Source organism: Pelmatolapia mariae, linkage group LG14 (genome assembly GCF_036321145.2).
Source record: "Pelmatolapia mariae isolate MD_Pm_ZW linkage group LG14, Pm_UMD_F_2, whole genome shotgun sequence".
Taxonomy (NCBI): Eukaryota; Metazoa; Chordata; class Actinopteri; order Cichliformes; family Cichlidae; genus Pelmatolapia; species Pelmatolapia mariae.
Window position 1 is genome coordinate 1,011,451 of NC_086239.1, and position 144,179 is coordinate 1,155,629.

The 144,179-nt window shown below is 42.3% G+C and overlaps 4 protein-coding genes and 1 long non-coding RNA gene across 9 annotated transcripts in view; 3 read left to right on the top strand and 2 right to left on the bottom strand.

Moving 5' to 3' along the window:
• Positions 1-45,627: 45,627 nt before the first annotated feature.
• Positions 45,628-95,721, bottom strand: LOC134640792 (sorting nexin-19-like). Its single transcript, XM_063492719.1, has 14 exons — positions 95,554-95,721; positions 94,635-94,912; positions 94,310-94,504; positions 87,300-88,520; positions 84,346-84,544; positions 84,125-84,225; positions 83,914-84,033; positions 83,582-83,706; positions 82,751-82,844; positions 81,431-81,578; positions 77,163-77,304; positions 55,435-55,619; positions 55,229-55,316; positions 45,628-49,909 (listed from the first exon to the last, which is right to left on the bottom strand). Exons 2-14 carry the CDS (start codon positions 94,836-94,838, stop codon positions 49,786-49,788), a joined length of 2,946 nt encoding a protein of 981 aa, XP_063348789.1. The 5' UTR covers positions 94,839-94,912; positions 95,554-95,721; the 3' UTR covers positions 45,628-49,785.
• Positions 95,722-100,218: 4,497 nt separating this feature from the next.
• Positions 100,219-106,051, top strand: il4i1 (interleukin 4 induced 1). The gene is made up of 7 exons (XM_063493717.1): positions 100,219-100,305; positions 100,519-100,733; positions 100,872-100,984; positions 101,268-101,469; positions 101,543-101,611; positions 101,688-101,824; positions 105,142-106,051. The coding sequence occupies exons 1-7, from the start codon at positions 100,275-100,277 to the stop codon at positions 105,908-105,910; spliced, it is 1,536 nt and encodes a 511-aa protein (XP_063349787.1). The 5' UTR covers positions 100,219-100,274; the 3' UTR covers positions 105,911-106,051.
• A 1,122-nt stretch (positions 106,052-107,173) lies between these two features.
• timm8b (translocase of inner mitochondrial membrane 8 homolog B (yeast)) lies at positions 107,174-108,770 on the bottom strand. Its single transcript, XM_063492781.1, has 2 exons — positions 108,465-108,770; positions 107,174-107,542 (listed from the first exon to the last, which is right to left on the bottom strand). Exons 1-2 carry the CDS (start codon positions 108,753-108,755, stop codon positions 107,375-107,377), a joined length of 459 nt encoding a protein of 152 aa, XP_063348851.1. The 5' UTR covers positions 108,756-108,770; the 3' UTR covers positions 107,174-107,374.
• Positions 108,771-109,656: 886 nt separating this feature from the next.
• On the top strand, positions 109,657-116,183 carry sdhdb (succinate dehydrogenase complex, subunit D, integral membrane protein b). Its single transcript, XM_063492780.1, has 4 exons — positions 109,657-109,779; positions 112,512-112,622; positions 114,256-114,406; positions 114,988-116,183. The coding sequence occupies exons 1-4, from the start codon at positions 109,731-109,733 to the stop codon at positions 115,151-115,153; spliced, it is 477 nt and encodes a 158-aa protein (XP_063348850.1). The 5' UTR covers positions 109,657-109,730; the 3' UTR covers positions 115,154-116,183.
• A 27,477-nt stretch (positions 116,184-143,660) lies between these two features.
• LOC134641664 (uncharacterized) overlaps positions 143,661-144,179 on the top strand; it is a 5,189-nt gene continuing 4,670 nt past the window's right edge. For 3 of the 5 annotated variants that reach the window (XR_010095549.1, XR_010095554.1, XR_010095551.1), the window contains exon 1: positions 143,663-144,038. This is a non-coding gene — a long non-coding RNA (uncharacterized LOC134641664). Of the gene's footprint in view, positions 144,039-144,179 lie in introns of all 5 variants that reach the window. The other 2 variants (XR_010095553.1, XR_010095550.1) reach the window with 2 other exon arrangements.

Genomic DNA, 144,179 nt, shown 5'->3' on the forward strand with positions numbered 1-144,179 from the left:
CTGACCAGGACACACATATGATGTTTTACTTTAGTACTGAGGTATGAACAGTGTTGGGGAGTAATGGAATACATGTGCCGGCGTTACGTATTTAAAATACAAAATATGAGTAACTGTATTCTGTTACAGTTACCATTTAAAAATGTGGTATTCAGAATACAGTTACTTTGTTGAAATAAATGGATTACACGGCGGTCTTTTGCTGTTTCATACATTAGGCTGTCCCCTCTCTATTTTTGGTAATTACATGCCGGTGGAAACCCAAACAAAACACGCGAGGCTCTAATGTCTGTGTCTCAATCTTGCGGCCCATGTCAAGTCTACTTGAATGACGTGAAGGCAGAGTGTTACAGGCATCGCCGTAAAGAATGTAGCCTCATGGGCAGTGTAGTCCGTGCTGCAGGGAGAATGGACCCGTTATGTGTCTGTGAGCGAGGGAGGGAGAAAAAGGAAAAGTTCAAGTTTTCACGGAGCAGAAACGGGAGCTGGAAGCATGTAAATATAATAATAACCACTGCAGCCAAAAAGAGTGTCTGACGAGCCCAGCTGTCAGTAAGCTATTAAGACTCGACTGTACACTAGTGATGTGTCGGTCGCGAACGAAACGGCTCTTAGAGCCGACTCTTTTAAGTGAACAACGTGAGCCGGCTCCTTATTGGGAGCCATGGGTGTTTTTTTCTTTCTCTCATCCTCTCTCTCGCACTTTTTTTCCGCTTCACTCCGCACGCGAGCCTTGTGCTTTACGCTGGGCAGTAGTTACACTCGCAGTAGCACAGGAACAGAGCGGGAGGGAGAGAGAGAGAAAGAGAGCCAGGGACAACAACATCACATTAGAAAGGTATAGTAATCATCCACAACTATTTTCAGTTGCGGATGATAAAGGATTCAGAAAGTTTATTCATGCAGGCCCATATGACAGAGAATGTGCATCTTCTTTTTGTTTTCATATTTTAATTTATATTTAATTGTGTTGTGGTTTGTAGTGTTTTGTGTTGATTCACTTTGAATTTGTTTAAAAGGAAAAAGCTGAAAATTTAAATAGTTAAAAGTTGAAATGTGAATAGTTGGTTTTTGTATTTTATGATTTATTTATTACATTTTATGTGGAGTGAATGAATAAATGTCTATTTATGGTGGCCCCTAGAGACAAAGCACGTCCAAACTCCAAAACACGTACGAACTCCGAAGCACGTACAAAACACAACAGAAGTGCTCCAGGATGCTAGGCGCAGTGTTGAGTTTTTGTTACCTAGTGGCTACACAAACCAGCAAGTACCAACGACCGGATTTGGTGTGTGGTAGTAACAGGTAAATGAACATTTTTTTTAATTATTTGAATATATATGAGTGCTTGTGCATAAATACACAAACAACACACATATGCTTTCAATTGTGTAATTTAAGTGATCTAGGTAGCTCTGTTTTGGAAGTTCAGTTAACGCTAGAAATGTGTTTTGGAGTTTGTGCGTGCTTTGTCTCTAGGGGCCACCGTATATATTTATATATAAACATATATAAATAAAACCACGGGTTTCTTTTTTACATTAGTAATTCCTTTTGTGCATAATTTTATATTGTTTTTAATAATAAATTAATTAAAACAACAAAACAACCTGAAGAGCCGGTTGGGAGCCGAAAGAGCCGGCTCTTTTTAGTGAGCCGAGCCGAAAGAGCCGGTTCTCTAAAAAGAGCCGGGAATCCCATCACTACAAACTTGACCCAGACAACAAAGTAAAGCTAGTTTTCGGCTACGAGCCCGACACGAACCCGACATATTAGCCAGAGGTCCCTTTACTACGGTTCGGAGCCGCGGACCTGTTTTATATACGCACGGAATAGTTTTCAATACGAGATCGCTGCAAAAAGTGGAGCCTTACCTAATGTCCACCTACTGTTACTCATTTATATTAAGATTTAAACATCTAGCTGGTATTGGTATGGAAAGTAACCTTCAGCAACAGTAATAAATCACACAGCAATAGTTCATTCATGTAGTTGTAAAAAGCATGATAATATATTAAGTAGGGGTGCAACAATACTCGTATCGATATTGAACCGTTCGATACAGTGCTTTCGGTTCGGTACGCATATGTATCGAACAATACAAAATTTTTAATTTATTTTATCAACTTTTCTTCTGACGATGCTGTCTGTGTTGAGAGCTCAGTGGATCTGCGTTCGACTTATCCGACTAGGCTGCACTGTCGAGCGCAGATCCACTGAGCGCAGCGCAAGCTAGTGAGACAGAAGCTAAGCTTGTTGCAACACAGCAAATTGAACCTCCCCCACCCTCATTCAGATCTGGCGTTTGGAACTATTTCGGTCTTCATGTGAAGCATGACCCTGAAGGTAAGCGCGTCATGGACAAAAGTAAAACAGTGTGTCGGATGTGCCACACAATGCTCAATTACATGGGTGGGAACTAGTGCTTAGCGCAGTTTGCTCGTTAACGTGTTGACGCCGTCCAGCCCCACGCACGGGGCGATCCGCGGTAGCTCGTTAACGGAGATTTGCCGTGTTGTGGCGTTAACGTCATTTCAACGAGATTAACGCTGACAGCACTAGTGGGAACACAACGAATATGACTGCACATTTACTCCGACATCATCCTAGTGCAAAGACAAGTGGAAGCAGACAAAAATAACAAGCACGCATGCTACAAACTTTACCCGAGTCATTTAGACAGCCGTTAGCACATGATTCTCCTTATGGGGACCTGATATGTTTAATATGCTGCTGAGAGTATACCCCAGAAGAAGCGTATAGTACAGCTTTTATTTTGGAAAGAGCCATTTCTCTGTAATAAACTCTCTTTTCCAAAGATGAGTGATTTCTCGATCAGATAGATTTATTTATTTTTATTATTTTGTTGTTTCAGCAACATTAAATTTAAAAACGGTACTTTTGAGTTAAAATATATATTTGTAATTTTAATAAATGACAAAAAGGCATGAACATTTTTTTGTATCGAAAAAATATCGAACCGTGACACCAAAGTATCGAACCGAACCGAACCGTGAATTTTGTGTATCGTTGCACCCCTAATATTAAGTAATCCAAAGTATTCAGAATACGTTACTCTCATTGAGTAACGTAACGGAATACGTTACTAAATACATTTTGGGGCATGTAATATGTAATCTGTAGTGGAATACATTTGAAAAGTAACCTTCCCAACACTGTATATGAACACAAAGCCAAAGTGATCACCTCAGTGATTTTACTTTGACTCACTGAACATGAAGAAAGAGAGGCTGCAGCCTGACTGCTCATCAGTTTGTTACCTGTTGAACTTGGAGGTGTGTCTGCTGGGCTGGCTCAACTTTGACGTCACTCTGGGTTCTTGGCTAGCTTAGCCTCAGCATGCTGTTTGTGCAGATGCTTACAAAGTTCTTGTTGGGAGCATAATATAGTTGTTTCTGTCTTTTATACAGTTTACACTTTACCATCATTTTCTGCAGAAGAAATCAAAGTAATGTCCATAACCAAGCTGTAGCCTTAGCCAGTATTTTCTTCCTTTGCCACACAAATGTAAATCAGCTGATTGCAGCACAAGTGCAACTGGAACTGGGAATTGGGACCAATAGGTAAGCAGACTACACATTTCAAGGAATTAGACTACTGGGAACCAGTTCTCTACAAGAACTGGTTCTCAATTCCTTTCCCGTCTCTGATATTACCTTCTATCTCTTTGTAGTTTTGTTGCATCTCTTTGAGGCCCACTTGTGTTTTCTTGTAGTTTTTTGCACCTTTCTACAGTTGAATTTTGTCTCCTTGTAGTTGTTTTCCTTATTTCTGCATTCATGTTGTGTGAACCTTCAAAGTTTGTCCGGCTCAGCCCGGAGAATGTCAGAGATATTTCTTTAACTGCATATATTCCAGTATATAATCTAGGCTAATACTATTTCCATTCAGTTCACTTTTATTTATGTATCACTAAATCGCAACAAAAAATAATCTCAAGGTCTGTGAGGTAGAATCTGTAGAGTTTTCTGAAGGAAACCTCTTAAATCAAACAAACCCTGGTGACCAACACTGCAATGGTAGGAAGGAAAGAACACTAACAGAGCAGGTTGGATCAAACAGAGGAAGACAGAAGAGGAGCTAGCAAGGACAAAGTTACAGAGTTATGAAGATGAGGAAGAATAAGCCAACCCAGTATCACGGTAAAATGTGCAGTAGACACACCGGTCCACCGTGTCCATTTCAAGCTTTGCCAGTCCAAAACATGAAATGGACACGCATGCAAAAATTGTATTACCAGCAGGAGGAGGTAATACATTTAAAGCCAGTTGGTAGTGAGCAAAAAACGTATTTCACTCGCTGGGCCCACGTCCTCATTTAGGTTTGACAGCTTTTTAGTAGATAAAGGTGAATGGCTCGGACATGAGCTGCAGTTTGGGAAAGGCCTAGAAGGGGACTGGAGGCGGCTCCCGGGCCTGGCAGATCCCCGTGTACTAAACAGAAGTGAAGAAGTTAAAGAATGGAAAAGGGCAGGGAGGGAGGAAGGGAGGAGCATGTAAACGAGAACGAACATCTTGAAGAACTGGGGGAACTTATATAGATGAGAACCGGAAGGAGCGTGTTTGGAGGCGTGGTCCCGCTCCTGAAATTCCGATACTTATTTCCAGAAAGTAGATTCCAGGGTCAGAATCAAGCTGGTATGTATACACATGTAAATGTGTTAATAATGTCTGTTTAAACACTTTCCCATGATTAGAATAAAATATCTCCCTCTGCTGTTAATGCAGCTCACTGCAAATCCTGCACGTGTGTCTATCTGACATTTTGGAGAAGCAAAGAGTGAAATGGACACGGTGGACCAGCGTGTCCATTTCACGCACTGTCGTGATGTCAGGTTACTTTAGCTGTGCCAATAAGATCACTGTTCATTAGCCGAGTCATGAAAACAGCAGTCAGCAGAGTTTCTGTGCAACGTTTTCTCAGAGGAGAAAGCTTTTTCAAATGATCTTCAAGAATAAAGAACAAAGCTGTACGAACTTCAGAGAAATGAGTTTTACTAGCCACTGTATGAAGTTAAGATGAGAGGTGAAAGAGTGCTACTGATGAGACTGCTGTTGACAAAGTGTAGAGAAGCTTGGAAAGAGCTGTACTGTGTCTCTGTGACTTAGAGAAAAAGTGACAGAGTGCAGACAGATGTACTCCACTGAGCCAGTCGAGTGGCTCAGACGTATGTACTGTAAGAGCAGCGTAGGATATTTAAAAGAAAAGTGAGACGGCAGTAAGGTGTACGGTGGGAGTAACACATCTTTTCATGGTGGAGATGGGATTTCACCCTGGGTCGGCTCTGGGCCCATGCCGTTTCTTGCAGTGATGACAGGTTGTGGGACTGTGGACTATTGTGGTTGCACAATCTGTATCTGTAGTAAGAATAAAGAGCAAGAGTCTGAAGAAGTTGGGTATTCTTAAGAGTTTAAACACTTAAAATGGGTATTAACATTAAATATCAAATCTTGGCTCAGAGATGCGTTTGGCAAAATCTCACAGTAATGAAATGTACACATGAACTGTTCACAGATGAGCAGCAGTTCACAAAGACCACTGCTGATTATGATTGTTATGGTAATAATTTGTTTTATTATTGCTATTACTTTATTTTAGACTTTTGTGAGGGTGAAATCACAGCAAACAGCCTAAAGTAGCTGTACGCAGGAGAGAGATTCAGTTCAACTTTATTTATACAGCACCAAATCACAACAGTACAGTAGACCCTATAATAATACATACAGAGAAACACCCAACAATCATATGACCCCCTATGAGCAAGCACTTTGGAGACAGTGGGAAGGAAAAACTCCCTTTTAACAGGAAGAAACCTCCAGCAGAACCAGGCTCAGCATTAGAAAATAAGATGACATCTAAATCACAGTCAGGCTACACTGTGGATGCTATTTGCCACTTCACAGCACTTTGCAGGAGACAGAGTACAGCAGACTTCTCTGCAGGCAGGTCATCAATATCACAGTTCCAAAATGTCAAATTAATCATTAACTCAGCTTTAATTCACTCTTGATTCACTGCAGCGCTTGGATGAGTTTACTAACACCCACTCTGACCCACGGCTGAGGCTCACAGCTCTGCACAGTGAGCACATCTGACTCGGATCAAGGGAATAAACAAAGGGCAACGGCCTTTGTGTTATTATCATTATTAATATTTTTATGGACATTAAAACTTTTATATCACTGCAATAGTTTACATGTTCAGATTGACAGCATACAGATGATGTGAGTTGTTTTGTGTTCCTACCTTAAACTTAAACTCCTCCAGTATTCAGTGAATATATGTTATATTCAATGTGAATACACAAGGCTGTGAATCTGTTTGTCATAGAAATAAAAATCACATGGTGGTAATGTTGTAGCTGTTGGTATTATTATAAAGACGACATGCTGAGGTCTACTGTTCAAAGGCTACAGACTGAAGTCTGCTGTGAGCGTGTGCACAGATCGAGCCCAGCTACGTTCAGAGCACTGTGTAAAATGGTCACATGATGTCATGCAGAAGGAGAAAAAGAGGTGTCTAAATTAAGTCAGCTGTCTAAATACGAGTTAATGGGGTGGTCCACATCTCATCCACATGGTACTGAACGAGAGTCATGAGCCTTTCACACCACCCCCTTTAAAAACACATCACAAATCACACAACAGCACACACACACATACACACACTGCTTTTAGCATGTGAGCGTGTGCTATAGCAGACCTTCAAAAGGCTCCAAAGGACAGTTCATTAGCAAAGTATTCATCCTGGGAATGAGCCACAGTGTGAAGTATTTACATTACAATCAGCTCAGCTGAACTCTGCTCACACAGCCTGATCGAATAAACAACTAATATTTCACTGCCAATCAGTGGAGAGAGAGCACTGTTTGGAGCTGAGTGTCTGTCCCAAGAAGCACTGAAAGCTTCAAAATCTGCCATCAGAGTATTTCACTGTTCACATCTGATGCTTCCAGCGTCACGGATAGTTTACTGACCGGGCAAAAAAAACAGCCTTTTGGGTGATTATTCTCAAAGGTGTTTATCTTTGGGTCATAATGAGTGCTTTCATGGGGCATAATCTTATTTTTAATGAAAGAACGTGTTGACTGGTTTCATCTTTCAATGGTTTAAAGAGCAACAGAAGTGTTTCTGAGCATAAACTCTGTCTCTCAGTCTTTTCACGTGGTTCACAGTCTGCAGGGACCATGAGACCAGAGCAGGTTGTTACTGGATACGGTCCATGCCTCAGTCACTGCGCAGCTGTGAAAACCTGAAGCAGCCTCACATCTGGCAGCATCGGCCGGCTCAAAGCAGCAGCAACGTCACCCAGGCTGAGGTTACTCTGGCTGTCACCAAGAGTCACCCAGAAATCAACCTCATCCCAGGTGCACATGGCGAATGTGTGCATGTGCAAGTGTGTATAATGTCATTGTAATTATAGAATACGCCCATTTTTAACCATGGTGTACTAAGATTCACGGTATCTTGGACTTCATATCTTACCTGCCACCTCCAGCCTGCTGTCTTATATCCAGACTGCAGTCAAAGTCATCATTTTGAAGGTGACGCAGAGGAAACCCTGGCTTCTGCTATCATTCATACTCCCAGCTCTTCAACACCTGTCCTGCCCAGGTATCCCAGCCTCACCACTCTCTAGTGCACACTAGTGCTCCCCGATGGGCCTCCTCTTCAGTTTCATGTTCTTTGGGCATCTCTACCATTCAGTGTTTTTCCTATTCCCTGGACATCATCATATGAAGGCCAGGCCTCTCCTCATCAGTGACAGACACAAGCCTGACCTCTGCAGTTTCCCTGATGCCACAGGGTCAGCTCCACCTGACCCTTCCCACTGCTGCACATGATGCCTGCTTACCATCCTTACAGCCTGTCTCCGTGACAGACTTTGCCTCTTTCTTGTCCGTCCTGCTTGGCCTTGAGAGGGGTTCCCACCCCGACCTCCCCTCTGGCCCCAGAGTTATGATTCTTGGCCTCCAGAGGGTTTCGGTCCCTGTCATCAACTTCCTGCCCTGGGAGCATATCTTATCTCAACCTCTGGGTCATCCAGCTGAGCTGTTCTTTTTACTAGACTGCACTAACTGGGATTTCAGTCTCAAATTTGTGCCAGAAAGGCTCATTAGATGAAGAGCCCCCTGTCCTCTGCTATTCATATATCAGTGCACATAACTTTTTTATCTCTGTCTTTCAGCATCCCTGTTAACGACTCTTTAACATAAACTTGTCTGTTATGCACGGGTCACTGAGGTTTTGACCTGTGAGACAGTTTGCCTGTAACATTGCCATTTCAATGAAAGATTTTAAAAATAAGGTAAAGCCATATCTGTTTACACGAATAAACCAACACATACTTTTTTGACTTTTTTCTTTAAATTCTGTATTTCTCTGAATCTTATTATTGCACACGCCTGCAACGGCAGACGTGTGGGGTCATGAGTAAGGACCCAAGATGCAGGCACTGCTGATGTGAGTGAGCTTTATTATGGAGAGGGACATACAACAAAGAGCGAGGGTGGCGAGAACAGAACTGAGAAATAACCTAAACTGGGAAAAACTAAGAATTAAACAACAAACCTGAACACAAGGAGACAGAGAGCAGAGGTACATGAAGCACAGAGGAAAACAGAGAGACTCGGGGAGAAAACACAGTGTTTATATAGTCACAGGAGCAATCAGGGAACGGGAGACAGGAGGGCAACACAGGTGTGAGAAATCATAGCTGACGAGACAGGGGAAACGTAAACTGAACACACTGCCATAAGACACGGACCTTCACAATAAAACAGGAAATACACAGAGACGCAGACCAGAGGGGGAGAGAAAAACACTGAGGAGCACGAGGGAGAGCACAGACATGACGGGCTGGGAAAACATGGACTAAAACATAAGGAGGGGAAACCCAATAAACTAAACAAGTTAGGACCGATAGAATAACTCCACATGAACTTAACATGATACAGAAACACAAGGAAACAAAGAACGTTGGGTCAAAATTACCCAGGACCATGACACATCGCATTTACTGCACAGAAAACTGACATGTTACTGGAGTAAACTGAATTACTTTTGTATGGCTCTTTTACCACCCCTCATTTGACATCACTGGTATTTTACACCCCTGATTATGTGTGTGTGTGTGTGTGTGTGTGTGTGTGTGTGTGTGTGTGTGTGTGTGTGTGTGTGTGTTAACAGGGTGGAGTGTGAGTGAGCAAATATGAGACAGAGAGAAAAGCCCCCTCCCCGAAGGCCAGACCCACCACATTAGGTAGTAACCACAGAGCCTGTTGGCCAACACTAACAGCTGAAACGCCTCGGTGAGTTTAATGCTCAGTTAGACACCATCCTGCAGCCACCACACCCAGATCCACAGCAGGCCTAAATCCCCCTTTTCCATCTCCCTTTTATCTTGCTCGAGCTGCAGGTAAAGGCTGCGCTGATGAGACAAACAAGATGCTTAGCACGTCACCCTCATTTATCCTGACGGGGCTTGGGCTCTCCAAATATGCGATGCACTACGCACTACATTTGCACACTTTTCTTTGGTGAATTCAATGACGTCATAATAACTTTGCTTCCAATAAATTTGCAGCTCAGTGCAGGACCAGATGTTCTGCATTAGCATCTTTGCTAGCAAGCACTCCCAGTGGAAGCACTGCTGACAGAGGTTCACATATTTGTACAAAGTCTGCAGAAAGAAATTTGTTGTTCCTTTACATTTAAAATATATTGTTTTACAGCATGTGAGTACATCTCATATGTAACATTCACAGTGTGATCAGTGGGGCATAAATGAGCTCCTGCCTCGTTGTAACAGTTTGTACTAATGATAAAAATGCATATACAGCTGATGTTACATAATCCTCATAATCACAAGCATGTCACCAGTATCCTGCACGGCTTCGTGGTCCTAACGCTGACATTAACAGCCTTAGACGTTTTATTGTCATTGTGGGAAATTTCTCGGCACGTTGCCCAATGTATTGAACAGAATCGATGGTGACAATCAAGTCAAACAGAAGAGGAATGTTAATCTCATGAGGGAAATACTACAATGACCAATCAGATAATCGGATTAATAGGGGGCAGGAAAATGGTGTCCCGCATTAGCCCCTCGGTCTGAGCATGAACAAATGCACAACTGTTTGGAGATGTTATCATCAAATTCATATGCCTCTTCGGTTCCTCCTTTGGCTTGTTGTCATGTGGCCCAGGCTCAGGCAAAGAATTAAACCACACTCTGGTACGGCCCAAAGCGGGAGTCTTTTGTGCGACCTTGACCATTATCTCCATCTATGTTTCTTTCCGACATCAAATGGGCGACTGGAATATGCACTTGAGCCATGTCATGCATGTGTTGAAACTAGGCTGTAGCACGATTTAAGCACTAACGTCTTCCAAATGTGCTGTGACACACTGAAGAATGACATCATGAATGCATAAACCATTTTGTGCTGGAGCTCTCTGCAGTGGAAAGTCCCTCTCTTTCTGGTGAGAAGCGAAAGCAGTGATCGCAGCACTGCATAACACTCGCCTCTGACCTCAGCTACCTCCAGATAGGCAGAGCAATCAGAAAGACCTGTTCCCATGTCTAACTGTGTGTGTCTGTGTGTATACATGTGTTGGTACATCCATATGGGGATGTGGACACGAATGTGTATGCGAATGCATATGTGTGTGTGTGTGTTCCCACCAAGCAGTCGTGCAACAGGTGCAGCTGATTAACTAATCCGCCTCTCTCTTGGAGGAATTTGCAAGAGGAAAACTGCACTCCGCTCCTCTCCCAGTGGGAACATTTGCTTCTCGTCCATTTGGCCTCGCTCCAGACAGAATAGAGAGATCTCAGCTGCTTTCAGGATAGACGCTCCCATCCATCAACCTCCACGACTCCCAACTCAAAGCTGAAGTCCCTAACTGATTTAGGTGCAGTCATCGAAAATTCATAAAAATCACACACGATTTGGACCAGTGCAGTATGTAGGGGAACCCGGGCCTGGGAATAACCAACTGTGTTTTCAGATTTGTTTAGTTTTAAACACTGGATTGCTGATTTGACTGAACTGGTGGATTGTCATGTTTGTCCATGATCAGGCACATGACCACTAGAGTTTCTAGCATTTCCCCTCTTTCACATTTGATAACCCTCTAAATCAGGGGTGGGGAACTCCAGGCCTCGAGGGCCGGTGTCCTGCAGGTTTTAGATCTCACCCTGGGTCAGCACACCTGAATCAAATGATTAGTTCATTACCAGGCCTCTGGAGAACTTCAAGACATGTTGAGGAGGTCATTTATCCATTTAAATCAGCTGTGCTGGATCAAGGACACATCTAAAACCTGCAGGACACTGGCTCTCGAGGCCTGGAGTTCAACACCCCTGCTCCAAAGTTTGAGTCATCATCAGCAATTACTCCAATCCTAATGCGTTCACACTCATACACATCAAAACGTTCATAAAGTTTGATTTGGCGGAGTGGACATTTTGGCTATTTTCATATTGATTTAATCTCTGATAAAACCTTGACCTTACATGTGGAAGATGCCTGGTTTAAGGGCAGGAGGAAACACGATCCCCAGGAAGGGGGGTAAAATGTACTGACCAGGCATAACATTGTGACCACCTGCCTGGTATTGTGTTGGACCCCCTTTTGCAGCCATAACAGCCCTGACCTATCGAGATTTGCACTCCAGTAGACCTGCAGTTGTGGCACCTGCCACCAAAATGCAACACATCCTCAAACTTGTTTGTCCAGCACATCCCACAGATGCACGATTGGATTGAGATTTGGGTATCTGGGGGGTCAAGTCTGCACCACAAACTCGTTGTTAAGCTCCTCAAACCATTCCTGAAACATTTTTGTTTTGTAGCAGGGGGGGATTATCCTACTGATAGAGGCCACAGCCAACAGGCAATACTGTTTCCATGAAAGGCTGTACACAGTCTGCAACAATGTTTAGGAAAGTGACACCCACTGGATTTTAGGACCCAAGGTTTTTCCACTTCTCCATGGTCCAGACCTGATCAGGTTCAGATCCTGATCCTATGCTCCGTGTATTCTAACGCCTTTCCATCACCACAATCTTCTAACATCAACTTTGAGGACACAATGACCACTTGCTCCCTAATATATCCCACTCATGAACAGGTGCCATGATGAAGAGATAATGAGTGTTCCTCACCTGTCAGTGCTCATAGTGTTTGAGGTCTGCATCTGTGAACATAATCCTGGTGAGATCAAAGTTAAGGCTTCAGACTGCTACTAATAGTTAGTCCAGACATGTTTCTCTGCTGTTGCCGCTGTCATCCAGAGAGGATGATGCACAGCAGTCATAAGGATTCAACTCAAAGAAGCAAAGGTTTGTTTCAGACAGTGGGTGAACTGAGGGTTTGCACCAAGGAGCAGTATAAGATAAATAAGGATTATTTTGAACTGTGAATCATGCAAAGCTACTCTAGGAGAGTCCAAGAATGAAAACATGAGGTTGGACATGAGGACAACATGTCCCCTTTAAAACTGGAAAAGCGAGGGAACTGAGAGCCTGGCTTCTCCGAGTCATCCCACTAATAAACGTATTATGTATGGCTTTTTAATTAAAACTGAAATGAGAGTCTGTGGCTTCACTGGTGTTATGAGTTGGACTATTTCTTGGCTTGTTGGAGAGACTTGCTGGAGTCATCTTGTCATTCCTGTGTTACTGCAACCACCCAAAAAATAGATTGTAGAAAACCACATAATCATCAATCTGTTCCTTTCAGCATAAAGTCTTGTTTCTTTATCGCTGAGCTAAGTGTATCCAGAGCAGTTTTGCCATGTGCAGATATAGAAGAAGGGAATATATCAAAACTAACAGAAAGAGAGCCAAATCTTTGTGCTCATCACAGTAACCTCTGCAGTTTGTCAGGACCGTTTTGTTAAAGCCTGCAGGCTGAAACAGGGAGGAATGACAGCTTTGGCAAAATAAAGTTAAGGGTCAGATGGTAATGGTGAAATGACAGGAAACAGCTTTTTGACAATAACAGGGAGTGTTTGCACATGAAAATCCTCGAAAGATATTCCACCGTGGGAGAGCACTCGAAGAATAACAAAAGGTAAGATGACATACAGATTAATGAACTCCTCCGCTGATAAGCCAGAGCCTGGAAATGACCAGACAAACAGGGTGCTTAAACATACCAATGTCTTTTAGATTAACCTCCATCCCTCTCATCCATCAAAGAAGAGATTTCAGTAGATGGTTTGGTCTTCCTTTTATTCCTCCACCAGTTTTTCCGTGTAATGCAATAATCATTCCTCTTCTTGCTCCCTCCTTCTACGTCTTCCTTACTTGTTGTAGTACAACTGGTGATGAAATTATTACCTGAAAGCAGCTGTGTCTCAGGAAAAAAGGATGGTTATATAACAGTGCCATACAATTCCTTCATGGTAATTAGCATCATGGAGGAATTGATGAGGTGGTCTTGTTGGCAAACCAGCCAGTGCTGATATGTGGTAACATATCTGTGAACTCCTCAGATACTCTAACTTTCCCACAGAAGAGTGTCCACTGAGGTTTCATCAGCTCATTTACCAAAAGAACGACACGAGAGAGAGCGCGCTGCATCTGTTTGGCCCAATCACTATCAGCTGTCACTTTGTGTAACAGCCTCTGCATAGAACACAACGCATCATCACTGCGTCATTGTCGTTGTACTGTGGTAGTGACTGTTGTTTTTTGGCACAGTGGTCACTTTGGGTACTGCATGTTTTGGGAGTAATGCCGGATGTGACAGTCATCATGATCCAAAGTGATACTTTTTCTGTCTTTCTTTCTTTTTTTTTACAGAAACCTTGAAATCAGACTTTAGTCCAGTCAGTCACAGAGTATTTGTATTTAGTATCTAGTTGTTATTTTATCCCATTCATGCATATGTGGTGCCAAAAAGAAGGTTGGGTAGTAGTTTCTGGTACTGGGCGAGTGTATCATACTATTTGGTTAAGTGTTATGTGTCAGTGTGCATGCAGTGCTTTGGGTTTGTCATCATTATCTGTGTCTTTAGTGATTATTTAAGAATCTCACTTGTTCTCACTCATGTCATCTAAACCCTCTCTTACTGACACGATCTCTCTGGACAGCTCTTCCAAGCTGAAATGCTGCCAACATCTTCTCACCATCTTGAATGACATCGTCATCTTCTGTGATGATCAGCTGTTCTCCCCTGATGACATTCAGCTCATCTGTTTGCGTTGAGGTTATCATGGTGGAAAGTGGTTCTCCTCTAATTGGCCTTCCAAATTAAACCAATACCTCAAAAGCTACTTACCATCACCTCAGTGCGTTTACGAAATCTGCTCAGTATTCATCGCTGCTGTACTCAAATAAAGTAAAACTAGCTCGCCAGGCAACACCGTTTCCATCTTCTATTTCCAGATTAACTCACCCCCTAAGCTCTTACTAGCCATTGGGCCATTACCTCCAGCTTTGAAAATCCCAGCACACTTTACCTTCAGAGCTTTGTTTATCACTGAGTCCAGCCTGGTTCCTCTCAAGCTCACATCCAGTTCTTTCATCGCCATCCCAGGAACTAACCAGGAACTAACCAGGAATTTCTGGATAAGTTAGTTAATTAGAACTTCTGTGTAGGTTTCATTGTTCAGTCTTGTCGACAGTTCTGAATCGCCTGGCTGTCAACCAGCTGTGTCATTACCCACTGTAACTCAGCGCATGCTTGTAATGATGCATACGTTTGATCTTACTACACTTCAAATGGATAAATTGTCCACTTGTACCACTCCTTCAAGTATAATTGTGACAAAGGTGAAAATTAGCTTAAGAAACATTTCTGTGTATGAGGGAAACATCTGAATATTTTTCAGTACAGTTGGCCATTTTAACATCTCTATGATGCAGTGTCTTAATTTTTTTGACCTTGGAGGTCATCTTATAAAAGATGAATGTTAATAAAAAGAAATGGATAGGCTCAATACAGCAGGAACTCAGCGTAATTGGCAGTCCACAAATATAATCAAACAGTATATGAGCGACTTTGGTCTTTGCGATGCATGGCGCTCCCTTCACCCCACCAGTAAGGAATATACTTTTTTCTCACATGTTCATCACTCCTACTCTCGTCTGGATTATTTTTTGGTCAGCAGCTCACTGCTGAGTGACATTTCAGACACTGAGATTCACCCTATAGCTGTCAGCGATCATGCTCCTGTATCTTTAACACTAATGCACAAGAATAATACTACGCCAAGTAAAAACTGGAGATTTAATACATCACTGCTTAAAGATGAAGACTTTATTAAATATTTTAAAAAAGAGTGGACTTCATATTTAGACTTTAATGACACTCCCGGAACATCAGCTTCTGTTTTATGGGAAGCAGGGAAAGCCGTGATGAGAGGTAAAATAATTTCTTTCTCATCACATAAAAAGAAAAAAGAAAACAAAAATATTCAGGAATTAGAAAAAACCATCAAATCACTAGAAGAAGCCTACGCGTCCCACCAAGATCAGGAAACATTGAACAAAATACGCAAAACAAAACTAGAATTAAATGAGATAATTGATAAAAAAACAAAATTCTTAGTACAAAGACTACGCTTACAAAATTATGAACATAGTAATAAATCCGGTCAATTTCTAGCAAACCAGCTAAAAATAAATAGAGAAAAAACAACTATATGTGCTGTTCAAGATTCATCTGGGAACACAATATATGAACCGAAACAAATAAACAACATTTTCAGGGATTTCTATAAAACGTTGTATTCACCACAAATAAACCCATCTAAAAAGGAAATTGATCAGTTTTTAGACAACATAACTCTCCCAAAATTATTAGACACTCAAGCAATGGCACTGGATTCGCCACTGACGCCAGGTGAACTCCAGGAAGCCCTGATAAATATGCCCAATAATAAGGCTCCAGGCCCAGACGGCTTTCCTGCAGAATTCTACAAAGAATTCTGGACGATTCTAGCACCAGTTTTTTACAGAACGTTGTTGGAAATCAAAGAAAATGGCAGACTTCCACCAAATATGAATTCTGCAAACATTAATCTCCTGCTAAAACCAGGCAAAGACCCTGTATATCCCTCAAGCTATCGTCCAATATCCCTTATAAATGTAGACCTTAAAATAATTTGCAAAGCTCTCTCAAAGAGACTAGAGAAAATAACCCCCCTCTTAATTCATCCTGACCAAACTGGTTTCATAAAAGGTAGGCACTCATCAACAAATACACGTAGATTACTTAATTTGATAGACTACTCATACAGTAAAAACCTTGAAACTACAATATTTTCTCTAGATGCAGAAAAAGCGTTTGACAGAGTTAACTGGAAATTTCTATTTGCAACTTTACACAAATTTGGTTTTGGATCTTCTTTCATCAACTGGTTAAAAATATTATATAATTCCCCAACAGCTTGTGTCAGAACAAATGACCAGACATCCTCCAGCTTCTGTCTCCTGAGGGGCACCAGGCAGGGATGCCCACTCTCCCCTTCACTGTTTGCAATTTTTATCGAACCACTAGCAGCAGCAATTAGACAGAATTCAGTAATTAAGGGCATAAAATGCAAGAACGTGGAACATAAAATCAGCCTTTATGCGGATGATGTGTTACTCTTTCTCCAAAATTCACAAACCAATATCTCTGGGGTGATTGAACTGATAAACTCTTTTGCAAGAATATCAGATTACTCAATTAACTGGTCAAAATCTACAGTCCTTCCGATTAATTGCTCCTTCCATAATTCCTCTTCTACTCCACTGCAATCGGGAAATATAAAATATTTAGGTATTAATGTTTCTCCCAAGCTTGCAGATCTAACTAAATTAAACCATATCCCACTTTTAAAGAAAGTAGAAGGTGATCTGGCTAGGTGGAAATGTCTACCCATATCACTCATGGGAAGGGTTGCCGCTATAAAAATGATGGTATTACCAAAAATAAATTATTTATTCTCAATGATCCCAACTAAACCGCCGCAAGATTGGTTCAGATCTCTAGATTCATATATGTCCAAATTCCTTTGGAAAAATAAGCCCCCACGTATAAGCTTAAAAACACTACAAAAGACCAAGGATAAAGGAGGATTAGAACTACCTAACTTTCAGCACTACTTCTTGGCCAACAGGCTTCAGTTTATCTCAGGATGGCAAAAACATACCCTCTTAGATGAACCTTGGCTAGATGTAGAACAAGCACTTTGCAATAATCTAGAGATTTCAGATCTACCGTTTATCAGCTCAAACATCCAACGACATGAATGCTTCAAAAGCGTCAACATCAGCTCCTCTCTGACAGCGTGGTGGGAGTTTCTGAAGTTGACAGAGTCTCCATTAATCCCATGCAAACGTACACCTATCTGGAACAACCCTGACATATTACAAAACAATAATATGATAAACTTTTCAGATTGGAGTAGTAAAGGAATCAAATATTTAGAACATATACTAGAAGGAACAGAATTTATTTCATTTGACAGACTAGTTACACAATATGGGATCAACAAGAAAAGATTTTTAGAATATCAACAAATTAAATCCATAGTAAAAAAGAGATTTAAACCGGGTCAAGTTGAACTACAAACACCACCAAGTGTGGTTCAATTTCTTACTCTTAAAACCCCCAAATTACTATCCAAAATATACAGAATGCTTTCTAAAACAGATGAATCAATATCACTTCCTATTGCAAAATGGGAAGCGGATTTATCAGTTAACTTAGACCAAAACTTCTGGTCTCAGATTTGCTTAAAAACCTTTCATTTAATTAGAAATCCCAGTCTTCAATTAATTCAATACAAAATACTACATAGAGTGCACTATACAGGTCATCGGATGTTCAAGATGGGCTTTACGTCTACCAACAACTGCTCACACTGCCAAACCAATTCACCGGACAATTATATCCACGCTCTTTGGTTCTGTCCACCAGTTCAGAAGTTTTGGCGTGAGATATGTGAAGACTTATCAAAGTGTCTGAAATGTAACATTCCAACTTCTCCTTTAGTATGTTTGTTGGGCAGCTTAGATAATGTCACTACGGAAAAGAATATAGCCCATATGGTTTTCACTGCCCTATGCATAGCCAAGAAAACAGTCCTCATGAACTGGAAAAATAAAAATAATCTTAATTCTAACCAATATAGAAATTATCTATTAGATTACATTAGTCTTGATACAGCCTCTGCCACCACATCAGATCAATTGCTCTGGGCTCCTTTGATCAGCTCCATCACCTAGTGGGGGTGGGGGGCCATAGTTTGGTCCCACCTTCACTGTTGTGATTGGTGTGGGGGTAGGGACAGGCTTAGGGCGTCGGGGGGTTCCCCAGGAGCATCTTCCTTGGGGGGCTCAACCCGGGGTAGCGGTCATGGCCAATTAGGGGCTCTGTTGGCTCTTAGGTGACGGTTTCCTCGTGGCTGCGTGCAGCGGGGCTAGGGGAGGGTCTGTGCTGACGGACGTGGGTTACTGACCTGGTAGCCTGGCTGCCCCTGGGTGGGTCCGGGATGGGCGTGAGGTTCTGGGGGCGCTCCGTCTCTGGGCTGGGGCCCTGGCCGGGCCTCAGGGGCTTGGGTCCTGGTTGGTGTGTTGCCGAGGTTGTGGGCGGGTGGGTGTATGGGGGCCCGGCCCTGGCGCGGGGTGCCGCCGGTGCATCGAGCCACCTGGGGGGCTCTTCAACTGGTGGGGGAGGTTGTCACATCTTGCAGGAGCTTTCCTCTCTTCAGGAACTCTCTCTGCAGGAGGGGGAGATACAGGAGTGGTGGAGGAAGATCTCAGCCTGGGCGTCTATTGTCTTGTGTAGTCTGGAAGATGAGTGGATGATGGGGTGGGTGCAGTTTTCTCTGTGGTGGGGTCAGGTGAATTGTCCCGGGCTCTGTGGGGCCGGGGGGCGCTGCTGCACTGGGCCCCGGTCCGGATGGGCCTGGGCCCCCTTTCCCTGGCGGGTTGCACAGCATGGGGGTGCCTACTGGGGTCAGCGGGGGAGCTGGCCCCAGGGAGGGGTCACTTGCCCCTCCCTTCCTTCCCTCCCCATCTCCAGCGGCCTCCCTCTTCCCGCTCCACCACAATCACCCACACATGCAGGGCCTTGGGGTAGGGGTGTGTCACCAGGGTGCAGAGGAGACATCCCCCCCCCTCTGTCCCCTTCTGGCTGCCTCTGCCTCAATTTTATCCCACAACTTAGACATTCACATTACTCACACTCTCATTACACATACATATAGGATCTTGGAGGTGGGCACGCTACACGGATTCCAAACTACCATCAGGGTGTACACCTCACCCCTGGCGTCGTTGCCCACCTCTCAATTTTAAATACATGTAGACATTGAGGGCTAGCAGGAGGGGCTATATGCTTACCTGCTGCTCTGGCAGGTGGCTCCATGCCCTCCTGGGTTTTAAATGCACCTTAGAACACACATACATCAACAGTACATATGAGCGGGTGGAGGGAGGTTTGGAGTCTTCCTACACCCCCGTTCTCTGCGGCCTGCTGGAGCAGGGGGGCTAGGAGGAGGAGTTGGCCGTCCGACTGGGGTCTGGTGTATGGGGCCTCCCTGCTGCTGCGGAGTCGGGGCGGTCTGCTTCTCCCCACCGCAGGGAAAAGGGTTACACCACCTGAGTCTGGGTGCAGTTTCCCCCTCCAGGGGCAAGGGTACCTAGACTCGGGGCTTAGAGTACGCTTGGGGAGTGTGATTGTGTGTACAGCGTCTCTCTATGTCTGTCTCCACGTTGGGTGAGTGTTGAGCAATTGTATATGAGAGCATGAGGGTGGGAATAGATGTTTGTATCTGTGTGTGCCTGTTTGTCTGTGTCTATATGTCAGGTTGGGTATCAGACGCCACCTCTCTGAGGACATCTCAGGCCCTCCAAGGTTTGGAGGCCCATCTCCCCCCACCACTTCCCCTGCCGGTGGCGGACGCCCTCAGACATCGGTGCGTTGGTGGTTCTCTGTCTCCGGGGGTGGGCGCCCAGGTACCCACCGGCTCACTCCTTGGCGGCTGCTTATTGGGGCCTGGAGCCTGGGGCTCGCTCGGGCCACCTTGGGGATGGGGTGCCCTCGGCCTCACGGCCCAGGGCTCGGCCACTCAGGCACAGCTGGCTGCCGGCGGAGCTCACGGGCACGTCACTGCAACCCCCCCTGGCTTCTGCTCCGCGGCTGCTGAGTGACCCCTCATCTGGGACTCTCCTCAGCTCTTTCTGGGATAGTGGCCCGGCTGCCCCTCTGTTGGTCTTCCTTGGTCTCTTGTGTTCTGGGGGCCTCTGGATGTCTGGAGTCTTGATCTCCTCCATACCTGCTTCATGCCCTGGAGGTCGGGGCAGTGGCCCCCCACACCCTCTAGCAGATCATTACATGAAGGAACCTTTTAAAAACAAGCGCGTTCATGCTCACAGGTGTACACACGGGTGATCACACACACAAATTACACCCTTTTTGGCTCCTACCTCAAAGCACACTGTGCGCTGTCGATCTCACGTGCTGCACAATAATGTTTAATATTTAGTATTTACTGTCATATTCTCATATATCATTGTGATCTTGTTTATTACTCTCGTTTTCTTCTGCTTGCTTTCTTTTTTCTTTCTCAACAGGTGATCCAGGTGATCGATATATGTATTTTTTGTCTGCTTATTCTGTTGGTTTTTGTTTTTTGCCCTTTTTCCCCGTCCCTCTTCTCAGGTTTTTTTCTTTCCCTCTTTCTTTCTCCACATTCTCTCCTCCAGTCAAGTCTGTCCCGTATTCAGCAAGTGAAAATAAAATAAACAATAAAAAGTTGAATCAAATGGACCATTACGGCAAGGCTGGGATGGTCCATTTGGTAAAGTAAATCCGTTGGGCATCTTTCTTCGCCTTTAGACAATAATTCTGATGGCAAAAGAACCAAACGGGACAGGTTTAAAAAAAAAAAAAAAATAAAAAAAAATAAAAAAAAAAATAAATAAAAAGTTTAAAGTAGTGTGCAGCTGGTGTTCAGTGTTGGTTTATTCCCGGCTGCTTTTCAGCCTCCCGCACATAACATGTGCAGTAAATCATCTGTTACACACAGCTCTCAATCCATTTCCTCCAAAGCGTACTGCTAGTCGTGAGGTGCACCTGGTGAGTTGTGTTAGGCCTGGGTGGTCATTCAGTGTTTCTAGTCTTCCCACCTTTACCTGACCGAGCTTAGCAGATGATGTATGAAATGTCTTTAAGCCTGAAACAGCAAGGGCGCGTGCTGCTGTTTTACCACAGTGAGATATCATATGACACGATTAACTGAAAACCAGAGACACCAGAGTCATTGTTACAGTCTTTGTCAGCATGAGGTTTATGTTTCCCAAAGCTTTTGCCTCTTCCTGCTGCAAAGGGACCTTTGTTTCTTGCTCTTGATAGCTTAAGGCTTCTGCTTTGGCAACGATGAACATGATGTTGGGTGGAATTTTTTAATCAACATCTGTTTTGTGCAACAAAACAAAGCAGCATTGTGTGACTGATTTTCAAGAGTCCTCATTGTGTATTCTCACTGATCAGTCTGTGTGCCGGTGACTGCGAGTAGCTCGATAATTAGCAGCAAAACAGAGTGTGTTGATGGTTCAGAGGAAGAAATTATTGAAGTTAGTTCAGAAAATGCAACATTTAAATCAAAATCAGCAATGATTAACGTTACTACACTTAATGCTGTGGGACAGATGTAATTTTTTAGTTAATCTGTGAAGAAATTCAAGTTACAGGTTCAACAGAACTCTGAGTCTGTATTGTAGAATACAAAGAAACCTGGGGTTGTTCCTCCATCAGTGATAAATATTAAGATGTCCGAGCTGTATGGAGGGCTTTTTTTTATAGAGTAACAAACAATTTTTCGCAGGGCAAATGAGGAACTTCTAGATTAGTGCAGTGCCATTTCCTCTCCAGCTTGTCGGTTATCTGCTTTAAGGAGTCAAACGTCTGATTTGTTCCTTTCTTTTTTTACAGGAGCTTACACAGTGAGGATGTGACACTATTAAAAAAAACAGTTAACCTCTGTGGGAGTGAAGTTCAGGTAACTGTGTTGGCACATGGGTTTGAAGCAAATTTCATTACAGCGTTCGTTCATAAGTCAGGACGAGATCCAGAGAGTGATTCAAACGATGAGTCGGTTCTTCCACGTGTGGACAATAGCCAGTTGAGTCGATTATTACATTGTTTTCTTGTTTGTTTGTTTTTTTGCCTGTCCCGTTTGGTTCTTTAGCCATCAGAATTATTGTCTGAAGGCCAAGAAAGATGCCCAACGGATTTACTTTACCAACTGGATCATCACAGCCTTGCCATATTGATCCATTTGATTGACCTTTGTTACTATTATTTATTTATTTTATTTTATTTTAAGTTATTACAGATGGGACAGACATGACTGGGGGATAGGAAAGGGAGAGAGAAAGAAAGAGAGGGAAAGCAAAACAGAGGGGAAGAGGAACAGCGAGAGAGGGCACTTAAAAAAAAGAAGAAAAAAAATCGCCTGGATCACCTGTTGAGAGGGAAAAAAGGGAAAACAAGCAAAAAGAGAGCAACACAATACACACAACATCATTGCAATAACCTAAGTAAATGTCAGTAACAGTAAGTACTAAATATTGAATGTTATTGTGCAGCACGCAAGATCGACAGCGCACAATGTGCTGTGAGGTAGCAGCCAAGAAAGGTGTAGTTTGTGTCTGTGAACACCTGTGTGTACACCTGTGTGGATCAGCGCGCTTGTATTCAAAAGGTTTCTCCATGTAACGGTCTGCTAGAGGGTGTAGGGAGCCATAGCCCCGCCCCCCAGGGCATGAAGCAGGCATGGAGGAGATCCAGGCCCCAGAAATCCAGAGGCCCCAGAGTGTGAGAGCCCAAGGAGGACCATCGGAGGGACGCCTGTGCCACCCTCCTGGGAAGAGCTGAGGAGAGCCCCAAATGAGGGGTCACCCAGCAGCCACGGAGCAGAGGCCAGAGGGGGTTGCAGTGATGTGCCGTGGGCTCTGCGGGCAGCCAGCTGTGCCAGAGTGAACAGAGCCCCAGGCCGAGAGGCCGGAGGGCCCCCTGGAACGGCCCGACTGAGCCACGGGCGCCAGGCCCCACCAAGCAGCCACCGGGAGTGAGCCGGTACATACTTGAGCGCCCAACCCAGGTCACCAAGAACCACCAACGCACTGACACCTGAGGGCATCAGCCACTGGCAGGGAGTGTGGAGGGGGCAGAAAGGCCTCCATACTTTGGAGGGCCTGAGATGTTCCCAGAGGGGCGGAGTCTAAGGCTACGTTCACACTGCAGGCGAAAGCTCATCAAATCCGACTTTTTTGACCCTATGCGACTCATATCCCATCATGGTATGACAGTGTGAAAGGCACAAATCCGACCTGGGTCACTTTCGTATGTGGTCCTGAATCCGATACATATCTGATGTTTTAGAAAGCGACTGCTGTTTGAACGGTCAGGTCGCATTAAATCCGTCTTTTACGTCACTGACACAAGACAGACGCCAATTATCAGCGCCGGAGAAGACATGGTGAACGCTTCCTGGCCATCCAGTGAAACTGTTGGGAAGACAACGTTGGAGAAACGTGAACATTTTATTTGTACTGTATAATCTGCAGATTCTGACAGAAATCTGCAACTATCCTTTGAAGCACCGCTCCTCTAAAACAGCAATAAGGATCATTATTAGGCCAAATGTAAATAACACAATAACTTTATAACTTAAAGCAAAATTGGGAAACGTAAAGTCCGAAACAGTCAAACAATACTGTTTGCTCTGGGTCTAAACAGAGCGCGTTGTGTGTGACGTCTTCTTTTGCGCATGTGGGCCGCTTTGAGGGTTCAGACTAGAGCGCATTTGCTGTCACATTTTATTTGTAGTGTGAAGAAGCAGACAAAACAATCGGATTTGATCAAAAAATCGGAATTGAGCATTAAGACCTGCAGAGTGAACGTAGCCTAAGACCCGACCTGACACATAGACACAGACGAGCAGGCACACAGACACAAACATGCATTCCCAACCTCATGCACACATATACAAATACTCAGCACTCACCCAACGTAAAGACAGACAAATGGACACTGTACACACAATCACACTCCCAAACATACTCTATAATTATTAGTCAATTATTAAATTAACTGCAGTGTTGAGGCTGACATTTTCAATATCTACATGAATGTTAAAATCACACACTATGAATCTGAGTTCAGGACAGATAACAACAAATAAAAGGGGTTTGCATGTCTTTTAGGGTTGGGCAGTATGGTGGTGATTATGGTGAAGCTATTCAAATATCAGGCAGCACAGTGGTTATCACTGTTGCCTCACAGCACGAAGGTCCTGAGTTCAACTCCACCACCAGGTCTTTCTGTGTGGAGTTTGCATGTTCTCCCCGTGTACTCCGGCTTCCTCCCACAGTCCAAAGACATGCAGTTAGTGGGGTTAGGTTAACTGGAAACTAAATTGTCCATAGGTGTGAATGTGAGTGCTCCAGCACCCCCGAGACCCTGAAAACAGGATGGATATTAAAATGTGTTATTAAATTTGTCAGCAGTAACCAGATCGGGAAAACAAACCTGAGAATGACCCAGAGGACATCAGATTCTGCTGGACACATCAAACCGTATCTTGAGTAAAGACTTCTGTGAAATAGTCACTACAGTCTTATGACGACCAGGTCTGCACACTCAGCAGGTGACTGAAAGAACCCACCCTCCGAGAGTAGGGATTAAGCAGAGATGAAAGTATGGCAGTTCATCCTGAAGCAAGACAGAGCGAGGACCAAGGTCACTGAATATCCTGGCTGTGTCATGGTCCATGTGAGTGTTTCTGGTGTGTGGCTCTGCTGTCCAGGTCCTGCTCTCAGGGTGGGGTTTCCATTCTCTCACCTGCTGTTTCCACCTGCAGGCCATCAAGCAGCAATGAGCTGACCAGTGTTTAGGACCAGCGCTGACTTCCGCTCTCCCCTGATGATCTGCTACCTCGTGGTGGTAACGTGGCTCTTGGTTTCTCGAGTGTTTCCCTGTGCTTTCTGCTACCTTTATTTAGGATCATTATTCAACTCACTTTCAGTTGCCTCGCAAATGCTGTTCGCTACACACACACCTGTGATTCTGCTGGGTCTCTGCTGGAAACACACGGTACTCCACTCCTGCTCGCCACTCACGTCTGGATCACTGATCCTACCACCCTCTCCTGAACACTTTCTCGGCCGCCGACCCCTGGTTCCCTCTCCCTGGAAGGTAAGCATTCACTTCACCACGATTCACCGCCTGTCAGTTACTCTCCAACTTCCACTGACCCCACTTTCCCTGAGTCTGCAGTGGTTTCAACACCTGAGACTCTCACTCCAATCACACGTCCCAGTTATTCCCCCCAAGTTAAATAAAGTTTGATAAGTAAACCAGTCTGTCTGTTGAGTCTGCTTCTGGGTCCAATCCATGTACCGGCCTCTCGGCCTTGTGATAGCCTGGGGATCAGGTACGAGGCAGTGCCAGGCCATGGGGGTTCAGCCTGTGTGACGGCTGGTAGAGATGCAGGTGTCCAGTCAAATTCTCTACAGGGATCTATGAAGACGCCTTCCTATTGGAGGAAAGTCTTCATTCAGGGTGCTAAAATTGTTGGCCACCTGGATGTCACGGGAGCATGGGAGCACTTTCTCCAGTGCTTGCTCTTTTCGACAGTCATCCAGGGCCAGGTCTGCGATGAGTGGGAAGTGGAGCTCACCAGAGACTTTAGTCTGGCACCTAATTTGGATCTGTAGCCTGGGATTAGGCTAGTGCTGGCCATGGCACAGTAGCATTGAGCTCTTCTCTGGTTGTCGAGTGATTAAGGCAAAGCTTTGTTTACAGATTATACACCCAGGCAGGGTGATTAGCCTAGCGATTAGCCTAGCCACCCGGCTAGGAAAAATCAAACCAAACAAATCTGCCCAGATCAAGATGCTCAGTGGACAAAATCTGAGTGCCCAGTTTTTACAGTTTAACGAGAAACATAAGAATTTGAAACCAAAGCTAAATGAATCATTTAAAACAGGAAAAACGACTGTAAATACAGGACATGCTGTGAGACCAACAGAACACTGATACATGCACAGAACAGGTTCAATAACATCGATTACATGTAGTAACGAGTGTTTTTAGTCGCTTACTGCTGAGGTGATGTGGCCAGTCACTGCCCACAGGCTTCTCTTTCACTGCAACTGCAATAAATCATCAGTTAAACAGAGCAGAGTCATTATTAATGCTTTAAGGGTCAACTATGCTTTTTTAACAGTTCAAACCATCCTGGCCTGTTTTCCTTTATTAAAGCTGTAATTCAGTATGTGTTAAACTAGTAACCCAGAGACTAATTCTTGGGGCTTAAAGTTAACAACAAATGTACGTTTATTAAAAATGAATTCTTATTTTGACATATCTAACAGGAAAAATAGATGGTTAGAAACTCGTGCTTGTTTTCACGGCACTTCTTTAATGACTTCTTTGGGAGCAGAGTTAGACGTTTAAACTCGCCTTAAATTAATGTTATTAAGCCATAAATGAGCCGTGTAGTTTAAATGTGGGTGATCCTCTTGTTTGCTTCATAGCCCTTTGACAGTGATGTCACAGAAGGACTTTCGCAGGGATTTATGGATGTTATAAAGTCATAAATGTCAATCTGACTTCTGTGAGTGGAGGTCCAAAGGTCCTCCTAACTCCACCTGCTGATGTTATCTTACAAAGAAATGTGAGGCAGCTTTAGAGTGGGCATTTGTGAATGAGCAACACCATAAAACTAACAGCAGACATGAGAAAGAGTCGTTTCTTTTAAAAAGCAAAGCAGCTGATACTGTAAAGCCTTTTTTCAGTTTCATGTTGTAGCAATGCAAAGCTCTAATGTTATTCTCTCATATGTGCATACATGTGTTTCTGTATACTGACATGTGCAACAAGTGGGGTGATGAGAATACCAGTATTTCATTTCAGGGATAATAATATAAGAAATGTTGATTGTAATAAAAGAAATGCTGCAGATGTACATCAACCCACGGTGCTGCTGAGCGGGCCAGGAAGGACGCACTCACTGATGAATAAATCATCTGATAGAGCTCGACTGTTCATCCACAGAGGATCTGGTAAGTATGACACATGTGTTTGTCACTGATGACATGCTTGAATTCAACAAACTGCTGTTGCTGCTGTAAAAAACATAAATGACATCATGTTTTTTAAACCATATCCCGAGTTGAGAGTCCAAAAGCTGTTAAAGCAATAGGTTAACTGGCTAACATGTTAGAAGGATGATAACTGGCATAAAGGTTTTCCTGGAAAGCCTGGAACAATATGGATCCAGCAGCGCTCTGAACAAAGTGTGTTGGATTGCCTGACTCTTGGAATTGGAGCATGCTTTATTCAATTTGTAACTTTATGAAACTGTCCCTGACAAATACACACACGTCTGCATTCTTTACACACCTGCTGTAATCACTTACAGCTGAATGGTACACAGCATCTCTGAGTGAGAGAGTGCCATTATCTCTGTGTTTATTACATGTAGTCACACACCTGCAAACGAGGCAGTTTTGTCAAACCTGTTTGCCACCTGCATGTTTGACACAGCTGGTCATGCATTGGGGCATTCTCTGATTCTCCACTGTTCACATATAGACGCGTGTAAAGGACCTAATTACATCATTTAGAAACACATTGGGAAACATGTAAGAGTATTAACCTGAACCCTGATCTTTTCCAAAAGGATTGGAAATGTCCAAACAAGGTGTTGGTGAAAGCAAAAGAGAAAACAAAAGGAAAAACTTCAGACCTCCTACATATCTACCTGTCCAAACATCTAACACTGAGCTCGCTGCACAGTCAGTACAATAAGCACTGATGCTGAAGGACACCCTGTGCAACAGCGATGTGTGACGACCTGTCAAAGCTGTTGTTTTCCTTAAAGCACAGCAATACTTATATAAACACTTGAGCTAATGTTATATCTCATAGTGACGTTAGCAGGCTAATCAGCAACCACTCTGATCTGTGTCGTGTTTCAGCACTGTGCCACCGCCGTGTCAGTGATCGAGGACAACCTTCCAATACAGGACATAATATGTCAGTACACAGGATAAACACTTTGTTTTGCTATTGACTTGCATATGAAAAATTATGTAATTCTACTGGTTTCGGTACCAGCTGATACACGTCTTGTATCTTGACATACTCGTATGACAGTGTGCAGGTCTCACTGTTTTTGCTTATGCAGCTAGCTAGTTTGAAGAGCCTGGAAAGCCTCTTGAGCTTTGGTTAGCCTGAGGGTTAAACCACGAGTTTTCGAGGAACACTTTTAGATGCAACATCTTACAGCCTACTTTGCCTGAAGCACATTAAGGCCTCATCAGACAGAAAGTTCACAGTTTAGCTCTCGAGCTCATTTTCTTCATTCCAAGAGGCTGAAATGAGGTTTGACTTCATCATGTTTTCTATTAAAAAAAGTAAATGGGCTGCTTTCTAGGAGAACACATTCTCTACAGAGATTACCCCGATGATTGGATAGAAACTTGTACTCCCTCTCTTAGATATCTTTCAATTATAATAGCCAGAGTGATAAAAACAGATGCTTCCATTCAATCTGCAGCACAGCCAGATGAACAGAAAGATGGATAGACTGATGGGAGAGTGGGTGGTCTGGGCTTTCTCCAGGGGCTGTCCTTCATTATCTAATCAGCACGTTTGAAATCAGGACCCCAAAATGTTTCTTGAATTCCAACTTGTATGATTAGATCTCAGAGACCAGCTGAGGCCTGACTCACGGCTGGTGTCGCTGGGCTGTAATGAGGCTGCTTCTGAAAGGAGAGAGGAAGGAAAAGCAGAGCCGGGCAGATCTGTTAGGATCGATTAGAATGTGAGGCAGAGGCCAGACTGTGCAACACGGTGCAAACCAGCTTCTATTCAGAGCCTGGATCACTGCAAGATTCATGAGCACAAATTCACATCACAGTTAAAATAGTCTGAGTGGCTTTTAAAGAAATCAGATCTATTAAGGACCAAGAGACACTGGTTCTATAAAACTTTTCTTTTTCTGATCAGATAAGAAATTCATTCACGTCTGAGTGGTTGCTTTTTTTATTGCCTGCAGTGTCTGTGGAAGCGCAGCGATGCATCACACTTTTCACACTGATGATTGTAGGTTTCCTTTTCTTAATGCTGTGTGGAGTCATGCAGCTAAGGACAGCTGTGCATTAGGTGTTAAATCAGGCAATAATGTAAGACGAACAGGAGAAAGACTCAGAGGTTAGCCTTTAGCTATCAGGATAAATGTGATGAGAATACTGATCATTATCATCATTCGCTGCAGTCGGGTCCATTCAAGTATCCACATGATGTCTGTAGCTAATACTGCAATCCCACTTTTCAGCAGAAGAGCAACTGAGATGTGTCACTAGATGGAAGCTGCAAACAGTATCATGGAGTCTGTATGCTGCATACAAACACTGAGATGTGTCTTTGCTTAAAAATGGAACAAATTTGCTCTTTAAAAACCAGCTGAGCCTGTTGTGCTGATAACGCCTGAGATTTTGGTCCAACCCAGTGTCCAAAGTGCAACAGTCCTTTGAATTGTGGATCAAACTGTTTGAATTCGGGTCTGTTAGCTCAGCTGGTTAGAATCTGGTGCTAATAATGTTAAAGTCATGGGATCAGTTGTTATACTGGCCAGAGATGAACAAAGCTTTAACTTTAACTGGGGTCATAGTGAAAAATGTACAAATGGATCAACAAGAATGAGATCATTTAAATGGTCCATCATGCGTCAGTTGTCAGTACCAGATCTAGTTGAATTATTGGGAAAATGGTTGCAAAGATCAAACTAATTTGTTTGGCTCAGATGGTTAGAGGTGCTAATAAACCAAAGTCATGGGATCAGCTGCCATGTTGGTCATTGTTGGGCAGAAATATCAAAGCCAGTCATGGCTGTGATGCTTCCAAGATTGTAAAATAAGTATTATAACTTATTTTAACATAAACTTTGTCACTTTAAACTCTTGTTGTTGCAGGAAGTAGGTTTTAGACTTAACACTAATGTGGAGGTTAGACACCGCTGATATCAAGGTTTTCAGTCCAACACATCACCACTGTGTCCATTTTCAAAGCTTGGTTCATTAAGGAAAAATGGGGTCTATAAGCAGTTAGACCAGTGGCTGTTTAATTTACACGTGGAGCTACGAATACCAAGGGCACTGATTCAGACTCGGTCCTAGCTAGCTTTGAACAGACGTCTAAACAAAACCTTTTTCTGAAACACTTTAAATATACAGCAAATCATTTGCCGTTCTATGTGAAAAGTAACCTTTAAAAAATCTAGTGTTGTGTTGAAAAATGAGTCAAAGATGTCAGTGAACACAGGCTGTAAAATAGATAATAGTGGGCAGTTTAAAACAGAGAACAACGGTTTAAAAGTCTTTGGGGTTCAGATTTGCTTCCCATCATTGAACACCAGTTGATTTGACCCTGAAATAGCAGCAAAATGATAAAAGTTTGTATGAACGGCTGGAGACACGCCAGTTAGCTGTAACACCACGGCCACCGCGCCCATGCTGGCTAGTCTGGGGTAAAATTTTAAATGACGGTGTGACGCCTCAAAGATACGCCGACTGAAGTCCATTTAGGGGTGTCTGCACCAGTGATGGGAATAACGGCGTTACAAGTAACGGCGTTACTAACGCCGTTACTTTTTTCAGTAACGAGTAATCTAACTAATTACTATTCCTATCGTTACAACGGCGTTACAGTTACTAACAAGGAAACGCGGTCCGTTACTATTTTTCAACAAACAGACGGTTGAAGCTGTGTTCAGCTTACCGCATCTTATGGACGCTACAGCTTTAAGCAGCTGCGTGCTCCCGCGGACGCGAAAATCATGATCACTGTCTAGCACAACACCTGGAGCTAAGGAGGCAAAACAATCGTATTAGTGCTGCTGTTTGACTGAGGAAGAATAAAGTAGTCGTGGTAAGCCAATCACACGACCACTTAAAGACAAAGCAACAAGGTGATATATACCAGTTTATAAATTGTGTTGAGAGGCCACGTAAAACCAGAGTCATGATAAACAATATATATGCGGCGTTTTTTCCTCAATAGTTTCGCCACGTTAGCGCTAGCAAGCACTCTCTGCTATTGAGCAAAAAAAAAAAGTTTTAGAGGTGACGGCGAGAGAGAGAGAGAGAGAGCAGAAAAAGAGAGAGAGCGAGTTTTGAGATGTGAGAGATTTGTGACGTTTAGCGTGTTTGGAGTGTGTAGTTAATGTGCTGTCTTGTGTAGTTAGTGTGTAGTGTTGTGGATAGTTTTGTGTTGTGTGTCAGAACAATGAGGCGACTGCTGTCTCCAGGTAGAAACAGCAGTGATACACCTGCTGCTGTCAGACCTGCAGGTATCAGGCTGTGATGTTCTCCTTTATAGTGGACAGAAATTATTATTTTGGAGCTGCACAAATAATTTGTGTGGCGTCTTATTGAAGAACAGCTGATTGTTCTGGAAATAGTTTGAAATGGTTATTTTAAAAAAGGGTAAAAGGTAAATGGATGCAAATAACTTTGTTGTTTGCAAAACTTGTGCATATGATTTTAAAATTGACAATTAATATTTGCATTTGAAGTTATGAAATATGATTCATTAAACATGTTTGTGGTTGTTACAGTAAAAATATAACTTTTTTTACTCTGATATTATGTTTTTTGTCTGATTTTAGATCAATTCTGGTTATACAGTATGACAAAATGAGAACATAACTGTAAATTCAGGCACGTGAGGTAGTGCTAAAAAGAATGATACCAAACAAGGCAAAGTAAATGTTTTTAAAGGTAAAATGTGGAGGGAAAATCAAAAGTAGTAAAAAAATGGCCAATTATACCCTGGACCCCAGAGGGTTAAACGTTCTTTGTTTTTTTTTAAGTAACGCAATAGTTAATTTTCCAAGTAATTAATTACTTTTAGAATATTGTAACTGAGTTACTAACTCAGTTACTTTTTTGAAGAAGTAACTAGTAACTATAATTGAATTACTATTTCAAAGTAACTTGCCCAACACTGGTCTGCACTACAACACAGGTTTTAGAGTTAAGCGAGATATTCCTGGGTTTCAGCATTACAAATAAAAACAAGAATAACTTTACTGATCCTGGAGGGAAATCCATATGTCTGACATCTCTCATTTGTATTTGAAAAGTGAGAAGCCTGATGGCTTCTTCATCCTATTGATGATCCTTAGTGGGACATGCTGCCAGAGTGCAGGCCTACCTGAAGAACGTTATGTTCACGAGCTCAGTAAATACAAAATCAACTCAAATATGAACTGATATTACTGGAAAACACTGAGGTTACTGAGGTTATTGTACTCGGCCCTTAAAATCCTAGAAACATGGTATCTAACCAGATGCTTACTCTGGATGGCATCACCTCCAGTAACACTGTGAGGAGCCATTTTGACCAGGATGTCCTTCAACGCACATATTAAACACATATGTAGGACTGCTTTCTTCCATTTGTGCAAACATGAGAAACACGTTAGCCCAGGTGATGATGAAAAACTAGTTCATGCATTTATGAGTTGCTCTGTATTATTGTCTTTACCTTACAATATTAAGTGACTTGATGCAGCTGTTATTGTGATTTGGCATATATAAATAAAATGTAATTGAATGAATATGAATATGATCCGATATGATCACACTGAATATGAACCTAAAGCCTCGTACTTTTAAGAAAAGTTTAAAGCTATTTCCTGTTTTTCATTCAGTTTGTTTCAGTTGTTTTTTTATTCATTCATTCGTGGATGGTAGCTCTATTTGTTTTTTTTTCTCTTCAATGTTTTCAATGGAAAATGGGCGAGTTAGCTCCGACGGCCATGGTGCAATTAGGGATGGGTATCGAAAAACGGTTCTTGTTGAGAACCGGTTCCCACTGTTTCAATTCCTTGGAATTGTTTGCCATTTTTGCAAGCGATTCCCTTATCGATTCCAGTCGCCGCGAATAACGTCACCACGTTGCGGAGCGTCATTTACCTGGCAGGAAACATGGCGGCTCAAACGCTCAAAAGTTTGGTTATACTTTACGAGAACAGATGACAACAGGGCAACTTGCAATACTTGCAAAGTAGATATTTCATTTAAGGGAGGAAACACTACGAATATGCAAAAGCATTTGCTCACAAAACACGCGATGACCTTAAATGAATGTCGTGTTTTTAATTCGCTCCAGACTCGTGAATCTCAACCCAGCAGCAGCGGTAACGTTTGCACGTCCTCTCCCGTTAATGCGGCAGGTAAATAATCAACTAACAGTGCATATTATGTTAGCGCGATCTGCCTTATTACAAAACCGGCCATTACTGTGCATTTAGGTGACCATGATGAGCGAGACAGAGTCTGGTTGGCTCAGATGCTGGCAGTTCTCGCTGCAGTCTACCGGTAGCGTCTCCTTTCAGGCCAGGATAGACGAATGTCACCGAGCAGTGACTAAGTTTGTGGTAAAAGGCTTGCACCCATTTGTCACAGCAGATGCCCCCGATTTTCGGTAAGTGAATGTGTTTAATTGTAGGCAGGGACATTACTGGATATTCTTGTGTAATTGCTACAGAATAATTTATGTTATACTTTGTTATTGCTACAGAAGAATATTTATTTTACATTTAAAAATTTTTTCCCGGGGACCCTGTGACACCCCATTGAAGAGCCGTAGGCTGTGGATCTCTTGAGATCTCACTGTTGGGTTTGTAAGGCCATGTTACTCCTAAATTTCTATCTTGTTCAAAGAGAAGATATAAAACAAAGTTCTAAGCTAATCAACCTTAGTGTTCTCCTTTTTTAAAAAGAATCGATAAAGAATCGAATCGTTAAACAGAATCGAAAATGGAATCGGAATCGTGAAAATCTTATCAATACCCATCCCTAGGTGCAATACTAACAGCAAGGCTTCAAATCCTGCACTAACCACACTGAAAAGAACTTCAAGGCTTTGCTAGAACATTTAACAGACAATAAAGAACTTTTAGTATTATACTGAAAGCTGTGCTTTAAAAACCTTTTTAAAAAATGAGTCACAGCCGTCACTGAGCGGAGACTATAAACTGTTGTTCATGTGACAGACACACACTGAGACAGACGCTCATTTGAAATCAGGATTAATGGTTTTTAAGTCTTTGAGTTTAAATTTGTATCTTCTGTTCACTTGTACTTTGATTTAACAGAAACAAGCGTTGTTTTTAGTGCCCGTGCCTGTTTGATTACAAGTTTGTCTACAGAAGCTGAAAACACAGGCTGGCCTGCGCGTGGTGCTAAGAATGCCAAGGTCAAAGGTCAGTCCACATACCGCCCAGCTGTAAATACACACATGAATGATAAACAGTTCTAGAACACGTCACACCTGTTAGTATGCACTACAATACTACATCAGAGTCATGTTTCAGAAAATGTCACACGACTCCTGTAAAAATGAGTCTTCGCTGTTACAAGAAGGTTCAATTCTAATTTATCTTAAAGCACTTTTCCTACAAACATCTGGAACTTTTCAGACTTCAAACTTTGCTGTTAAAACAGAAAGTAGGAATGAAGGAGAAAAAGGTAAGAAGGTAGGTATTTTATCTGTCTAACAATTAATCAAAATACTGCAAAGCAGTAAATAAAGTGTGTATTTGTTGTAATTAAATTAGTAAGGAAGTCTGAATCAGGCATAGGGAGACAGAAAAAGTAATATTGCAACTGTCACATTTAAATCACAGTTTATAAGACCAAACCATGTCCACTGCCGATGAGGGAAAACTGTGACACATGGTTCAACCTCCTCAAACACGTATCCAAGCTCCGTGAGGCATGGACGACCTGCAGTAGGAGACGTCTGTCTCTCTGGAGTCGGCCCAGAGGTTGTACGGCTGCGTAGCGCCCTGTGTTGACCTGCGTCGGCTCACAAACCTGAGGTAAAAAAGAAAGTTTTGCACTGTGAGCTGCTTTGTTCATCTTTTTTTTTTCGGACACAAGTGCAACTGCAGACCAGACTGTCAGGAAAATTGGCCTGACAGCATCAACACGTGGCTCCATTACTTCAGCAGCACCCATGTGTTCTCACTTTGTGGGGTGCAGGTGTCAGCCTCTTTCCACATGTGCCTGTGGCTGCCAGCTCATGAATTATTCAGTGAAAATATTACAAATGGCCAAGAGGAGTGATTGTGCGAGGAAATAGTGAGGTGAGCCTGGTTTCATTGACTTTGTTTGATGATGCCACATTACTCCTGACAGGAACACCAACATAAAGTCAAAATTAAAAAGAAACATATGTGCTAATGTCAGCTAATATTACCAAAACAATTAAGGTGTTACTTTTTCAAGAAAATGGATGGAAAAACACTTGTCTGATACTATGTTGCCCAAAGTATTCACACGCACGTGAACCTGAATGACATCCCACTCTTAGTCCACAGGGTTTCACCCTTTGCAGCTATAACAGCTTCAACTTCAGGAATGTGTCTATGGGAATTGTGACCATTCTTCCATCGCATTGTGAGGTCAGACACTGATGTTGGATGAGAAGGCCTCGCTCGCAGTCTAATTCAACCCATAGGTGCTCCATCGGGTTGAGGTCAGGACTCTGTGCAGGCCAGTCAAGTTCTTACACACCAAACTCGCTCATCCATGTCTTTGTGGACCTTGCTTTGTGCACTGGTGTGCAGTCAAGTTTTAACAGGAAGGTCTATCCCCAAACTGTTCCCACAAAGTTGGGAGGATGAAATGACCCAAAATGTCTTGGTATGCTGAACCATGAAGAGTTCTTTTCACTGGAAACTGAGGGGCCGAGGCTAACTCCTGAAAAACAAGACCATCACCCTCCACCGAGCTTTACACTTGGCACAGTGCAGTCAGACACTGATCCAAACCCAAACTTGTCCATCAAAGTACCAGGCGGAGAAGCGTGACTTGTTACTTCCAGCGATTAATGCGATTAACGATACCTGGTCAGTGTTTTAGTTCAGAGTTGTTAAGAACACCAGCATTCCTGTGACTGTGCTGCGTTTGAGGCATGACACAAAAACACATCCATTTTTTATACAAGTACCTGCTGCAATCACAGCATTGTAAGATGGCGAAATGATTGCAGCCATTCCCCAACTCTCTGTGAATGGTACTCATGGCCATTGATCAGTGGTCTTTGATCAGTGGGTTTTGGTCAGTGGTTGTTGATCAATGGTCATGAGAATTTGCATAATTATGATGAAGGAACTGACCTCCCAGCCCATTGTTCTCTCAGTGGTGCTGGTCTCAGTACTGTTTATAAGGTTGGAAACCTGCAGTCAGCTGACACTGAAGAAGTCACACTCAAAAAAAGGTAATTGGGTAGTTGTTACATGTACAAGAGTCTAACTTGTCATTATAAAAAACATAATTTCATGTTTCTATGGTGAACGCAATTAAATCATGTTGCATCTGCATGAAATTCAACAGCTTAATTTGTTCTTGTTCAGATGACATGATACAGTCTAGTAAGAGTGGTTCGTTGCCTGGATTCACGAAATTCACAAGATCACACGAGATTTCAAACCTCAGGAAAATCACTGGGGTTATAAGAGGCAGACAACCATACACACACCACGTGTATGCTGTTATAATGATAATAATAATGGATTGCATTTATATAGTGCTTTTCGAGACCCTCAAAGTGCTTTTTACAATTCCACTATTCATTCACTCTCACATTCACACACTGGTGGAGGCAAGCTACAGTTGTAGCCACAGCTGCCCTGGGGCAGACTGACAGAAGCGAGGCTGCCATATCGCGCCATCGGCCCCTCTGGCCATCACCAGTAGGCGGTAGGTGAAGTGTCTTGCCCAAGGACACAATGACCAAGACTGTCAGAGCCGGGGCTCGAACCGGCAACCTTCCAATTACAAGACGAACTGCCAACTCTTGAGCCACGATCGCCCTATTTATTGTGGTTTAACTTGTCAAGGACAAAAACATTTTAAAAAAAATCAGCATCAAGCATAGCTTTTCTACTTTTGTTAAGTCTATATTGACAGCTCAGTGCCATGGTGGTTCGCGCTGTTGCCTCAGAGCAAGAAGGTCCCAGGTCCAAATCCACAGTCTGGCTAAGTTAGCAATGGGTTCTCTCTGCGTACTCTGGTTCCCTCCACAGTTAAAAGTCATGCAGTTATTAGGGTAAGAGTAACTGGTGATTCTAAATTACCCAAAGGTTTTAAAGTGCAAATGGTTGTTTGTCTCGATAGACTGGCAACCTGTCCAGGATGTACCCTGTCCCTCTTACGCTATCACCTCCGCAGCCCAGATGGAGACAAGAGAATGGGTGGATTGGAAGTTGCTGTAAATCCATTGAATGTTTTGTTGAACATTATGTAATATGAACACAACATGTACTACAGACATAAGTTCCATTTGTTCAGTCAACAAGATTATTATTGGTGTAACAAACAAATATTTTACTAGTTCATGTAACAAGACCGACTTTTGATGTGCCAAAGTGTTTAAACAATATAACATGAATTTAAATAAATTTAATTAGACTAACTTGTACAAACATGTTGATTGAATAAAATTCAAATTAATTGAATGCTAATGTTAATATTATGTTAAACTTACAAACATATATCATGTTGGAACAACACAATCAAGATGGATTAATATAACATGATTTGTTTAGATGGAATATAATTGGCAAGATAAAATTACATTCATCCAATGAATTATTTTTTTGAGCTGCTGTTCCTCCACATCGAAAGGAGCCCTTTGAGGTGGTTCGGGCGTCTAACGAGGATGCCTCCTGGGTGAGGTGCGCTGTGCATGTCCCCCCGGGACAGACCCGGGCCATGCTGGAGGGATTATATCTCTCGGCTGGCCTGGGAACATCTCGGTGTTCCCCTGGATAGGCTGGCGAAGGTGGCTGGTGCAACAGTCGTAATTGTGTGGTGTCTCTTTGAGACAGCTTGAGGTGATAAGACATGCAGCCGTTTAGCCGGGCCTTGTAAGGTTGGTGAAGAGTGTGATTATTAAAGGCCTGGCATCCTAGAATTCCCAGTATCAGTGTGGTTGTGAGTTTGTGACTGTCCTGCTTGAGTGTCCTCTCAACCACTGAATACAACTCACGTAACCCCGGGGAGAGGGAGGCTGCTGCCCCCGAGACCCAGCAGTGTAGTTAATCCAACATAATATATAATGAAGTATATAGAAGCACACTTGCCTGCTTGTGAAGAAAAGTAGGATGAGTGGACATTAGAAACCTGCCAAGCTACAAATGAAACATGATGGCTGAAATGCTTTAGGAAACATTTGTACATGTAGAACCTTCACTTTAGTGAATGATGCACAGATTTCCTGTAACAGGTCAAATGCTTTGGGGAATTTGTAGGTGTGTAGAATATTTTGTGTGCTAAGTGACTGACAACAGATAACAGTTAATAATATTTGAACACTATCAAGAAAAAGACTTGGACTTTTAAAAGATACGACAAACTACGATTTGTAACTTTGTAACTATTTGTAACAGTATTAGGCAGCAGCCATTACCTGCTGACCATGATGACAGTCATTAACCATAAAACAGAGTAACAAAATCAATAAAACACATTCTAACACATTTTTTACTTAAAACCACAGAAACAAAATAAGTTGAAGGAAACAGTCGCAGCTACAGAGGCTGTGAAGATGGGGTTCATCTTTACTTACTTCTTTAAAAGTAGTGTTGTGTTTCTGGATGTTTCTCTGCTGCGCTCTCACACACACAGAACAGTATTTTTATCCTTGTCACAAGTTTGTGAGAAAAAAACTGCAAAACAAATGTTCTTCTGTGAATCAAGCATATTTTCAGCTAATGAGGCACACTAACAGGAGGCCACTGCTCCTCCACCTTTTTCCTCACCATGACATCACCATCTGTAACAAAGTCTTGATGAGCAAATCCAGCCGAGGCCACGCTGTTAAACTCACCATTTGAAGAAGTCTGGCTGATTTCCCCTGACTCGCCCGGCTCCACACAGCTCTGTGGTGAAACAATAACAAATATAGTGCCCGTCAATTACACAGAGGTGGTGGTGGTGGGGGGTTCTGGTTACAAATACAGCTGTGGAGCTTGTTTTGACTGCATTGCAACAGCGAGGCCCAGAGCTGGTTACCAGCTAACAACTGGCTGTACTGGGAGCTAACTCTCCCCACCCCCAGTTGTTGTTGCTCTTCTCTCAGAAATAGGGAAATGCTACAGTCCATTTCTGTCCCTATACAGATACAGTCTGCACGGCTGTACCTCACAGACCCCGCTGGATCGATTCAGGGGTAAAGGTCTGCAGTTACATTTCCTGTAGATTTTGCCATCATGAATGAAAACAAGCTGTTTGTGTCAGACTTCTGAAACAAGAGTTACTTTTACTTTTACTTTTACTTTTGTCCTTAATGTAAATATTTAAGAAAAATTGTGTATGTTTCTGTTCTGTGTCCTGTGTACTGTTTTTTTGTATATGTGTCTTTTTGCTGCTGTTACAACCAAATTTCCCCTTGTGGGACAATTAAAGGATTATTCTATTCTATTCTATTCTATACTGCAAGAAGACTTCAGCTCCAATGAAGTCTGCAAACAAAACATGTCCACCCTGCAGAGTACAAGCTGCTGCACTAACACAGTGAGATACAACTGCACTGTAAAATCGAATTAGTTCCCAGAACTTTAGACAAACCCGCTGCTTTAAAAAACTACGTAAAGCGTACATTGGATGATTAAGTTTGGGCAACTCCCTGTTGTATCTTATTAAAGTATGTATTATCCTTGTACTAATCAATATACTGTAGTTGTCAAATTGTAGCTATATAAACAGCTGTATCACAGGAGTTGGGATCTGCAACAAACGAAGCACTAGATTTGAGCCTCGTAAGTCCAAGCTGTCAAGCGTTGTGGATTTTATTTTAGCCACATGATAAATACTCCAATACTTTATTACATTTTCATAAATTACATTTCAAATGAAATTAATTTCATGGAATTCCAGTTCAAGACTTTCCATTTTGGTTTTCCAAACAGGAGAAATTTCTATAAAAAGAGCCTCATTCACCCAGTCACACGCACACATTCACACAGTGTTTATCTGTGCCTGTGCACTTCAGACATACTTAAATACCAATGGATTCGGGGAGGTGAGGTCGATCTACCCACCTTCCAGCTGGTAGACAACCTGCTCTACCACCTTTACTTCCCAGATGGGCATTAATCCAACACTAACCCTAGATGGACGTTCAATAACCTCGTGGAGGCATCTCAAGCATTCAGACACCAACTCTAACCTGGTTGTGGGCACAGATATAAGATTTTAAGAGAAGTCACATGACTAGAGAAGTTCAGTCCCAGTTTATTTACTATTCGTTGCTCAAAGCTGAAAGTTGCAATAAATAGTTGGTATCAAAAACCATCTTTTATCTGATTGTCAGACTTTTTTTAAAGTTAATTTTTTGTCATTACACACACACAAGGCTGCTCTCTGTCAGGTTAAAACCACAAATGAGTCCAAATTAGTTTCCCTTTAAAGGCTGAAACAGCAGGACTGAGGACAGCTCCCACAGTTCGTTTTCACTCTTTTTTTGTTCTTGTTGATTTTATTGTGTTACTCGTGCCATAATAACTCATGTAACTTCAGCTGTGCAAAAGAATAAATTGATCATAATATTTACAATATGATCACCAGTACAAATAAGAATTTCCCACCTTTAACCAGCTGTTACCGCTCTAACTAAAGTGTATGTGGATGTCTCAGCTGGCTGTAGGCAGGCTTCACACTCGTGACTGTAACAGGTGAATTATCCTCATTTTATCATACAGCGCCTCCCTGTGGCCACCTCCATGAATGGAGCTTACAGCATCCGTTTGCTTATGTCGCCATCTAGAGGTATTACATGTGTCTTACACATTCGTCCAATCAGCTGGTGCCATCCAGTAGGTTTGCTGTGAAGACATGATGTGACGCAGTGATAGGAGTCAGCCAGGGAAGTGTGTGCAGGTGAATATGACTCCATATATTTTTATATTAATTTCATTTTATCATAGTTTATGTTCAGTTTTAAAGCATTTTACTGGACATGTAGATGTTGGGTTCCAGTTAAATCCTGTCATAAATAAGTATGCAGCCAACTTCCTTCCTGCTTCAGGCTGTATACTTCCTTCTCTAGCCCTGATGTCCAACCATGATTTCTGGAAACTGAAGCTGTCAAATGAAGTGTGTTCCAAAGTGCTTCAAAAACTGTACGACAGCAAAACAACAAGCAGTCTTACTTTATGATCCACTGGGGGGCAATGGTGTGATCATACCACACGTGTAGTTTTATGCTGCATTAAACTAAAAATGCTTCATCTGAGCAAATTATTTCAGGATAACAACAATAACTGTCTGCACATTACAAGAGTCCTGATTTGTCATGCACAGCAGCAAAACTCGAGTGCAAAAACACACAAAAACGTGTCTGTGTGTGCGTCTGTTGGGATTCTGTGTGCACGAGCTAGCCCTTTGTCGAATGTGCATAAAATGCTTTCATTTTTAAAAAGAAAATAAAAGAAATGGACTGAAGTGGGCTTTGTAGGCTGTTCCAGACATGATTTTTGCTTCAGTTGTTTCACGATGCAAAAACAGTTTCCCAAAGGAAGAACTCCAAACACCTCACAGAGCTTTTAAACACGGCTCCCTGTTTCACATCTTAAATAACAGCTAATGAAGCCTTTGAAAATAGAATCTTTTGGGATTCTGCCTTCAGTTTTGTCCTTTAAAGGGCAATCAGCTGAACCACGCATGTATGTGTGTGTGTGTGTGTGTGTGTGTGTGTGTGTGTGTGTGTGTGTGTGTGTGTGTGTGTATTCTATTATGTAATACAGAAAGGGAAACAAGAGTTAGGCAGAAGGTGGAGTGCCTCCCCCAACAAGAGCCCACAGTGTCAGACAGTACTTAAGAATGTCTGTATCTGTGTGTGTGTGTGTGTGTGTGTGTGTGTGTGTGTGTGTGTGTGTGTGTGTGTGTGTGTGTGTGGAAGGTTTGATGAGAGCAGATTGCGTAACCTGCTGAAGATGAAGAACATGTGGTTTCCATGTAAATCAGCAGAGAAGCAAGACTTTCAACTCATTTACTGCCCAAAACAACAGCAGCTGGACGCATGCTGCCAGGTGGGTGGGGGTGTGTGTGTGGGGTGGGGGGCAATAATGACACGGCAGATTTAACTTTGGGTTTTGGACAAGATGGACACCAACAAATGTCTTTTAATGTTGCTATTTAAACATTCGTCTTTGTTTCATCCTGTACACAAGACACATCTTTATCACAGCGCAGCTGATATCTCAATATTCTTCCAGAGCGCTTTGAGTGTGACGTCACATTTCCTTCTGGCAGCTCACCTTTTTATTGGAGCAGCCAAAAATGGTCCATGATCTTCATATAATGATGCCTTCGTCTTCTTAGACACGATGGGATGTTGTTTTTTTGTCATTATGTTGTTGTGCACACGGCTGCACGTTTCCAGCTCTTTCTGAGTTTTTACAGGAAGTAAAATCTAACAAACAGTTTGAATGTTTTTATGTTTTAGTGAGGCTCCAAAGGGCAGAGCCAGGGAACCTTCAATATACAGTCGACGAGCCGGTTTAAACTAGTTTGCATCCCTCATGTATGTTAGACATGCGGGATTCACACAGTGCATTTAGGTGAACAAATGCATACATGTTTGTAAGATTATGCAAAGGGAAAGTTTGAATAGTCGCAGCCATTGATGTTAATAAGCAGACTGATCAAGGCTCCGAGTGCACCGTGTGGTCATTTTGTGACTGCAGCACCAAGAGCTGCAGTCACCTGTTCACACACGCACACACACGCACACACACACACACACACACGCACACACACAGCTCTTTATTGTGTGCTTGAAGATGCAGCAGGGATAGGAATCTTCCCACGCAGCCTGCTTCACCTCCTCAGCTACAGTACAAAATGTCAAAGTGCAAACAGGTTCATTGTTGACCTCATATTGTGTTTACATGCTGAGCTTTCATTAATAAAGTGGTTTCACCAAAACTGACACAGGCTTCAGCAGAGCTCCATCAGAGAGCTGCTGATCGAGACCGTCTCAGTGCTCTGTGCTTGATGGAAACTTGGACGGAGCCCAGCTGATATTTCTTTTCCATAGATTTATTTAGCTGTCGTCTATTTGTAGACGCTTCACTTTAATCCTTTTCTTTTTTTTACATTTATGGCCACATATCAGCAGTAGTGATAGCATACACAAGTCTTGAGTTATTTTTTGTAGAACTGGCCTGAAGGTTATTAATTTGCAGTAAAGCTGGGATGGGCTGTAGTCATGGAAACCTGCGACCTGCTCCAAACCTGCAGCCTCCTCCAGTGTCCGGGGCTGCAGTTGCTACAGAGACTCTACGAGGTGGTCTGGTCATGTGGGTGCGATGGCCTCTACCCAAACCCTGTGCAGGATCACACAGAGCGTCAGCGCTGCTGTCGGAGTGAGCGCAACTTTACTCCAAAAACGACGCTAATCTGCCCACCCATCCCCCCACCGCACCGGGCCGTGTCTCGATTTAATTAAGAGCGTTTGGAAGAAGGCGGTACGGCGGCGGCGGCTCGCAGCAACAAGGGGTCAAACCTGCTGATTCCTCTCTGGTTGGGAATTCCAGACATGGATTTGGATGTGAGTGTGTCTCTGTAAGTGGACACTCTACAAAGTTACCTCTGCCACAGAAGTTATGCAATGATTTTAGTGTTTTTGTTAACATTACATCAAATATGACGAGATTTGCATTACAATCTTCAGTTTTCCATAAACATTAGAGGCGCTTTGGAACTGGATGCAAGGATGTTTTGGAAGGATTGTGAGATGATGACATGTCAAATTGAAAAGAAAAATCATGAAATCTCCTGTTTATGTTTATTAATCCTTCTATGATCCAGGGAACGACTCTCGCACGGTGTGGAGGGAATTTTCAGTCGTGTCGGATTTGTCTTGGACTGCTTGTGTTGGATGACCAGTTAGGAAAATTCATGGAATTTGGGGGGAATTACTTCATTTAAAGGCTGTTTTGCTGTTCTGCCAAACTTACCGTAGTAGATTTCAGTTAATGTTTTAGTGTTGCACGACACTGACACAAGATTAACTGTTCTGCCATAAAATCGTCTGAAACTATTTTAAGAAATCAAACCTAATAGATGTCAGTCTTCCTCTGCGGGTCCCCCGCCCCCACAGACCTCTGAGAAGCTCCCTGAATAGACTTCCAGGAACGGAGGCTGTTACTGGCACTGCTGCGCTCTTTGGGACTCTGTTATCGAAACTATGAGCGTTTAATGTTTGATCGTGTGGTACGATCAGAGGAAGCGATAACATCTATCAGTGCAACAGAGCTATTTCTGTCTGGGACATTTTATATCTGTGGTGCATTTACATCACGCGCTTTGTTTAGCCGGTCTGGGTAAAAACTGCTCGGTTAGATGCAAACATCAGTAAATGTCAGTAATAAATAAAAAGCTCCAAATATCCAGTTGGTCAAAGTTCAGTGGGAGGATTTTCTGTCTTACAACCAAAAATATGTAAAAATAACACAGAATCACTTTGGACTCATCTTGATAATCGTTTCATTTTCATTTTTAGATTAAAAAAAGAATTTCAAATCATATTCACGAGGGATGCAAACACTCGACTAATTACAGCCTGCTGCTTTCAGAACCTGCACGTAAAAAAGTATCTGAATCGGCCTGCATGACAGAAATGATGATGGCACCTTTTCTCTGGTCGCCTTAAGAGGACAGCATGTTAAAGCTTGTGTTTCATGTGTCCGCGGTCTGTTCCCCCCTCGTGTTCACATGGTACAGTCCTATGTTATTAACGTCCTGCTCCTCTGACTGTTCAGAGAAGCTTCTTCCGCCACGGTCTGCTCATACAGCACCATACTGATACAGACCACATAATGACACGACTGCACGACACCAACTGAACCGGAACATTTGGCATCAGCCGTCACAAATTCCAGTCCAAGGCCCCCTTCACCTTTATGTGGCTGATGTCACCTGTTTTCAAAGCAGCTCATTCCAGTCTGAAACTGTATTATCATCGGTTTCCATGGAAGCATGATGATGAAACATTTTATTATTCCCAGTGTTTTATGGAATGTTTGCTTAGGCGTTCCACAGAACATCTGCCAAGGATGTGCTCTCAGGTTAAACCTTTAATCAAATGTAGATCAGAATTCCTAGAAATGCTGGGAATAATGGAAAGTTTTCACTTCTCCAAGTGGATGTTGATTAGCGACTGTGTGACAGTGACTGTGTATCTGAGGACAGAAGAGCAGTGAGATATTAGATTTAACTGAAAGTAATCCGATTTAAAAGAATCAGAATCATCCATGATCTTTATTGTGGGCTATTAGAAATGACTAGTGTGCTTACAGGACAGAGAAAGTAAAATGGCCACACAACAGGGGGAATAAAGACACTATGGAAAACATATTTAACTGCAGGCAGAATTCTGGGGAGACGGTTAACGTCTATTTTAATAGAAAATCTCATAAAAGACGACGCTCACAGGCCTCTTGTAAAAAGTGTCACCTCCACCTGCGTCCAAGAAAATAATGAGTGTGAACAACAGTCGCAGATTTAACAGCTCAGGTTTTATTGTTTTTGTTTTTTAAATGTGAAGGTTTACAAAGACAGCACAAGCACACGGTCACAAGTCATGGTGCAGATGGGCAACAAACACCGAGGAGGGGAACCGAGCAGTCAGACAGGTTAACATAATGCATTAGTGTCTGCGGTTTACAAAAATGTGGCTCTTTGCTGTATATTTTGGCATTAACACAATACAAAGATAATGTCTCACATCTACTACTGAGTAAAGCAGGCCTATTTGTTTCCAGCTTCATGTTGTATTTCTCAGACTCCATTAGAGTAGCTTTGCATGATTCACAGTTTAAAATAAGCCATATTTAGCTCATACTGGGCCTTGGTACAGCACAGATCATCTGCATGAAACAAACCTTTCAAACCAACCATCTTCTTCCCTCAGGAACTGAAGCTCTGAACAGCAGTGAATTTGGCTGCTGTGCTCACAGATGACCATATTAGGACCTTCCTGTTTCCCTAGCGTCACTCAGCATCACTGATTTGTCGTGAAAGTATTTACAGCATTGACTCTGACTGGTAATTCATTTTTTCACATGACACTCATGGCTCCATATCTTCTTATATTAAAACCTTTTTATTATTGGGAAACATGTCTCATTTACCATCATGTATGTAAAGCCCACAGCGTGTAGTTATTTATTTTAGAAAACTGGCAGTAAGCTTTGAGAAAATGCTTTCTGTGAAAGGCTGAGAGCTTACAGGGGTTAGAGGAACACTGTAGCCTGGCCGACATCAGGACTTCTCTGCACATCTACTCAGTTTAATGTGTGAGATATTCTACTATCACTCCCACGTAGAACAGCACGTCTTCATTCTTAGAGAAACACACTTTTCTTTTGCTGGACCAGCTGCTGTAAACGTTACACCGCTAATAGCTGCTAACTACCTAAAAATGGCTAACATGCTAACATCAAATGTTATTTGAGCTTGTTTTGATGAGACATATTGATTTAGTAAAATCATAATAAAACATTATGATAAAGCATATACAATGAGAAAGAAGAGCATCTGTAATTACGCTGATCAGTTTTGTCACGGTTGCAGCAACAGCAGGAAGATAATATGCTGTTCCATCCTTCACAGCACTCAGCAGAGTCTGACACAGTTAAAAAACACAAAGCTTGTAAAGTGTTTCAGTACAGAGAGCTGTGCTGAGGCATGGCTCCACTGCAGATTCACACTGTAAGGCAGGACAGAGACATAAAAGCACTTGAGAGCACAGGCCTGTCGTCTCTGTCACTGGCACATCTGTCTCGATTTTATGGGCACAGATAAATAATTTCATAAATACACCTAGTGACACATTAATATCATAGAAAGGAAAGACAGGACGTTAAGACAAGACTGATACAACTTCACAAGGACATGAGTGCAAAACACAACAACATCTCAGTTTGTAACAAGGCGAATGTGCAGATTCAGTCACATTTGATGTGCTCAACATAAGACGGGAGGGTAACAACAAATGAAGTGCTGTAACATTGTTCATAAGGACGCTTCGAGAAACTGTAATATTTCTATGTGATCGTGAGACGCTAAGGCTGCCCGTTAAAGGTGCCAGAACTTTCAACAACATGTTCAAAGTGACTGCAGACCATGTGCTACAGCTCTCATGGGAGGGTTACCAGCATCACTTCATGGTCATCAGGCAGGTCTGCAACAAGGTCATATATACTAGCTCAAGACGCGTCTTTATGAACATTTGCAGAGTGCACAATAGAAAATCCCTGAAAATTAAAAATGTGAAACTTGCTGAAGTCTATAAGCTGATGAGGTTTGTACAGTACACTGTTCTGTAGGGAAACCGTGGGTCCCAGCATCCATATGGGTATCATGTAGAGCAGCTAAAGCACTCTGTCAGCAGGACAACACTAAACACGGAGCCAAGCTTCCAACCTTTCACAGATCTGACTGAATATCTGCAGTACACCCACAGGACCAAATACCTGCACACAGGCACCACAGGAAACCTCCACAGGTCCAGTTCCCACATCCCTGATGAGTCACAGCTGTTCCGGTGGTGGGGAGGGGAGCTGCACAACATTAGTTGGGTTTCATGTTGCCGTTGATCAGTTTGGGTTTTTAGTCGCTGTAACTGATTCAGCCCCATTCCACAAAAAACTAGGGACACTAAGTAAAACACGGCAAAGTGCAAAGATGGGTCATTTTTGTTCCACGACAGACAAAACTAGCTGCATCTGTGTGGAAGATGACAGAGGTGAGAGGTGCTATCAGCTGTGTCATCAACTAGGACCTGCAGTCAGACAGCACAGGAAACCTCCACAGGTCCATTATCTGTGTGACAGATGATGACAGTAAAGAGCATTTATTCACTGATCTTCTCAAAGAACTTGTGTCGCTATGGATGGAAACCAGCTGATGTGAGAGGCACGATGAGCTGCTGCAGGTTATTTGATGAACATTCCTAAACATGGTTACACCTCCAGGAAGTATAATGAACTGTATCTACACTTTAAATATGCTCAGACTGTAGTTTTGGTGGATGTAGACTTCACGTTTTGAAACCAGACACAACTTACTACAAAAACAGGGGACACTGCACACTTATTAAGTATTAAGTTGTGATCAGGATGAACAAAGCAAAACACCATTTTCTCACAAACGTCTTTAAAGCCAACCTGAGGAGCGTACACCTGCTGGCTATTAATGTGCTTAGGTTTAAGGTGCTGCTTTCTTTTTCAAGGTTCACTTTAATCAAGACCATCTTCCACATATAGTCTGTGGTTGACAACCTAAACTGATAATCCCTAAAAAGAATCAACTCAGTGTGTGCGAGGGACGGACTGATCACAGCTGAAAAGTTTGTCGTTACAAAGAAAGAAACCTACGTGCACAGTTTGTGAAAGGTTTCCTGAAATAGCTCAGTGTGACAGTACATAAAGAAGTCACTCACAGCGAGGATGCTCATCAGACACCGAGGTGATATTAAACTTTGGACAGATCTCAACCTTGTACTCCACAAAGCAACGTTGGACACCCTACACATAAAGACTACAAGCCGGCACATTCTTATCCAGAGAATGAATGACCCTTAAATACACAGTGGTCAGTATTTACTGACGTTCTGCTGTTTTGGAAAATCAACTGTCAGAACGTACGATGGACCCCAGCAAACAGCTTGTTCTATTTATGCTGACAGGCTGGGAACAAGTGCAGAACTGTTGCCTCAATGCAGCGGTAACTCATCAGTCATCAGCGTACATAGATCAAAGGAAAAGTTGAGTAATGAAATATTGTATCAACTCTTTAGGAAAACTGGTTAATTAGTAATTCAAGCTCTGCAATTTAAGCAAAGACTAAAGCAAGACATTAAAATGGATCTAGGCCAAGACACTTCCTACATCCTTCATTTCTTCCTTCCATCCTTCCGTCTTTGTGCCGACTCTTCTTATGTTATGTAGGCATCAACTGTTAAAGGACTGTGACGTAAAACATCATCTGTCCAACCCTTCACCTCACTTAGAGGTTAGACTGTATCCAGATGTATAACGTAACAATCACATGTGTGGCTCTGTACAGATCCGGAGCGATACTGAAGGATGAGTCAGAAACGAGCTGATACAGCGACTCTGAGAGAGTGTTGTGAGGCTTAAGTGGAAAAGGACGAAGCAATCCTGCTTCTTAAGCTTTTCTACCAAAAGACCGTGGAGGGGAATAAGGGCAGGGTGTGAAGACCATCTGAAGGGAGTTTAATGAAATCTGGGGTATTTAGCAGACAGGAAGAGGCTGGAAGTGGATATCACAGGAGGCTTTACCACATGTTTAGATCTGAACAGTGCACTGTGAGATCAAACACACACCAGGTGCTCTCATGTAATCACATCTGTTTCAAATGTAGTGTGTGTGTGTGTGTGTGTGTGTGTGTGTGTGCGCGCGTGTGTCCAGGACACCATGTTCAAGAACATCGTATCATATGTCGCTACATCAACACATAATCAGACACAGATCTTAGTCGACCTGAGTCGGGGTGACAGAGACGCAGCTTGACCAAAATCACCCACTCACACTCTCAGTGCAGAACATGATATCAGCCTTGCTGTCACACTGCTGGGAGTTGTAGATGAGACGAGCTAAGATGATAGAAGGTGGGTTTACATGCGTCTCCTCATGCCAGTAGCTTCTCTGGGTTCTTGCAGAGCGTTTGCAGCAGGCTTCTTTGGAAGTTTTCTTCAGGTATTTCAGGAACCAAGAACTCCAGCAGCAGATCAAATATGCAGTACACCAGGTGTCTGAGGGAACACAGCATCAACAATCAGTGACACGAAACCGCTGGCGTCATCAACCTGTTAAAGTGTTAGTATTGTGTGATTAGACACTGCTCTTTACTAACACACTCATTTAGAAAGCTGTTTTGGTGAAAGTGTGTTAGGATACAGCATCTGAGCTTATTATAGCATTTAGCATATGTCACTCTGTGTGACAGCTTATCCATTCTCCAGTTCAAAACACAACAACATTCGCTGATACATCCTGATTCATCACATCTCTGTTAGGGAAGCATCAACAGGATATCGGTCTAAAAGCAGGAAACGTACCAGGGTCAGTGTTTGCAACAGTTTCATACCTAGCTGCACACTGTGGTTAAAATGAGGTGGCACGAGTAAGAAAGCTTAATAATGATGCTTCTGTAACTTTGTGCGACACAATTTGTTGCACTTTTGGTAACAGTGTTGTCATCAACTCAGTTAACTTCACTTCAGCTCCACTCCACACCTGTGTGCATCACCGCCCAAATGCACTGGAGCGTCAGTGTTGGTTTAATTATTCAAGATTCAACATTTGTCTCGTCAGTCCACACACAGAATATTCTTGTCACGTTCAAGGTCATCGAGGTGCTTTCTGGCATTTTTCTCTATTTTCTCCCAGTCTCTTTCATATTGTTGAATTTTGAACTGAGATATGCAAGGCTTGCAGTCCTTTAGATTTGGATTCTTTTGTGAGCTCCTGGATGAGTCATGTAAATGGTAAATGGACTGGTCTTATATAGCTACACTGAGCACTCAGAGCGCCTTATACAACTAATTCATTCACCCAAGCTTCACTTTTTTCTAACTGTGCTTACCTCATACACATGGGGTTAGTATCTTGCCCAAGGATATTTGGCATGGGATCGAACCGCCAACCTTCCAGTTAGTAGGTGACCTGCTCTACCACCTGAGCTACAGCCACCCCAATATGTGCTCTTGGGAGTCATTTTGGTAGGCCAGCCACTCCTGGGAAAGCTCCAGGTTTTCTGCATTTGTGGATAACGGCCCCGTAGTTGGATGGAGTCCCAAAGCCTTAGGAATGACTTTGTAACCCTTTGCAGACAGATGGATATTAACTACTTGGTTTGTTAGCAGTTTCTTTATATGGTGGCATGATGTGCTGCCTCCGTCTTAGCCCTACCATTGAACAGACGGCCTGTCTGAGGTGTCCTCCAGCCTCTTTCCCAGTGACAGCCATGATAGGATATAGTTAAGATAATGGATGGAGAACGATGGCTATGACTAGAATAGGTTACATTAGTATATTTTTGAAAGGAGCTCAACACAGTATTGTAGTGATGGGTTTTCGGTATAGTTTGTGCAATCTTAACATACCTTAACAAAAAGCATGCCACATTTCCTTGTTTTCCTCACACAACTAACTCCTTGCAGTGGTCTAAGACCTCATGGTAACACACTGTGGTGGACACTTCTTCACTTGTGGTTCAATCCAATCCACGAGCAGCCTGACTAAAACGTCTCTTTAACAGAACGTCCTTTACCCAAAAACACTGCAGGTGCGGTGTCAGTTCCAATGAACCTGTGGCACAATGTTTGGAAATGATAGTAAACAGCTGGATGCAGATAATTAAAGAATTATGTGAATGCACCACAGAAATAAACAACAATAAACAAATGAGGAAGCAAAGCAGTGCTGCTGGGCAAAGCGGGACAAGTTCAAAGTCCACATTAAGATTCAGACTGTAACAATTTATCCAGAAGCTTGGACTGATTATATTTAACTGTTCCCCCTTCAGATGCCTGTTAGAGTTGCTGTCAAATGTCATCTTTAAAAGAGTTAAAGTGCTCCTGCATACATTATACGTTCAAGTGACTGCTCTATTAAAGACACAGACACTGCCTGTGAGCATAATGGTATTTCAAAAAAGCCAGATTTTACGCACACGCACGCACACAAACACACACACACACACACACAAAAAGAATAGCTATAAAAGTTTTTACCTCCTTTGAAGAGGTAAAAACATCACATGATGTGGACGTGACTGCTTCTTTGCACCGTTTGTTTTTGACATCTGTAAACCCTTTTCGACCTACAGTAAACTGTACAGTATCACTCCAGGTGAGCCTGCCTCTGTGTCTGTGTGCAACCGAGCACGTACACTCATTGCCCACTTGATCAGATACACCTGTTTGTCTCTGGCAAACCGTGTGCATCAGAGCGTACTCAGGCAGAATCAGGAGCTTTCTGTTGTCAGCTGCTCTCTTTCTTTCTGTTGTTTATAAAAACTTATGGACCAGATTACATCATGGCTGTCTTAGTCTGCTGTTCCTCTTCTCTGCCAAACCCAGGTCTGTGTGACAGCCAGTACATGCCAGCAGGCACACCAGGCAGCAGGCAGGCTGAAGCCTGCTCTTACAGTGTCGACGCCTCCTTCCCACCAGGTTGTGTGGAGGTGCGGGTGAGTTTATTAGGGTTTATAGACTCTTACTGCTGCAAAAATATAAATAAACAATAATACACTTTTAAAAGAAAAGAAAATGTTTTGATTTTGTCAGATTAGTTTTGGGTATTACTGGAATTTTCTTCTTCTCTCCGATTCAAAATCTCTCTGGACTTTATCAGCAGCAAAAAAGCCCAAAAACGATTAAATCTAATTATGAATTTACTTTCATTACCAAACAAACAAAAAAAAAAATTGCAACCAGTTTGTGAATACACATTTTTGGTGACTGGTCTCTGTGTGACTGACGCTCGCTTTTCAAAATAAAAATGAGTATCTATCACTCGCTCTGACTTACTTTGACACAGCAGTGCTTTGAGATAAATGTTATCATAAGCATCCTATCATAACAATGCTAGCATAGCCACATTTAGCACACAATATATTTACAAAGTACATCATCTCAGCTTGAAGTATCAGAATGCCAATAACTACAAACTGGATAAAATGTCAGTTTCTGAGGTTTTTGGCAGGACTAGAGAAATGTCTGCTACAGCACTGAGACACGTCCAACTGTCAAACCTGCTGGCAGCTGAAAAAAGTGAAGGTTTTAACGTTTCCTGGTAATCAATCTGAAAATATTGTGTAAGGTCATCACACCTCAATCTCATGCTGCTAGTTTGCTAAAGACTAAAAGCGGTGTTAACTAGTATGTCACACTTACTGTTTGTCCATTTCTATTTGTACTTCAGAATTTTAAAAATTCAACTAAATGGCAACACTAACAGGCACGAGTGGTGTAAGTGAATCAAATTACAGCAAAGTCTCAAATGTCTGCAAGCAGCAGAAGTTAATAATATCAGACATGTGCATAAAAGTCCCAGGGGTCTTCCCATAACAATAAAACAATATACCTGATTTAAATTTGGATGATTTCCCCGACATGTCCAGATACCTTCCAGTATGAATGCTGTTTATGAGACCGCTCCCTGCAGGCTCATAAACAGCATTCATACTGGGGGCTAAAAATATCAGCTTTCAGTTTAAAGGTCCACTGATTCCACACCAAAACTGAAAGGTCACTGTTCTGACTGTGGAACAATAAATGATCTGGAAGGGGACAAGATCAGCTAGTTACCACCTACAGTGAGTAAAGCTAACCCAGTCAAGGTTATATAATCTTCATTTACAGATATGCCAGTTGGTTTGGTGACATATAAAAGAAGAGTCAGTGTGGAGATATGGCTTTGTTAGAAACAGTACACACTACGGCTGCCACAAATTATTATTCTGATAGTCGACTAATCAGATACAGCTGATTGCACCAGCAGCATCTGCTCTATCATTAGCTTACAGCTGGAAGTGTTTAAGGTGCTCACTAAAAATAAAGACAAGATGATAGTTTATTAAACTTTTAATGAAATTTGCAGATTGTCTCAGTGGAGTTTAATAAACTCGGCCGTCTGCTCCTTGCTATCTAAAATATAACAGCACAGTGGAGTAAACTCTCGACCGTCTCACACTTCTGTTTAATCAGTTTTCTGCTTGACGTTTATTCAGCTGTGTGAAAACTAGAACTTTAATCTCAGCCAAACCGATTTACTCAGGAACAAATAAAACACTGAAAAAAGCCAAACAGTAACATTTTTAAGTTATCTCAGTGACTTATATATCATGTTTAACCTGAGTAGCCAAAGAACACGGGGGGTCAGAAATCGATGTGCAGAGAGCTCGCTGTTCTCATCAGCTCTAGTGACCCTTGACCTCCCGGTCGGCTATAGAGCTGGTGGGTAACAGATGTCTATGAAAACGTCGGAGCGCTTTGCAAATGTGATGTGTTGATAAACTAAGCAGATATTCAAAGTTTACACAGCTACATTCTCACCTGAAAATATGTTAAAAGTTTATTTTGTGACCCAGAAAGAATAATAAGAGTAATATTAAGACTAAGTAGCTGCCGCCATTGTTGGAAACTGGAATTGGCCCTGAAGGGCGAGGGCTAGACTAAAACTTGTTTTATGAAGTCTTTATCACAACATGCTGCCGATTAACCAGAATGAAACAAAACTGGCTAAAGTCTGTGGCTTCTACACGCTGTAAAAACTTGTGATTTTGAGATATGCAGTGTGTGATTTGACAAAACTTTATGACAACATTGAGACATCGTATGGCACTGCATTAAAAAAAAAAAGGTATTGTAGTATTGTACTGATCTCTCCACAACCTTTCACATGATATTTTATACTGGATATGTTTACTTGAAATTATTTTTCAATATGAACTTTAACCTTGTGGAGTAAGAGTGAAGGTCAAACACTTAGCTGACCATGCCCTCCAAGGCTGAGTATAATGCTGTGAAGGTGAAGACAAAAAGTGATTCCCTGGTTGGGTCACTCTTGGCAGCAACAACTGCAATCACGCGATTGTGATAACTGGAATGCGTATTTCACAGCGCTGTGGAAATCTAAAATCAGCAACGGGGGCAAACTCTTTTTTACTCCACTCTAAAGTTTCTGATTTTCACCAAAATGAAATCACCTCCAGCTGTTACTGGTATCTACCTTCAGACAAAAGTTATATCTTGAAAACTGTGGACGCTCGAATTCAAACAAACGGAGCTGTTACAGGTTGTGCTGATTCTACCATTAGTTCCTATGGCGTCCCACAGAAGACAGATACTAGATCATTTTGTTTATTAATTATGGAAATCAAATAAAAACTGAGCATGACAACAGGAAGCAAAATCTGATGTAAGAACCATATTTTGTATAATTTTATGATGATGTGTTTATGAAAAATCATTTCTGAGAAGAAGAGGTGCAAATGACAAAACATCCTCGTGCATCTGACAGCAGACAGGCTCGCTACCTAAAGGGCACAAAGTGGGTATATTGACCTGTTGATGTGGGGGTCCTGAAAAGAGTCCAGAACAGTCTGCCAGCTGAGTCTGTACTTCTCTGAGCCCAACACATCTGACACCAGATCTAGACACAGAAAAAAGATTGAGATGTAAAAACAACTCAAACTGACTGAATAAGAGCAAATACTGTAACAGGAATGACGTCGACTCAAGGATCGCGCCATAACGAGCATGAGACGTACCTGGTAAGAGTCTCATCAGACAGCGTAAAGCTTGTTGTTTGGTGTCATCCTTTTGCTGCTGGCTGCGTTCAAACACCAGGGCAGTTGGCAAAACTCCACCGGGCCACACAGCCTCCTGGATGACCTGCAGGTACACCACCCAGTACCTGGTACATGTGAGGTTGGACACACTCACATCAAGCCATCTGAAATGAATAAAAATAGAACACAAAGAGCTTTCAGTTAATAGAAACAGTGTGACAGCATTCACTGTCCCCATGTTAGTGTGTTGGTTCTGAACTGGTGCAACATACAGGTTTGCAAACGCACGTCCGCTATCTGCTGCCTCTCAGTGATTAAAGTACACTACCAGTCAAAGGTTTGCATACACCTCATCTAATGGTTTTTCTTTATTGTTACTACTTTCTACATTGTAGATACAAACTGAAGACATCAAATATATGAAGCAAGATATATGGCGTTATGTATTAATGGGGTTGGGACCATCAGTTGTGTTGTGCTGCAGTCAGGTTGGTGCACAGCTGACAGCCGTGTTTGACAACTGTTAGAATTCATATTATGGCAAGAACCAAACAGCTAAATAAAGAGAAACAACAGTCCATCATTACTTTAAGAACTGAAGGTCAGTCAGTCGGAAAATTGCTAAAACGTTGAATGTGTCCCCAAGTGCAGTCGCAAAACCATCAAGACTACGATGAAACTGTCTCACATGAGGACGCCCCAGGAAAGGAAGTGCAAGAGTCCCCTCTGCTGCTGAGGATACATTCATCCGAGTCACCAGCCTCAGATATCGTTAACAGCAGCTCAGATTAGAGCCCAGATAGATGCCACACAGGGCTCCAGTAGCAGACACATCTCTACATGTTCAGAGGAGACTGCGTGAATCAGGCCTTTATGGTCAAATAGCTGCTGAGAAACCGCGACTAAGGAAAAGCAACAAGCAGAAGAGATTTGTTTGGGCCAAGAAACACAAGGAGTGGATATTAGACCATCTGTGCTTTGGTCTGATGGGTCCAAATCTGAGATCTTTGGTTCCACCTGCCGTGTCTTTGTGCAGAAAAGGTGAACGATGGTCTCTACATGCATGGTTCCCACTGTGAAGCATGGAGGAGGAGGTGTGATGGTGTGGGGGGGCTTTGCTGGTTTCACAGTTGGTGATTTATTCCAAACTGAAGGCACACTGAACCAGCATGGCCACCACAGCATCCTGCAGCAACATGCCATCCCATCATTTATTTTCCAACAGCACAATGACCCCAAACACACCTCCAGGCTGTGTGAGGGCTCTGTGACCAAGAAGGAGAGTGATGGAGGCCTGGCCTCCACAGTCACCTGACCTGAACCCAGTGGAGATGGTTTGGGATGAGATGGAGCGCAGAGTGAAGGCAAAAGGACCAACAAACGCTCAGCATCTCTGAACTCCTTCAAGACTGTTGGAAACCATTTCAGGAGACGACCTCATGAAGTTCATGGAGAGAACGCCGAGAGTGAGCAAAGCAGGAATCAAAGCAGAGGGCGGATATTACGAAGAATCTAAAATATCAAACATGTTTTGAGTTGTTTCACACTTTTGTGTTTACTACATACTTCCACATGTGTTCATTTATAGTTTTGATGCCTTCAGTGAGAATCTACAATGCAAAGAGTCATGAAATCAAGAAAAACCGTTAAATGAGAAGCTGTGTCCAAACCTTTGACTGGTAGTGCACGTGGAACCAGGACAGCTGGAAATGTAGGCTTGGTTTTTTGGGGTTTTTTTTAAGGAGCTTTAATTACTTTTACATTTTCCACATTGTCCCACAGGTGATAACAAACAATGATATGACTCCGGACAGGTTGCCAATCTCAGGGCCAGCCCTTTACATTCACACCTTTGGAGCCACTTAGAATCAGAAATAACCCTCAGATGGTAAAAGTCCAGAACTTTGTTGCTGTGACTGTACCACTGTGGTATCCCAAATCCCAGATTAATATATCAATGATGATTTTTAACATTTGCCCCAACTACATAAACATGCATCTAATTTCAAGGCCAAATACCAACAGTTGGTTAACCTCCTGACTTCATCAGTTCAATGTTTTGTGACCTCGTCTTCATGCCTGACCTCTCTAATGCTGAAGATCATGTCCTCCAACCAGCCAATCCTTTTAAATATAACCAATGCCTAATTGCATTCCCACGCAGATTTGAAGCTCTTAAGGTCATCAGAATAGCCTGGCATAGTCTTGCACTGACAGGTCTCAAACTGATCCCATTTCCCTAAAGCCTTTCACATTACTGCTGAATTTAAGGTCTTGTGATGATTAGATTCAATAGGCTGCGTTTAGCTGGAAGATTCTGACCTCTTTCATTCTGACCTGACCTCTTTAAGACCAGGATTTACCATCAGAGGAGTGGAAACACCATCAGTCACCACCCAGACTCGATGGAGAGGTTATTTAAAGCCAAAGTAAAAAGCTAAACACAACATCACAGCGTAGGGCGTATGCCACTGAATGTCCATGTGCTGTGTTGGATAGCTGAGGTTTAATGACAAAGTCCTTCTTAAATTGCATTTCAGTTACTACTAAGAATTCCAGGGAACGAAATGTTTATCCATACAGACGCTGTTATGCAACATTTATTCTGAACCTCAGAGCTGTGGAAGAAAAGAAAACAGGAATGAGGCCCAAATTACCACAGTGCAGAGCAGCACAGAGAAACAACGGATGGACGCTGTGCCAGGCATCACTTCTGGTTTACAATGATTTACTCATTCTAATGTCTCGCTGTTTGAAGCCACCAAAAAACATCTCACGAATAACTGTAAAGGAAAAAAAAGCTTCCAACAAGACTCAAGTTACGTCTGTAAGAACTTTAGTTAACTTTGACAGGCCATCAAGTTTCAAACAAAAATGCTAAAAGTGCAAATAAATAAGTAAAATATCTTTTGGTATTTTAGGAAATATGTTGTTTCAGTGTTTCTAAGAGTGAAGAACTTTAATTCACAGAAACAAACCAAAGCATTTAATCTAATTCACCACTGAGTCATATATGCTACCAGTGGGCAGAAAAGGCTGGTTAGAGGGACAGCACAGAGCCTAAGCACCAGATCTACAGAGGCTGGAGTCCATCACAGCTGACAGCACCCAGGCTGCAGACTGTATAAAGCCTCTTGAGTTTAAACAGCACATAGTAGCAAGATAAACTGATGAAAGCTGTTACAGTATACACTGAGAGGCACAAGAGACTAGGATAGTGTACAGGAGAGTGTACCATATGGATTAGAGGTCTCCAAGTTCTGATGGGAGACGCCACCAAAAGTGGATGAGAACAACAGGGCTGAGGTCCTGTGGGACTTGTCCTGCTGGCCAACCAGCCAGACACAGTGGTGGACGATAGTTCGAATAGATGTGTCATTCCCAGCAGACAGTAACATCAGCAAGAAGGAGCACACAAAAGAAGTACCAGGGGGTGAAGGAACAACTGGAGCAGATGTGGGAGGCAAAGTCCAAAGTGGTAATAGAGCATTGGGAGCTGTGACCCCAAAACCGGACAGCTGGCTCCAGCAGATTCCAGGCTTTGTCCAGAAGACTATAATCCTAGGAAGAGATGATGCTCCGAACCCTCAAACTCCCAGGCCTCTGGCAGGGGACCTGAGGCTCGAGGAACATCCCCTCCCACCGCCACCACCAGGGGGTGACAGAGATATTTTATATTCTTTATACACAAGTCGAACATAATCAACATCTATCAGTGTCAAATTGTCTGTTTTAATACATTTTGAGAATAGCTGGCTGAAATCTGGAAGTCATGGACATCCCCACAGAGAGGCTTTTCTCCTCTGTGAAGCTTTGCAAAACTGTGGCTGCAGATGCTTTCAGTTACCAGCATTTGGCTGAAAAGGTTTGGTTGTTGAAAAATGTGAATTTATTTGAAACACTTGGAATCCAGTGAACACTTAGAATAATAGCTATCAACTTACAGTGCAAAATTCAACACAGGTAATGTAAGCTTAGCCTAGTCCCCAATAACAGCAATGAACTTTTCTTGAGGCTGGTTAAAGCTCAGCAAGCGAACACTGATATTCACATAATTAAGGCACAACTAGAATAAATCACACTTATGAATGCAAAGGGGAAGTACTACAGTTCCTGACAGATAAATACAGGAACACCCTGAAGCGTGTAATTCATGCCATGATTTCATGCTTCAGTGCTGTGGTTACTGGACTTGTAGGAGAAATGTATTTATCACTCCTTTAAGGGCCTGCCATGCTAAAGTGGACGAGCTACAGCAATATAACACATTTTACAGTAACAGTTTGGAGCTTTGGACTGACAGACTCCACATAAATGGAAGCAGTCGGGTAAAGCTTTTACTCTCCTGTCGTGGAGCTTTGGAGCCCATTACAGGATCTCCACAGAAACAGCGTTTTATAGCTCGTGCTGTCTGAAGTTTGAGGTAAGAATAAACTGTATCCTCATATAAAAATTTAGTTTGAATTGCTTGCTGGTCGAGGCAAACTGACTTTTTCTGTTCTTTTTACAAACCAGCATCAAGCTTGAAACATGGCTGGTTCTCATGTTTCTGTGACCTCACTCCACCAAAGAAAGTTCAGCTGTTTAAATTGTGCTCAAATTCTTCCAGACTTTGAAGCAGAGATGCAGCAAATAAAATGTGTCTCTTTTTCCAGTTTCAGATTTATCTAAAATCTTACCTTCTGATCTACTATGGTTTATAACTTTTGTCCATTTTCTAGAACAAAAAAGAAACTAAATTCTGACTGAACGTGAACTGCAGTGTTTACTGTAGCACACACATCACTGCATCCTGTAAGTTTACCTGTTACTATGCTGTAGTGTTCAGCTTCTTTGTGTACTTCAAACTGAACTGAGCAAACCATGCTGGAGCTAATACAGCTGACACATTACAGTGATTTTAACTGAAATGACAGAAGAATAAACACAGAGAAGACATTTACTGGCAGAGCTATAAAACTGAAGAAACTGAGGATGTTAAACTCTCTGAGTAACACAGCAAACAGGTGTGAGACTTCTGACCTCTTTGTGTATGAGACTTTGAAGTACACCTTCATCAATGGGGTAATGTATGTAGAGGTGCATGGTTGTAAGTAATAATACAGCACTCTATGTAGCAGCTGTTGTCTTTAGGGAAATAGCTCCAAAGAAAAAAATCCACATGTTGATTTTTTTCAGTGCTTTTGAAAACTGAGCATCAGATAGTAAAGGCAGTAAAATGACTTTGTGTTCAAACATCTAATCTTTTCTTTTCTCTGCAATCGGTTCATGCTAACAGCACCCAGCTGTAACAGCACTGAGGTTAGTACAACACGCACACGGCCTCCTGCTTGTACTTGTATGAGGTTAGGGCCTCACAGATACATGAAGCTACAGAAATGGACAGTGACAAGGATTTGTTTAGTTTTAACAATGATGCATTTGGTAAGCTTCCTCCAGCCAGAGTGAAGGGGGAGTTCACTTTCCACAGACACTGCAACAACACAAACACAATCGCTTACACCACGTCCTTACTGGAACACAGCCCAGTCTAACCGACAGCTAGACTGGAAAAGCAAACAGAGCTGAGCCGTATGAGTGAGGACAAGCCGATGTTAATTTTGACAAGTGAAAGAGATAATGAATGACTCGTGTGCAGGCTGGCAGCAGAGGCTGAGGGGCAGCTTCTTCTCAGACCTCAGTACACTACTTTTCAGACCTAATTTTAAAGACATATTGGTATTTAATGAGTGTGTGTTGGCTTGGTTTAGGTTAGCATGTCTAATTTGTCCAAAACACAGATAATAGCTACAACTAATATTTGATGAAGCTGAAACTAATTTTCAGTTCTCTGACACAGTTTCAGTTTTGTAGTCGAGCGTTACAAGGATCCATATTTACATCTTTCCAACTTTGAGCTCACCTAATTAAGAATTGTTATTTCTATAAACCATGAAGTAGAATTGTATTTATATAGCACCAAATCACAAAGACAGCTGTCTCAACCCCAACAATCAAATGATTCTCTGTGAGCGAGCACTTAGTGACAGTAAGAAAGAAGAACAGACTCAGGGAGGGCCGGCCATGTTCTGGGTCTGAGGGAAGGGAGACGGGACGAAAGAGCCGGAGTTTGTCTCTCAACTCAAGTTCTGTCACAGCTGCTGTGACATTTTTATTTTACTCTTTCAAGCTTTAATTTAAATTGAGAGTCAGTCACTACAATCCTGTATTACTACTACATTATTACTGTGGTGATGCACGTTGAATAATAATGCAGGTGAATAATCGTAAAAGGCTGATTCTGTTCATCTTCCAGCGTCATCATCAGGTGACCTCTTCAGTCTCAGCTGACTGCAGGTTTCCAACAAACAGGACATTTACACAATGACTGAAACTTCATTAATATGCAAACTGTCATGACCCCTGATCAATAACCATGAGTACCATTCACAGAGAGTGATGGTGACAGATGTACCCTCAGGCCTCCTCCTCCATCGCTACGTCCACATGAACAGAATCAACCTTTTGGGATGTGGTGATGCATGTTTTCCAAAACTTTATACAGGATGTGACTACTTAATAATTAGACAATAAGCAAACATCTAGGCTGGTAATATTAAAACTGCAGTAATTCCATCAGACAGCACGGTGCTGCAGAGATCAGCACTGTCGCCTCACAGTAAGAAATTATTACCCACGCATGAAGTTTTGAACCAAACATCCTTAAACTGGATCCCACACAGTGTCTACATAATACAGTGATTTATGAACATGTGTTCCTTCTCAGGCAAAGAGCATTAAACAAACATTAAACAGCATAAAAACAATAACAGGGCTGTCCTTATTTCTTAACAAATAAAGAAAGACGTTTTCTATACGCAGACTGTAGGACAGGTCTCAGAGGACCTTTGCCCAAATGAGGGCAAGTAAAAATGGTGAAGTGTGTAACTCTGAAACTTAAAAAACATAGTGTCCTAGTTGGCATCACACTGTAGTTTGAATGAAGCTGCTGGCAGCGTTAGGTCCAGAAGCCAATTTTAACTTCAGACACGTTGCAGATGACCTGCATAAAATATTCCAAGTTTCCAGCCTGCTAATCAAATACGATCAATATAATGACGTGACAATGTTTGAAGTGCTAGGAAAGAATAACTGGCAACAGACTGTCGAGGCCAAGCCGTGAATTTTATTACAATCGTGGCCGTCCTGCAAACGTGCAATAAAAGCACGCACAACAAGAACAAGAAGATCCCTACTTTAACACTCGTACCTACAAAATGATACCGCTCAGTCCAGCACACACGCCAGCTCAGAGTCTCCGGCTCGACTGTTGGACAATCACTGTGGCAAATTCAAGTTATGACAGTAATAAGGGACTCGGCCAGCTGCAGTGTAGGAGGCAGAGCGGGTCATCTATTAATCAGAAGGTTGGTGGTTTGATGCCTGGCTGCTCCAGTCTGATGCATCCACTGGTGTGAATGTGTTTGAAAAAAGTGTTTGTAAGAACGAGGCGCAGAGCAGTGTGAGTGATCAGAGTAGAAAGTAAGAACAAATCTCTCTCTGTGAATGGACTGGGGGTTTTTAGCTTACTCAACAGACCATTAAGAGCACAGAGTTGGTAAACATGTTTTTCAGTTTCCTGTTTTGTGCTGGAAATTGGTGGGAGCACAGGAATGACTCCAAAGGTTCTCGTGACCCTAAAATTAAAGGCACTAACATCACATGAGGTTTGACTTATTTAATATAGTCTTAATGTTTTATTTTGCTTTTATGTCAGGCACTGAAATCGAATGTGAACAAAGACTGTACAAAGGCGTGAGAGCTGCTCCTACATACAGACCGTCTAATCTCACAGTGAGACGAAGCATCAGTCATCGTTTGAGCCGGCGTCCCTCTAAACTCTGGAGCATTAAAGACAAACTTGTCAGGATTTACACAGGACAGACTCGTGGATTACCACAGACAGGATGTGGAGTCAGTAATACCAAATAGACACAATTTAAATGTCTGTGGTCGCAGTGAGTGCATCAGCACTCACAGAGACAAAGCTGTTATCTTAAATTAGCTCCACATGTCTTAGCTGCAGGCTAAAGTACAGTTCTCATAAAAGCCTAGACTTCTTTTCAGAGCTAAACACATGGAAACATGAGATACTAAACAAGACAAACACATACAACTATTTTGCTGCTCATACCACCACTGAGTTGCACAACACTATCGACATGCCAGTGGTCCGGGCTGTTTTGCAACGACATCAAATGTGAGGCAAACATCTTGAACCAAAAGTGTTCTTTTAATTTTATATGAAATATGATTTACATAAACTCATTCCCAATTCATGTTTTCACTTCCCACTAACAGTCTGATAACCTGGTTATAGAAGGTGAACAAAAAATGAGCGTTATGAACTGAGAGATGGGGACACTGAGGACAGGTCGCCAGTCTGTCTCTGAGCTAACACTATGGTTGGACCAACGTCAGAATTTAGGAGGATGGCACAGAGAAAGCCGACTATCACTGTAATCCACTTTGACGATCTTCTGTCCCCAGTGTCACTGACCACTGGCAGAACCCAAGCTGACACACAACTATTGTTGGGTAATAAACTAAAATTCTGCAACTTGTGTAGCTGGTGTTGGTGAAGAGTTTGAAACACACAACCAGATCACAGGACTTGACAACAGTGGCAGGTATGCCTGACACTACATTTCCCCACCCGTTCTACAAGGTTTGAGTGTGTTTATGGGATTTTTGGCCATGCTTTTGGAAGATCAGACACTGATGTGTGATGAGAACGCTGGCGTGCAGTCTTTGCTCTAATTCGTCCCAAAAGCGTTCGATCAGGTTGATGTCAGGACTGTGTGCAAGCCACTCAAGTTCTTCCACACCAAACTCGCTGATCCATGTTTTTATATAATAACATTTGTGAGCAGCTCAAATTCTCTTCCTACCGTACGTATGCAGATGATACGGTTCTATACTCCCAGCGCCTTCTCTGGGTGAAGTATACACAAACAGACTGATTTTGTCAGATTGCTCTTCATTAGTCCTGAATGCTGGCAAAACCAACGTTATGTTGTCTGAAGCTCCGAACATCGAAACTCTGGAAGGTGATACCATACAGGTTGCTGACTCATACAAATATCCTGGTATTTGATAGGGATCTCGACTTTAAACATCATACTTGATAACAAAGCTCAAATGTACATTTTTTGAATAGATTAAAATTACGTTTCTCCGTTGCGTCCTGTAAGCGACTTGTATTAAGCTCGTTTTTATCTCAGTTGGATTACGGTGATGCCATCCATCGATCTGCCTGCCCCACTACCTTAGCTAAATTAGACCCATTTACCTTGCTGCCCTAAGGTATATAACACGCTTCATGATCATCACTGCACATGAAACTGTCCAAAACATCTTGGTATGCTGAAGCATTAAGAGTTCCTTTGACCGGAAGTTGCTGAGCCCAACTCCTGAAAACAAACCCGCACCATAATCCCCCCTCCACCAAACTTTACATTTGGCACAGTGCAGTCAGACAAGCACTGTTCTCCTGGCAAACACCAAACCCAGACTCGTCAATCACACCACTAGACAGAGAAGTGTGATTCGTTGGTGTAAAGAACATGTCTCCACACTGCGTGCTTGACTCCACTGCTTTTTGTTTTGCATTGCACTTGGTGACATAAGACTTGGATGCAGCTGCTCGCCCATGGAAACCCATTCGATGAAGCTGTCTAGGCACTGCTCTTGAGCTAATCTGAAGGCCACATGAAGTTTGGAGGTCTGTAGCAATCGAGTCTGCAGAAAGACTGTGGAAACAAAATCCACTGACCCGACGCTGTGATTTTGGCCGACCGAATTTGAGGCCGAGTTGCTGCAGTTTCTAATCACTTCCACTTTATTACAACACCACTAACAGTTTGATCTGGAATAATGAGGAAATTTCCTGACTGTATTTGTTGCACAGCTGGTATCCCAGTACGATGTCAGACTTTTTTGTAAACACCTTTATGCTACTATATCCATAAATGCTGTGTATAAATAAAGATGTAGTATCACTTTTAGTCTCCACTTCTATCTATATCCATGACAGTGAGTCGTGAGTAACCTCTAATTTTACCCCAGCTTCTCAGTTTGCAGAGAGCCGGTTTAGGCGAGCACCTGGCTCTGACCTCGGAGCTCTGACTGTATTTTTACTACAAAGGAGTTTAGAGTAAAAGAAACAATGAAAACTTGTAAAGTTTTAAAGGCTCTATCATTGCTGTTGGAGATGCATATCAGGGCAGTTAAGTAAAAGGACATTATGTTGAATGTCTGGGATTAATCGTGATGGTAGAGCTCAGTCACCACATGATTTGCACTCTAAATCTTTTTCCTGCTTCAATGGGCCTCTCGGGAGCTTCCTGAGGAATATTAAACCCATTTGGACAGGATTTACTTCTGATTGGATTATTTTTGAAAATGCATGAGTGTAACAGCAATTTTAATCCTGCTCTGAATGCACTGTGTGATATAGACTTTCTTTATATTAATTCCAATGCCAAATATCTGAGCTTATTCAAATATTGTCAGGATACATGAGTTAAACTTTTGTTTGTTTGTATATTGGAGAATGTCTTGTGATATTCTGTAAAACAAGGTTACAGACATGCCCAGACATACTGAGAGCCGCCCAAGTGTATTTTGTGATTTTGTTTGATTTGTGTGAAACAAAAGTGTGATAGATTTCAGTTGTGAACATCTGCTCCCTCTCATCGTGCTCACAAGCCAGTCAGTTTATTATCAGTGCGCACCGTCATGTCATTCTACTGCCTTGCGTCTATTATCCTGCTGTCACAAAGACATCGTCTCTGCTGTCTCAAACTGCTTGTTCTCCTTTGGAGGTCTTTAACCACATCCCAGCTGTGCTGCTACAAATACAGTCGAACTGTACTGGAAGCACTGATGACTCCTCATGTCACAGTTTACTGGGCTGTCATGACTTTCCACAGCTATACTATACTGCACTTTTTAAAGTTTTATTACCATGTAGATATTTAACATGTAAAAAAATAAAGTGAATCATATTTCATTGAGCCTGAATTCTTAAAGTGCAAGTCTGTTTCCTTCATCCATTAAAGTATTACTGCTTTTCTCAGTGCACTAATACCTCCAACAGTCAAGTGAAAGACTTTGTATTATGTCAGCAGCTGACGGACCCACTTGTAAAAAACATTATGGAGCAGTTCACTGTTAAAGGTGAAAACCCTGAGCTGGACTGCTTCAAGCAGAAGTAGAAGACACAACCCAGAAACTTGATCGCACACTTTTTTAGTCCTGCTCTCACTCTTCTACCACAGCTTCTGCTCTCATGAAACTCAGTGTCCGTTTACCCTTTGGTCTTTGGTCATGCTCTTCTCTGCGTGACTGCTTTTCTGAGCGGTCCACATCATGACTGGCATTTCCTCCTTTTTTACTTAAATGATCTCATCTTTGGGGAAAGGGTTTACATGATGACCTTGTTCCATTTCTGTTCTTGAGGATGTTAACCTGTTTCTATCCAACCTGCCATTTATGGTTATTGACAGGTTTTAGCTTCGGTTACCAAACGAAGACACTGAGTTTATTTGAAAGGTGACATTTAGTTTCAGAAAACTGTTATATTTAGCATGGAGACAAAAACAAATCCTAGCTTTAGACTGACTTACACTGACGACCTTGCGCACGTCCAGAGGTTACGCTGCACTAATAACTGTGGCCGACCTGGTGCACACCTCTGGCCCAGATTGCAGCCAGCTGTTTCACAATAACTTTGGTTTGTTTTCTAAGAAAACTCAAGGAGAAGCTTTCAGTGCCGTCTTTTATTTCACTAAATGAATTCAGAATTTCTGTATGATGAACAAAATGTGAAATATGATGTGAAGCACATTAGGCCATGGCTATAAGGCATAACAAAACATTTCAGGAAGTGAAAAAAATCAACAGAATCTGTACGTATTCATCGAGTAGCCCACACAGCCACAGTGCACGCAGCCCGTCACACACTAGTGCACAGTGTTCCCTGATGTGATGCGTCTACACACACATCCGCTCGAGGCTCATCACATCAACACCTTCATTCAGGCCACGGTGCTGACTTCCAGCCTTCGGCCCTGCAGTCTGGCTCAGCTTTTCTCTGTATGCCTGAGTGTGAGCGCACACATGCCAGGCTGCTTTTATTGGGACTGTTGTGGCGCCTCAGTCCCCATGCCTGGTCAAAACAAAGGTTTTGTAATGTTACAGCCTGAGCCAGACTGTCATCACACATGGCCCACAGAGGCTCACACTGTCACAGTTCCATGTGTGTCACAGCAGTGCACACACCGGCGTACGTGACACGAAGGACAAAACTGCAGGAGACCAGTTAAAGGGTGCAAGCATGCACACACACGTCAGGGTCCGTGTCCACGTTACAGTGACATCCAGCAAACTCTGCATGTACTGTCATCACTGCTGCAGCTGCATGGCAGGCACCAGAGATGATACTTTTCCCTTTGGCACACGCACACAGATTTAGACACAAACACAGCACAGCGCTTTCGACCAGTGACGGCTAACAAACGCCAAGTAATTCTATATGAGCGACTGCGGTCTGGTAGAAACTTAGACACTACAGCATTACTGCCACCATGAAAACCACCAGAGTTGTTTTCCAGCTCTGCTGTCAGACACATGTTTTCAGGGAACATTAAGAGGAAAGTGCCCAAGCAAAGTTCTCTGCCACGAGGATTAATGTGGCTTCAATTAAACAAAACATACTGTACAACCACATTAAAATCACTGTGACACACATGTTAGGATGTGCTCAGGAGGAATTTGCAATTATGTGCATGTAATCAGCCTCCTCCATCATCCTTCAAACTTCATGCAGATATATACGTAGGTACAGGTTTGTTCAGGAATGCAGATGATGTATTTGCCTGTTGTGATGAAGAGAAAGCTGAGCATGAAGGTTTCAGCTGTCAGTTTAGTGGCTGATCTACATTCCCACTCCCACCTACAGCTGTGGGTACCCACTGAAAGAAGAAGACTGCGGGATAAGCGCGTCTGTGCTCAGCCAGAAACACAGCTTCTCTGTTCGGTCATTATTGAGGAGCCTTGAGATGAAAGAGCGCCTTCACACTTCGAATGGCTGCAGACTTTATTTCATCCAGTTATTAAAAACAGCTGTTATATTTACATTTATGTGAATTTGTTTAAATGTGACTGGGTGTAAAAACAGCTGTAATTCTTAAACTGTTCATGCTAAATTTTTGTTAAGCACCTTGAATTAAAGCTGAAAGTGTGCATGTCAATCCCATATTGATAGTTTTATTTACAATGCACTGCGGTGGCGTATAGAGGCAAACCTACAGAAATGAGAGCACTGTACTAAACCAGCAATCAGCGACAATCAGGAGGAAAGCAAGATGCTTTGAAAACCTGGCAGCGAATCGATAATGAGGGACAGAACAAAAACACCAGCTGAGCAGGCCAAGCAGCGCTGCACGGCAGGATTTACTTTAGTAACCATTTAAGGTAAAGACAGAAAAGTACAACCAGGTCCTGTTTGAACTAAAATAAGCTCGCAGCCAGAATCTGACAGACGTGTCATTTCTCAAGTATGTCTCTGGACACAGAAGATCAACCGTGACTTTGGAGCCACATCTCAGGCCACAGGCTCAGGTGAGCGGTGGAAACATGACACCAGGGAAGTGAAGAGGCCAACGGGTCAGGACATGACTTCATCCTGCTCCTGTCCTTATTTAAGACATGTTTATTCTGCAAACATCCTCACAGCATTTAAACATGCACCTCTCGTCCTCCATCTAACTTTATCCAGAATGTGAACAACAAAGAGTTATATTAACTTTTATTTCCTGCCAAACAAGGACTCGATGTCTCTACAAGTTTCTAAACCTAGATAAGGACAAACAGACAAGGAGGACGGCGAGCTCTGACCGATGGCACACTGGGGCTATGATGTAGATATCGGATCTGTAATGTCCAGGAAGACGATTGCATAGTTCAGCAGGAATAGGAGCGTAACATAACACAATATTTGTAGTGGAGGACCACCTGTCGAGAGGGAACGATGTCATGTTGGTGACAGGATACAGAGAAAACTTCCAACTTAAACAGTTTGAGATAAAAACAACAGCTGATCCCACAACGTCTGATTTATCAAGTATTCATGGATGCCACACCAGAAGCTGACAGAAGCTTGTTACATAATAGTACAAGCTGACAGACAGCCTGTACTATTATGTAACAAGCCTCTCTTACATCCAACACCCCGCTCCCTCACCTATACCAATACTGAGAGTGAACTCCTGCTGACACAAGACCTCATCTTCTGTTCACGTCACACCTGCCCTGGGACAGCAGCACAACAGTAAGAACAGCGGACGACTCTGTCATCTTCTGTGGAAACAACCAGCCGCGTCAAAGAGGCCAATCACTGATTTAAACCCCACAGCACTGTCAAAAACAAGCATCTGGTCTTCATGCAGTAATAAGGCATGATGTCGTCTGTTATGATAAAATATGAACTCTGACACAAAGCCAGGCGAGGCTGCCAAAGTCCGAAAGAATAAATTCTATCAATAACAACGTAGAGTCACAAGTGGAAGATTGAAAATATCCTCGTCTTCAACACCTGACTCACGACTATTCTCTTACACTCATAATAACCTAGTCTAAATGTGTGCTAATACATATTTTCACATGTAATAAGTTTAGATTAGAGCATCTGAACTATTCAGCTTGCACAGTCTTTTTTTGCTCAGTGGCGACACTGCAGCAGATTAATGATGATGCGGGTAAACATAACTGCATTTGGATGTGCTCAACACGAGACAGCAGCATGAAGCTCGAACTATAACGGCAGTGTTGTGGTTTATGTGGAGCGACAGACACGTCTGGTTTTCCAGCTGCAGCAAAAATAAAAAATGTTGCATTTTAAAATTATTTATTTTTTGTGCCTCTGGAAGCCAAACATTCAAAGATGCATCCATGATGCTAAACAAGTGAAAAATAAGGTGTTATGTAAATCATTCATTAATCAAAATCAGTCGTGCATTTTTAACCTTTGAAACATCTGCAAGACAAGAACGACACGTCTGCCTTTTTTCCTCTGATGCTTTCTGCTCGTCTTCCTACTTAAGCTGCTATATCAAACACATAGACTCATCCACACAAACACCTTTCCTCACACACTGCTCCAATATATCAAAACTTGGGACTGGCACTAAGCAAACACGAGCGTATGGACGCCCTTGAGTGTGGGCACACACCAGGTCTACACAGAGGTCCTTCAACATTTGCGAGTGTTCCTCGTGAATGCTCTCTCCACTGCTCTGAAGCAATGGGCCTGCTCAGAGCAGCCACACAGAGAATGAGATCAAACAGACAGAAAAGCCATGATTTTCTTAGCATCAGAGTTCTGACAGCACATTTACGCTTCTGTCCAAATGCCACAGTGTGATCACGGGCTAAATACTGCAGCAGTCAGCGAGGCCAAACAACTTGTTCACCACGAGTGAAACCCAAGCAGAGCGCTGGATGTCAGAGTGGGATCTCTGGGTATTAATTAACAGCACGGCAGAAGAATAACCAGAGCGAGCAAACGAAAAAGAGCGCGAGCGTTCGCCGTGACAGCCGCTGACAGGGCTTAAATCCTCCATGCTCCCTTTCATCCTCACCTCCATCATCAAGCTGTCAGCGAGGTCTGGTGGTAATGTTTGAATTGTTTATGGAAGTATTAATGAGCTGTTTTAGGGAGTAAAAATAAAGAATCATATTGTATGACAGGTGCAACAGGAGACTGGCAGAGGAGAGATGCCACATGCAGTTTGGTGAAGCCAAACGTGTAGGGAACATATAAGGACGTCCTTCAGACCAATGACAAAGGTCCTGAGAATCGTTAGTGGGCGTGTGTCAAGGAACAAGTACGAGTGTGCAGACTAGAGTCACCTACACAAGAGTTCAAACTTAGTCCAACGGCTTTCCGAGAAAATCTCAGGCCCTTGTTGCATTTGATTAATTGCATTCATTATAGTGCATCATCATCATCATCATCATCACTGACCCAGTTTTCCTATCACACGTACAGGAGTACAGGACTGTCATACTTCCTTCTACTGCAACTTACATGATTGTACACATTTCTAAGCTTCACACAGGTCTCAGTGTGTCCTGTTCACCGTTTTCTTCCACCTCAGGATGGTCAACTTTCAACTGATATTTTATCTTGACAGCCACATTTAACCAAACAGAACATGGACTACAGACATCTGCACTCGCTGCTATATCACCAGCACATCTAGACACTAACAACGACCTGGCTGCAGCTGAATTTTCCATCCAGACTGCCGTCTAACAGAAAGAGACGATATTCATTTTAAACCGTCCCACTTTCCAGTCCATAAAAATCAGACATCTCCCAAACCAGAGTCTCGCCTTGGACCCCATTTATAGGAGAGACGGCTTTTCCAGCCAGACATGTCACACACACACAGAGAGACCCAGATTTGGCCACTGGATCCTGGCTTCATCACACACACACACACACACACACACACACACACACACACACACACACACTCTATCAACTCGTCTTTTCAAGCCTGGCTGACCTGCGACGAGGTTTCTGCTGCCTCCCACTAAACAGCTATAAAATATATATAAAAACCTCAGCAAGGTAGGCTCCAGGTATTTCTGCGCCTGAACAGACGTTCATGGCAGCTAGGAGCACTGCATGGTCTTATTGCAAATTCATATGAACAGAGTGCAGTAGATATGTAACAGGTGAATATTTCTAGGGCTGTCCCAGTCTCTGAATATCATTTTTAAACGTTGGTAGTCATCAACAGTGAGTAACTGAAAGCTTGACTGAGACAGAATCCCAAGCAAGAGTTAGACAGGCGATGTTGTGATTGCAACTATAATTATGTGGACAATGATCACTCAGAGACAAAGTCAGAAGAACCCAAAGGTCTCCTGTTCTCTCACATCTCTGCTCTTTGTTACTCTCTAACCTATTCACTCACCCAGTGAGCGCAGCAGAGTGGGGATGCTGTTCATGGCAGAGTAACACACTCTCACAAAGCATTCGGATGCACTCTGCAGATTTTTGGGCCTGCAATGACCAGAAGTGCAACACGATCACATGCTGTAAGCAAGTTTCAAACCCCTGCTCCTTCAGTCTGCATGCTAATGTGCACTTGAGCAAAGGACTGCACTCAAACGAGCCCCTGTGCATCACTGTGAGTGTGATCTTAACCCTTGGATGCACAACCTACCAATACCTACACTCTTCCAGAAGTGGGGTCAAAAATGACCCCAAATAGAAACAATACATTTTGCTATAAACTCAGTTGTTATTCTTCAAAATCTTTAAAACAAAGAGTTGTAATATTTTCATATTTGAGGTATTCCTCATAAAACATGTTTGTGACATGAGGCCCTTTGCATTTTTATTATTTTTTTCATTAATTTTAAGAAATTGTAGTTTTTGTATCACTTGTATCACTTTTGTATGCTTGCTCCGCATATACTGCAGAAGCTGGGTCTGGGTCCTCATCACTGAGGATGAATTTCTGCCTTCAGTTGACCAGGAACAGGCCCCATATGTAGCGGAAAGCTGCCATGTGGTTTGTTTTCAGTCGGCAGGCTCTGGTCCTCTTGTCATCAAAGTGCAAGAAACGGCGAATATCTTCAAATCTTTGAATTAACATAGTGGCCTGGTACAATGGGTTATGCAGAGGAGTCCCAAAAAACACACCGACTGGTACATCCCAGTTCTTCTCACCTCCTGCAAGAATGGTCAATCAAATGAAGGCCAGGAGCTTATGTTTGATTAAATTTTTCCACTCTTTTCCCCTGTCTGTAGCTACTCTTCATGCCTCCATCTTTGTGCATGTCAGCACCTCTTCTATTATATTATCAGACATGAACATCTTCCATGCATCTATTGGGGAGACAGTACTAAACCCAGGTGCAAGCCCTGGCCGACTTATTCAGAATATTGTGGCTAGAGCAGTAAGAGGGGCTCATTCTGTTAGACTCAATATCCATTTCCTCTTCAGAGGACTCATCAGAGGACTCCTCTGTATCTGACTGGCCTTGTTGAGTGGGGGGGACAATAGTTTGGGTCCTCTATGTCTGAGATGTCAGATTCTGAGTCAGTGCCTCCGATGGGCTCGTCATCCGATCCGCCCTGGATCATTTGTAGGGCAAGATCCACAGGGATCCTAGCTGGCCTCATAGCAGCCATGTTACTTTAGATATTAAAAAAAGCATCAGAAAAGACAATGTTTGAAATGCACAGGAAACTATAAACAGGGCTGCACATAAATGGTCCGCAGGTGCGCATTCGCTGTCAAAATAAAAGACACGCACCAGATAAGAAGTTTGAACGTGCGTCTGCGTACATTAGATGTTCTGGAGGAGGACAGACATTTGTTCAGAACTCTTAAAGATGTTGAAGAAGCAAGCTCCATAAGCAATTACTTTGGTGTTCCTCCACCACAAAAGAAGCGCGTATTCTTTGAATTTCCAGGAATACTTTTATTTTGACAGCGAATGCACACCTGCGGACCACTTATGTGCAGCCCTGACTGTAAATCATGTATGTTATTGTGTAAAAATTAATTCTTGATCCATCAGAAGTGTAAGTGAGTCAGTCAGAGTCGCTAAGAATGAAAGTTTCATAGAAGATTTCATAGGAACTGCTTGGGGTCATTTTTGACCCCACTTGTGGAAGAGTGGGGTAGTGATACAAAAACTGCATTTTTTTTAAATTAATGAAAAAATAAATAAAAATGCAAATGGCCTCATGTTACAAACATGTTTTATGAGGAATACCTGGAATATGAATATATTACAACTTTGCATTTTAAAGATATTGAAGAAAAACAACCCGTGGGGTCATTTTTGACCCCACGTGTGCATCTAAGGGTTAAAGCCACATTAAGGACAGAACAGGTGTGCGCATGGATGGCTGAACGTGGCCTGTAGTAAAAAGCATTAAGTGCTCATAGCAGACAAGCATGATGTAGTTACACATCCATTTAGCCCTAATTATTTCAGTAACTAGCACTGCACACTGATGCAGAAAAATGTGTCCCGCTGTTAATAACAGAAAAACACTTTTTACAAGTTTTACTTTGAAAATCATTCTGGACTGTTTGAAACTGTTCCTGCTGGTGAAGAGACGAAAAATAAGCTCATTGTTTCAGTTTATGGTTTCACTCTAATTTATTATTCAGTTTTAAAATGCAATATTAATGTACAACACAAACCAACAAGTGTGATGGCGGAGGGCAGCAGAATATAAATATCATCCTCTGACAGACATGGATGCCTGTGTGAAGGTTTTTCAGCCCCGAGTGAAGCAGCAGAAAAATGAGCAACACGTCTGCCTCTCACTGACAATGAGCTGCTTTAAACAAAGGCTACAAACGTCCCGAGGCGCTGAGGCAGGCTTCTGCTAACTATCACTAAATCCCGATGAGACGTTTTAAAACACTTCTAACCATCATTCACATCATTTTCCCTTTCAGCAGCAGGACTTTTACATAAAGCTTTTATATAATTTACACTGTGAGCAGCTCTTCCTGGAATCATTATTTAATCTTGTGTTATTGTTTATAAGCCACTGTTCATTTGTTTTAACAGCTGAAACTGCGTAAGACGAGAGTTTCATATGTAGCGGTTCTATCGACAGCATCTCACCTCATCTGCACAGACAAACCTCTGTGATGAGAGGACAGAGCTGTCAGGCGATGCTGACAGGCTGCTGCCTAATATAGACGAGGCCAAACAAAAGCACAAGGCCTTACATACTTGAATGGCAGACCCTCTTAAAATAGAGGACTCTGTATCAATATGAAGCTAGATATTCTGGTGCTAACACCCCAGGGAACGTGAGGTCACAGGACTGACGGCACAAACACCACAACCCGAGAACATTGTCTCCCGTTTACTGGCAGTGGGAGCTATACCTATCTGCGACAAATGTTTGGGGAGTTGGCGTCTGCATTCTCTTCAGAGGCCAGGCAGTGCAGACATGCATGTTCACACAGACTCACAGCATACATGAAAACACTGGGATTCAAAAAAGTGGGGCACTTTTCTTGAATTAGATTTTTATTTACACATTTTTCACATGGACCGCTGCAAAGGATCGTCCTGAACCCTCGTCTAACTCCTCTTCTCTAACGACTGCACAAAACCCAGACTGCCTTTCCAGCTCATAAACAGCCCTCTCTGTGGAATTTCCACGAGGAAACATGTGTCCTCGTGTCCTGACCTGGCTCCGTCCGGAGACTTTACGGCACACAGATACGCAGACACTTTGTAGCTGAAAGCCTTGTAAAAAGCACCTCAGGTTGCAGCAGCATCGGCCAGATTTACTTGGAAAGTCACTCTGGGCTGTTTCAAAACGTTACTGCTGGTGAAGAGAGTGAGAAATGAGCTCAGTGATGCTTCGGCACCAATGAAGTGTTTTAGCTGCACTAAGTAGCTCCCAGGTGCCAAAAGCACAACATGTACAGCATCTAAGTGAGGTTTAGCCTCTGGAATGTTACACGAATAAACATCACTGTAATTAAGAAGGTGAAGACATTCTGGTGCGTTGCCCAGGTCTGGTTTGGAGTAAGCTGGTTCCCTGAGAGAGGGGCTTTGGGGCTTGATTACATGCGGGGTAAGATGGACGAGGGGCCAGAGACAGATTGGTGCAGTGATGACAACCGTACTCAACGTGTACCAGACTGAAGGGTGAAGTCGTTCCAGAGCTCGCGTATGGTCATCAGGAAACCAAAGGGAAACTATAGCAGACCTGGAAGGATGTGGATCCACTAGAAAGTGCTAGAACATCTGAGCTATGACATTTAACCCACTACCAATGCAAAAAAGAAAGACGGATTTAAAATGTAAATGCATATTATTGTGATAGGTTCACAGCACAGTAATGTACTTCAGACGTTTGTTCGTCCAACATTTGGACTGTTTTTACGCCCCTATTTTAATCATTAACACAATGGGTGGGTTATATTTTTATACATTTAATATATAGCTAAAGCTGCTGTGTGATTTAACTCATCCTGGCCTGGAACGGACTGTGACCTCTCCAGGATGTCTCCCACCTCCTGCCAAATGACAGCTCAGACAGACTCCAAACCTCCAAACTATGAAACATGCAAGCGGTTAAAAACATGGTTTGCTGTGAGACAACAGTGCTAACCACTGAGTCACTGTGCTGCTGCCTCGTTATACTCTGTTAACATGAAAGTGGCTGTTTTGTTAATTACCTAAAGCACCATCAGTAATGCGGACGCCATCCAGAATGAGGCTGAATGTGCAAGTGCTGCGACAGGTCTGAAGTGAGCGTCAACTTTATGTCAACAACATAAATGTTGTTAAAATGTTGTAGTTGCCGCTTGTAAAGCGATTCTATCACAGTGTTCACAAAGGCTAACATCTCAGTCTACTCAGTCACTGCCGTGTACTGTCTGTGTGTGCTGCAGCTTTTCAGTAACTGCTCTGAAATGTATTAAATTTGGTAGAATAAAAACTGAGTCGTGTAGGTAGGAACAGCCTGCACCGCAGGGGTGGACAGCACAACTTTGCCAACCATTAACATGCTTTTATTCCTTTTATGCATGAATGTAAATCTATCCTCTTCTTTGCATGTTGACTCTCACCACTGTTAAATAACTGGTCACCTGTTAATAAGGGTCCCAAACACAAGTCTGATGGTCTTCTGAATGTTTTCCATGCACAGCCAGCTCCACTGCTCCTTCATCAGTAAACACAGGATGTTCAGAGCTACCTCAGCCAGCGCCATCTCAGATCCAAAGCCGATACCTTTGAAAAAGGAACAAACAAAAGACATAAATGCATAAATACATCCGACCACATTATTACTGTGGTACAGCTAAAGATCACGTCTAGTATATAGTGTTAACCGAGCATGGCATGGAAAGACATACGTGTATAAACATAATACAATCTGTTTTCAGTGACACATTCGACATACAGAACTGTGCAAAAGTTTTGAGCCAGATTCTCATTTAAAGCAATAAAAGTACCGTCAGACTGATGCACCTGGTAATACCATCTGGAAAATGTCTGTTCAGAACCTGGTTCAATTAAATACTATCAGTCATGGACTGGCCTCCCCAGAGTCCAGACCTCTCTGAGAACAGGACAAAAGGTGGCCACCATCCAAAGAAGAGCTTTGAGTGTCCTTCAAGAAGCCTGGAGAGATGTTCCTACTTGTGACTAAGGAGTCACAGGACAGCTTGTAAGAACGTAGGCTGTGCTGAAGAATAAATGTGGGCACACCCAATATTGACTTTCAAGCTCATTAGAATTATACAGAGTCTATTTTTCCTTATATACTGTATTTCCTTTAATGTTTGCTCGTGTTTCACTAAATCACTGCACCCATTTCACATTTTCCCAGCTAAATATAAAGAAATGAGGGCTGGCCCGATACTTTTGTATAACTGATGCAGTGTAGATCTGAAGAGCATACCAATGCTCCTTTTCATACGTTTATCAATAGTGCCCTCATGTGGCTGGGCTCAAACGCTACCATGCCTCAGAAACAGGTTTCTCACTCAGCTTTGCCTCTAAATAATTTGTGCATCAAATTTTAAGTATCAGAGTAAAATCTGATTCAGAAACAACAGAAGCTGACCTAAAGGTCAAACACAGGCCTCAGTACTAAATACTGGTAATGAAAACTACCAAGTACTGGACTCCATACCAGCTGCTGTAACTAACAAAATGTTTGTAATACTGGCAAAACTCAGTGCAGAAAAGCCACGTCAACTACAACAATGATACACATTTACTGACTGTCACCTCTATGAACTCTCAATCAGGAAGACCAGAGTGAAGAATGCCATCTGCAATAATGGAGCCAGTTCTCTGTTAAGGGTCACCTTGACCTTCCATTTGCAATACATGGCAAGCCAGCACATAACAGCATCCATCACTGGCAGCAGAAGACATGAGGTGGAGTGACAACAGGTGGGTTGCAAGGGAGAGGATAACGCATGCACAGCATGACACAGATAAGATTTGTCAAGTGTTTGTGTAGAACAGTATAAACTGAGCCATGAGCTGATGTAGGCTGACACCTTCCACCTTTCAGTGTCCAGTGTTTGGTCCAAACGGTCAGTTCTGTGGCGTTCAAGGAGACGAGGTCTTTGAAGACGCGTTTTGTTTTTGCAGCCCTTCAGTCTCAGATGCCGTCTGATGGTTATGGGGCTGCAGTCGGCACCAGTAACGACCTTGCTGGTGCTGGTGAAATCTTTTGGGTCTCCCACTAAAATGTTTTGTTCCATAACCCTCAGGATCATTTAAGAAATTCAAAATGACTGTCTCACTGCGTCCCACCTCAGCAGCTGCGAGAGACCCTGCTTATGCAGCTCAACAACCCGACCACGTTCACAAAGCGAACGTTGTTTTGCCTTTGCCATCAGAGCATCATGACAGTGTGACTACCTGACAGAAAATGACAGTGAATAAACATTTGTGCACAGATTTGGCCTTTTAAAGGCATGTGGCCCTAAACTTTTGATAAGCTGTAAAACAGCCTGTTTCGGTTTAAGTGTTGTTTTCAGTAAACTCCATGCTCAAAATAATGTTTTGGCTCACTCCCATAAACCTTTGCTCAGGACTGTATATACTACAGCGTGTAGTCACCTGTTCTCTTTTACATTAAGCTGATGTTCAAATAAGCGTCTCTATACTTCATACTATGTATTTACCTGACACTTCTGCACAAGTGGAAAGCAGGTCTCATAATAACGTCTATGATATAGATTAATGTGAAAGTGTAATACTGACATTTTTGAAATAAAAACAACCCCTGTTCACCACGCATGGACAAATGCAGGTAAAAGCTCCATCTGTGTAAAGAAGCAGCTATATGTGAACACAGCCCAGACAAACTGTTGTCTTCTCTGGAGTGAAGCTCATTTAAAATTACTGAAGCAACCTGAAAAAAAGGTTTTGTGAATTTGAAATTCTGTTTGGAAAAAACAGACAAACACTACAGAGGCGAGGGGCCATCCGTCCGCCATCGGCCCTTCATTTAAAAGCCTGTGTCTCTGCCTGCCTACAGCCCAGACCTTTGACCAACTGAGAACATTTGGCATGAAAAAGACAAAAAAAGACGACCAAGGGCTGTTGAGCTGCTAGAATTCTGCATCAGACAAGATGTGAACAATGTTCCCGAAACACAGCAACGACATGTTGCTGCAATCAAATTCAAAATGACCTGGGGGGGTCATTTTCTCAGTTTAAACATGTTTTCTATGTTCTGTTGTGAATAAAATATGGGTTTGCTAATCACTGCATTCTTTTTATTTACATTTTCACAGTTTCCCAATTTTGGGGACTGAAGCAGTAACTAAAATTGAAACAAACCAACAAAATAGAAGCAAATCATGTATGTTAATGTTAAAGTAGGAGTGTGGCAGCTCTTACTGACAGTTGTAGTTGATGGCGGTCTGTTAGGCCTCACCTTGGCTAGCCGCCTAGCTGGTCTGCTATCCTGTTTGATACTTTTTGGAACAATTGTTAATGAAATTTGTGCTTCAGTTTGGATGAAATTCTGTTACTTAGCACTTGTTAGCAGACGTGTGCCTGTCCATCATACTAATACAATATTTAAAGCAGTTTATGATGTACTTCATCCTCTCTTACAGAAACAAGAAGAAACTAGAGTCTGATAGTTTCACACTTCGCTGGCTGACTGTGAAAAAATGATTTATTAAACAGTGAATGTCTCATTACAGTATCAAGCATAAGAAGGGAAGGGCCTCGGTTTTTCCTGTGGTAATTCTTTATAATGAACAATGATGGAGCGCTGCATGCTGCAACAAGTCCTTTGTGATAAGTCTTAAAGGTAGATTAAAAAAAAAAAGTCTTAAAGGTAGATAAGAGTTAATGTTTTGGGTTTGGACTGAATGTCTTAACATTTCTGACACACTTCAGGGAGACGTGGCATCCAACTTTTTATACAAACCTTGCTATGAACAGATCATATTCAAGGACTCAATGAGCCTGAAAACTCAGAGGAAACTGAGTATATCAAGACATCCAAATATACCTGTTTGTCCCAATAAATTATCTTTTATCATTTCTTAGCAGCACAACAACCGTTGATTAAAGATTAACTAGCGACTGACCAACCATCAATGATGGTTATTACAAAGTGTTGCCAGATTAGGAACGCCCAGCCTGGGCAGCAGCCGTGATCTCTGTCACAGATGCCCGTTTTAGACCTAATGTAGTAATAGACTGTAGCTTCCTTTGCTTTGCTGCCTCGCTCTTTGTATCCACAGCAACATGTCAGTTTGCCAAAATATGAACATACGGTCTGATGCATTTGATCAGTGACTGGAATATGGAACAGAACTCCCAGCTGTAATCACAGAGAGATACTGAATGGAAAGTGGTAGTGACTTAATGAGTCAGTGAGCTGGTCAGACACGAAGGAAAACGAAAGCAGACAAGCCAGCGTGAGTCACACACGCACACACAGACGCACAGACGCACGCACGCACGCACACACGCACACAGACACAGACGCACACACGCACGCACGCACACAGACACAGACGCAGACGCACGCACGCAGACATGATGATAGTTGAGATAATGGTGATTCGAGATCCAACACTGGCTTTTAACTTTTCCGTTTAAGTTTATCCATCTTACTGCAGTGACATCAGCCAAAGGCCACATGATGATTTCTCCAGTAATTTAGACAAAAACCATCAAAAACATACAGATTTCAGAACTGCTGGAACTGTGCTGCTGTGTCAGCTGTTGGGTGTGACTGAGGGTGGTGATGGCCAGTTTTATTTTATTCAAAAGTCTTACTGAGTATTTACTTTATTGGTTTAAATTCACACGCAGCACTGAAACATTCATAAACCAATGTGAAGCCAATATTAGCCCGTGTCCTTACCGTGTTCCCGACTCTTCCTGTGATCCAGATGGCCTCCGAATTCTCTTAATCCTGCACAGGTCCCTCTCTCTGTCTCATCCTTCATGGTCTGTTTCTCCTGTTCATTGATAAAGGCTTGCAAATATCCCAGAGACATCCCATTAAACATCTGGAATCACAGAACAGAGTTTTTTTAATAGTTATTTAAACTTTAATCAGCTTGGCACGGTCCTCTATAATACAGTTAAAAAGAAAAGGTTTGCACTTAATAACATTCAGTGAAAGCAAAGCGGCTGGATCCCATTTTCCTTCAGAACTGTCTCAGTTCTTCATGGCACAGATTCAGCAGGTTGACAGAAACATTGCTCAGAGATTGGTCCATGCTGACATGATGGTGTCACATAGTGGTTGCAGCTATTCAATTCAATGTTATTTATACAGCGTCAAATCACAACAACAGTCACCTCATGGCACTTTATACTGTAAGGTGGTCTACCTTACAGTACAATACAATAATACAACAGAGAAAACCCAACAATCATATGACCCCCTATGAGCAAGCACTTTGGCAACAGTGGGAAGGAAAAACTCCCTTTTAACAGGAAGAAACCTCCGGCAGAAACAGGCTGAGGGAGGGCCTTCAGGTGTAAATCTCCTGTTCCTCCACATCCCAAAGGTGCTTTACTGAATGTAAATCTGGAGACTGTGGAGGCCACAGTGAACTCACTGTCGTGTTAAATGACTTTGAGATGATTTGAGCTTTGTGACACATTTTGTATTAGCCTGCTGGGGCCAGCCACAGACGCGCTATCGTCATAAAGGCACAGACAGGGTCAGCTCAGTTGGCAGTAAGAGGCCCAAGGTATGCCTCTCAAAAAAAAAAAAAAAAGCCCACACCATTAAACCACCACGAGCCTGAACTGTCGGTTTGAACTTTGCCCCGACTATCTGAATGCCACAGTAGAAATGTTGTTTTCGGCCTTCTGTTGTGCAGTTTTGGTGAGCCCATATGAATTATGACCTAGCTTCCTTAGCTGACAGGAGTGGCACCCCTTTGGTCTACTGCTGCCATAGGCCATCTGCTTCCAGGCAGAAAGTTGCAAAAAGTTGTCCTTTGGAAAGAAAAGCGACCGGACTTCTTTGAGTTTCTTGGTCTGCTACACAATATTCTCCACATCAGCAAACAGAAGGTCTGCATTTACAAAATATTTACATTCATATTTTAATTCATTGTTAACTTAGTCTGGTTGATTCACTGATAAAGGCACAAAGAAGCTCCATAGTTTGAGCTTTCGCATCATTTAAAAAGCGTGCACCCGAGCTGTGATGGAAGTTGCTTACTGTGCTGGTCTCCTCCATACTGAACAGAACTGGAGGTCTCATGTCTGAGCCATTCATACAGGGAACGTTTTTACTGGAGAACTTCAGACGAGATCTGGAACAAACAAAACACACATCGATAAACATGACTGAAACAACTCAAGCAATTATTGAGCCTGACTTAAAACAAGCCTGATTTTTATTACACAGTAATAACCGTACCGCAATCATCCCCACTACAAAGACAAGTGATGTGTTAAACCAGTAAAGATCCATGCTATTGCACGGGCGTCTCACTCAGCTTTGAAACCATGGAGGGTCACTCAGATCATAACTGTGGCGCCAAACACATTTTGCTTTTCCAAGATCTCCAAGACTCCTCTTGTTCAGGGCTGATCTGTTTGTTTCTCCATTTCTATTGCTGTTATTTCAGTTTTTACACTACACAGGTGGTATACAGTATGACAATGTCTAAGGCAGGACAGGTTGGGAAAGACGTAATAAAAGTACAAATAGAAATGCACAGTGTATCGCTAAATGTTGTATCTGTAAGAAAAACAAACATTCAGCACCTGGAGCACAAAAATTAAAAAATACGTTGAACTTGTGTGATCTAACCCGACTCAAACCGCTGACCTTCTGACTCGTGGACGACCTGCTCAAACTCTTGTGCAGCAGCTACTCCAAAAAACACAAAAGTGAGTCCTCACAGCATTGCTCTTAGCTAGCTCTGATGGTGAGAGGCTCACAAGATAGACGCAGGAGGTGCAGGAAGGAGCGTGCTTCACTGAGATGGTTTAAAAAGCAAGTCAAGAGTAAGAAGAGTGAAAAAAGCCTGCATGTGTTTCTTACCTGGTCTTCTTATCGGCACCTATTTTGCCTCCATCCACCTCAGTCTCATTATCCTCTGTGGGGCTCTGAGGCTCTGAGCGAGGAAACGCCGTCTTCAGGGTGTCGACGATGGCATTCACCACAATCTGCATGAGTAAACACATGTGAGCTGTATTAATTCCATTTATTCAGGTTTATTTATCGAGCGCCAAATCCCAACAGCTGCCACGAGGCATCACAAACTGTGAAACCAGAGCAGGTTATTTCTTCCATATAAACATCAGTGCTCCATCTCAGCGTACTAAGCACAAACACTCATGTGTCACTCACTCGTGCTAGAATGAAATATTCACCTTGTCTATGCGTGACACAATGAAAGGTTTCTTGACAAAGGCGATCCTGGCATCTGTATTGAGAGCGAGAAATTCCTGCATCTCCTCACTGTTGGCTATTTCAGGGATGTCGCACAGTTGCTGAAGAGGTTGAAACAAAAAGAAGCCACCAGAAATGTAGCAGCAGGCCAACAAACAACACGAGTGCACTACAGAAAGGTTTTTCACCAACTTTTAGAAAGGTCTCCAGGAGGCCCTTCCTGGCTTCTATCTTATCACTGTCCATGTTTCCAAACGGCATGTCTGGAAATATTTTCTTTGGACCTTTCACGCCTGGAAAAAGATCGGATGAGTCAGACTGGAACAAACAAACTCTCTAAGGTTCTCAAAGGTCTAATGCAACACTCCTTTCAAATGTCGAGTAAAATATAAAACTTGATGCGTCTTCTGTACCTTTGATGAGTTTCCTCAGTTCTGTTTTTTCTTCCAGTCGTGTCTGCAGATTGAGGAACTCGCTGTAGCGTCTGTTGACTGTGTGATAGGCTACAGACTGAGCAGAAGTTGGATTCTCACAGCCCGTCTGTACGGTTTCTGCATCCTCAAAGCCTGCCTGGATGCTTCCCAGGTTCTCACAAGCCATTGCTGTCTCATACTGTAAACATAAAAAACAAACTGTAAGGCTTCACTGATATCCCAGTGAACGTAAGAATGCACCAGTACAGGCCAAACGTTTGTGATCAGTCAGTGCAGGAAAATATGAAGTTTGTGACCCCTTTTATTTTTTTTTTATTGTTATTTATTTTATCTTCAGTTGTTACAGATGGGACAGACATGGCTGGGGGATAAGAAAGGGAGAAAGAAAGATGAAGGCAAGGAAAAACAGAGGGAAAGAGGGACAGTGAGAAAGGGCACTTAAAAAGAAAAAAAAATCTCCTGGATCACCTTTTGAGAGAGAAAAAAGAAAAAAAAGGGAGAACAAGCAAAAAAAAAGCAACATAATAAACACAGCACCACCACATTAATAGCTAACAGTAAATAACAGTAAATACTAAATACTGAATGCTGTTGTGCAGCACGCAGGACCTACAGCACACAATGTGCTTTGAGGTAGCAGCCAAGAAAGGTGTAGTTTGTGTCTGTGAACACCCGTGTGTACACCTGTGTGCATCAGTGCACTTGTATTCAAAAGGTTTCTCCATGTAACCATCTGCTAGATGGTGTGGGGAGCCATAGCCCCGCCCCCCAGGGCATGAAGCAGGTATGGAGGAGATCCAGTCCCCAGAAACCCAGAGGCCCCAGAGTACGAAAGCCCAAGGAGGACCATCGGAGGGACATCTGTGCCACCCTCCTGGGAAGAGCTGAGGAGAGCCCCAAACGAGGGGTCACCCAGTAGCCACGGAGCAGAGGCCAGAGGGGGTTGCAGTGACGTGCCGTGGGCTCTGCGGGCAGCCAGCTGTGCCAGAGTGAACCGAGCCTTTCGTTAATGAAATGGATGGTTACGCTCATGTAGGGCTGCGTATCTCTGCTCGTCCACAGGTCAGCAGCCACGGCATAATGCACGACACTGCAAACATCCTTCTCTACTTTGGCCCGGCATGCGTCATATAAGCGAGGCAACTCGACTTTACTGAAGTGCTTACGACCGGGCATAACGTACCTCAGATCAAGGACTTTGACGAGGTCATGAAAGCTGTCCTTCTCAACTACATAAACAGCGGCCATGCCTTTATAAATGTAACGCGAGACGGCTCCTGTGATTTGTTTATGGCGCTGGGACGTTTTCTCATACGGCGTGCCTTGTGTGAAAGACTGCTGTATCTTCAGCTGGTATAGTTTTTCTTTTCCCAACTTGCTCCCGTCGTTCCACAACTTGGTTTAGCTCAGATTTTCTGGATTCTTGAGTATTCTTCTTCGTGGGCCTTTTGTAGTTGATAGAAGAGATTTGTTGTGTTGCCATCGGGCGCGGGAATAGTTTTATAGCATTGCTTGCAAATGGGCGTCTTCTGCTCCGTGTTGGTGCTGTTGAACCCAAAATGTAACCAAATCACAGACGTACCCCCTCTTTTCGGTAAAAGTGCTTCTTCTTGTGCTGCCGGTGTAGCTGTCTCTGCCTGGTGCATGTCCGGGCATGAAACTGCAACCTGTCGCACATCCATCGTTTTGACTTACCGTAAAGCATGTCGCAAATCCGGGTGCACGTAAAGCAGCACCATGTTGCAAAACCACAAGATGGAGTTTCTTTGCAAAAAATATCATTTTTTTATACTTTATTTTCTCTTGCTAAAGTTAAGAGTATGTATAGTGAGAACCAACACTAATATATTTGCCACAGGCTATTTAATGATATATTTTATGTAATCATTTATAAAATTAGGTTAGAAACGATAGAAGACAAATAGACGATAGACACTTTTCTATCGTCCACACGATATATATCGTCATATCGCCCAGCACTACTTCGGAGGGCCTAGAATGTTCCCAGAGGGGCGGAGTCTAAGACCCGACCTGACATATAGACACAGACGAACAGGCACCACCCCCATATACACATATACAAATACTCAGCACTCACCCAACGTAAAGACAGACAAATGGACACTGTACACACAATCACACTCCCCAAAAATACTTTATACCCCAGGTCCAGGTACCCTCACCCCCAGAGGGGGAAATTGCACCTAGACCCTGGAGATGTTACCCTTTGTGTTAAGTGTTAATGTGTTAAGGTCTAAAACTAATATTAATTATCTGAAATTAATTTAACTTTTTTATTTCATGTCCACCTGAGAGAACAAAGTTTCCAAATAGACCCCTCACTCAGTCACTGCTAAAGCTCGGCCCCAGCCCTTCTTCTTCTTCGGGTGGCTCATCAGTGCGGGGAATGACAAACTGCATTACTTTGAATACTGTCTAACTGAGTTTTTTTCCTCTTAATAAAGAACATCCTTCTTTTAGAAACTGTGTTTTGTGTTTAGTTGTGTTATCTTTGTCTAATATTTACTTTTGTTTGATGGATTAACCTTGCTAACCAAACGTCTTAGCACTGATGGTGATTTATTTAACGTTTTAGTAAAACTCTAAAAACTTTCTCCCAGTGCAGAACATCAGATATCAGAACGAGTCCTGTTTCTGTGTATTTTAGGGTTTTAAACTCTTAGTTATTAAATAAAACTGAAAGTTAAATATGTTGAAATATTAAAATTACTGCATTTTATCATCATTATATTTGTCAGTGCTAAAAACTGCACAAATGCAGAAAAGCTCATTATCATGGCCAAATGCCTGATAGAGAGGACACTCCTGAAAACAGTGCTGTAGCACTCTCTGGGTGTTTTTCTGTAGGTCATAGATCAGCCCAGTAAACACCAACTGACAACTGCAACGTAGCAAAGTCACATTGTCCTTACTTTGATGGTGTAAAGTGTGTAGGGGTGCGAGCCGGTGCCTCGGTGCTCCTTAGCCGTGATGGTTCCAGTGATGCGGAGGTTCTGGATGATGACGGGTCCCTCGGGGCTGCTGAGGGGCTCAAAACTGAACGTGGGGACAGAGGAACAGCACTGCAATGTACTGACAACACTCAGCTCATTAGGATTCATTACCCCAGTCTGCTCTGCGCCTATAAGAAGGCCTCTGTTGGCGATTATAGAAGGGGAACTGCCTTCTCTCTCCAAGGAATGAATCCTGCTGATACTGGAGTCCCCCTCTGCTGTGCTGAGCGATGGCAGGACACAGCCATTAGTCTGCTCCTCCGATTCTGAACTCAGCAGGAATTTGGTTTGGCCATCCACTGGACTGTGGCAAACATCCTCCAAATCCAACCCGTAGTTGGTCTCAACAGATGTGGCGCAATCTTTCCTACTGTCATCCAGACCCTCATCTTGTCCGATCATGACCAAAGAATCGCTGGAACTGCGTTTAAAATCAGCCAAAGGAGAATCCGGGTCAGAGTCATTTTCCTGGTAAAATGGGTTTGACTTGCTTCCTCTTGTGTAGCGCCTTAAAAAGGGTCGAACAGTTTCATCTTCTTCTGCGCTGTGTTGTGGAAAATCCGCCTCCGCGGAGTCGGGCACATCATAGGCAGCGGGCGTGGGCGTGGCAGTCTCTGTGTGATTAATCTTTTCCGCTCTCTGCGGAGGAACGTCGCTGTTCTTTTGAGGAACATGTGCTGCCTGCGATGCTGGAGCGACCTCTGGGTCATTAGGTGGAGAGGGTAGGAGCGGGGATGAATTTGGTGATTCTGTTGTTTCTGGCGGTTGGCTGACAAATATTTTAAGTATGAGGAGGTTTAACCAGTCAGGGTCCGACAGTTTGGCAACGAGAGGCAGCAGGACATTACAGGTTATCAGCTCTCCAACCACAAACCGTCCAGTGCGCGTTTCCAAGTGAGGTGAAGGCACTAAAACGTGCAGCAGCAAGTCTGCGACTGCTCTCACATAGTTGACTTCCACTGTTGCGCTGGTCACGGCGAGGTGAGGGGTGCTGATGCTGGAATAAGCCTTCCACAGCTGCTCGTTCTCGCTGCTCCCATTAGCTCTCAGAGACACCTGCTGCTCGGTCACCAGCTCCTTGGCTTTCATGTAGTCCTGCAGATGGCAGCCGAACAGATCGAGGACCCTCTGGGTCAGTTCCTGCAGGATTCACACATTTACACGACCCATTAGAGAAATTCTCTGATTCTCTCCATTTTTAATTCTGCATGTTAATTTAGTTTCTTTACAAGCAAAGAAATCTTGTAATAATTCCTGTGAGCGTTGCCGTTAATGGTCAAATATACAGTAACATACACTAATAACGGTGTGACCTCTCGTGCAGCAAATACTACTGATCATCTTGTAAGATGGCACAAGTAAATAGCCTGTTCTGTTTTATGCTGGATTTAAGAAAAATGACCAAAGTGACACTGACAAAGATCGAATAGGCAGAAGACTGGGTTAGAGCATCTCTGTGGTGAATACCATAGACCGGTGCTGAGCTGTTAGTGGATGTGCTGAAATACTTCATATGAGGATTTGAACTACTTGAAGTCTAAATCACAACTGACAGGACCCTGCTGCTAACGTGTCACCTACCATACAGTGCTTCTTATAGAGCTCATGGTTCTCAGAGTCTGAGCTGTTACATAAAGGGAACTACTGTGGTTTCTCTTATTTTCTGTCATATACATTTTGTTACAATAATGTACTATCAATAAAAATGCCCAAATTTTCAAATGTTGAAGTCAGCGACTATTAAATAATCCCTCTGAGTCAAAAGTCCAGTCGTCAATGGGCTACAGCAACACTAATAAAAGGTATTAATCATGCAGAGTTAACCTTAAACCTGGAATATGAGTCTAAGCTACTGCCAGCACCGTCAGCAGGACACTGGGTCCTAACAGGTCCTGGTTTAAATCTCAGAGGACGATATATATTCATTTCAATTCAATTCAATTCAATTTTATTTATATAGCGCCAAATCACAACAAAAGTCGCCTCAAGGCGCTTTATATTGTACAGTAGATAGCACAATAATAAATACAGAGAAAAACCCAACAATCATATCATATGACCCCCTATGAGCAAGCACTTTGGCGACAGTGGGAAGGAAAAACTCCCTTTTAACAGGAAGAAACCTCCGGCAGAACCAGGCTCAGGGAGGGGCGGCCATCTGCTGCGACCGGTTGGGGTGAAAGAAGGAAAACAGGATGAAAGACATGCTGTGGAAGAGAGACAGAGATTAATAACAGATATGATTCGATGCAGAGAGGTCTATTAACACATAGTGAGTGAGAAGGTGACTGGAAAGGAAAAACTCAATGCATCATGGGAATCCCCGGCAGCCTACGTCTATTGCAGCATAACTAAGGGAGGATTCAGGGTCACCTGGTCCAGCCCTAACTATATGCTTTAGCAAAAAGGAAAGTTTTAAGCCTAACCTTGAAAGTAGAGATAGTGTCTGTCTCCTGAATCCAAACTGGAAGCTGGTTCCACAGAAGAGGGGCCTGAAAACTGAAGGCTCTCCCTCCCATTCTACTTTTAAATACTCTAGGAACAACAAGTAAGCCTGCAGAGCGAGAGCGAAGTGCTCTAATAGGGTGATATGGTACTACAAGGTCATTAAGATAAGATGGGGCCTGATTATTTAAGACCTTGTATGTGAGGAGCAGGATTTTGAATTCAATTCTGGATTTAACAGGAAGCCAATGAAGGGAAGCCAAAACAGGAGAAATATGCTCTCTCTTTCTAGTCCCTGTCAGTACTCTTGCTGCAGCATTTTGGATTAACTGAAGACTTTTCAGGGAGTTTTTAGGACATCCTGATAATAATGAGTTACAGTAGTCCAGCCTGGAAGTAATGAAGGCATGAACTAGTTTTTCAGCATCACTCTGAGACAGGATATTTCTAATTTTAGAGATGTTGCGCAAATGGAAGAAAGCAGTCTTACATATTTGTTTAATATGTGCCTTGAAGGACATGTCCTGGTCAAAAATGACTCCAAGGTTCCTCACAGCATTACTGGAGGCCAAGGTAATGCCATCCAGAGTAAGGATCTGCTTAGATACCATATTTCTAAGATTTTCAGGGCCGAGTACAATAACCTCAGTTTTATCTGAATTAAGAAGCAGGAAGTTAGCGGCCATCCAGGTCTTTATGTCTTTAAGACATTCCTGCAGTTTAACTAATTGGTGTGTGTTACCTGGCTTCATGGATAGATAGAGCTGCGTATCATCTGCATAGCAGTGAAAATTTATGCTATGTCTTCTAATGATGCTACCTAGGGGAAGCATGTATAATGTAAATAGAATTGGTCCTAGCACTGAACCCTGTGGAACTCCATAATTAACCTCAGCATGTGAAGAAGACTCTCCATTTACTTGAACAAATTGGAGTCTATTAGATAGATATGATACAAACCACTGCAGTGCAGTACCTGTAATACCTACAGCATGTTCTAATCGCTCTAATAGGATATTATGGTCGACAGTATCAAACGCTGCACTGAGGTCTAGCAGGACAAGCACAGAGATGAGTCCACTGTCAGAGGCCATAAGAAGATCATTTGTAACCTTCACTAAAGCTGTTTCTGTGCTGTGATGAGCTCTGAAACCTGACTGAAACTCTTCAAATAAGCCATTCCTCTGCAGATGATCTGTTAGCTGTTTGACAACTACTCTTTCAAGGATTTTTGATATGAAAGGAAGGTTGGAGATTGGCCTATAATTAGCTAAGACAGCTGGGTCTAGAGATTGCTTTTTAAGTAAGGGTTTAACTACAGCCACCTTGAAGGCCTGTGGTACATAGCCAATTATTAGAGATAGATTGATCATATTTAAGATTGAAGAATTAATTAATGGCAGGACTTCTTTGAGCAGTTTTGTAGGAATGGGGTCTAAAAGACACGTTGATGGTTTGGAGGAAGTAATTATTGAAGTTAACTCAGAAAGATCGATTGGAGAAAAAGAGTCTAACTTAACATTAATGGTACTAAAAGTAGCTGTAGACGATATTACATCTGTGGGATGATTATTGGTAATTTTTTCTCTAATGATAAAAATTTTATTTCTGAAGAAGTTCATGAAGTCATTACTAGTTAACGTTAAAGGGATTGTTGGCTCAGTAGAGCTCTGACTTTTTGTCAGCCTGGCTACAGTGCTGAAGAGAAACCTGGGGTTGTTCTTATTTTCTTCAATCAGTGACGAATAGTAAGATGTTCTGGCTTTGCGGAGGGCTTTCTTATAAAGCAGCAAACTATTTCTCCAGGCTAAATGATGATCCTCTAAATTTGTGACACGCCATTTCCTCTCCAGCTTACGAGTTATCTGCTTTAGGCTACGTGTTTGAGAATTATACCACGGAGTCAGGTACTTCTGATTTGAGACCTTAGTTTTCACTGGAGCTACAGTATCCAGAGTCGTACGTAGTGAGGAGGTAAAATTATTAACAAGATAATCGACCTCTGTTGGAGTAGCGTTCAGATAGCTGCTCTGCTCTATGTTGGTACAGGGCATTGAAGATGATAACAGTGGGTGGATTATATTCTTAAACTTAGTTACAGCACTATCAGAAAGACATCTAGTTTGATAAAGTCTACTCTCCACTGCTGTGTAATCAATTATTGTAAATGTAAATGTTATCAGGAAATGATCAGACAGCAGAGGGTTTTCAGGAAACACTGTTAAATGTTCAGTTTCTATGCCATATGTTAAAACAAGATCTAGAGTGTGATTAAAGTGGTGGGTGGGTTCTTTTACATTTTGAGAGAAGCCAATTGAGTCTAATAACAGATTAAATGCAATTTTGAGGCTGTCATTTTTAGCATCTACATGGATGTTAAAATCACCCACAATAATTATTTTATCTGAGTTGAGCACTAAATCAGATAAAAAGTCTGAGAAATCAGAGAGAAACTCTGTGTAAGGCCCAGGTGGACGATAGATGATAACAAGTAAGACTGGTTTCTGAGTTTTACAGCTGGGGTGGACAAGGCTAAGCATCAGGCTTTCAAATGAATTAAAAGTCTGTCTTGGTCTTTCGTTAATTAATAGACTGGTGTGAAAAATTGCTGCCACACCGCCCCCTCGGCCTGTGCTTCGAGGTTTCTGGTAGTTAGAATGACTCGGGGGTGTTGATTCATTTAAACTAACATAATCATCCTGCTGCAACCAGGTTTCTGTAAGGCAGAGTAAATCGATTTGTTGGTCAATTATTAAGTCATGTACTAACAGAGACTTGGAGGAGAGAGACCTAATATTTAATAATCCACATTTCACTGTTTTACTCTTTGGTTCAGATGTGGATTCTGTATTGTTCTTTCTTTTTGATTTTTTATGTTTAAGTTTTTTATTGCTGGTTTTTGGTTTGTTTTTTGTCTGTTTGGGAGCTGACACAGTCTCAATGGAGATGGTTTTTTGGGGGGGTAGCGGGAGGAGAGAAGCTGCAGAGAGGCGTGTAAGACTGCAACTCTGCTTCCTGGTCCCAACTCTGGATAGTCAGATTTTGGGGGGTTTAATAAATTTGTCCATATTTCTAGAAATGAGAGCTGCTCCATCCAAAGTGGGATGGATGCCGTCTCTCCTAACAAGACCAGGTTTCCTCCAGAAGGTTTGCCAATTATCTATGAAGCCCACATCGTTTCTGGGACACCACTCAGACAGCCAGCAATTTAAGGAGAACATGCGGCTAAACATGTCACTCCTGGTCTGATTGGGGAGGGGACCAGAGAAAACTACAGAGTCCGACATTGTTTTGGCAAAGTTGCACACCGATTCAATATTGATTTTAGTGACCTCCGATTGGCGTAACCGGGTGTCATTACTGCCGACGTGAATTATGATCTTACTGTATTTACGTTTACCCTTAGCCAGCAGTTTTAAATTTCCTTCAATGTCGCCTGCTCTGGCCCCTGGAAGGCAATTGACTATGGTTGCCGGTGTCTCTAGCTTCACATGTCTGAGAACAGAATCACCAATTACCAGAGTTTGACCCCCGGCGGGTGTGTCGCCGAGTGGGGAAAAACGGTTAGACACATGAACAGGTTGGTGGTGTACCTGGGGCTTCAGTTTAAGACTATGCTTCCTCCTCACCGTCACCCAACCGCCCTCGTTCCCCAGCTGCTTGGGGTCTGCCGGGGAACAGCTAGCGGGGCCTACGCTATCTTCGGCTGCACCAGCTACAGGGGCCTGACTAGCTACGGGTGAATGAAGGGTGCGAAGCCGAGTCTCCAATTCAGTAATCCTGGCCTCCAGAGCTGCAAATATGCTACATTTGTTACAGGTATCATTACTGCTAAAGGAGGCCGAGGAGTAACTAAACATCTGACACAATGAGCAGGAAAGTGCAACAGGGACAGGTGAAGTAGCCATGGTGCTAACGAGTCAGCTACGAGCTAAGCTAAGCTAGCGAAACAGTAAAGAGACAGTGAGTGAATACTTTGGCTATAAATTAGGTAGTGAGCACACAGAAAGGGTGATTCAGATGAAGCACGTTAAGATTATACTATGAAAAAGGGATGTATTTCATTCGGTCTGTGCATTTCTGGTTCCTGAAAAAACCTACCTGAGTCCATCTTTAAAGAACTCCTCCACAGTCACATGACCTGTGGTAATGGGTCACACCTTTCATAATATTTACCCAGCTACAGTCCAGAATGACTTGTTTACTAACACTTATCAACACTGGTGGAACAATTACTGTATACATTATTTTAATAGATGGTCTTAATCATCCCACACCTTTTAAAATCTGTAAAGAGATTTCCATGCAGATTTACAAGTGCTCCTCATCCATAACAACAACAACTGTAAGCAGGTTAACACAAACACTTGTTCTTCAAGTACTTGTAGTGTGCCTGGCCTGCACATTAACTACAGAAAATTCTTGCAAGCACATTGCTAGACCTTGTGAAAGCTCCCTGCTCAGGAGCCTTTAAAGCTCAGTACCTTCCTGTCAGCTGTTCTTGCTCGCAGTTTCAGCCTCATGGCCATGGAGATCATGGCTTCTTCAATCTCTGTTTCAAAAGCACTCTCGGAGGACACAGTGGAGTACCAGGAGGTGACAAAGTCTCTGATGATTTTCTTCACTGTGTTGTGGATCTCCTGGTCCAGATCATTTTCATCCTTCTCAGACTTTGGAATCTGAAAATTAGTAATACCATAATGAGGGAGAATGAGTGGAGTCTAAGGTTAACTTAGCCCAAACTGTTTATAATCACATCCATATACTGTAAAACATCAAGCTGTAAACCATCATTAATTATAGACTTACTTGCTCCCAGGTGATAAACCTCTCCAGGTGAATCACACTGTTGGACTCAATAACAGTCTGCGAACCAAGCCAGCCCCAGAGCACCAAGAGCAGGCTGGTGAAGACACACAGCAGCCAGATGTTGACCAGCAGGTGGAACAGCGCCAGCCAGGCCAACACCACACCGACGCCCAGCAAGCTCCTCTGTCCCCACACCTCAGCCATGATGCTGCAGGGTTTGCTTTCTCAATGGCCTCAGCTGGAGAAGTGAAGATCAGGCGTGTCCGGTACCATCACTCCTTAAAGAACCAAAACAATAATAACTGAGTGTAACATCGGAAACAGGACGAGAAGCTGAGTGCAAGCAGAGTGGGGTTAAGTTAAGGTAAAGGGAATGAATGTGTAACACAAACATATCATCCACGCTGCTTATCACGTATTGACAGCAAACAGAAGAAGTGCTCTAAAATGCTTAACTGACCTCAGGGACGATGTGTCTCGCGGGCACGTATTTGCTGAGCCGTACGCTAAAAGCTAACGCTGGTTGTGCCGTGCTTCGGGAGTAAATGAACGTTTACATGCTTCACTAGCTAACCCGGTGTAGCTATGCTACGGTCATTTATGTGTATTTATCGTTTATAATAAGCTCCGTCAGCTAACGGTGGTACTAGCGTTAGCCCAAAGGCATTAACTGTCGTGCTGAGACCGAACTCCGCTCAGAAATGTTTCATGATGGTGTACGTCCGACAGGCTGTGACAGTAGCTAAGCAAGATGTCAAGATTAATGTCTGCCCTTTAGCTGCTTCCTGCGTCAGTAACAGCAGCAGAGACGGGCTGAGAGGTAGCTGGAAATATGAGTGGCATCGTTGCTTCTGTTCTGTAAAGATGCTGAAATGAAGATAACGTATTTGTCAGAGAGCTGCAGCACGCATATACCAACCTTACAGTGCTGAACCAAAGACACGTTACTCCAGGAGCGCGCGACGCCTGCTCATAAACGCATACAACAAACTACAGCGCGAGCTCAGACAGACATGCACCCTGCACGAGCCGTCCAGCACTCAGTGAGAGGTCTCGTGAGCTTCTCGGCGTCAACTCCTCGGTCTGGTTTGTTTACTTCCTGTATTGCGAGCTATGACGTATTGATTGGGGCAGGCTCCGAGGCTTCGGAGGCAACTGACTTCCGGTATTTGCCAAAAAGTGATTGCCCGTATTTAAACTGCTGTGAATGACTTGTTGGCCTATAATATGTGAAATATATTTATGTATCCCTCACGAATGATATCAAGTCATCGTGAGCCACAAACAGCATTCCTGTAACAACGCAATCAGTTTATGGCAAAGTGACTTTTATATATCTTTGATTTATCCAGTTAAAAAATCTCGTCGGCATTAAAAATTTTTTTTTCCCCCTTTTTTAGCTGAAATTGCAAAAAATATAACAATAATTCTGTAAACATACTTTAAGAGCCCAAAAAGGACCGGATTGGTTATATGTAGGTACAATAACACAGAGTCACAAAAGAACAGGTGATTTTTAAATTTGATCTATACCCTCTTTATAAGTCCTGTTCACTAAAGTCTATTCACCAATATAAGTAAAGACATTACGCATAAAAAAAAACCACATGGAGATATTGGAAATCAGTCTGTAATTTGCATTTTTACAAATCCCGAAATACCAATTAAATATTAGTTTGCTATTTTGTGTAAACACTTTTACACTCATTCACTCATCAACTTGCATAACGTCCAAGACATTGATCACACCATGGATTTATCATCAGATCACAATAAAATCTGAAGTCTCCATCTGTGCCTCCATGGGAGGCGATGCTGTCAGTCTGTCACCCAGTTTGCTTGCACTGAATTGGTCTCGACAGATGTGGCGCAATCTTTCCTACTGTCATCCAGATCATCATCTTGTGGCGGGGCGTGGTCTGCGGTGCAGTGCGGGGATGCCGGACGCACAATCGTGCTTAAAATCTGTACTAGGTTGTTGTTGGTGTGTGTGTGTGTGTGTGTGTGTGTGTGTGTGTGTGTGTGTGTGTGTGTGTGTGTTTCTGAACAGCAACCGTGAATAAAATATGCTGAAAAGCAGTAAAATGTGGTCGGGTCTTCCGTGGATATATTACAACGATTTTAAATAAAATTATCTGTACTCTATAAAGTTTCTGATATTCAATCATTTATTTATTCACTCATTCACTGTGGTCGGTCACATTGACGGAAGGACTGTCACAGTTGAATCTTGAAGCTGATGTGAATATCTGAGTCAGGATGAGGCTGAAAGGACTCGAAAACTGAGTTAAATCCACGTTAACGTGAGCCTGCAAACAGTCTGATGTCTGAACATTACATGTTGAAATCTGTTCACAGATTCAGTCACGAAATGCTGTCGAGATTTTGATAGATGCAGCGTCGGAATCTCAAATATATTTTCTATTGAAAAATCACTAAGGCTACGTTCACACTATGTCTTAATGCTCAATTCCGATTTTTTGATCAAATCCGATTGTTTTGTCTGCTTGTTCACACTACAAATAAAATGTGACAGCAAACGCGCTCTAGTGTGAACTAGGGCTGGGTATCGTCACTGATTTCTAGAATCGATTCGTTTCCGATTCACAAGGTCCTGAATCGATTCGCGATTCGATTCAATTCGATTTGATTCGATTCAATTAAATTCGACTTGAATCTGGGAAATTTTGACAGTCAGAAATATTATAATTCAGATCAGTGCATTTACATATTTTTGTATCTATAGAAAGGAAGCTGACACACGCAAGACTTTATCAAAGGTGTGAGCATCACAGCAGATGCCTTTGTGTCAAAGTAGCTGAAGATAAAACACAGAAAAACATGAAGGTGATTTTCCTGGCCTGGGATTTTATAAAAATATTCTGCAGTACATCGAAAACGAAAGAAAACCATTAATCAACATATGAACGTACCTCTGACGTTACAGCAGTTTTATTAGAGACACGGCTAAGCGTTTTGCATTTTGCATAATTTTAAAAAGTTTAAATTTGTTCAGTATTGAACAGCAGAAATTAGGTTTTCTTTTCGTAATTATGTAAAACGAAAAAAAAAAACAGCGGCCGACAGCGCTGTAAACAATGGTAGACTTGTGTGTAACAAGCAAGCGAATAATGCAGAAAACAGATTTTTAGACGGGAAACTGTTCTTGAAGTACAGAGAGAGAGAGAGAGAGAGAGCTGTGCATGAAGTGTGATTTTATCGTGGTGGAAGCAAAACGGTAAAAGTCAGAGTGAATTCATGACGATGTTTATGTGAAGCTAGTTTGGATCTTCTTTTGCTGCTGGTTCGGTCAATATTGTTTGGAGAGAGATAAAACTAACAGCTTTAGAATCAGCGCAAAAAGGGCGTGAACACAAAGCGCGGACCCGCCGAAACATCAGAATCAGCAGATTATACAGTACAAATAAAATGTTCACGTTTCCCCAACGTTGTCTTCCCAACAGTTTCACTGGGTGGCCAGGAAGCGTTCACGATGTCTTCTCGGGCGCTGATAAATCCGGATTTAATGCGACATGACCATTCAAACAGCAGTCGCTTTCTAAAACATCAGATATGTATCGGATTCAGTACCACATACGAAAGTGACCCAGGTCGGATTTGAAAATATCGGATTTGTGCCGTTCACACTGTCATACCATGATCGGATATGGGTCGCATAGGGTCAAAAAAAGTCGGATTTGATGCGCTTTCGCCTGCAGTGTGAACGTAGCCTTAAAGGAGTCTCAGTGGATCCACGACGAATGTCTAATGTCTCAGTATAGCCTACTGTGTCCTGGTCACAGTCCAGATAAGAATCGTGGATTCAGATTTCATCAAGCTCAGATCCAGTTCGGCTCCAGTCGTTTCCCAGCTCATCCCATTCAGATCCCTTCACAATGGTTTAACTTTTCCCGACACGATGTGTGTTCTTTATTAAAATGGTTCATCCTCCCAAAACTATACTGAGATTTTTTTAAAACGACTTACTCTCAGTCTTTAAAATACACTGCCAGGACCACGGAATCTAAATACAGGAAGTTAATTCGTGAGCAGAAGAAGTGCTGATGAATACATCACCACTCCTGATTAAAATGTTCTTTTCTTCACATGACTTGGAAAAAATCTCAAAATGTTAAAAAGAAAGAGAGCAGACAAGAAGAGCAGGTTCAACTGAAGTATTCCTTTAACTCAACAACAGCTGAATTTTAGTTTAGTTCAAAAGAACATGAAAAGAAAGAACTCTCTGAGCCTTGTGTGGTACTTTCCCCCCAAACATACATTGAGTAGATTTATTGAGTTGAGCTTCTTCTCAGGGTGCAGGCTGAGCAGTACCTTTCACATTATACATTAGCATGGCTGACTTAACTCTCAAAGCCTCATTAGTTCATCAGCCTTGGAGTTTTTCCATACACTGACCCATGACTTAGAACAATGCTGTGCTCAGCTATACATCAATGTAGATATTGTTAAATTCACAACCAGTGAGTGTAAGCTGAGCTATAAAAATCAGTAAGTGTTTACTGATTTTCTTGCTGTAAAATCCAGCTTTTACACTGGATACAGACATTTTTCTTTAAATTACCACAGGTAATTAAATACTTCCTCGGTTATTTCCTTTGTTTATAAAATTATTTCAGGAGTTTCAGATTCCCTTCGGGTATTTCATTTCAGAAATGAAAACTGAGGACATGAAAGTCAGAAAATGAAACTTAACCCTTGTCACTTTGGTTTCAGTTTCCACATCATATAACTGCCTTCCGTGTGCTATTATGTCACAGACAGACACACAGAAGGAGCTGAGAGGTGAGTGTTTGCACATCCTGTAGTCTTTACTGTATAGACATTTATAGTAAAATTAGTACAGATGTTGTTATGAGTGTAATGTCTGTGAAGGTTCTCAGTCATCCAGGTCATCGTAGTCTTCACTTTTGCTTTTCAAGCAACTTAAAGAAGTCCAGACGCTTTTCTTTCCAAGCTCCTTAGATTATGAATGTAATGTAATGCAGCTTTAGGTCTGACTTGGGCATTTTTTTTGGCCACCACTAAATGAGCCTTTTCAGGTCAGATATGGAAACAAGTGAAGACGGAGTAAAACGAGGTATGCTGATGACTAGTATAACCTCACTAATCTGATTTGTTCAGTGTGGTTGACTCTGGAGCCAGTGTGGGAAAATATTTCTGGAAGACCTGAGGGAGCCACACAGTCGCTCATTAAAATGACCTTGTGTGCAATTTCACACATGCCATTCGTCCGGGTTTTTCAGAAAGCCTTATTTCATACGGTGAGTCACAGGGTTGATAGGTTAGCTCTGTGAGGGTCTGTGGGTCATTCCTCCTCAGTCATGAATAGGCTCATGACAACTTACGAGACACTACCATTGACAGAGGTGAGTGAAACACGGCCCTGCACTGCTTTCACTCTGAATTTATTAACTGAAATCACTACTGGTGCTTTTGGGAGATTTAATGTGTTGTATATTGTTTCCAGCATATTTAGAAAAGGACAATTTTAGGCTTTTCTTTGTTCGTAACCATTCTGCCTGAGCCTCGCCAACTTAATTTAGAGCTTGTGTCCGTTAGGTTTCCATTTCCTCTCACGGTGTGAAAAAAAAGCCCAGACTGTGGAGTTCCATCGTCGAGATGACGTCTCACATGGCACTGTGCAAACTCTGTGAGTACAAAACAATCTGCTGTGAAGTCACTCTCATGACTAACTGGGAAAATCCGGTATCTTCTTGTCATTTCTCCTCTATTTATAAAGTTAGCGGTAAAGAAAGGAAACTGGAACTTTGTGGTTACTTGGCAATCCCTTGGGGGATTTTTTATGAGCCACAGTTTGCTTGGACTTCATCGGCTGAGTTAACATCTTTTCTGTCACCATCAGTTCCTCTGGTTCTGGTGGCGGCTGTGGTGCTCACTGTGAATGGGATAATAGGAGATCCCCTGTTTGAATGCCTCCAAGACACAGACTACAGCGAGCTTCTTGACATCGTGAAGAAAGGTCTTCCTGCTACAAAGACGCCTCGACACGTAGCAATCGTCGGTGGGGGCATCGCTGGACTGACGGCTGCCAAGTTTCTAGAAGATGCTGGACATAAGGTAATTTACAGTCAGGGAAAAAATATTTGAACTACACTCTCTCTGGGAGTAATTTTCTGATTCATTACTGTTGGTACTAAAAGTGCATATGCTTTTCAAACTGAGTGTCATCACTGTGTGTCCCCTTGGACATCAAAGGTGACCATAATCGAGGCCAGTAATCGTATCGGAGGACGTGTGGAGACCTTCAGGAACAGGAGAGAGGGCTGGTATGCAGAACTGGGGGCCATGAGGATCCCGAGCTTTCATAAGTGAGTAAAGAGATGCACATGCCATAGTGGGACTGTGACATTTTGGCAAATAGACACCCCCTTATTTAATCAAGGAAAATCTCCTGTTGGAAGTAAGGACTGAATGATGCCAGAAGAAATGTACTCGCCTGTAGAGTTTTCTGTACTTGTAACATTTCAGAACCCTTATTTCTGAGCCTCTAAGTAACTAGGAAGAGTCTAACAAAACACTAAAGATCTTCTAACTAAATGGTTAAAATACCATATATATTCATACAGGATATCTAATGTGCTTATGTCACAGGATTTTGCTTTCTTTTGCGTCCAAATTACAAATACCTATGAACCGCTTCATCCAAGATGACATCAACACCTACTACTTGGTAAATGGAGTGCTACATAAAACCTATACAGTTGAAAACAACCCCAGCGTGCTCAACTACAGCTTGTCTGACAGGGAGAGGGGGAAAACGGCCGCTCAGCTCTTCAGCCAGGCGCTGTGGAAGGTTTGTTCATGTGCTGCTTTGTTGCACATCTGAATGTGAATCTTGTCTTGCAAATATTGTGATTTTCACACAGGTGAGAGATGATGTGAAGGCAATCGGCTGTAGTGCCACGTTGGATAAATATGACTCCTACACAGTGAAGGTAAAGGTTTAATTACCTTGACACTTGATGTCATACAGATAACAGCTGTAATCTGTTGGGGGAAATGTCCTCACAGGAGTATCTGGTGAAGGAGGGCAATCTGAGTCGTGGAGCCCTGAGGATGATTGGGGACATCCTGAATGAAAACAGCCTCTTCTACACATCACTGATCGAGATGATGTACATGCAGTCAGACATCAGTGACAACGTCGAGTAAGAAATATTCATATAACTGTTATGTCACAGTGGGATGTTAGGAAGCCAGGGAAGAGGAACGGTCACAGTTCTGGGTCGGTTCGACCCAGCATTTTGAGTTTATTATGTTTTGTCTTGATGCATTCTCAATCATCCAGGAAAGTAAATCTCCAAAAGTTGATTCTGTTCATCTGGACGTAGCGTTTTGTGGGAGAAACATTTCGTCACTCATCCAAGTAACTTCTTCAGTCTCAGCTGACTGCAGGTTTCAACCTTATAAACAGTACATTTGCATAATGACTGAAACCAGCCCACTGAAGGAACAATGGGCTGTGAGGTCAGTTCCTAAATCATAATTATGCAAATTCTCATGACCATTGATCAACAATCACTGACCAAAACCCACTGATCAAAGACCACTGATCAATGGCCATGAGTACCATTCACAGAGAGTTGAGGAATGGCTGCAATCACAGCATTGTAAGATGGCGAAAGATTTACCCTTAGGCCCCCTCCTCGATTCAGAGATGGTCTTTTCCTTTTCACGTAAATGGCCTCCTTGACTCCACGCTCAAAGCAGCGTTCCTCCCTGTCCAGGATGTTACATCCTCATCATTGAAAGAGTGTCCACTGGCCTGTAGGTGTAAATAGACTGCAGAGTCCTGGCCTGACGAGGTAGCTCTGCTGTGTTCCATCCGCTTCGCCAGAGGTTGTTTGGTTTCCCCGATGTATAAATCCTGGCAATCCTCCTGGCACTTAACAGCGTACACTATGTTACTCTGTTTGTGTCGGGGGACCCGATCCTTGGGGTGGACCAATTTTTGGCGCAGCGTGTTTTGGGGTTTAAAAGCCACAGAGACACGGTGTTTAGAAAAAATGCGTCTCAACTGCTCCGATACTCCTGACACATACGGGATCACTACAGGTTTTTGCTTGGGCAGCGATTGTCCTTCTCTCCTGGATCGGCTGGAGCTTTCTTTAGGAGCCTTTCCAGCTTTGACAAAAGTCCAGCTGGGATAACCACATTTACTCAGGGCCTTCTTGATGTGCTGTTCTTCTGCCTCCCTGGCCGCTGTGTCAGTGGGGATGGTGTTCGCTCTGTGTTGTAGCGTCCTGATGACACCCAGTTTGTGCTCCAGTGGATGATGAGAGTCAAACCTTAGATACTGATCCGTATGCGCAGGTTTCCAGTACACGTCAGCTTTTAGACGTCCCCCATTACTGATGGAAATCTCACAGTCTAAGAAGGCTAACCTGCCACTTTTCATATCCTCCCTGTTGAATTTGATGTGTCGGTCCACCGAGTTAATGTGATCCGTGAAATGTAGTACGTCCTCAGATTTGATTTTCACCCAGGTGTCATCGACATATCTGAACCAATGACTTGGTGGTGTTCCAGGGTAGGATAGCAAAGCCCTCTTTTCCACTTCTTCCATGTACAAAGGAACTGACCTCACAGCCCATTGTTCCTTCAGTGAGCTGGTTTCAGTCATTATGCAAATGTACTGTTTATAAGATTGGGGAAACCTGCAGTCAGCTGAGACTGAAGAAGTCACTTGGATGAGTGACGAAACGTTTCTCCCACAAAACGCTACGTCCAGATGAACAGAATCAACTTTTGGAGATTATTATGTTTTGGTTTATTTATGCATTTTGGAGTGTTTTGGGGGTTCTCTGGTGTTTTGATTATTTATGATAAATTATATTACTGTGGTTCTGGTTTAGGGTTTTGTTCACAGGTTTTGTGTTCTCATGCTTTGTGTGGGTTTAGTTCTGTGTCTAGTCTGCGTCCTTGTTTAGTGATTTCTTGTTTCCTGTTTTATTGTGAAGGTCTGCGTCTCATGTGAGTGTTTTCAGTTTATATCCCTTGTCTTGTCTCGGTAACTACTTCCAGCTGTGTCCCCCACCTGTGTGTAATCTCCTTGTGTTTCTCTGAGTGTATTTAAGTCGTAGTAGTCGCTGGTCCGTCTGTGTATCCACCATGCTTCATCTGTGTGTTCTCCCTGCTGTCACCATCATGTACCGGCGTCTACCGTCCTTCATGTTTGTGTTCAGTAGTTAGTTGTTCCCAGTATAGTTTAGTTCATTCTCCGTTTGCCGTTTGTCTATTTATATTTTGTGTTCAATAAACCACCTTCACGAATGCCTGCGATTGGATCCTCCCTTACTATCTCCACACGGCTCACTCCACTCGCCGTGACAGGAACAGCAGCTAAGATGTGCTTCTGATCCTGAGTGGTTGGTCTTCCATACCTTCTAGTGCCACCATTGTAAGACTGTATGACTGTACTCCAATAGGGCAAAATAGTTGGCTTAAACGCTTTGTAGAGCTGAGGGAACAGATTCATGTGGCACTTCTCCTTTGTTTCGTCATTATATGTGTAATTTTTCTTATTACTTGTTGTATACACCTATCAGGCATAACACTGTGACCACTGACAGGTGAAGTGAAGAACACTGATTCTCTCCTCATCATGGCACCTATTAGTTGGTGAGATATATTAAGGAGCAAGTAAACATTTTGTCCTCAAAGAAGCAGGAAAAATGGACAAACCTGATGATAAAACAGCTGGGTCAGAGCATCTCCGAGCAACAGTAACTAGCGACAGGGTCGTGGACAGCCAAGACTCACTGATGCACGTGGGCAGTAAAGACTGGCCCATGTGGTCCGATCCAACAGACGAAGATCAAACAGCTGAAAAAGGTTCAAGCTGACTGTGATAGAAAAATGTCAGAATTCACAGAGTTTGGTTGCTGTGTAGCTGCAGACCAGTCAGGGTGCCCGTGCTGACCACTGCCCACCACCAATGATCAGCATCAAACTGGACCACGGAGCAATGGAAGAAGGTGGCCTCGTCTGATGAGTCACGTTTTACATCAGGTGTGCATGTGTCGCTTACCCGGGGAACACCTGGCACCAGGATGCATTGTGGGTAGAAGGTGAGGCGGTAGAGGCAGTGTGATGCTTTGGGTGATGTTCTGCTGGGAAACCCTGGGTCCTACCATCCATGTGGATGATACTTTGACACGTAGCACCTACCTGAGCATCGTTGCAGACCATGGACACTATTGTACACCCCACGGAGGCCACACCTGGCCACTTACAGGATCAAATGATCTGTCGCTAACTTGGTGCCAGATGCCACAGCACACCTTAGGGGTCTGGTGGAGTCCAGGCCTCGATGGGTCAGAGCTTCCATGGCAGTAAAAGGGGCACATAATGGTTACAATGTTATGGCTGATTGGCATAATTCAAATTTTATAGAAAATAAATGATTAGTTCAGCTTTAGCGGCGTATTGTGTATTAAGGGATGTTTTCTTGAATTTCTTTCAGGTACTTTGAGGTGACTGATGGCTTTGAACACCTCCCCAGAGCTTTCTACCAGGTCTTAAATGCCACCATCCTCCTCAACTCCAAGGTCAAGCTCATAAACCAGACAGGTGGTAGAAATGTGACCATCACCTATCAGGACCAGCACAACTCGGGTTCCCTGGCTAACCTAACGGTGGACTACACCCTGGTCACTGCCACAGCCAAGGCCACCCTGTTCATTGACTTCCAGCCCCCTCTCTCTGGGGACAAGATGGAGGCCCTGCGCTCAGTTCATTACACCAGCTCCACAAAGGTGGTGCTTAGTTTCAAGGAGCGCTTCTGGGATAAAGAGGGCATCAGAGGAGGGAAGAGCATCACAGACCGGCCCGCTCGCTTCATCTACTACCCCAGCCACAGCTTCCCCGGGACATCCGCAGGTGCACTGCTGGCATCCTACACCTGCTCTGACGACTCCGCCCTCTTCCAGGGCATGAATGATGGGGAGCTGATGGCTGTGGTCCTGGAGGACTTGGTGAAGATCCACGGAGAGTACATCAGGCCTTTGTGGACAGGGGGGCTGGTGAAGAAGTGGGGCTTGGATCCTTACAGTCTGGGAGCCTTTGTCCTGTTCACACCTTACCAGCAGGGGCACTATGCCAGAGAACTGTTCCAGAATGAGGGACGGGTACACTTTGCAGGAGAGCACACAGCCACACCTCACGGATGGATCGAAACGTCCATCAAGTCTGCACTCAGGGCAGCTAAAAATGTTAACAGTCTTACACTGTAGTGTTTCATGCAGCAAACATTTATTCCATGTTCACTCCTTTAGGGTTTGTCTGATTTCATGAACACTGCTCCAGCTCAGTGCTGTGTGCTCCTGGAACCCCCAAGCTAACCGAAAAGCCTCTGGAGATCTAACTTTGGTGGCCCGTACCCTGAGAGGGATAACTGCTACTATTAGTAGTAGTCACTCCAGTGTGATGTATATTTTCTGTTACGAATGTACTGTTGATGTACATCTATTAACAAAAGGTTTGCCTGTTACAGGCACTTTGATCAGATTTTCAGGGCTTCGCTCTTAAAGTTCCTCCTGTGTCTAAATACCAAGTTTCAGTTGGATTAAGTGCAGAAATCTTTATATTTTTGAGATTCTATGTTACATTATGTTGAAACTTGTTTGCAGAAAAAGTGGATGAACAATGGACAGAGCCCTGTGATTCATTTCATTTATGTTTTATTTAATTTTAGCTACATGGTACTTCAGTGACTTCATTTTGCACGTATGTTGAACCACAAAGTAAATCTCTGGATTTTCCCTGTCAGCGTATGACTCAAAGTAAAATGATGTGAGCATCTGTGAAAAAACGACTGGTTCATATTTAATGTGTTGGAACACTAACAGACTAGTTCCTGGCAGTGGTACAAAAAAATCTGCCTGTTTGCAGGCACATTACTGTGATGAGCTCTTTGCAGTTGGCTTTTTAACATGTGCATGGAGCTGCAGGTCACTCAACATATAATCAATGCAAACATTGAATTTTTGGTGCTAGATTTTAAGTGAACAACTTCATTACATTTACGCAGCTGTTGTTTGGAAAAAGAAAGGTTTAAACCCAGTGTTTGAATTCTTCCTAACGCCAGACTGCTCCTCTAAGCCTACCTTCCTTCTAATGGCTGCCCCTTACAATGACAGTTGATTTTCACCTGAGTGGAGCTTTTGAGTGTTGAAATGAGTATTGATATCCTCTCTTTCTGACATAAAACTCTAAGAGTAGAGAAATGTCCTGAAATCGAGTATTTAAAGCAGTCTGAGTGGAATCAGAATCCTCTGCGATATGCACTGACAAAATAACAATTATAATTCTGTATCATTTTCCTCGTCTACTATTGATCAGAACATAACGATGGAGAAGATCAAGAGAAAGCAGAAGGTGCCAAGCGAGGAGCTGTTTCAGCTCTATAGATGTCGTTTAGGAAAGTAAATAATAATCTTGAAGTTTCAGATGGATGAAAGGGAAAAAGAAAATCAGGCAACATTTGAGTCTTCAGGTGAAACATTTAAGATTTATTATTACCAGACTTCTCCAGGCTTGCAGATTCCCTCTCCCTTCCTTCCTCCAGTTTGATCATGAGACTGCACCCCTCCCCCCTATAAGAGTTCCCCATCATCAAGACACAAAGTCTTCTTCGTGTCATCTCCCATCAAGTTAGGAATAAAAAAAACATAATACAGTCCCACTGCGGTGCGTTATCACTGAGTGCCTTTCTGCACCATCTGTGTGAAGCGGTTGGTGATGCTGAGGGTGGTGTCAATGAATCGCTCCACGCAGCTCACCAGGCACGTCTCTGTCCTGTAGTCCAGCTTTGAGCCTGGAGTGTCCACACATTTATCCCAGCAGACGTCGGTGAAACTGTGCACCTGCAAACCACATGAAACAGACGGGAACTGATTCAGCTCAGTGTTATTTATATAATGTCAAAGCATCACGGCTGATGCCAGTTAATGTTTATTAAAAAAGAAAAGGCTGAAATCTGATTACTGAACACATATAACCAAGACTCATGCCGGACTCTAGAAGACAGCATGTTTCTGTGTGCCTTATGTGGGACTTTCTCTGTGTACAGGAAACTATTTAAATCAATCACACAGAACTGATGTGCATAGAGTTAAAAACACGCATCTTCTGCCTGTTATGGTTGTGATAGCTGTTTCTATGAATGTTTATTTAGAATGAGAGGGGGAAAGGTTACCAGGGCCAGTGTGTAGCTGGCACACTGGATGCTAGTCTACGGAGCAACTAACGTGCACTGCTCTCTGCACCACGATGGTTACTAATTCCCTCACTGACTGGGTGGTGTATATCACTTATAGAACATGGCACCCTGTGAAGCACCCCTTCATAAATTTGTCCCACAGCCACATCCATCTTATTTTCTTATACATCTGCTGTTTAGTGATTCAGCTAACTCCTTTCCTCCTCCTTATTTAGGACATCCACCAATTATCCCAGTTATACCAAAGGTCAAATAAACGATTAATGATCATCTTTAAAGCTGCAATAGAACCACACACAGTACTGAATGGATTACGCCGAGCTTTGAATCCACAGTTAACAAAGCTCAGGATGTGGATCTAGAGGAAATATTAACTCTATGTTCTGGACAAGAACACCTGGACAAGAAGCAGATGTTCTTCCAGCTGTGTGATGTCCAGTTCTAATACAAACTGGTCTCTTGTACAGAGACATTAATGGTCAGCTAAGCACGTGTAAGACGTCAGATCACGTCGTACACTGAACTACATCTGTCGGAGGACAGTCAACCCCCGTCCTCTTACAGACCTGAGCCTGGAACTGCGCTTTCTGCTGCTCGACAGCGATCATGCGCTGCAGCTCCGTCGCCTCTGCCTTCTCCGACGCGCTCAAGTTATCAAAGCCGTCCATGTCTTCTGACCGTCGGCTGCACAGGAGCTCCGAGCACTGCTCAAGCACAGAGGTGACCTTCTCTTCCACCGGCGCGGTTTGGGAAACAGCGCTAATCACACGGTGCCCTGCAGGCGGCGGCGCTTCCTGTTTGCGTTGTTTGACGCGCAAAATGCGACGCAACAAATGACGCGTGCAAAGATGTTTCATGTTGAGCAGCGAACCCCCCAAACACTGACAGGTACGGTTATTAGCTTACAGACGCATGTTTCACATCCAGCTGTAAAGACATATTTTATAGAAGGAATGGCTTAATGAAGGATTACAGAGAATCCACAGTTTATTTTCACATAAAGAAGTCCAAAGTACAGAAAATAAAATAACAACAAACAAAACACTGGTGCTGTTTATTTACCTTTTAATTATGAAAGTGTGTATGAATGAATTATACTGGTGGAGCCAATGTAGTAAAAACACATTTATGTCTTCTTTACCTGATAACAAACATGCATGTGTCTTTACATATATTTCTCAGAGTGTACCCTGGTGGCATTTAGTTCTAATTGTATGTGTCCGATGATGTTCCATGAGTATGGAAGACTAAAACAGTCAGTGAATCAGTCAATCAGCAAATCATTGTTTTAACAAAAAAAAAGGTTGACATTAAAGAGGTACTGCAGATGGTTCTACAATAATTAAGAAATTAAATTAGAAATATCAATTCTGGCCAAATATTAGTGATTTATTGCTTCCCATACATTTTTTATATCATTTGCTGCAATTTGATCAATCGATATTTATTGTCAGACTTTATGTCCATAGTTTAAAAACAAAACAAAACACAAAATATAAAGCTTAATAAAAAAAAGAAAATATCTGTAAACATATAAAACCATAATATAAATAAAACGTATTAATTATTTTAGATTAATTTATTTCTTGTGTTGTTTTGTACAGCCACTGTTGACCACCTTCTAAAAACAGACACTTAATAGGAATGAAACAAATCTGTTACAATATTTTTTTAGTCAACATAGCACACCATATGATACAATTTTAATTATTGGTATTTATTTAAAATACAATAATAATTAGGTGATCATCTCGAACACACACAACCTTTGTGGCGCCACGACGACAGGATTACATCCGGGTTACTGTCGTGACCTTGGTTGGTTGTTCATCATGGCGGCCGTCGTCAGGTTGAGTTCTGTGTGCCGCAGAGGAATTAAACGTAAGTAGCGCTGCTTCTCTCCGGGGTTTATGACTGTTCTAAGTATGTGTGCTTACTTTAGTGCCGCCGTTCGACAGCAGGCCGATTTGACGGAAGTGAAGTCGAGTGTTGGCTGTAGGGACTAAAATGCTGCTGCAGTTGTCCAAACCTTTAATTTTTTTAAAAAAGAGATTTGAGGTCCACATTATAAAATATGATTTCTGAGCTGTAAAATCTTCATCCAGTGACAGTCACAGTAACAGCTCGTCTTATGTTTGAGCCATTCAGCCAAATGACGCCAGCTGCAGACGACAGTTTTAAGTTCACGGTTTGACTGAAGCATTCTGGTGTCAGTATTAGCCGCTTTATTGCTACCTATCAGTGGCCAGCGCCAGCTAGGAGCTAATCCTCTCAGAAGGTGTAATGAGTAGTGCCAAAGGGCGCTTTGCTAGGATGGTGACATCACTGTCGGACCGCGGCGTTATCGCTCAAGACTGTCCACCAAAGATTATTCAGAAGTTGGAGAATTATTACTTTGAAGGAAAAAGGAGGCAAAAGACCTGAATTGCAAGATTTGTAGTCAATGACAGGCCTCTTTAAAAAAATCAAATAAAAATCGGCTCCCTTCCTTTGACATTTTAAAGAGCACAGTAAAGTTTGCGTTAGGATAAGGCTGCTCCCGTTCATTTTTAATTTCTCTTTGCTATTTGGGCTGATTGGGACCTGATGAATGTAAAAACAAAGAATTACCAGATTTATTTATTTTATTTTTACCTGGTTTTTATTTATGAGAAAAATGAGATCCACATATGAGGGCATTCGTTTTAAATTTTAATAGAAGAGTGGCAGTATAATGTCCTCGTAAGTGGATATCAGGCCCATGTAGAGCAGAATTTAATATTTTGGTCTAGACAACAGAAAATGTGATGTCGACATGTGTGGACGCCAGGTCCTGGGAGGTTAAAAAATACATTTGGCATAAAAAGTAAGGAAATTTGGTTTGGGTCATTATTTCTTTGTAACAGTGCTTCTTGGCATTGGAGATGTTGGAAGGCCAGTTATCTCACCTTTAATAGTACCATATTTGTAAGGAAAATAGATTTTTGTGTTGAGCAGTAGAGTTGAGCTCCTGGAACCTTTGCAATGACAATCAGATGCCTGATTAGCAGCACCTGCGAGCATGGACACTGCTCTTGTAGTTGGTGTCTGCTCCAACCACACCACGTTTAACTGATCTGCGTAGGGTCCATGCCATAGGGCAATTTATATACTGATGTTTGAGATGCACTGTTATCTGCAGTGAGCCCTGGTACCACTGAAGGCCATGTTCTATCTATCGGGGGTGTCCTAAGAAGAAGACGACACCACAAAAAGAGTTTCCTCACACCGTAAGCACTTAGGCTACGTTCACTCTGCAGGTCTTAATGCTCAATTCTGATTTTTTTGATCAAATGCGATGTTTTTGTCTGCTTGTTCACACTACAAATAAAATGTGACAGCAAACGTGCTCTAGCGTGAACCCTCAAAGCGTCCCGCATACGCAAAAGAAGACGTCACACACAGCGCGCTCTGTTTAGACCCAGACCAACAGTATTGTTTGACTGATGGACCTTAATATAAAGACTTGTTTACGTTTCCCAATTTTGCTTTAAGTTATAAAGTTATTGTGTTATTTACATTTGGCCTAATAATGATCCTTATTGCTGTTTTAGAGGAGCGGTGCTTCAAAGGATAGTTGCAGATTTCTGTCAGAATCTGCAGATTATACAAATAAAATGTTCACATTTCTCCAACGTTGTCTTCCCAACAGTTTCACTGGATGGCCAGGAAGCGTTCGCCATGTCTTCTCCAGCGCTGATAACTGGCGTCTGTCTTGTGTCAGTGACGTAAAAGACGGATTTAATGCGACCTGACCGTTCAAACAGCAGTCGCTTTCTGAAACATCAGATATGTATCGGATTCAGGACCACATACGAAAGTGACCCAGGTCGGATTCGTGCCGTTCACACTATCATACCATGATCGGATATGAGTCGCATAGGGTCAGAAAAGTCGGATTTGATGCGCTTTCGCCTGCACTGTGAACGTAGCCTTGGAAACCGTAGGCAGTCTGTGAAAGATTTACAGTCAAGGTTTGCAGGACGATTTGCCTGTTGGCTCTCTACCCACACCATCAAGAACAAACTGCTAACAGCGAATCTCCAGTCACATAGGGCAGCAGAATAAGCTGTTTGGAGTTAGCAGAGACAATTAGGCAAGTTTTTCATGACCGCGACCCACAACTGCATTTTGTTTACAAATGTGGGACTGTTCGGGAAATAAACAGGTTTTCCAACAGTATAAGACTTATTGCCACAAAGCATGACAACAAAGAGATAATCAACCAAACACACATTTTTAATCAGACCATAGAGAATAAACTCCCAGTCAGTATTAATAATACAGCCGAGTCAGGAAGAACACTTCATTATTTGCAGTGGAAGTCTGAGTAAAGGCAAAGCTTCTTGGAAAAGATGGGAGTTTAAAAATAATTAGGTTAAAGGAGTGACGTCATACACTTGAAAACATGTCAACACACTGCCTGGTGAAACACCGCCCCCTTGTGGTGAAATTCAACATTGTGCAAATCCAGAAAGTACCTTTTTTAAATTTAGAAACTGAACACACACAAAACATACACAACATTATGAGGAAAGGAAAAGTAAAGCACCAGGTCCCAGATCTGTTCGTGACTTTTTGTTTTCTCTCCTCAGCTCTGTTCTATCAAAGCACGTTGCTGGTCAGGCCGCTGGCTGTACCCCACAAACACCAGGAGCAGCCGTACCTGCTGACGGCGAGGATTCATTCGTCACAGAATCTGCAGGGTCAGTGTTGACGAGCAGAAGTAGGCACGAGAAAGCGTAGCGCCTTGTGTGCAGGTGTTGTACAGAACGAGAGGTACACGTAGAATATTTAAATACCACAACCTCAGAAACCTCTGTGGCAGTCATCAGCTCTGACACACTTAAATCAACAAGCTTTCTAAGCTGCACATGTTCTACTTTTGACTCAAAGTAAGTGTAGTGTGTGTGACACACATTACATTTCAACACCAGTGGAGGTCCAGTGGGGCAGTTCTGGCATCTGAGGAGCTGGGTTAACTTTCCAAAAGCAGAAAATGGCTAGTTCAGACATGTTTTGCATTAACTATAATCTTAATGGAGGGTGAGAGAGAAGCAGAAATGGAGCGTTACACCCCGAGGGCGAAAGGAGGAGTCATTGCAGGCCGATTGTGTCACACGCAGTCATCACTGAGCCTGGAACAACCCTGATGCGATCGTGGTCACAGTCCAGTCGGGCGTGGTCAGGACCACAAACCTGGCAACCGCTCAGCAGGTACAGGTGTCTGAAGTGGAGCAGGATCGCTTTGGTTCCTGTTTTGGATCTTCATGGTTTCGCCCTCACGTGTACACACAAGTGGTTTTTTTTGTCCACATGAACACAGGTGGTGACATTTTTGGCCTGTTTGGTGGTCATGTGGTTTACCCACGATGTGGGTCCAGAATGAAGTCGCCTTCTTTCTGTTTTTGCTCAAATGTCAAAAACAAGTTAATATTGAGCCAGAATATGATTTACCTTTTCTTACTTTAGTGAGTAAGAGTCCTCCTTCTTTTTGTCAGTATTTCTTTGGACTTTCGCTCCTTTTTCACTCCAGTCCTTATACCTGATCAGTTTCACATTTGTAAAGCTGCGTAACACCAACTGTGAGTCTTTCAACAAAGGCACTTAATACGTGCAAAGCAAGATAAAGAAAATAAATCCTTGGCCAATATATCACAGTTTCAAGTGTTTAAATTGTATCGCCCTTAAATTCTACATCGGTTGTAACAATGTGGATTTCCAGCTTATCTTATTATAACAGAAAGGTTTCCAGTCTTTGTTATAGTGAAGAAAGAATCAGTTTTCCTGTCCTGCTGAGAGAGATAAGAGAAATATGCCCGCTTCCTGATTTCTGAGTTCAGCTACATTAGAGGCTTTTGAGCATTAATGATGACTTTATTATTTTTAACCATAAAATCATCATTTAAAACTGCATTTTGTCCATACAAGGACAGTGTCACAGCTCCACGTCTGGTTTGTGCAGCTTAAACAAACTGAACCTGTTAACATGAGGTCAGAGCTGCAGACGTTGTCACCCTCAGACACTCCGATTGGTGCCAAGTTCACTGCTTGCCAGTGACTCTGATGGATTACTGAACATACTTGTTATCTACAATTTGTGCAACATTAGATACAAAAAACTGAAAAAATAATCACAGAAAGATGTTCAGTGACTTCAAGGGTAAAGACACAAGCGGCTCAGTGAAGTAGCCAAACCTAATATACATTTCAGGAGACCCGGTCTTTCCAGTGGAATGTGTAGAATTTGAGATACATGTGACTGAGTCAGATTGAAGTCTGCTCAGAGCTTGACATTGTTCGGCCTTCTGATGGTCTGCAGTTTATCTTGCTTCACAGCGAGTTCCAACTCCAAAGCGGCCTCTCTGCACTGGACGGCAGAGCGAATGCTGAGCGTGCTGCTGCTGGCCATGGGCCCTGTGGCTTATTTCAACCCTGGTCCTGTCATCGATTACTCTCTGGCTGCTGCCCTGACCCTTCACGGACACTGGTAAGACTAGCAGTCAGCTGATCCCTGGTTTCACTTGTTTCTAAAATGTTCGCAAATATTCGCAAACCTCAGGTAAAATATTCCTGACGCCTGTGTTTTATTTGAACAGTGACGCTAAGCTGTCCTTTTTTAGAGCTTTCACTTCCTGAAAGCTCTATAAGCTCTCGTCAGTCTGTCACAATACCAGGACTACTGTCCAGGCTGATTTATGACTAAGAGAGAGAAACAATATTTCCTCATTCAGCTCAGCTGGAATTTACAATATTAGTGTGTCAGACTGCAGAGCGAGGTCTTTGTCGCAGACGTGACGGCTGAGGCTCCTGGCTGTCATCACGTGTGCACAGAGTTCATTCAGATGTTAAGAAAAACACAACATCTGTTGTGCGTGGAAACGTCAGCACGTTTATGGGGCAGTAGTTGATGCATTACTGTCATGGTCAAATTTAGAAACACTGGTCGCACATTTTCCATGTGTGCTGTGCTGTGCAGTCATTTAGAGCGCTTCAGTGTAACCCAGCTGAAGCAAAGGGAGGCCTGTCTTCACTGGCTGCTCATCTTTTCCTCTGCCTGTGCTGTTGCAGGGGTCTCGGGCAGGTGTTGACAGACTACGTTCACGGGGACGCAAAGATCAAGATGGCCAACGCGGCTCTCTTCCTCCTGTCCACGATCACCTTCACTGGTCTTTGCTACTTCAACTACAACGACGTGGGCATATGCAAAGCTGTCGCCCTGCTCTGGAGCAAGTGAATATGACTGTGGGCCGGGACACTCAGGAAGACCGAAACACTGGTCCTGGCTGCGTGTTTAACAAAAGAAATCGGTGTGTTCTCTGTAAATATCATTTCGACAATATTTCATTGATTCAAAAGTGTTTGTGTTCATTGATTCAAGCTTTGTCTTTGTGTTCATTGATTGGGTTGTTCCTGAGTAACTGTGGACTAAATTTAAGCTACAAACACGTTTTAACAACACAGCCATGACTTGATCAAGTCTTATGGAATACAGCTGTCTGAGCGCTCGTTCATTCTTTGTCATTTGCGTCCTTTGTGTGGCTGATCTCTTAAACATGTTTACTTCCAGTGTGTGCACATGCTGCCTTTTCTCTTACACCTATCAGCAGCAGCACACACTAACCCCTGTTTGAAAACCATTTCCATGCCCCACCTAGTGTTTTAGTCTCATTGTGACCAGGCTGTCCCTGCAATGCTGCGGCTGTACAGAGAGCCGTGGGCTCTGCTGTAGGAGCAGACAGCGTGTGCTCATATGAAGGTTTATTAATGCTCTGCTTGAAGGTTTAATAAAGGTCAGACTGGCTAAATCTTAAATTCAACCAAACCAGTGATGCTAACACTACCTGTCCATGTCCAGCTGACTGGGGGTGAAATTATCAGCTCCAAACTTCCATCATGTTCCTGCCTCGGAGGTATTTTAACCTTCGAGGCAGGAACAGGACACGACTGCGTCTCTATGGGGTCATGTTATACTTTGTATGTGAATCAGTTTCTGCTGCAATCTGCAAATTTCAAAGAAACAAAAAGCCTTTAAAATAAATGTTTATTTGGATCAGTTTGTGAAAATTCCAGGACTGTTCCTAAATCAGTAAAATAAGATTTAATATGGCAGTCCATTACATTATAATCTTGGAACATGCACTTATACACAGTACACACATACAGTCTTTGCATGCAGCTTCCACACCAGCACTTCTTTGTGTTTGGCTGGAGTGAGTGTGATGTCACAACACCTGTGCAGTAAACATGTTTTATTCCAGCTTCCACATTTGGTGTCACTCTGTTCTTTCCATCAAGGCTCAGCTGGGGTGTACTACAGAGCAGTGGATGGGTTAGCAGGTTATGTTGAGCTTATAGAGTATACATGTCGACCCCGAGTGCGTACGTGCCACGGCTCCACTTTAACCTTTTTACACTGGCCGAATATTAATAATGTTTCATCAGAAAAATTCATCTCACATTACTCTTGACTACTTTACAGCGCTGGTGTTGCCTTTTATTTTTATAGGATTTACAGATTTCCTCTGACGTGTTTGTCATCTTACCCGTCATCTCTGACGGGATAGTCGAGTTAGATCATGCTAACAGAGCCTGGCCGTTTTCAACTTTCTTTGAAGTAAAGCCCTTTGAGGGTCTCGAAAAGCGCTATATAAATGCAATCCATTATTATTATTATTATTATTAGAGAAGTACAAAGCCTTTATTCTTATGTACAAATGCTAATAGCTAGATTGTTGTATGAGCTTATAGTTCTAATTTTGGGTTCAATCTGAGGTTACACTGGCCCAAACCAAACATGCTTCTGTGCAACCTCACAATATTCAATGATTAACTGAATACAAACAAAATCTCAAATGAGATAAAACTCATTTCAAAGCTGCCTTTAACTAAAGATTTGTGGTCAACACAATGAATGGACACATTTTAACCTTAAAATGATACAACAGGGAACATGTTGAGGTTCCATATGGTTTGAGATCAGATTTGTTCCGTTTAAATCACGAAGTGACTCTGAGTTATGACTTTAAGAAGCTGTTACATCGGATATCTGCATTCGATCAAGTCAGATGACTTTTTTTCCATTATTTAGACAACTTCTTTAATTATTTAAGCGCAAACTGAACTCTCATATCAACAACATCATCTTCAGGAAGCAGGGTCAGTTTATAAAGACTGTTTTCATCCACAACTCCAAGAACTTTTTTGGGATCTGCTGAGAACACAAACTTAAACCTGTTACTTCCAGGAAGTCGCGTCTGGTAGAACAAAGCCTCGTGATTCGTTCCAGGGATGTCTGTGGGGGGCGTCTATGGAGAGACATAAGGAGAAAAAGAGTAACAATCCCTGTATCATCCTGATGCACAGCAGATCAAGTATAGTGGACCTTTCACACATGGAGATTAAACTGTTGTTTTCTTTTGAAGTTTTTACTGTATCAAATGTTCAGTATGTGTTTGTCACTTAATATCAGTTTGGTTGATCCTGATCAACTTACACATGAAACATGATTGTAAAGTATAATGTACACCATATTGCCAAAAGCATTGGCTCAACTGCTATCATACATACATATGAACTAGAGTGACATCCCATTCTTAAGGGGCTGCATCCTTCAGAGGCTGCATTTGAAGGCCGATTATGTCACAGCCAGGCGGCGAAGGCTGCTCCAAGTGCGGCCGACAAATGCGTCCGTCAGCTCCTAAAATTTGAAGGATGGGTCGGGTGTATCCTTCGTGGCCAAACCTATCCCAGAATTTTGTCTTGATGCACGCTCAATCATCCAGGTAAGTAAATCTCCAAAAGTTGATTCTGTTCATCTGGACGTAGCGTTTTGTGGGAGAAACGTTTCGTCACTCATCCAGGTGACTTCTTCAGTCTCAGCTGTCTGCAGGTTTCCCCAAATCTTATAAACAGGACATTTGCATAATGACTGAAACCAGCCCACTGAAGGAACAATGGGCTGGGAGGTCAGTTCCATGATCATTAATATGCAAATTCTCATGACCATTGATCAACAACCACTGATCAAAGCTCATTGATCAAAGACCACTGATAAATGGCCATGAGTACCATTCACATTGTGACGTTTCTCCGACTGAAAACTACGTCCACAGGGCTCGCAAAATCGCTAGCCCGACGTCCCGGGGCTAGCGATTTTTCCAGTCGGGCTACCAAAATCCATTTCAGCCCTGCCCGTCGGGCTATCATAGGAAGGAAAGATATGTCAATGCTTTTGCATTCTTTCGCAAATGTAGCTGAGTAATTATGTCATCGGCATCGATGAGCCACTGTCAATATGTGACACATTGAAATCGCTTTTGAATTTGCGCTTGTTTTTTGCTTTCACTTTCACTTTGCGATCGCGCGAACTGTGTATAGAGAGCAGCAGCACTGATTGGTAAGTCACAGATTAATTGCGCACCAATTCCTCTGGCATCGTCTTATCAATCGTTAGCTTACTATCAAACATGACAAGTGAAATCTCCTGCAGCAAGCTTAAACATGTGATAGAGGTTGATTGCGCAGAGAATTGCTGATCGTTATGTAAGTACATGTGTAAAAGCAGATGGATTTACGCAGGTATTTTAGTTCTGCAGAGCCAAACAAGACAGAAGGGGCAGCCAAAGAAAAGCCTACCACAAAACGGAAAAGTTATGACAAATCAGACTATGAGGCAAAAGGAAAGCGCAGCTTTTTTGGTTTCATGGACAAAAGAATTTATGTGGCTGGAATATGACGAGCTAAATAACAATGTTCTGCCGGGTGTGTTGTGAGTTTCCCTCGATTTCTGAGTCGACAAGCGCCTTTGTTACTGGGACCAGTAATTTTAAGAAAGACCCCATCAGAACCCATGAGAAATGCAAGAAATGCATTATTGCTCAGTCTGCAGTATCTTTCCCAGAACAAACACCAATTGCAAAAAACATACTAAAAATAAACCAAGCATAACAAGAAGTCCTGAAAAAGCTGTTTAGAACAGCGTGCTATGTTGCAAAGAGTGAACTACCACTGGCAAAATTTAGCAGTCTTTGCAAACTTCAAAAAGCAAATGTCCTAGATCTTGGTTCCACTTGCCTCTTACCCGTGATTTCAGTGGAAATTTCAGATTCAGGATCTGACACAGACTGATTCATGTTCTACACAGTTCTTGCAAGTTCATAGAAATTTCTGTTCAATTAGAACCAAATATTTGAGTTGATGATTGTAATTTGTTGTTGTAATTTGTGTTTTAAATATTTTTAGACTGATGTTTTGTTTCCTTTACAATATTATACATTAAAGTATAATATTGTAAAGGAAACAAAACATCAATCAAAAAATTGTCCTCTTTTTTTTTTTATTCGGGCTACTTAAATTTATTTTGGGCTACCAAAAACTGACGAGTGCCTGCCCGAAGGGCTACCAGGGATTTTGAAATTTTGCGAGCCCTGGTCCAGATGAACAGAATCACCTTTTGGGGATTTACTTACCCGGATGATTGAGCCTGTATCAAGACGTTTCATGGAAACCCATTCCATGAAGCTCTCTACATACTGCTCTTCAGCTAATCTGACAGTCACATGAAGTTTGAAGGCACTATATGCCTGAGTTCCCGAATGCAATGATTTGAATGGGTGTGTCAATACTTCTGGTAATATATTTGTATATCAGGCAGCATTAACCGCTTTATATTAAATACTTTATATGAATATTTTATTTCTGTTAGGACTTCCAACTCCCAACTCTTATGACAAAGTTTAATAAAAACTTGTTAAAAAAAAAAGTACATCCCTATGGCGGGGTGTAGTTTGTGGTCTGATCCACTTTAAGAGGCTGGGATATCTGGCACGTTGTTAGGGGCCTTCAGTCCCTGTACAACCTGATTTGTCCTGCCGGCAGCAAGTTGGACTTGTTTCTGATAGGTGGCAGATTCCGTCAGGGATGCCCTGTCACCACTTGTGTTCATAATTATTATGGACAACATATCTAGGTGTGGTGGAGGGTCTCCATGTTAGCGACCTTGGGATTTCATCTTTGCTTTTTGCCAGGTCAAGGACAAATTACTACTCCAGGAAGGACGACGTGATTAGCGACAACTTTGCCAAATGTTTTTGAAAGGAACAGCAGTCGTGAACAGTAGAATGCAGGGAGGGTTATAATAAGCTGAGAGAAGATGCTGACTATTTTACAGTAACCTGGAGTGAAGAAATAGATTGATTTATAATAAAGTGAAGACGGGAGATGTCAGATAGAACCTCTTTAATGAATTTAGGAAAGTTATTGTCGGCTGGACAGGAAGAAGTGGGCATATCAAGGAGACATGGAGGCATGGAAAGCAGACTAAGCGGGATTCGTGAGTCTGCTGATGGTGTCAACCAGGAACGATGACAATCAATGTTAAATCAACTAGTAAAATAAGATGGTTTTATTCATCTAAAGAGCTGGTTGAACATGGTTAGTAACTCCTAACCAGGAGGAAGTAGTGAACATGGAGATCAGTGATTTCTACCTGTGGTCAGCTTTTGCACACTCTTCTGTGGTAACAGATGTGATTGGTGCTCCAGGGTGAAAGATTGGAGAACTGATAAAAGCCAGATTAGCCCCACAGTCCAGAACTGATAAACATTGAATATAAACCAATTAACTAGATCATTAATGAGGTGTAGATAGAGATTAGAGAGGAAAGCTGACAGGCCAAGAGTAAAATCCAGATCCACTGTGGGCTCACCAACATGTTGCACCAAAATGCAGTTAGAGATTATCAGTATTTAATTTTAAGTCTCCTATCACAATGATTTTAGCAAACTGGATCACAGTAGATAAACACATCCTATAGAATTGATTCTGAAAATCACTGTAGGTGTCATGGTCGACTCAGGGTTTTGTGTTTCTTTATATCATCCTATGTTGTTGTTTATTCTATTGTGTCTTTTGTTTGGGTTTGCTGTGTGTTTGGGTTTTGTTTTATGCCTGCCTGTGTTCCCTCTGTCTGTCCACCGTGTCTGCTTGTAAGTCTGTTAAGTTCAGTGTCTTCTCGGGTCCTCTGTGTGTTAGTTTCCTGTTTTATTCTGAAGGTCCTTGTCTCATGTGGGTGTGTTCAGTTTACGTTTCCCCTGTCTCGTCAGCTGTGATTTCTTCCAGGTGTGTTCCCCTCCTGTCTCCCATCCTCTGATCACTGCTGTGTGCATTTAAGCCCTGTGTGTTCTCCTGCCTGTTGCCGGTTCGTCTTCGTTCATGTCCTCCGTCATCCTGAGTGGTTTCCCTGCGTCTGTCTGCGTGTCTCTGTCCCTCTCCCCGTTCGGTTATCATTTCAGGTTTGCTTTTTAGTTTTCCCAGTTTAGGTTACTCTGTTCTGTTTCTCGCTTCCCTCGCCTTGTGTATTTGTTCCACCTCCTTCAATAAAGCCTCCTCACTTCTGAAGTGCCTGCGTTTTGGGTCCGTAAATAATTCCACACGACTGCTGCCCTAGCCGTGACAGTAGGGTTTGGGAGATCAGTATATAACAGAACGTCAAAGTGGATCTTTATGCTGAATTTAAAAAATCCAGTAATTCAAAAGAATGAAATGAGTCAAGCGTAAACTGAACACATGTTACTCTGTTCTTCAAAGCAAGGAGCAGAGAGAGAGATGGGGAAATCAGGTGGACTGAAAGATGTTTTTCCAGCATCTAACAGCAACACTTGTTCCTGTAATCACCATCAAAACTGTTATTGGGAAAAAGCCTTGTTCAAACCACCTGTTCAACAAGTTCCAGCATGAAGAGAAGGTAATTTTGTAGCTGCCGAATCAATCAGTGTTTAACACAGTGAAAACCTTCAGTAACTTTACAGCAGCTAAAATGAAAGCAGACAGACTGTTAACTTGGTGTGATGCAATATTTAAATCAGGCAGGTTGCTGAAGGCTGCCAGCAGCCATCCCATTTTATATACTTGAAACGAGCAGGGGTGAATCTAAAGGGGGGCATGGAGTGTAGTAGATCCCATTTTTTCAGGGCTTTGGTAACATTGTTTTGGAATAAAAATCAACTTTATTAATTAAACTGTATTCATTTTTAAAAATATAAAAATAAAAGGTTTTTGTGGGCCTGTAAAATTACACAGTTACTGATATACTGGTTTCTTGTTATTATCTAAACCATCAGACTGCCCAGTTTTCTGCAGCACAGGCCAAACCTCAGAGATACACACAGAGTATACTGCTGATTAACTTTGAATGTCAGCTTCAAAGCATTGAGCAAAATGCTTCCAGTACAGATGTTATCTTTGTTTTTAATGTGAAATGAGATGAATATCAGAATAACTGAGTGCACTAAAACCAACTCTGAATGACTTTTTTTGTACTTACCATTGGTACAGCTTGAATTTTGTGCTCCTTACAACATACCACCATTGTCTGGTCATTCTTTTGGGCATATATCATGACTGGCAACTTTTCCTGATCGTTTAGAGAAGAGCTCCGATAGGTCCTGATGCAGAGTTTCTTCTCTGAAGAGGAAACAAGGACAAGCAAGAGCAGCATGTCATTCAGCTATGTCTTGTTTTAAAGAACAAAGGTGATGATATACTGCTGTTCTGTTCATCTATATGTGTCTGTGTTTGTTCTGTTTGCAAATCAGGACAGACCAAACTGCAGCGCTCCACAAACTTATTAGTTCAGCTTTTAATGGACCGACCAATTTAAAATCCTGAGGTTACGCTTTGACAGGCAGCAGCTGTAGTGACTACAGATTTGGACATATGATATTATTATATCTGTTATATTTGGGACTCACATTAACACTAAACACTAAACTTAGCTACATGTTAGGGTTGAAATTCAACCACATTAAGAGAGACTCACTGCAGAGGCAGCTCGTCATGTTGCTGGTTGCTGTAATCATTTCTAATGTGAATCCCTCTCCACAGTGTAGACCTCTGCAGTTGTTCTACAAATGTATTGTTCACTTAAAGGTACAGTCAGTGGTCATTACTTCCATCCACTTAAACAATTCAGGGTCGCAGGGAGCTGGAGCCTCTCCCAGCTGCCATAGGGTGAGAGGCAGGGTACCCCCTGGACAGGTCACCAGTGTGTCACAGAGACACATAACCACTCACATATAGGTGTGAATAATCGTTTAACCTAACCCCACTAATTGCATGTCTTTGACTGTGGGAGGAAGCCGGAGTATCCGAAGAGATCCCACACAGAAATGGGAGATCATGCAAACTCCACAAAGAAAGGCCCTGGCTAAATAGTGGATTCAAACCCAGGACCTTCTTGCTGTGAGGCGACACTGCTAACCACCGTGCTGACCCTTTTTTTTTTTTTTAACTTTATTAACAGTTATGCTGTGATAGGTGTAGGCTGCTGCATGATGCATTGAGTACTTCTTCAGTCACCTTTCTCACTCACTATGTGTTTATACATCTCTGTGCATTGAGTCATTACCGACTTACTGAATGAACAAGAAACACTCATCACGGGAGATCGTGCATCATGGGAAGCCCCAGCAGCCGAGGCCTATTGCAATGTAATTAAGGGAGGATTTGGGGTCACCTGATCCAGCCCTGCCTGACTAAGCAGGCCAAAACATGCCTGAGCATCCGAGTCGGAGCAGACAAATGTCCATCAACATGCGTCAACAGCTTTATTCTCTAAATAATAAATGCACCAATTTCCAGCAAGTTGCTTTATTCTTACAAAATTTCAACAATGTTGAAGAAGCTAGCGCACAAGTTCTTTTTTTTTTGGAATACTTTATTGATATTGATTATTGGGCACCCGGGGAGCAGTGTGTAGGGACAGTACCTTTGCTCAGGGGTATCGAACCCCTGCCCTTCTGATCATGGGGCCACCACTCTACCTACTGAGCTATCCCTGCCAAGTTCAACCAACCTGAACTGAAAAGTCAGTAACCATAACAACAAGAAGAACTCTGTCTTACCACAGCAGGTCTGGAGCACGAATGTGTCTTCTTGGTTTAAAATCAGGTATCCAGCACCGTTCTTGCCCTCAATGGACCAATGATGCTCTTTTGACTTTCTGAAATCATCCTCCTCCAAATCTGTATTTTTGAGAGAACAACACGACAATGATCTTCACATCACGCCTCACAATACTACTCTTCTATCATATTCTAAAATGAAATTAAATAAGAGAAATATTAAAATCTTTTACCCTGTTGAACCACTTTTAGATTTTCAGAGGACGCGTTCACATATTGAAAAAAAGACAATAGAAATAAAATTTAAATAATTGTATAATTAACCTATAATAATGACATTATTAAATGTACAGACTGGGCAACTACTGAGAAAGTATAAAATGCCTTTTACCTCCAAAGTAGAAGGAATCCTCAGCTGTATCCAAAAACTCAACATTGATGCAGCTGTTGGACTCCATCAGGTAGACTAACACAAACACAGAGTCCTTTGTTGGTTAATGAATACGGTGCACAGCAAATCCTAGTTAAACACATTTATAACCAAAGCCACTTGTGCTGAACGCAGTGTACAGCTGTCTACACAAAAGAACCAAATATCCATACACATACAGTGGACCTCGCTCTTATTTTGAAAATTCATTCAATAACCCGATTCGAGCCCTGGCTTGGACAGTCTTGGTTGTTGTGTCCTTGGGCAAGACACTTCACCCGTTGCCTACTGGTGGTGGTCAGAGGGCCCGGTGGCGCCACTGTCCGGCAGCCTCGCCTCTGTCAGTGCGCCCCAGGGCAGCTGTGGCTACAATGTAGCTGCCATCACCAGTGTGTGAATGTGTGTGTGAATGGGTGGATGACTGGTTGTGTAAAGCCCTTTGGGGTCCTTAGGGACTAGTAAAGTGCTATATAAATACAGGCCATTTACCATTTAACCAGCTGGCGCTCTGGCTCTACAAAGCTCTGCATCATGTTTACACGTTTTAATAAAAATGTTAGTTGCTCTTTTATCTTAGCTGCACAAAAGTAAAGGAAAGTGTTAAAAACAATGAAAACTGTCCACTGCCATCTGTCAAGGTTTCTCTGCTGACTCTTTTTTTGACACACTCATTCCCTCTGTGGTTAATGCTGCTCTTGCTCTGGGTAGTTTTTCAACTAATCAGCATCCTGTCTACACACAATATCATAACCTGTCAGGATATGGGCAGCAGACACCAATTTCATTTTGTGGCAACTTTCAAACATGATATGTGCTGTGATGTGCTGCACGCTTTAATCTCTTGATCGCTTCCTGCTGCACACGTCTTTGAAGATGTTGAAGTCAAAGTTCTTTGACTGCAAAATGTTCACATGCAGCTAGTGTAACTGCATCTAGCAGCATGCAGGGAAAAGGATGTTATAAACTGACCATGGATATCAGAAAGATAAAGCTGATAAAGAAAATCCTTAAAGTGCATAGAATAACTGTACAGGTAACTGTGACCTGTGGCCTAAACTTCATTAAGAGTAGGAAGGAGCTATGTCATGCTTCATTCAGTGCTTTTAGTAATTCACGAGTTACCAGCTTGCACTTTTAAAATGCATTCCCCAACAATGGAAATAAAAAAGAATCTACATTGTACTTTAAAAATACTTTAAATGTAAGAAGCAGTGAAACGTGGCACCTGGAGACAAGTTTAAACAAAAACTCTGAACATGACCTGGTTATGTGTTCAGAGTATGTTACCATGGTAATACAGCCAGGTAAAAATAGAGATACATCACCCCTCTAGAGAACAGGAACTACAAACCTCACTCTGGGGAATGTCACTACTTCTCATCGCAACCAAACACACACAGAGCACTATACAGATAAGCGACAAGAAAAAAAACAAAAACAAAGTCCTAGTAAGGTGCACAACCTTAGCATTTATCTTCCAAATTTCCTGAACTCTTCTGGACACATGAACAGCATTCCTTCAAAAGATATTTGCTACTTTATTAGTAACAGTGATGAGGCCTAATGCATCAGGCCACAGGATGAGCAGGTGTTAAGTTGTGCTAAGTCATTAATGTGCATTAGCCGTCACCATGATAGAATAAATCAGCTGTGCTGTAAAGGCCAGGTCAGTGCAGGATGGACTAAAGTATTTGGTATCAATTGTAAGAAGTGAAAGTGGAATCAGAGAGCTTTCACAAAGTTCAAACACTTAGTGGTTTTATTCAGACAATGAGGCACGCCTGTCCTCTTATTATCCTGAATTTCAAGTCCACTCCAAGTTAGCCTTGGCGATGCCAAAATAAACAACTATAGGGGTCTAATCCACTGGTACAGAGAGTCAAACAGAGACGAAAGAAAGCAATAAAACACCATCCCCAAAAGGTTGATTCTGTTCTCTGGATGTAACGCTTTCAGCGGGAGAAACATTTCGTCACACATCCAGGTGACCTCTTCAGTCTTAGCTGACTGCAGGTTTCCCCAACCTTATAAACAGGACACTTACATAATGACTGAAACCAGCCCACTGACTAACAATGTGCTGTGAGCTAACTAGTTTCAGTATTTATACAAATGGGCTGTTTAAAAATTGGGGAAACCTGCAGTCAGCTGAGACTAAAGGAGAATAAGTATATTAAAATATATTAATTAAAAAAAGAAATAAATGCTAAATTAAAAGGCTTGAGTAGTGCCTCTACAGGGGATTAAACGCTGGTTAAACATATTACATTCAGTTATTCTCATAGATGCTAATCTGAGCAGCTGCTCAAACTTGCCTGGTTTTTAGACCAGACATGGTCAGAGCTGCCGTCTTCTCAGAAGGAATAAGCACACAAATTTGGAAAAGTTGGCTGGATTTGTACAAAATGAAAGGGCTGGTAATGGACAGATGCAAGGATACTGATGCTTAAACCCTCGTGTAATAAAGAAGATGCATGTTGTATCACAAGATGGATCAATTTGTTTCACTAACTCATCTATACAAGGCTTTTTGTGGAGGGTACAGCAGCCGTGGCTGTTTGTCTTAGAACAACTGTGATCTCCACATTTGGACTTTGTTCTTGAAATAGACTTACAACTTTATTCACAAAATGATCGATAATATGTGTTCTAAATGTGGCCCTAAATCCCTTTGTTGCATTAATTTATATCTATGTTTAGATTTGACAGGGCAAGTACTGTTTGCCCTACTTGTCCTGACGAAACCCCTCTGTTCTAACCGCTGCCAAATAAGACTACACTGAGAAGAGAAATATGTCAGACTTTATCACCTTATCATGTTTTCCATCTGAGTATATTCAAGCCCACTCCCATTCCATATCTACCTCTGCTAGTGCCAACCCACAGTGGTCACGCCCACCTCTGCCCTCAGAGGTGGACAAAAGTGAGAGCGCTGCAGTCATCAGACGCCCGGTGTTACAGCTATATAACAGAACACATTCAGGTCATTCCTCAGGCTCCTCGGGGGTTGTTCACGCGTGTCGTAGCATCACAGAAGATAAAGGCGTGTTAACAGCCTGTTATACCGAGCCCGATGACCCATAATGCCACACAAAAGTTCACCCATAAAGTCGGCTTTCAGCAAACTTCAGCCTGTTTAGGATTCGTTCACTTTGGGTCAGTGTTATAACCCTCCGCTCCCCCAAAAATGCTTTTTTATTCGACATGTGTCTGAATGTTTCGTGGTCCGCTATTAACCTCAGCTAACAGTCCGAATTTAGACAGCGAAAGGTTCGTGACGTTCCTGTTTATCGGTCACGGAGCTCAGAGTAAAAAAACACTAAAACATTCATATTTAAGTTTCGCCACGACTGTGACCGGACGCCTTCCAGTCACGTTTGCAGCTTCAACCATAAATATAACCATCACATACCTTTGGAGATGCTTTGAAACCCTGCAGAAGTTTTCTTTGTCCTCGGAAGGTCTGCACTTACTTCCCTTTGAATGGCAGAGAAATGAGCCCGTTTGTAGGAGGGGAAAACTGCACCTCACCCCTTTACTGTGCCTTCATATGTCACTTTGCCTCAACGCGTTACAGCGTCACACTTTCTCACACTGTGTGAGAGACGGAGAGCAGGGCGGGGGCTTTCAAGTCTAAGGGCGGAAGTAAAAAAGGAAGGAATCGAGATTAAGTGAAACAAAAATCCGATTTCTTGTTTCATTTTCTCTGGTCTCAAGCCAGTTCACGTCGAAATGTAACTTGATTGAATTTATGTACTGCTTACTGCCTCTAAATTTAGTGCAAAAGTCTTGAGTGGAGTCTTTATGTTTCGCTTCAAATGAGTCACAAACGTTCTTATAATTTTTAAAGTGGTCCTGGCAAGTAGTTGTCCAGGCTTTCTGAAAGTTACTCAGAGTTTACCGGTTTTTAACTCACTGTCAGCCCAGAAGCTGACCACTTCGACAGTATCACGCTCCCTTCTGTCCTCTCTCACTTTCTCTCTCTGACGTGTCTGTGTAAATGAAGTGGTGGGCGTGGTCTCTTCTATCAGAAATCAATGCAGTATTTAAAGTGATATCTACCACCACCATTCCTTGCCAGAGAGCAGCAGAGTGGTTTTTAGTATATATGAAATGAGAGAGGCTCGCTGGTGGATTCAGGACGAAGTGCAAACTCATTCACTCATGTGCAGTGATTTAAAAGCACCATTGTTCACAATTAAGGAACTAAATTTCAAATCCAGATCAGACTTGTTATTAAAAATATTTTACAACACCACACAGAACAAAAAAATTAAAAAATGGTTTGACGTAAATAAGTTATCACTGAATTTGGAAAAAACTAAGTTTATGATATTCGGAAACCGAGCAAAGGAGGAAGAGATAGTATTATCTATAGAGGGACTATTAATTGAAAGAGTGACAGAATTCCGTTTTCTGGGTGTAATAGTGGATGACAAGTTAACATGGAAATCTCATATTAAACATGTTAAAAAAAAGTTGGCTAAAAGTATTTATATCATGGGTAATGTTAGATATATATTAGATTACAAGACAATGAGAATATTATATTTTTCATTATTTCTACCCTATCTGAGTTATTGTGTTGAAGTATGGGGGAATACATACGTGACCAATATGAAACCATTATACTTATTACAGAGAGAGCGCTTCGAGTTATGCATAATGTTAAATATAGAGAACACACTAATAGTTTGTTTATAAAATCGAAATTATTAAAACTAGAAGATATAGTGAAATTACAGACATTAATTATTATGTTTAGGGCAAAAAATAAAACACTACCTCTTAAGTTACAAAGTTTATTTGTATTGTGTTCAGAAAATGGGGACGGCAGAAGGAAGTTTTACTTTAAGCATCGGTTTGCTCGAACCACACAAAGGCAAATATGTCCAACGGTCATATGCATAAGAAACTGGAATTCTCTCCATGATCATCTTAAGGGTTGTACAAATGTTTCTCAATTTAAAATCTGCTATAAGAATAAAATGATAAACCAATATGAAGAAGCTGAAAATAACAGAATTTAATTGTAGAAAAAATTATCCTTTTAGTTTGATATTTAGTGGTATTGCTCATTGTTGAGTATATTGTTCTGTTTGGTTTGTTTTGTTTTGTTATGTGCAGAATATTGTCAGAGTGTAATTTTGGTTGCCTACTTGTATTGTCACAGATAGGGGGCAGGTGTCAATAAGAATTTATTCTTCTTCCTGCTCCTTTTCATGCATGGAAACAGTGTTACTTTAATTGAAAGGAAGGTCGTGTATAGGAAATGAATTACTGCTGTACCATGTGTGAAACAAAATAAATAAATAAACAGACAGAACAGGCTGTGATTTATACGAGTTCCATCACGTCCAGCAGAGGAAGCCAATGGAGCGGATTATTTGCCAAAAAATGAGGCATATGAGGGATTTTATGATGGATTTTTTCTGCAGTATGGTTCATCAGAATTCATGAAAAGTTAATAAATGAAACATTGGAAAGGCATGTTGGAAAGTGAAGACAAAAGAAGGCATGCATTTCAATATAGAACAAAAAAAGGTTCTTTGGCAAGAGAAGAGACTCAGTTGTTGTTACGGACTGAGACGTGACAGCTATGGGCTCAGGATGGGGGTTTCCCTTACTCTGACAGGAAGGGCTTTGGAGTTGACGTCACGCCGCAATGCATTGTGGGAGCGCGGCACCATTTTAGCAGGCCACGAATCAAAACAAACACTCTGCGTTGGAAGGAAAAAGGACGGTATAGAAACAGATTGCGTCCGAATGCAAAGAGTACTTGCAATGCTGGTTCATTCAGTCTTTGAGAGTGCAGTACCTGAAACACACACAGACAAAGTTCATTTAAAGACAAGAACTTTAATGAGCTAAGGCCGACACAAATGTTTTTTTAATCTACTTTCAAATCCATTTATCACAAATGTAACAAATAAAGTGTTTATAAATGTATCACATACATGCAATTTTTTATCTTTTTATGTATCCATCTATAGAACGCTGCATGTTGTATTCTAAACCTGCCTGTTCTCTTTCAGAAACCCGCCTGCAAAAAATGAACCTAATGTATGTAATGCAAGCATGTAATCACTTTCAAGATGGAGAAAGCATAAAGTTCGACTTTAAGTGACAATTATGAATCACTTAATATGATAAAGAGATTCTGCAGGTCATTGATCAATGTATAAAACTAAAATAGAATATATTTTTAGTTACACAGCACATAAACACGGAAGCAAAATGTATAATTAGGATTATTTATAATAAATATGAATTAATTAGTGCAATTTCTTTAACCATAGAGAATGACTAAATCATTACCATAAATCACATCAATGCACTGAACTCACTATGTTATCCATCTAACAGAGCCTCCATATGTTCTCACTGTAATTTCCCCCTCATGAATGAATTTATGCTTGCAGTAATCTGAATGTTCGGGGGAAAATCAAACGCATTTTACTCGCAGTACTGAAGCTGACTTACCTAATGACGGCGAATTCACAACTTAAAAATAGCCAAATCTTGTACCCAATCCTTGGTGGATGTGCGCCTCCACACATTTATAATTACGAAATTGGTTCGCCGTGTATGCGCTGACTCCACAGACGAGGTACGAAAATATATCAGGCTACATCAATAGCGGTTGGTCTTCAGGGTTTCTACTCCACTGCCGTTATTTCATACGGGTCCACATTTCCAATGCACACTATTTTTTGCAAGTACCGTCTCTTTGCATCCGGACGCAATCTGTCTCTATAACGTCTTTTTTCTTTTGAGCTGCTTTTAAGTATGGTTCGTAGCAATCTTCCTTCCAACACAGAGTGTTTGTTTTGATTCGTGACCTGCTAAAATGGTGCCGCGCTCCCACAATGCATTGCGGCATGATGTCAACTCCAAAGCCCTATATAATCAGATGGCAAAAGTGACTATAAGAGCATTGAAACAGTCCGGCACATCCTACTTGGGTGCAAGAAGTATTTCCATCACAGGAGAAAGCTGTTCAGAGAGCGTGGATCAACTGTATTTTCAGTTTGTTGGAATTGGAATTACTCTATGAATATTTACCATTAAATATACCTTTTTTCCATTACATAAGCTCATAAAAATACTGAAAACACCTTTAAACCATGGGGCTTTCAGGTGAACCTCAAAAGAGGGCTTTTTTCTTTTTAATCTTAGTAGCTCCATGGTGTAGTGTTTTATGCATTTGCCTAATAAGCAAGCACGCCCTAGTGTGATTTCAGGAGACAAATCCTCCAGTGATTTGTGTAAGAAAGGGCATGTGGTGGAAAACTGTGACAAAATGTGAACTGCTACTGTGACACCCCCTTATAAAAGTAGATTTCCTCTTGAATCAACATCACGCTGACCTATTAATCATTTGTGGTGGAAATTTGTTAAGCCTGCAGACACAATGAACAGTTAAAACTCAACACCTTTATTTCCCATCCATGAGGACACACGTAAGTCAGGACCAGACGCACTAAAACTAAGTGACATCAAAGCATTTTCATCAAGACAATACATTAAAGAGAAATCCCAATACACATTCAAAAATTTGAAAAAAAGCAACCAGCTAACTCGAGGTGTGAGCCAGTGCACATATCAGTCATTCTAGCACCAGTTTTAAATGGTATCTTTAGACACTTTGAGCTAGCAGCATCTCTTAAAAACACATCGATCCTTTAACTGGAACTGCTTCCAAATAGAGCACATTTCATTCATAATATTTTCAATCCAAACCCATTATGTATGAATGATTTCGTGTGAAAATGTTTGTGTGAAATGTTGTGGTGATTCTCAGGTTGGGGGATTGGTGTTGATACTGGAATGCAAAATTAACACCAATGGAAGAAGGAGAAGAATAGGTCAAAGCCATCAAGTCCTCAGTTTAGAAAAGAAGAGGCGAAACAAGCAAAAGATAAATGTAAGCAGATGTGTCATTGGATAATGGCAGGTATTATGTACGACATGTATCCTGAAACATGATAACATTCCTTAGCAGGGATTGGGAAAACTTCTGTTTACGTTCTTTTAGCTACTTGGCTATGGTGGTAAACAGCAGACAGACAGTAGACAGTGGTGTGGCTTATTGAATGTTTTGGACTGTGTTCAGGACCTTAACTCAAAACACAGCTCTATTGCTGGATGGAAAGATAAATACAATGCTAGATCAGGAGAAATTCAAAACTAAACTCACAGAGAAACACACAGCTATGAGGGAAAACACAACACCGGACAGAGGGAAACAGAGGGCTTAAATACACCAGGAATGACGAGGGAACAGGAAACACACAGGGAACACAGCTGAGAAAAATCAGACACAACGAGACAGAAGAAGCAAAACTAAACACACTGAACATGGAGCGCAAAATAAAACAGGAAACACTAAGACACAGACTAACTCACAACATGACATGGGAACTGAGAGCAAAGAACACTTGGGGAAATGAGACAGATTAAGGAGATAACGGGAGGAGACAACGCAAGGGCATCGATTTGGCATGGACGGAAGGGACATGTCCCCACCAATATCCAGCGATTATTGAATTGTCCCCACCAATAATTTGATCTCTGCGAGTAAAGAAAAACAAACCCGATAGAAAGGAAAAAACCCCCCCGATCTGTCAACGTCTCATTCACCCAGCGGTGTGGAAAGAGTTAAATTACGTTCTCTCCTACCTCATGTGACAAATATGGCCAATGTGATTGGCTGTGCCTTTCAGGGAGCTCTGTTTAGTTTTAGCAGCGGCAAGCCTGCACTGCGAGGAGGAGAGGAGGATGGCAGCAAAGAGGAAGAACCTGGATATAAGAAAGTATTTTTCAAAGAAACCTGTAAGTTACTTAAAGTCAAGTTCACTCATAAAATGTGTCCATCATAATAACGTTACAGGCTATGCTAGGCTTTGGTCCACGTCAGTCTAAAATTGTATGTAACCATGAATAACGTGTTTTGGAAACTAACTGCACAACAGGCAGCACTATTAGTTATCGCAGTCTCTCAGAGCAGCATTTCTAATTTTGATTGAAACTGTCAGAGAAGACGGAGCCTCGAGCAAGCCAGGATATTAGTTTACAGAGGCCGTTAAAATTATATGTTTAACGTTAAAATGTTGGTGACACAATAATTTCATCCTAATGGTACTAATATATTCATAGGGTTAATTTTTGAGACAAAATATCATGAGGTAGTCATGATTTTGCAAATATTCCACCTTGTAGTGCAGTTTGCACAAATTGTTTTAAAAATGCACTCACCCTACAAACCTTACTGATGAGTCAAGATCTGCACAAAGTGACAGAAACACTGAAGCAGCTACACATTTTATTCTTATTGTCATGTATGTCCTATTTGTCAGCTGACAGAAGAACCAACACAAAGCTCAGAGAGTAACGGTGATACAAGATCACAGGTGAAATTGGATGATGATGATGGTTCATGACTGTATTTGAAGCACATGTGTGACTGCATGTATGTGGAGTGTCTCACTGTTATTTATCAGGTGACAGAGGCAGCTCTGCCATGTTGTAGCTCAGACAGAGGTGAAGAGGCGAGGTCACAGGTGACTGACTGATGATCTGGTGCTATAGATTAACTAGTATTTATTATCATGACAACTGTTAGGCGGCTGATGTAAATTGATTCATTAGTGTATGTTTGACAAAGAATCTGAATTGACATGTCTCACTTTTTATATGGCACGAATCAATGTGTTATTTTATCAGGTAGCAATATGTCCTAGTGCAGTCAGAGGGGAAGAGCCAGGGCCAAAGGTGAGGCACATCAAGCACAGAATAATAATTTTAATCTGAGGATAAAACACATGTACTGAGGCTGAAAGAAGCTTCAGTGCTCTCAGAAGACTAAAAAGATGGCTAAGGTCAACAATGACTCAAATGAGATTAAACAATGCTGCTGTATGCCATGTCCACCAGGAGAGACTGGACAGTATAGATGTAAAACAAATATGCCAGCAGTTTATCTCAGTTAACCAGAGGAGAAGGCATGTGTTTGGCTCCTTCACATAGTGGACATTGAGTTGTTGTGTGGGGCACCAGTAGTCCATGTCTGTTGCTGTAACAGTAGTTCATGTTTAGAATAAAACATCCCAGCTCACTGATTTGATCGGGGCAATAGTGCCTAAAATGTTGCATAATTTTGCTGAGAGATCTTTTACTTTGTGGTAATCTTAGATGAGTAGTTTTATGGACAAAAACCACCAGGTCATTCAGTGTTCCCTTAGTGCTAATGTATCAGAGATGATGGTGTACTATAACTGAGGTAATGTTGTTAAGTCCTTAAAGTCATATTCTTTTATTGTCATGACTGTATTTGAAGCTATTTTTATTTTTGTGTGATACCTGATTTATATGGAATATGGTTGAAGTAAACTAAAGTCTAAAATACTTAGTCATTTGTTTAATAGTAATTTAACATTATATAATTCATATATAAAACTATGAATTGTAATTTTAAATGGTTTAAAGGCACGTAGAATAGGATATGTAGGGTAGTATATTTCTCCTTTTTTTTTTTTTATCAAGAAGCAAAGACAAAAAGGGGAAAAAAGAAACAGGGCAGGGTTCGGAGGTTGAATCATCCGTCCCCACCAATGCCAAAACCAAATCTACGCCCCTGAGACAACGAGGGGGACGCAGGAACAGTTAACAGAGACGAGACAGAGAGAGAGAGCGCGAGAGAGCAAGGAAGCGAGGGAGCGAGAGCAGAGACATGACAGTCTGGGGAAACATGTTATAAGCATGACAGGCAGGGGAGGCATGAAATGAAAGATACAGAGGAGTATCTTGTATCTGTGTCTGTGTGTTTGCATGTGTATGTGTATCCTGAGTTCAACTGAGAGAGTGTCCTTCACCCAGTCAGGCGAAAGTAAACAGCCCTCCAGCCGACCTAGGTGGTTTTGAAGGGTGTAGCACCGAGAGTCAAAGCAGTCCCGTTATCAAGGAGAAGAATTTGTTGTTTCAGCCAGCCTTATAGCAGCAACATGGGTAGCCACAAGCAAAAAATGATGGTTGTTTGGGTTTAGTGTGAACAAGCTACATCCAATTTTACGGTCGAATGTCCATCACTGGTCACCGGGTCTCCAATTTCCCAAGAGCCATGAGCTTCTCCAAGATCTTTTCCATGTTGCATTCAATAAGCACAGTCTGAGTACTCACAGCTTCTCCCATCGCTTCGCTCATACCGGCCAGCCTTGTGGGGTTTTGACAGCCGTAACCGCTTTCTTTAATCTTCGATAAGCCAGGGCTGAGCCAGCTCGGATCAGGAAGAACCTGTTATCATGGTTCCGAATAGGTATAAATCTTCCATGTCCTCAATCAACAGTCCCGCCAGGCAAACCACGCGCCAATGCTGCCAACCATCCATCGTGTATCCGGTAGGGAACATCCCTCCAGGACAATCGGGCATTGAGAAAAGGGTGTCAATTACACTGAGGGACCAGTTTATCAAATCTATATTCTTTACGTTTTAGAGAACAAGACTGAGAGACTCTCTGAGGGTTAAAGTTAGACGAGACTAGACAAGGATATGAGAAGCCAAGCGGAAAGATAAGATGAGGGAGAGGGAGAAAGATGCAACCGCCTCCGTCAAAGCCAAACTGCCATGGAAATAGAAAAGGGAAAGAAGACACAAGAGCACACACATAAACAGCGACACACAGAGAGGGACACAGAGGGCAAAGACAAGGGGAACCTAATAAACAAGGAGCTAAAACAGGGCAACCTAGGCAAATTAAATTTATCTCAAGACTAACTCTTAATGAACATAAACCGTAATACAATATGACATGAAATCACAAGAACTCAAAACACTGGGTCAAATGACCCAGGACCATGACCCTACTAGCCTAAAACTTGGCATAGGTCAAAATGATGGCATTATGAATGAAAAAGTGCCATCAGATTTAAATCCACCATGCAGTGCTGTCTGTAAAGCGTCTGACTGGAAACAGCTGCATTTTTCAGCATGACAATGCTCAAACATACCATACAGTATACACTCACCATCCGCTTTATTAGGTACACCTGATGGTATGCTAATGCAAATATGTGATTAATGCATTAAGGCAAATAGACATAGACACAAGAGGTGCTGAAGTTCAAACTGAGGATCACAATGGGAAGGAAAGGCGACTCAAATGATTTTGAACATGGCAGGCTGATGGTTCCAGACAGGATTAACTTAACCCTAGAACACTATCGCTATAAATAGTAACACAATCACTAATGCCGGGTGATTTTTACCTGATATAATATAAACAATAAAAAGTAATCAAATATATCAAAATATGACAACACATGACAAATTAGAGTGGTCTTCTTTTACTTTCAACTGTGCCATGTCTAACAAAATGAAAAAAAAAACCTCCTAAAACAAAATAATGACTCTGGAAAGCTGGTCTTTGGTCCACCCATTCCTGGGAAATTTGAGACTTCCCTGGTGAAGGCACAGGCTCCCCGACACGCAAACAGCTGCAGGAGAGAGAAATCATGTAAATGTATTTGCTCGGGTGTAAATCACCCAGCGATAGTGTTCTAGGGTTAAAGATTTCATGTGACGATCTACTGGGATTTTCCTGCACAACCAGAGAAAATATCCACTGGGTGACAGTTCCATATTTAATCAGAATATTGGTATAAACTTTAATGGGTTGTAAATTCTCTGTTACTTTTACCTTTTGGGTGAAATCACAAAGACTGAGATGAGGACAGAGAGTGTGAGCAATAGGAACATGTCACTTAAAAAAACAAATAGAATGGCAATGGCCTTTATCATTGTCTTCTATTGACATTGATTATTAGACATGTCTTTTCTGTCATTTGTGAAACTGACATTATGATTGGGGTTGAGCCTCCTTAAAGGTTTGATTCTAGAATCACAACTGTTTCCAGTGTCAGTATTAGCCACTGTATCCATGTTACTGTGGCAATACGAGGGGGTGGCAATCCGGTCTTTAGGTCTGACGTCATTAGCTGTGCCTGGGCCCAAACTCCGCTGCAGGTCCCTAAGTCACACGATCACTGCGGCATCACTGAGAGTTAAACTGTCTAAATCCTTTCACGTGTAATGATGATCAGCGTTGCTGCTTAACCAGGTGTAACAATTAAGTTTAACATCCAGGCATCCATGAAAACAGAATTTATTAAATTTAACAGAGTTAGAAGTTAGCAGGGAGTTAGCTCGCTAGTTTCCATCTAAATATAATATACCATGTTTTGACTGAGGGACAAACAAATTAAACAATTTAAGACATACAAATCTGCTATCACTTCCGACATAAATGAAAACAGGAAAGTAAACAGCAGTGACATTTGTAGGGTTACTTAAGTTGGGCTAGGTGATATATAATGATGTGCTGTGTTATCGCTAGCGGCACAGCTATGTTAGCATAATATAAACAGTGAAGCTGGAGGATGAACGCTAACTTTTTTCCACTAGTACGGTGTACATTTTAGGACATCCTCACGTTTCAGGAAAAAAGCCATGAGGTCTCAGGAAAAAAGCCGTCAGGTCTCAGGTCACAGAAAAAATCCGTCAGGTCTCAGGAAAAAAGCCGTCAGGTCTCAGAAAAAAAAGTCAGGTCTCAGGAAAAAAGCTGTCAGGTCTCAGAAAAAAAAGTCAGGTCTCAGGAAAAAAGCTGTCAGGTCTCAGAAAAAAAAGTCAGGTCTCAGGAAAAAAGCCGTTAGGTCTCAGACAAAAAGCTGTCAGGTCTCAGAAGTCAGGTCTCAGAAAAACAAAATCTCAGGTTTCAGAAATAAGTCGTCAATGGAAGTCCGAAAAGGATCCATAACTCAATATTTCAAGTTATTTACTCAAAATTTTGAGAAAAGTAACTTGAAATTTCGAGTTAGCAATGCAAATCAGTGTTCTACATGAATGATGTCATTTCCTTGTTACCAGGAAGCTGAACCTCTCAGCTACAAATGCCACAGCTAAGCTACCAGTATTACAGCCAGTCATGAATGCACAAATTGCTGAGTATTTTCAGCGTGGCTTCACAAATGATTAAATCCTTGTGTTATTCAATTCAATTCAATTCAATTCAATTTTATTTATATAGCGCCAAATCACAACAAAAGTCGCCTCAAGGCGCTTTATATTGTACAGTAGATAGCACAATAATAAATACAGAGAAAAACCCAACAATCATATCATATGACCCCCTATGAGCAAGCACTTTGGCGACAGTGGGAAGGAAAAACTCCCTTTTAACAGGAAGAAACCTCCGGCAGAACCAGGCTCAGGGAGGGGCGGCCATCTGCTGCGACCGGTTGGGGTGAAAGAAGGAAAACAGGATGAAAGACATGCTGTGGAAGAGAGACAGAGATTAATAACAGATATGATTCGATGCAGAGAGGTCTATTAACACATAGTGAGTGAGAAGGTGACTGGAAAGGAAAAACTCAATGCATCATGGGAATCCCCGGCAGCCTATGTCTATTGCAGCATAACTAAGGGAGGATTCAGGGTCACCTGGTCCAGCCCTAACTATATGCTTTAGCAAAAAGGAAAGTTTTAAGCCTAACCTTGAAAGTAGAGATAGTGTCTGTCTCCTGAATCCAAACTGGAAGCTGGTTCCACAGAAGAGGGGCCTGAAAACTGAAGGCTCTCCCTCCCATTCTACTTTTAAATACTCTAGGAACAACAAGTAAGCCTGCAGAGCGAGAGCGAAGTGCTCTAATAGGGTGATATGGTACTACAAGGTCATTAAGATAAGATGGGGCCTGATTATTTAAGACCTTGTATGTGAGGAGCAGGATTTTGAATTCAATTCTGGATTTAACAGGAAGCCAATGAAGGGAAGCCAAAACAGGAGAAATATGCTCTCTCTTTCTAGTCCCTGTCAGTACTCTTGCTGCAGCATTTTGGATTAACTGAAGACTTTTCAGGGAGTTTTTAGGACATCCTGATAATAATGAGTTACAGTAGTCCAGCCTGGAAGTAATGAAGGCATGAACTAGTTTTTCAGCATCACTCTGAGACAGGATATTTCTAATTTTAGAGATGTTGCGCAAATGGAAGAAAGCAGTCTTACATATTTGTTTAATATGTGCCTTGAAGGACATGTCCTGGTCAAAAATGACTCCAAGGTTCCTCACAGCATTACTGGAGGCCAAGGTAATGCCATCCAGAGTAAGGATCTGCTTAGATACCATATTTCTAAGATTTTCAGGGCCGAGTACAATAACCTCAGTTTTATCTGAATTAAGAAGCAGGAAGTTAGCGGCCATCCAGGTCTTTATGTCTTTAAGACATTCCTGCAGTTTAACTAATTGGTGTGTGTTACCTGGCTTCATGGATAGATAGAGCTGCGTATCATCTGCATAGCAGTGAAAATTTATGCTATGTCTTCTAATGATGCTACCTAGGGGAAGCATGTATAATGTAAATAGAATTGGTCCTAGCACTGAACCCTGTGGAACTCCATAATTAACCTCAGCATGTGAAGAAGACTCTCCATTTACTTGAACAAATTGGAGTCTATTAGATAGATATGATACAAACCACTGCAGTGCAGTACCTGTAATACCTACAGCATGTTCTAATCGCTCTAATAGGATATTATGGTCGACAGTATCAAACGCTGCACTGAGGTCTAGCAGGACAAGCACAGAGATGAGTCCACTGTCAGAGGCCATAAGAAGATCATTTGTAACCTTCACTAAAGCTGTTTCTGTGCTGTGATGAGCTCTGAAACCTGACTGAAACTCTTCAAATAAGCCATTCCTCTGCAGATGATCTGTTAGCTGTTTGACAACTACTCTTTCAAGGATTTTTGATATGAAAGGAAGGTTGGAGATTGGCCTATAATTAGCTAAGACAGCTGGGTCTAGAGATTGCTTTTTAAGTAAGGGTTTAACTACAGCCACCTTGAAGGCCTGTGGTACATAGCCAATTATTAGAGATAGATTGATCATATTTAAGATTGAAGAATTAATTAATGGCAGGACTTCTTTGAGCAGTTTTGTAGGAATGGGGTCTAAAAGACACGTTGATGGTTTGGAGGAAGTAATTATTGAAGTTAACTCAGAAAGATCGATTGGAGAAAAAGAGTCTAACTTAACATCAATGGTACTAAAAGTAGCTGTAGACGATATTACATCTGTGGGATGATTATTGGTAATTTTTTCTCTAATGATAAAAATTTTATTTCTGAAGAAGTTCATGAAGTCATTACTAGTTAACGTTAAAGGGATTGTTGGCTCAGTAGAGCTCTGACTTTTTGTCAGCCTGGCTACAGTGCTGAAGAGAAACCTGGGGTTGTTCTTATTTTCTTCAATCAGTGACGAATAGTAAGATGTTCTGGCTTTGCGGAGGGCTTTCTTATAAAGCAGCAAACTATTTCTCCAGGCTAAATGATGATCCTCTAAATTTGTGACACGCCATTTCCTCTCCAGCTTACGAGTTATCTGCTTTAGGCTACGTGTTTGAGAATTATACCACGGAGTCAGGTACTTCTGATTTGAGACCTTAGTTTTCACTGGAGCTACAGTATCCAGAGTCGTACGTAGTGAGGAGGTAAAATTATTAACAAGATAATCGACCTCTGTTGGAGTAGCGTTCAGATAGCTGCCCTGCTCTATGTTGGTACAGGGCATTGAAGATGATAACAGTGGGTGGATTATATTCTTAAACTTAGTTACAGCACTATCAGAAAGACATCTAGTTTGATAAAGTCTACTCTCCACTGCTGTGTAATCAATTATTGTAAATGTAAATGTTATCAGGAAATGATCAGACAGCAGAGGGTTTTCAGGAAACACTGTTAAATGTTCAGTTTCTATGCCATATGTTAAAACAAGATCTAGAGTGTGATTAAAGTGGTGGGTGGGTTCTTTTACATTTTGAGAGAAGCCAATTGAGTCTAATAACAGATTAAATGCAATTTTGAGGCTGTCATTTTTAGCATCTACATGGATGTTAAAATCACCCACAATAATTATTTTATCTGAGTTGAGCACTAAATCAGATAAAAAGTCTGAGAAATCAGAGAGAAACTCTGTGTAAGGCCCAGGTGGACGATAGATGATAACAAGTAAGACTGGTTTCTGAGTTTTACAGCTGGGTTGGACAAGGCTAAGCATCAGGCTTTCAAATGAATTAAAAGTCTGTCTTGGTCTTTCGTTAATTAATAGACTGGTGTGAAAAATTGCTGCCACACCGCCCCCTCGGCCTGTGCTTCGAGGTTTCTGGTAGTTAGAATGATTCGGGGGTGTTGATTCATTTAAACTAACATAATCATCCTGCTGCAACCAGGTTTCTGTAAGGCAGAGTAAATCGATTTGTTGGTCAATTATTAAGTCATGTACTAACAGAGACTTGGAGGAGAGAGACCTAATATTTAATAATCCACATTTCACTGTTTTACTCTTTGGTTCAGATGTGGATTCTGTATTGTTCTTTCTTTTTGATTTTTTATGTTTAAGTTTTTTATTGCTGGTTTTTGGTTTGTTTTTTGTCTGTTTGGGAGCTGACACAGTCTCAATGGAGATGGTTTTTTGGGGGGGTAGCGGGAGGAGAGAAGCTGCAGAGAGGCGTGTAAGACTGCAACTCTGCTTCCTGGTCCCAACTCTGGATAGTCATATTTTGGGGGGTTTAATAAATTGGTCCATATTTCTAGAAATGAGAGCTGCTCCATCCAAAGTGGGATGGATGCCGTCTCTCCTAACAAGACCAGGTTTCCTCCAGAAGGTTTGCCAATTATCTATGAAGCCCACATCGTTTCTTGGACACCACTCAGACAGCCAGCAATTTAAGGAGAACATGCGGCTAAACATGTCACTCCTGGTCTGATTGGGGAGGGGACCAGAGAAAACTACAGAGTCCGACATTGTTTTGGCAAAGTTGCACACCGATTCAATATTGATTTTAGTGACCTCCGATTGGCGTAACCGGGTGTCATTACTGCCGACGTGAATTATGATCTTACTGTATTTACGTTTACCCTTAGCCAGCAGTTTTAAATTTCCCTCAATGTCGCCTGCTCTGGCCCCTGGAAGGCAATTGACTATGGTTGCCGGTGTCTCTAGCTTCACATGTCTGAGAACAGAATCACCAATTACCAGAGTTTGACCCCCGGCGGGTGTGTCGCCGAGTGGGGAAAAACGGTTAGACACATGAACAGGTTGGTGGTGTACCTGGGGCTTCAGTTTAAGACTATGCTTCCTCCTCACCGTCACCCAACCGCCCTCGTTCCCCAGCTGCTTGGGGTCTGCCGGGGAACAGCTAGCGGGGCCTACGCTATCTTCGGCTGCACCAGCTACAGGGGCCTGACTAGCTACGGGTGAATGAAGGGTGCGAAGCCGAGTCTCCAATTCAGTAATCCTGGCCTCCAGAGCTGCAAATATGCTACATTTGTTACAGGTATCATTACTGCTAAAGGAGGCCGAGGAGTAACTAAACATCTGACACAATGAGCAGGAAAGTGCAACAGGGACAGGTGAAGTAGCCATGGTGCTAACGAGTCAGCTACGAGCTAAGCTAAGCTAGCGAAACAGTAAAGAGACAGTGAGTGAATACTTTGGCTATAAATTAGGTAGTGAGCACACAGAAAGGGTGATTCAGATGAAGCACGTTAAGATTATACTATGAAAAAGGGATGTATCAAAAGATTTCAATTAAATTGCTAAGTAGAAAAGCTACTCAGAAACACCACTGTGTTTGAGCAGGAACAGGAAGTGATACTCTACCGCAGAGCCAGCGAAACACCAAGTGACAGCGCCACCCAAAGGAATCCCAAAGGAATGAGCTGGTCAGTGATCTCGGTGTCGGTGTATTAGCTGAATCATATGGCATTACTATCAGCAAACATACTCTCGAAAGCGAGTACGTTTGCTTTGTTGCGATCCAGTTCTGAGTGCGCGTTCCTGTGCGCCATAGCCTTCTGGTTAGCAAGAAAATAACCTAGGCCGATAGTGATCACTGACTGTTTTTAGGGGCTTGTTGAGATTAAATAGAACAAGATACAAAGGATTAAAACATGTTAAATACACAAAAGCCTTATTAAACGCAGAGTAGCTTGGGCCCGGAAGCAGTATTCATCACGACATCACTTAAAGACCGGATAATGAGGAAAAGAAGAAGGAACCAATGATGTCACACGCACACACTAGAATGCAAAAGCATAAAACTATGCTAATTATTGAAGCACTCAGGTCCGTTATAATTGAGACAGAATTCTGCAACACGTTCTCACTCCCAACTCGTCAAATGTGTGACGCATGGTCAGGCTCCCTCTGCTTCACTTATCGACGCGCAGGGTACCCCCCTGGCGTCGAGAATTGACGTGCAGGGTCCTCCTATTGAATACTATACTGATCCCTAATCGTTGCTTATTGACGACAAGAGATTTCCGCGGAAGAGCCTGCTGTTCGTATATTTACAGATTTCCAAAATCACATAGTGACGTGTACTGAACACAATATATTATATAATGTAAACAACTACCTGAGAAACAGCAGATACAGCAGATAAATTAATTATAGGCCATTACTTTTGTATCGTTTATTGCATTTATGGAGGGAGAGGTGTATGCTGGGTAATGGCACAGCTAGCGACCGGGTGACTTTATTCACCCGCTTCGGCTGTTATCAGTCCATACAATGGGCGTTATTAGCAGAAATCAGTCCCATAGATGTGGGCCATCCACCTGCTAGATTGTTCAGAAGGTTGTTATCATCCATCCAGATGGAGGATCACTAACAGGAGCGTGGAAGATTCCAGAATCCACTCTGGCTGGAATCCGGTGGATACAGCAGTGTTACAGGTAAGACCATTTAAACGGACAGCATTTATAGAATGACTATTAAAAGTCAGCGAGTGTCAATAATGTTAATGTGGTTATGTTAGTAATACACCGAGTGCTAATATAACAGCTTTAAGATGCATTTGTAGATATTATTACGTG

What these genes read in the sequence shown, in the direction of transcription:
- LOC134640792 (XM_063492719.1), bottom strand. Translation starts at nt 94,838, where the DNA reads ATGGCTGAGGTGTGGGGACAGAGGAGCTTGCTGGGCGTCGGTGTGGTG. An exon ending in TTTGGGACCCTTATTAACAG is followed by an intron (nt 55,620 to 77,162) that starts GTGACCAGTTAT and finishes TATTCATTTCAG; the next exon opens with ATGGCTTGATGTGAGTGTGT. An exon ending in CAGGACCCCCACATCAACAG is followed by an intron (nt 49,910 to 55,228) that starts GTCAATATACCC and finishes GTGTTCCCTCAG; the next exon opens with ACACCTGGTGTACTGCATAT.
- il4i1 (XM_063493717.1), top strand. Translation starts at nt 100,275, where the DNA reads ATGACGTCTCACATGGCACTGTGCAAACTCT. An exon ending in TAGAAGATGCTGGACATAAG is followed by an intron (nt 100,734 to 100,871) that starts GTAATTTACAGT and finishes TGGACATCAAAG; the next exon opens with GTGACCATAATCGAGGCCAG. An exon ending in AGGATCCCGAGCTTTCATAA is followed by an intron (nt 100,985 to 101,267) that starts GTGAGTAAAGAG and finishes CTTATGTCACAG; the next exon opens with GATTTTGCTTTCTTTTGCGT.
- timm8b (XM_063492781.1), bottom strand. Translation starts at nt 108,755, where the DNA reads ATGAAACATCTTTGCACGCGTCATTTGTTGCGTCGCATTTTGCGCGTC. An exon ending in AAGCGCAGTTCCAGGCTCAG is followed by an intron (nt 107,543 to 108,464) that starts GTCTGTAAGAGG and finishes TGTGGTTTGCAG; the next exon opens with GTGCACAGTTTCACCGACGT.
- sdhdb (XM_063492780.1), top strand. Translation starts at nt 109,731, where the DNA reads ATGGCGGCCGTCGTCAGGTTGAGTTCTGTGTGCCGCAGAGGAATTAAA. An exon ending in TTCGTCACAGAATCTGCAGG is followed by an intron (nt 112,623 to 114,255) that starts GTCAGTGTTGAC and finishes CTTGCTTCACAG; the next exon opens with CGAGTTCCAACTCCAAAGCG. An exon ending in CTGACCCTTCACGGACACTG is followed by an intron (nt 114,407 to 114,987) that starts GTAAGACTAGCA and finishes GTGCTGTTGCAG; the next exon opens with GGGTCTCGGGCAGGTGTTGA.